The sequence below is a fragment of the Pseudoliparis swirei genome, chromosome 20 (genome assembly GCF_029220125.1).
Source record: "Pseudoliparis swirei isolate HS2019 ecotype Mariana Trench chromosome 20, NWPU_hadal_v1, whole genome shotgun sequence".
NCBI classification, from domain to species: Eukaryota; Metazoa; Chordata; class Actinopteri; order Perciformes; family Liparidae; genus Pseudoliparis; species Pseudoliparis swirei.
This window is the reverse complement of record NC_079407.1, coordinates 18,832,604-18,964,322: the sequence shown is the minus strand read 5'-3', so window position 1 is coordinate 18,964,322 and position 131,719 is coordinate 18,832,604. Positions and strand designations below refer to the sequence as shown.

Below are 131,719 nucleotides of genomic sequence, written 5' to 3'. Positions count from 1 at the left end.
CTGAGACAAGCTGTTGTTCCATCATGCTTCAAGGTAACCACCATCATACCTGTGCCAAAGAAATCCACTCCGTCCTGCTTCAACGACTATCGTCCAGTGGCACTGACCCCCATAATCATGAAGTGCTTTGAACGACTAGTCATATCGCATATCAAATCCATTCTCCCCCCCACTCTGGACCCTTTCCAGTTTGCATACCGTGCCAAACGGTCCACGGAGGATGCAATCTGCTCTGCTCTCCACCCAGCCCTCACCCACCTGGACAAAAAAGACTCCTATGTAAGAATGCTGTTCATAGAATTTAGCTCAGCATTCAACACAATCATCCCACAACAACTAATCTGCAAACTTGACCAGCTGGGGCTCAACACCTCGCTGTGTAACTGGCTGCTGGACTTCCTGAGTGAGAGGCCACAAGCAGTACGTGTTGGCAACAACACCTCGAGCAGCATCACACTCAGCACAGGGGCCCCTCAGGGCTGTGTGCTCAGTCCTCTGCTCTTCACCTTGCTGACTCACGACTGCAAAACCAGCTACAGCACCAATCACATGGTCAAGTTTGCAGACGACACAACATTGATAGGTCTCATCACCAAGGATGACGAGACCCTCTACAGGAGGGAGGTCAACCTTCTGACCACGTGGTGCGGAGTCAACAACCTCCTGCTCAACAACAGCAAGACCAAAGAGATCGTTGTTGACTTCCGGAAAGGCCACACCCATCACCCACCACTGACCATCAACGGTGCGGACATTGAGCAGGTCAGCAGCACCAAATTCCTGGGGGTGGAAATCAGTGAGGACCTCTCGTGGACAGCCAACACTACATCGCTGGCAAAGAAAGCACAGAGGCGCCTCTACTTCCTCCGGAAACTGAGGAAAGCAGGGAGCCCCCCATCCATCATGTGCACCTTCTACCGCGGCACCATCGAGAGTATCCTGACCAACTGCATCACTGTGTGGGGCGGAAGCTGCACAGACCACAGCAGGAACGCCCTGCAGCGCATAGTGAAGGCAGCTGGAAGGATCATGGGTGCCTCACTCCACTCACATCCCTGCAGGACATATACAACACCCGCCACACCCGCAAAGCGACCTCGATTGTGAGTGACCCTGCCACCCCTCACACGGTCTCTTCAGCCTCCTGCCCTCTGGGAGGAGGTACCGAGCCTCCGGCTCACACCGCCAGGCTGTCCAACAGCTTCATCCACCAGGCGGTCAGGAAGCTGAACTCTCTCCCCATCCTCCCACTCCGTCCTCTTTCAGACTCACATGTCTGAATGCTGCTAGCACAATTCATGTTGTCTATATTTTTACATGTTTTTTACTATTTTTGCACTTTATGTTGTCTATGCACTTTATGTTGTCTATATGTTCACATGTTTTTTACTATTTTTGCACTCTATGTTGTCTATATGTTGCACAATTCACTTTATGTTGGACAGAAGAGAAACGCAATTTCGATCTTCTGTATGTTTGCACATATGGAAAATTGACAAATAAAACTGACTTTGACTTTGACTTTGATGAAGTATCGGTCGTTGGCAAAAGGTTGTTGCCTGGAAGACATGATTGTGGGCAACATTAGACTAATAAATCACTACAAGGACGTCACATCATAGTGCTAGGCATTGATTCAAAACAGTAAACACCCATTTCTCCTTTAGACCAGCGCTCATTCACAATCCTTCACGATACCTACTGCTGCAAAATGCTTAAATTAAGGAAAAGATAAGCAGAGTATTTTGAAATACCTGAATTGTGCAGGAAAATATTATAATCCTCTTTAGATAGGACTACACTGTTGATGTTTCTAATATTAAATTCATGTAATGTATCTGCAAGTTGTATCTCTTGTCATTGCTTACTGTGGAAGCAGCAGCTGCTAAGTGTACTCCCATATCTTCCCCAAAAATAAACAGCAGGTGGCAGAGTAACACCAGACATGTATGTGTTTTTTTGTATGTGTTTTTTATTCAGTCGATCATTTCAATACAACAAGTAAAGCTACAATCCAATATACAAAACAGAAAGACTGAAAAGGTATAAGTAGAAGCATAATGCTTATATAGTCCTATCCTTAATTCGTATCAATTAAATGAGAAAACTAACTAGATATAAGGGAAAAAATCATTAAAAAAACACATGTCATTCATACTTGTAACCCTCAACAATAGTTGTGTAAACAATCCTTTTGAAAACCAAAAATGAGTTGACTTATCTTACATGTACGTTAGCGTTGTTCCATATTTTAACTCCTATAATAGATACATCTTCTTTTAATCCCTTTTTCATCTTTTTGTACAGTAAACTTACAAACATCTTTTAAATCATATTTACACTCATGTATTGAAAACAACATTTGTACACTTGCTTTAGCTCTGTACATTGTCTGCATTATTTTTTATAATATACCAAATCATTAAATTTCATAACATGAGATCTGACAAACAATGGATCTGTTCACTCAAGAATTTATTTATATTCATAAGGAGATCCAATTTTATAACAAATAATTATTCTAATATTTAAGAAAATTGAGGAAGAATGGATATTGGTCTATAATTATCCATGTGATGCGTATCTCCATTTTAAATATTGGTATTACCTTTGCAGTTTTCATTTTATTAGGAAAAATACCTTTTTAAAGAGAGTGGCTAATATAGGTCAGAGGTTCTAAAATACAATCAATTACTTCTTTAATGATAACCATATCAATAAAATATATATCAGAAGATCTTTTGTTTTTGAAGTTTTTTTTTACAATGGCAGCAGTCAGACATATCAAACTCACTGCATCTTCTTACATAAACATGTTGGTAAAAAAAATAGTAATATTATATGTAATCAATTTTGTGATTCTTCAGAAAACCTGCTACGTTACAGGGAATGTAGCCACAAAAACACAAAGTGGAATACAACGAAAGCATTTGTCCTTTACTCTGATTCACTCACAAGAAGATACAAAAAATACAAAAGAAAGGTCAAAATAAAACAACGGAATCCTTCTGCACCATCAGACCATCCTGCTCAGCCGCTGCTGTTGCAGCGTTGGGTAATATATGTTGCTAAGCAATCATTCCTCTTTTGCAAGACCCCTTCTGGCTGCCCTTTTTTCTTCTTATAGCAAATCGTACATTTCCATTGTTTCGCAGATGTAAATTTTCTTGTAGTTGATCTTTTTTTTGTGAGAACAGACTCAGGGGTCATTTCATTGTTTGAAAATGTGGAGGAAATAGTGATGTTTAACTTCCGTCAATTAAGATGAATTTCATTCTGAGTCAGATTAATGGCACCATCACTGCAAGTGTTACTTATAGACAGCTTCCTTCATTTCCTGGGGTGTGTTGTTGTTTCTGCCTCTGTTCATCATTTAGCACTGTGAATGTATATCTTTCAAGATATGAAGAATGCAGCACTGTTGGTTTGGGATTTAATTTCCACTCGTCTCTCCGCTCTCAAACCCATGATCCTGTTCCTGTGAGCTTGATAGACAGACCTAACACCAACCAAGCTATTTAAGGTGTGCACTGTGTTGAAATAAGTGCATGATATGAAAGCTCGGCAGCCTGCATTATTATGCAAAAATCTATAGTGAAATGAAACTGCAAATATTCTTTTTACAAAACAGATTATAACACTGCATGTCGAATATATGAAAGACGTTTATGTTTTCTATACTTTCCAATAAGTGTTGACATCTACACTAGTGTACAACATTTTAAGATACAGAATGCAGAGATTGCCAAAGTGCTGCAGTATTAATAAAGCATCTATTCTTTGGCTTCATTTGTGCAGCATGTGGACAAAGGCTTCACAGACTGATTGTGTTGTATTCAACATTCCAATGTTCACGTATAAACATTGACATATTTTTATTTACATACCAATTCTTTGTCTGTTTATATTTTATAACATTCAAAACCCCTCAGTTGTGTTTATCTTTTCCCATTCGGCCTTACTGTCCCTCCTTTCAGTCACGTGCACTTCCTCAAACCCCTGCATCTCGATTAAGCTTTATTGCCATTTTCCACCTCATATCCAGGTCACCTGACTCCTACATCTTCCTGCTCACCTGTAGCTCCTTTCCCAATCACAATGCAATATATTCCAGCAGCTTTCCATCTCTTAAATTATAGCAGATTACAAAGCAAGCAGTTTACAGTGGGGAAATTAGTTGTTAGTATTGCAGAGTTCTGCAATACACCCACAATAATTATTTATTGTGTGTCTAATTTTTGTCTAAATATTTGTGGAGAGCAATCTGGCATTACAGACGTGCAATAAAGTGCTAAATTGAACTGAAATACATTAGTATAGACCCATTCAGGAACAGTGAAAACAATTTTAAAAATACTATTGTGTAAAATATTATCTATAATATTTGGTCCAGGGCAAAGTGTAATACAAAAGCAATACATTTGGCTCCTATTGGTGCATGTTGATGTGAGCTATCGTCATACATTGTCTCTTTTTTTTTTAGATAAATGGTACATGAGTGGGCTTTATAATGGCACTCCAGGTCCTAAGTGCTTGTACTATATATGGCATATCTGCATAAAGACGCCAACCTGCGACCAGGACCCCATCCCTTCCCCACCTCTTTATTATCGGTCCCCCTTGGCAACATCATACGCCTTATGCTCCACATTTATACTGCTATGCTGATGACACACACAGCTCTACATCTCCACCAAATTTATCACAGTCATACCTTCTCCACCATTAGCAAGATGCCTCACAGACATAAATACCTGGATGCAAGCCAACTTCCTCAAACTCAACAGCGACACATTCAAAATCCTCATCATCAGCCCCGAATCACTGTGCAACACAACTCCCCCCTCTGCATTGATGGCACCTCTGTTCCTGCTTCCTCACACATCTTTGATCCAACTACCAAGCACATCACAGAAAATGCCTTCTTTCATCTTAAAAACATCAATCCTCTACGCCCCTCCCTCTCATCTTCCACCGCAGAAACACTCATCGAGGCCTTCATCACCTCTGGACTGGACTACTGCAATAGCACCCCTCCCCCCCCCCTCCCCCCACGGAGGTCCTGCATGTAAAATGTTACTGAAGTAAAAGTACAGAGGTATTACCTCTGCCTAAAGCCACCTGTTTATACTTAATGTGTGCGTACAAACTGAAGACAAACTGCTTCAATTACTGTTGATTTCATGTTAATTATCTTATTACTAATTTGTATGCAGCAGCTAGTGGTGTAGAGGATCAAGCTGACTGTATCTGTGTGTAAGAAAGAAACAGTGTGACCTCACAGTATTAATCATTTGGAAATCGCCTTTACAGATCAGCTAGCTGGCAGGCTGAAATATGTTGTGTTGCCGAGCACTGCAGAACTTTTTTATATTGTTATATTATTATATACTCTCTGAAAGTTATCACAAATGTCGAAAAACAATAACTGACCAAATATGCCCACTTTGTCTTTCTGTCAAACACAAAAACACACACACACACACACACACAAACACATTCACAGAAAATGTCAGCACATTCAGAGTTTAAATGGCTCTATGATGCCATACATAACAAGTCAGAAATTAGCAGGCACTGCATATATAGCTCAATTAGCACCACGGTATAAATAGCTTTCACAGGAGGGAAGAGAAAACATTTTCAGAGACTTAATTATTTCAGTGTGATAAGAGTGAGCATGTATCTTTAAATTAAGAAGGATTGCTTTATTTCAACCCTATATGTTTAATAACTGGGTGTATTATTATTACTTAGCATTATTATTTAAGGCTTTATCCAAGTCTACATTTAGTTAATTAGTTGACTCCAAAAAAGGGCGAGTGAGAGATGCATTCATACAACATTTAATATGTTAATCGGTGCCACTGACAGCTCAGTGCTTTAGAGTGTTGTGTGTGAATAGTCAGAGAGTAACATGGCCATTAGAGTATTTCTCTTTCTGAGGTGAAACTGCATCCAGATACTGGACACTGCTGCAGTTCAGTACGCTAAACAAACCAAGCGTGGTACTTCACAACTCTCATATCTTCCACACAGATCCACCATTTAGATGGGCTGTTCACAGACTCCACTGATGACCACTGAACATGACAAGTGATTCTCATCTGAGGAGCGGTACGGAGAATGAACGTGACATTGAGGCCTAAAGCCCTTTCATGCCAATGCAACGTGTGTGTCATTCGAATGTGCGGCTTTATAGACCAATGGAGACAAAAAGAAACGGTGAATACAATGAAGTTGACTTGTTTCAGTCCTGGTATTTGAATTCAAATCACAGGTTCATACTAACATGACAGTGCACTGTCTCTATCAGCACTGTAAGGGGACATTTCAGATATGTAGCCAGAAAGAAACTAAAACAGTAAATTTAGGGTATCGAAACATATTAATTCACCTATATTTTAAACAATTAAAATATACCCACAAACGAAAAAGGGAGGTTGATATCTTGTCATCACTGACCACTACTGGACAAAAGCATGAAGTGTTCTGTGTGTGTGCGTGTGAGAGAGAGAGAGAGAGAGAGATTGCTGAAAGAGATGAGAGTCATGGAGAGTCAGAGAGAGCATACATCTGTGCAGGGGGGATGAATTGATGGGTTTGAATTCACGTGTCGATGGCATGTAAGAGGGTGAAGATGCACATGTGATGCAGGCATGAGTGTGCATGCTGCTTTCCAAAAACCCGGCTCAATCAGAGAGAGTAGTTGTTATGTTTTGAGTCTGAGGACTTTTCTGCCGTAAAGAGATAAGGACCAAAGATCAAAGCAGTTAAGTTAATACTCAATCAATCAGGATAAGTCCCATTGTTCAGAAACCGATGGTGCTCTCTTCGCATCTGGAAACAAACATCAGAGACTAAAAGGACATGTCGAGCTTTTCGAACACCATAAACAGACATGCAGCAGAACATCTGTTGGGCCGGTCAGTCTGCTGCAGGCTGACTGACTGATGCTGCTCGGGGCCCTCAGTGTACACATCCATATGTCTGTGTCACGAAAGCATCTGGAAGCTGCTCTGTGCTTAGTCACATCTTCATGTGTACAGATTAGTACATGGGAATAGGTGAAGAATTTGCTTTGATTTTGGTTGAACATTATGAAGAATGCCATATTTAGTACTCTTTAAAAAAATAAAATCTTCTGCTTTAATTTATGTACAATATGCCCCTCACCATTGTGGATATCAAAACCATGCATGCTCACGTAGACTGAGAAGATTTCTTTATTGGTTGTTGCTCAACTAAAACTAAACTAACTTTTAACTGCTGAGAAAATAAAAGGTGAACCAATTCAGCAAACTTTTTATTTCTTTAGTTTCAGATCCATGGAGCTTCTGACACTGCATACTTGTAACCATTGATGGGAATAGCCTCTTTCTGATCATTTAGAGGCTGAAAACATACACGAACATCTGCATGGAACTCAATAAAAGAGGAATCTGATGAATCATGCATGGCGAATATTTTGTTTTTTTCTTTTGCAGAAAATAATCCAAAAGTAGTGGGCAGCACAGCTGGTCTCCGCTGCATTCAAAATTGAGAAACACTTCACATTCCCTTGCTGTCCTTTGGTAACACAGCCAGTCTCCCTTAACAGGGCTGGGAAACTAATAGTTCTGATGCATAAGAGATTATTTTAACTGCTCTTATATTTTCTCTGCTCTGCCTTGAGGTCAATCGAATTCTATCATGCAGAGAGAAAAAAAGAAACAATCTGGCCTTGTGAAGCAAATGCTATTCGGCCATGCGTGTCACTGTGGAAACAGTCTTTATAATTATCAGGTATCGGCCTCCCAAACAATATGTCCAGGTGTTGTGTCAGCACTTCTGTAACTTTAGGTGAGGGTGGGAGGGGGCTGAGTAGATGATGTGACCTTGTTTAGCCATGCAGCAGTCACAGCGCACTCTTGCACACCTCCCATGACAGTAATTATGAGAATCTGATGAATGCTCCACCCTCCAGACGGCTTGGTCATTGACGGAAACAATTCCACCATGCAGCCCTCTCAGTGGAATTCATCTGAAACCCTCTTTTTCTCCTGTAAAGTCACACAGCTTTGATTAAATAAGGACTCGCTGCCACAGCTGTTGATAATTAGGACTCATAAATTATGACTCACAGTTGTACATGCATTGAGTAAAGCTTCCCCTCCAGCAGGAGTCGTGCTGTTTTCTTACTTGCGCATCATTTGATTTAGATGAGGCTATAGTCCTTAGCTTCCAACACCTATGCAGCTGCTGACACTGAAACATGTGCATGGTGGACCCAGCTGAGAGGAAGGAGCACAGAGAGCATCGCTCAGATGCTACTCCAAATCTGATTCAATTAACTGTGAAAAGCCTGTGCGATTTTAGTGTCGTCCTCCACAACCTGTTTTGGCTTGAAACACATGCATCCCCTTTTCACAGGTTGAACACATCTACGAGCAGCGAGAAGTTCAACCAAAGAGTAATGTTCTCTTACAGGCACGTGCACAGATAGACCCCAAGTGGTGCTCAAGCACCAGCCCTTTTGCCCTGGATGAGTAAAGTGCCCTTTTTGCTGGAGCCACTTTTTTCATTCATCCGTATTCATCCGTATTCTGTCGTCAACTCCCCCCAAATGTGTTTTAATATCCGACGGGGCATTTATTTGAATTTTTGCGAGAATTTCGCCCCGACATGCTCCGCGGCGCTCACGAGCCCCCCTCCCCCCGCCGCGCCGCTCCCTCCTCCTCCTCCACTTTGTGCTCGCGCAGTGCTCCTCGCGCCACCAAACGGGTGCACCTCCTTCTCCTCTGACACGCAGCATCAGACACACAGGTCATGACGTGTTTGTCACCTGAAGTTGTTTTGTGATAAATCAACTACAACATTAGCGCTGCTGAAAACATGACGTCACAACTGGTCAGTGATTTCAAAGCGTTGCAGCTGTTTACTGACGTTAATTATGTTGAGAAAATAGAGAGGGAGAGAGAGAGAAGAGAGAGAAGAGAAGAGAGAGAAGAGAGAGAGAAAAGAGAGCGAGAGAGATATAATTCTTATTCCGTTCTATTCAACAGGGGCTAGTCGAGGATTTGCGTGGCCAGACTGAAAAACAAATCATAAGGCCTCTCTTGTTCAGAGGGCCGGGCCAAATGTGGAGGGGGGCCGTATCCGGCCCGCGGGCCTTAGTTTGAGGACCACTGCTCTTGGCTGTTGATGTCTATCAATATCACTCATTTTGAAAATGACGTAAGAGGGCAATACGGATCCGTATCAGACCAGCGAGGAGGGCAATACGTGGCTGGCATGACGACCCATTAGCCAATCAGAACGCTTGTACTGTTGTTGCCATATAATAATTCATCTTTATTCATAAAGAAAATGTAAGCTAGTGGTCTAATCCTGCCCAGAGGAAACGCATGTCGAGGACAGCATCATCAGTGTATTGCTGCTTATGCTTCAACTCTGTCAGAGTTTTTTTTTGGCAATGGGTGCCCTTTTTTTTGGTTTGAGCACCTGCCCCCCAAAATGTCTGTGCACGTGCCTGTTCTCTTAGATGTATTCATTTGAGCAGAAACTATCCAGAGTTTAACAAAAAGTCATGTGTTTGTTTCATGCCGTCTCTATTTAACGTGTGTACCTGTCATCTCAAGAGGGGAAAACCATGAATTCCATAAATTTGATTATAACATAGTGATACAAATGTGCAAGTTTGTTGTGGAAAAAATACTTGGCAGGATTTTACTGCAGGACTATCAAGGTCTCCAAACAAAATGGAGAATGTCTCTGATATTTCGGCACCTTTTTAGATTTTCTTTGATTTTAGACAGCAATATGACAGTCTCCAAAAAAACAGAAGGGAGGGGGGAGTTAGACAGACCGAGATGCCGAGAAAAAACTGACAAATTCAGCTGAAAGACCATCGATTTACAAGAATTCCTCTCAAACCACCGATCACTTATATATGCTTAATTTCCAGTAACACATCAGCCGGTGTTCGCGTCATTTAGGTGCGATCTGAGCCGATGTCGAGCACCAAGAGGCGCACAGGCGTTGTGATCCCTCCGCATATAGAGAAGGGGGGGGCATCCTTATTAGTGCTATCCATGTGTGCGCAGTAGGCAGCGGGCGGGATGGAGCTGCATCCTCGCGCTCGCGGCCATTGAGGAAAAAAAAACGGCACACGGTATTGTATCTGTCGCCACACCCATCACATAAAGCCAGACACGGCGCGGCAGCGGGAGAAAAAAAAGAAAAGAAAAGCGTTTCATGTCGGCGACAGCGACATGACAACAGCCGAGGGCTATAGGTGAGCGACATATGAGCCACACACATGCACCAGCGTCCCCTCGTTCTCATTGCAGATGCATTACACCTGCGCCATCAGTAATAACTGGATGGTGTCAACATGCATGTGGCGAATAGTGCAACAAAAAGCAACACACACAAAAACAAAAAGGCTGCATGGATGATGGGCGTTGATGGTGCACGTGGTTCCAGTTTAGGAGAGGTATTTAAAGACGTGGACACGTCTCTCTGTCAATGCGCATGATACTGCGGTTCCACTACTATATGGCACGCTCCAACTCACCTTGAATCGGCGCACATCCGCTCTCCTGTCATTCGGGTGCGGGGCGTACGGAGAGCCAATACACGCCCCAAAGCCTCAATCAGCAGCCAATCCAATGACAGAAGAGGCGGACCTGTGGCTGCATTCTCACACTCGGTTTCACTATGCGCTCGTAAAAACGGCTCTGTCTACTACAAACGCGGCGGTGCAGGTGCTCTGTCTCTTCGGGAGAGGATGCGGATGGAAGGACGGGGGAGGGAAGGGATGAAGGGAAACGCCACGAGGAAAGGAAATAGGATATGAAAAGGGGCTTTTGCTAAGAGACCGTGAGGTGCAAGGTCGAATATGAGAGATTGGTTGAACGGGACACTTTGCGTGGTAATAGCTGGTCGGCAATAGTACTATGATTTGGTATGTGGCCACTCTGATAGCAAGTGTATTCAGCACCAGAGGAACGGCCGCTCAAGGTGAGTTGAAGTGCAATATATCTCGTGCCGCACATATGATTTCTGCTATCCGCGTTTGTGCTTGGTGCTGCTTTAAAAAAAAAAAAAGACATTCGTGAATTTTTTGAATTTTTTGGTTGTTATACGTGAGGTCATATTAACTGTGGGGGGAATTCATCCCAACAAATGGCTCCATATCTCAAATGTCACGTGAAAGTTCAGCCCTGGTTAAATCGTATGAGGAGAAAGCACAATTGTCCTGGAATGGCTTGGCCCATGTGCATGATATTGGCTTGGCCCATGTGCATGATATGTGAGCTGGGATCACATGCGGCTGATGCATATGGTCCAGGATGATTCGCAATGACAAAGATGGGTTGATTGGCATGGCTGTGTGGGGTTAGGTCTGTATCGTGGTATCCACGAGGCTCATTTTGTGTGATAAAACCACGAGCGAATCGGAAATAACGTCCCCGCATCAGAGGGGTGGAGGTGGGGGGTTGTGTGCATTGTATCATCGCAAGCAGTCCCATTTGAGCTCTCTAGAGAGGGGTGTGACCGTCTCATCCTTCAAGATGGGAAAGTGACTAAATAATGCATTAGTGTCAGATAAAATGCCCTCTTGAATTGATGGAGCCCACTGCTAGATGCATGGGACTCGCATGCTGGGTTTCACGCTGCACATGGACACGGTCACAGTGCTGTGTGTCATGCGCTGAGCCCATACCGGCTGCAAGGCTCGCCCATAGTGCTGATCAAAGTGGCTCGTAAACTAGTCATTCCTGGAGCAACACACTACACAATATCCCTTTTGTTCATATTCTTTCCTGAGCACTCTGTATTGACCCATGTACTTAGTTAACCTTGCTCTTCCACTCGTGTCCAGATGAGGGAGACATTTTCCAAGCTGACGCCTGGTAACCGATCCCAATGATCACACTTACCCAGTCAAAACTGGTCTGTTCACAGGAGGTCTGGCTCCTCCTGTGATGACAGCGAGGTCCAACCCTGGCACAATGTGAACACTTCCTCTCATAGAACATTTGAATAAGGAAAAGGGAACCTCTCACAGGTGTGATTGTTTAAAGCAGACATTCTTCATTTTATGAAGGCATTGAGGTGACCTAATAATATCAATTCAAAGATGTTGTCTTGTCGACTGGGCACTGCACTGAAGGTGATTCACTGTTTTAAAAAGCTTATAAACTGCACCAGGGAGTCACAATTCATAACTCAGTCTAACTTTCACATAACTTCTATTATGGTATCTCAGAATATAGTGTCTGTGCCCAGTCTTGTGCTACACAGACCCCTGAACTGCATGTTAACACCGACGTGACTTACTTTTCATCATCTTTTGCGAACAATAAAGACAATAAACCAAACTGTCATCAATGCAAGGCGTGACAGTAATTCTGCAGCTTTAATATCATAAATGCAGAGTTACAGATTGCAGCGTAATCTTTTGGCTTTTGCTTGAGAAAGAAACCAAATGACTACATTTAAGCTGGAATAAAAGTGTTTTAAAACATTGAGATTAACTATTGAATGAGGTGGCTTTGTATCATTGAGCATTTTTAAAAGGTAATAGTTAGATACTTTCTTGTGGGAAATAGGCATGTAAGGTTTCTTTAGTGAGAAGATGTTTCCTACTCTCATGTCCGTCAGTTCAATAGGAAGCTACAACGGGCAGAAGATTAGCTTAGCATAAAGACAGGAAACAGGTAGCATAGCTCTGTCCCAATGGACATAAATCCTCTGAGCAGAACCTCTTTAGCTCACTAGTTAACAGGTTTATTTGTCGCACCAGAATGCAAAAAATATTATTTTGAAAAATATAACATCTTTGTTACTTTAAGACAGAGCCAAACAAACTGTCTCCCCTGTTTTCGCTCTTTGTGCTAAGCTAAACTAGCCAGCTGTAGCTTAAAGTACGAGAAACACATCAATCTTGTGAATAGGCTTATTTTTCATTACTCATAATACTATTACTTGAATTAATGGTAATTAAATTAACTGACCTATTTATGATTCTGCTTGTGAAATGCAGCTTGTTTTCTTCCCATACAAAGACATGGTGATCATAAATGTGACGTCATCAGCAAACAAAGCTATTTTTAAAATGTGTGCAGGCAGATTGAATGCACCATGAAATAGATTGAAATCCATTAGAAGAGTAACATGAATTTTCAAATGTGAGGATTTACTTACTTTTTCTAGTTAGTTAATGACCGGTAATGTAAATTAAATAGATCTGTATCTGGCTAAAAGAAAATTGGTTTGGTCTTGGTCCTGTAAACTGTGATGCACATTTTATTGAACTATTCACCAGCATTTTTTGCATACCAACAGCCCTATACTGAGTTGTGTTCATGCAGAGGTTGTCTGACAAGTAGAGTCCCAGATGCATTAAATGTTTTCATCTTTAGGAAAACCGAAAGCCTAAATGGGTCAAGTTTAGCTGGGATTATTCATGGCAGGTATGATGGTGTTGAAAGTGGAAGGTGAACAGAATCCTGACATGAAGCCGAGTGTCAAGAATTTAAGAGACAGGTTGTCAACTGTTTTGACTGTTTCCCTCATCGACACATTTGCCTGTTAAAGGAAACTGAGGCTGTCGTCAAGCAGTGGGTACGTCATATGAAATGTAAACTATGCTCAGAGGCTTATATGATGATTGGCCTGCATTTTAATTTGTGCTACACGGTGTCTACGAAGGAGGCGTATCATGTGAGCAGCAGCAGCTCCAGTGCTCTGTCTGTGTCTACGCACGTTGCGTTCAGGCACAGTTTTGGTTGTAGGTCACCTGCATTTTGGCAGCATTCAGAGGTACGGTAGGCTAATGACTGAAAAAAAACGTTTTCTGAAACTCAGATACACGGATGGGCCTCTGTTGTTTTGCTGCTGGTACATTCTTGGCAAAAAAAATGCAGATTTGCAAATGGAGGAAAACGACATATTTGGCTTTTATTGCTACCGTGTGCCAAACATTGTTTGGCCATGTTCTGAGAGACAACATCCCTTCATGATAAAAGCCCCTCCCACAGGCTAGGTGTTGCACTGGCCGAACAAATACCAACAGGCACACATTCCTGGAAGTTTATTGAAAAAAGTAAAAGATTGTCAAGGGTTGAAAAAACTCTTCCCGATATAAATGTCAGGGCAGTGTTTGGGTGTCTGACAAAGCCTTCAAATTCATGGATCTAGAACTAAAACTGGTCTTTCTGGATTGCATGTCATCATTTCCCCGCTACCTTGTTGGGGTTTCTAAGTACATACCTGGTTTCCTGCCCCCAATCAGCTTTACTAATCTCATGAATTTGTCAGTTTTCTTATTCTTGGCAAGTGCTGGAAGTGTTGGGCTCTGCAGTGAGCTGCATGCTGCGTTCACACCAAAAGCGTTGCGATTTTTTTCGCGCGACGAGATCCCATGCAAAGTCGACGTACATACGCGTGTGGTTGCGATAGATGCCAAATTTTGCCGGGCTGCGCGTTTTGGGCATTTTTGGTGGCGCGTATTTTGCCTCTAGTTGAAATATTTCAACTTTTGCCGAAAAAACATCGCAACTCGGGCCAATCAGCCCTTGAGTTGCTCCGCACGTCATCACTGTCCCGCCGCTGTTGAATCAGAACAAGATGGAGGGAAAAAATTATCATTGCGGTTTGCGGGCAACCGGAGCTCTTTAATACCTCTGAGTACCGGAATCACAGAGACTAAAACAGGCACGGGTGATGTTATGTATAAATATATATATATGATATAATGATATGAACCCAAACACGAGGCCGTTGGATGTTCTGCTCTCGTACCGCTGGAAGCAGAAGTCTTTCAGGCGTAACAGTTAAGTTAGATTTTCTGTTTCATTCAAATATTAATAAAACTTCAAAATTAGTTACAACATTGAAAAGAGAATATTCATTTGATTAAACTATTCATACAACTTCACAAACTTTGAAAAATTCATGATAGAAAATGCATGTACTCCACAACTTAATGAAATGATAACTGACTTAATGAAATAATAACTGTACAGTAAGAGGGATGCTGATGGCAATGCAGAGGCAATTAAATTTCATTGGCAAGTGTCGGGGAGTGGTTTATTTGAAAAACTATTTTCAGCCTGAGTCACTGATAGCGGACTGGCTCTCCTCTCAGGCCCTGTGCTGGGTGTGTTTTAAGCATTTGTTGAACTGGCTTTTGTCCATATGGCGTTCATCTGTAATTCCCTTCTCGTGAGCTCGCTCCTTGAAGTTTCACAGGAGCTCCCTTGTGAGCTGTGGCTTGGCACACTCGTTCTTGTCGCTGGGTTTGTTCTGAAGGCGCACTTGTTCAAAGACAGCATTATATAGACGCAGACAGCATTTGTGGAGGTGTCAGAACTGCCACTCATATATCTGAGGCCTCCCTGTAGCACCGATGCAGCGTCTGAAAGCCCTCCTCCTGCCTCTGGAGAGCAGCTTCAGATTGTGGTTGAGATAGACTGGGCTGTCGCCACTTTTTGTCTGCCTGGGACATTGTGTGAAGCTGCTTTCCATGAGATGGTTGAGGAAATGTTTTGACAGCAGTGTTTTAATTTGTCCGTGACGGGATGTTTTGTGTTGTGACTGCTTTTCTGAAATCTAAAAATCCTAACACAAATCTTCTAAAACTGCCGCAATATAACAATCTAAACTAGAACCATCTAAAGTCATATTTTCTTTTGTAAAACAATAGATGTCAACTTGACCCAATTCATGCCAAGTTGTTTGGCCCTCAACATCTGTAATAATCAAAGCCCACTTGAAGCCTCAGAGCTCTCACAGGCCCTGGGAGTATTGCAGTGTTTCCACTGTGTGGTTGGTGACGGGCACTACATGATGCTGTGCCACAGGGCTGCAGAGGTTGGGTTAGTTCTATATAAAAGCAATCGATGATCGCAATGAATACAGGAAAAATGTAACTTGAGTTATGCAGTTGGTATTAATTGAATTTCTGGCTTACGGTGGTTATAGGTTTGAAATGTTGAAATTCTTGTTGTTTTTTTAGATTTTAAATGAGGTTAGATGCTACATTTATAGAACGAGGGATCAGGAAAACATAGGCAGCAGAAGTCATTTCTACATGTGTTGCTCAAGTAACAAAGCAAATAGTACGTAAACATCGCTAGTAGCTATGAAGCGTTCATATACTTTATGTAAAGTTAAGATTTCAGTCCTGGTTGATTGAGAATGTATTTTCTCAGCGGAAACTACATTAGAAAATCTATTACCAACAAGCTTTTTTTCAGAATAGCATAGTTAAATTTGTCATGTGTATGTACAATGGAGAAACTCTATAAAAGAGCATTTTTGCAATACCTCCATCAGTGGGCCCTTTAATCACTATCTGTTAAGGAGGTAACCGTAACAGATATTTATTTCAATTGGAATCTTCAAGATGGACACTTTAAGTAAATGTAGTAATACCACTACAAGTAAAGTGCATTGCTTGTTTGAAGGGTGGAACTTTTCCATTAAAGAGAGCTAAATAATAAAGTGAGCATTAAAACAGCTGCATTAAAAAAGGTAGTCATTGTGTGAAACCACCTCCTTGACAGTTTGACATCATACATATACGGTGCATCTATCTTACAGTATAACTGACGCATTTGTGGCACCACATTACTGTTTTAATTGTTCATGTTGGAGACAATTACAATTATGTCTTCCCTTTTATCTGTAATTTCATCAATATAAATTGCCATGTTTAAATTCAAACTCCAAGTAAACAGTTAAAGTAAAACATTTGAACAACTTTGCAACATTTTTGTTTGTCCAGTTTTCTTTAACCATAAGTATGTGTAGATTTCCTCCTGATTTGATCCAACCATTTCCCAACAATTCTCTTCATATTTGTTTCACTGCTGTACTATTTAACTCACAATCATAAGAGTAAAGCTTAATGAGCTTAAAAGGGCCTGTGCTCAAGCTGTGGGTGGCAGACCCTCAGTACTGGGCATGTGCCAGCTCCCCACCCCTCTCCCTCAGCCAGTCCAGTCCCATTGTAATCTCCTTTAAAACGAAGCCTGCAGCATTCTGGGAAAGCCAGTTTTTTCAGACCATGTGGTTCTGGTGGGACGGACTGCTCTGACAGCCGCTACATACTCATCTCTCGGAGAGCATGTACTGCTTATGAGAATAGAAGTGAAAGATGATAATTATGTTGATGTTTCTGCAGGTCCAGTTATATGATCTGTACAGTAAAGTATATCTTGCGGCAGAATGTATATGTAGACCTGCGATTAATCAGGCAGGCAACCGATAAAGTAACTTAATGACTTAAGAGGGAATTCCAATGATATGAGAGAAAAAAAACTATAATCAATGATTTACCATAATAGAACATTGGAATATGCCTACTATGAACTATTCATACACTCTGTCAGTCATTGAATGTATTTTAACTCTAAATCTGTCCTTCTGTACACATTACATCTATTGCATCTGTCCATCCTGGAGAGGGATCCTCCTCTGTTGCTCTCCTGCAGGTTTCTTCCCTTTTTTTCCCCCTGAAGGGTTATTTGGGAGTTTTTCCTGGTCCGATGTGAGGTTTTGGGGCAGGGATGTCTATGTGTACAGATTGTAAAGCACTCCGAGACAAATTTGTAATTTGTGAAATTGGGCTATACAAATAAACTGAATTGAATTGAACATCTAGTTGGTATAAATCCACAATGTATCTCACATAATTACACATTCATGCTGTTACTAACTTTTTTGCATTCTGGATGAAAACAAAATTAAGTGTCACTGTTCAAATGTAAGAAAATATTCTAAATTAAATTATACATTTTGTTCCAATTTGGTAGAAATTCTCCAGATACCGGAGTGTAATCCAACGCAGTAAGGACGATAAACCTTGATTGATCTCGCACTTCAGAAGATCTCAGGAGATCACTGTCTGAAATAATGATGAGTGGTAAAGGTGGAAGCTGCCTTAAAAAGTATTGAATTGGAGTTTAGGTGGATTTCTAATCTGCAGTACACATGCTGATTTATACAGTCAACATTAGTTTCTTTTTAAACATAAACATAATCTTTCTTTTGCTAGGAACTAGTTTTAGTTTCCTATACTTAATTATAACGTATATAAAAAGATATTATGGTTATAATTATGACATCTTGTCATTTAGTTATGAGGACTTGACATTTTTATTCTAGAAGGAACTGTGAAAACAACATTTATATGGTATTATGTTAATGCAATAATAATTGTGTCGCAGCATCTATTGATTACCAAAAGGGGAATACCATTAGTTTGAGCGTTATTTAGATTTGTATCTTTTGCTACATTATTTTTAGCGGGTTTCTTTAAAAAATGTTAGAAAGGGCTTAAAAAGTAGAAAAACATTGCTTAAAATTAAAAAAGGAAATGATGATAAAAGTTCAGATAAAATGTCCAAAGAGTGAAATAGACCAATTATTACACTTGTTTAAACCAATGTGTAAGTTGAATGTAACATGATGAGTCGTTACATACAGAGATCTTTCATGTTGTTTTTTGTTCTTTAAAATGCCGTTACACTTTCGACACGGATTTCATCTTCAATCAAGAACATATTTCATGAATCAGAAAATAATTGTGTATATGTCCTGTCTATGTCATGTCTTTCCTCTATTTTGGGGAAACTCATACATGCATCAAGAAGCATTTATTTCCAGCGTTAAGTGTTGAATTCCCACTGAGCGCATTTATGTGGCTCTGAAACGCAGCTCGGGTGTTTGTATGAGTCACAGAAAGAGGAAGTGAGCGCGAGAGAGAGGGAGGCAGCGAAATGGGAGTTAAATGGAAGTGGATACGTTGATTGGAAGATATGTGGAGCGGTGGAGGTCAGTGCCTAGCAGTGTTGGTTCGCCCTTTGTGTGTTTGGCAAGTCAAGTCCATTTCACACATCTCTCTTCGCTGTGAGCAGGTGTCAGCACATCTTTTGCGTCCCTGACAGAGCATCGCTTGTCTGAAAGGGGGAACTTTGCCATGAAGGAGAGGTAAATAATGAAGAGAGCAAATCTGGGATTGTGCCCTTAAAAAAAGTAAAAGTAGAGATACTGAGGTTGTTTCCTCGTCTGCTGAATACTACCATGTGGACTGGAAAATGCCCTTTGGCATCCAGAGTGTAATGTAAAATACAAAAAGAAAAGAAAAGTTGAATAATACATTTAATTTTGCTTGGGTGCTGCAGGAATTTCTTCTAAAACCCTGATATATGTTATCAGTTTTGCGCTTCCGTTTCCCTGAGTTAATTTAAAAAAAATCGTATGTTTAAAAAAAATACGATATACGGTTTGTGGATTTTTTTCTAAATAATATAAAATACATTAGTAAAACCCTATCGTGAATGTTAAAGCTTGTATGTGTCTTTTAAAAAGGCAACTGCCTACAAGGGGATGAATGAGAAGACGAAACGTCACCAACCCGCCTGAAGCTCCGTGGACTTGAAGGAAGTCATGCGGGGTGAAGTTTGTTGAAGCACACCGTTTACTTTCGACGATTGCATTTACCATTCAATAAAGAATAAAGCGATGATCATTTATGAAGATAAATTGCTAAACAAAACACGTCAGTATCATAAACATTGGTTTTGCCAAATATATATATACAGGACTGTCTCAGAAAATTAGAATATTGTGATAAAGTTCTTTATTTTCTGTAATGCAATTAAAAAAACAAAAATGTCATGCATTCTGGATTCATTACAAATCAACTGAAATATTGCAAGCCTTTTATTCTTTTAATATTGCTGATTATGGCTTACAGCTTAAGAAAACTCTAAAATCCTATCTCATAAAATTTTAATATTTCCTCAGACCAAGTAAAAAAGAAGATTTATAACAGCTGAGTGTTTGTCAAGGCTCAGGAAACCCTTGCAGGTGTTTCGAGTTAATTAGACAATTCAAGTGATTTGTTTAATACCCTACTAGTATACTTTTTCATGATATTCTAATATTTAGAGATAGGATATTTGAGTTTTCTTAAGCTGTAAGCCATAATCAGCAATAAATCCGAATAAAAGGCTTGCAATATTTCAGTTGATTTGTAATGAATCCAGAATGCATGACATTTTTGTTTTTTAAATTGCATTACAGAAAATAAAGAACTTCATCACAATATTCTAATTTTCTGAGACAGTCCTGTATATATATAATATTTATTTTCCGCAAATATCCAAAATCTAATCGAAGAAATCCCATCGGCCTTTTGTTGAGGGAACCAGTGGGATCCGAAGAAAATATGTCATCCCTCCAGCACTCTATATTCATTCAGACTCTTAATGTGTAAAAGTAAAACACTGTCTGGGATTAGTTCCTTAAATAAAGACTCTGTGTATTACTACTGGATGCTTTAGATCAATGCTGGATGTTTTTAATGCAGAGCTTTTAATTATTCAAAGTATTTTCACTCTGTGATGTTGATACCGTTAAATAAACTTAAACAAGTAAAGGATCTGAATAGTTCTTCCATTACTGCAAACAGGCCACACACACACACGCACACACGCACACACTTCTCTGATGTGACCTTCAGCACATGCAGGCTGGCATTCAATTACCGCCCTGTCAGTGGCCCATCCAGCCCAGTGGCTGCACGTCCTTGAGAGTCTCTGCAGCCGCCGTCCAGTCCATATTCCATTACATCCTCCACATCGGGAGCTCTGTCCGGCGTGCAGCCCTCACCCTCACATCCTCATCCCTGAAGGCACCGGCACACACACAGTTTGATGTGTCCTTGACAAAATCTTTAACTGCAGTGAGCAACGGGCTTTCTTCTGCGCACATAGAATCGAATCAGAGCACGAGGTATATATTAGTGTTTTTTTTACTGGGTGAAACAGTGGGCCAGAGTAAAAAAACAACAAAAAAACAACAACAAAAAGGGGCGACTGTGGGTCAGTGGTTAGCAGGTTTTTGTTTCATTCAGAGGATCGACTCATGGCCTGCCCTAGTTGATGTGTCGTTGAGCAAGACATTTAACCCTGAAGGCTCCCCGTAGCTCTGTCTGCGGTGTATGATTGTGAGTCGCTTTGGATCAAAGCGTCAGCTAAATGACATGTAATGTCAAAAGAAACACCGTAGACAGAGAATTCAAGCACTGATTTAAAAAAATTGTCTCATTGAACTCCCTCACTTTTCATATTTCCACAATATTGGACATCATTACTGTCGAAAGATTCAGCTGGGTTTGCTTTCTCTGATTATTGCCCAGCGAGTTTGTTTACTGTACACATTTGTGATCATCACTGAAATTACAGTGTGGCGCCACTTGTGGCTCCAGATGAAATCTCTTGCTTCAACCCCGCTGGCCCCTTTGCCGGTTGGCACAGCGGTTGATTGACCTCGAACTGTTGATGTTGTTCTATCACATTGTGTGGATCAGTAAACATTTAGCTCTGACTGCTTATATCAGCTCTTCATGTTTTTGTTCACATTTGTGCTTTGATAATATTTCTTATTTATCTAATGTAGCAAAACACCTCTGGGATAAGTGCTCCAAAGATTATTATGAGTATTGACTAAATTGTCTGTTGTAACAGCAACGCTCTCACTAGAGCTGCAGCGATTAGTCGATCAATCAATTACCGGATCCAAGGAAAATATACTTTGATTACCTATTGATAGTCAAAAACACAAAATATTATGTATCATCCTTGCCTCCTTAATTGAGGATTTGCTGCTTTTCTTTGCTCTATTATCAGTGTTTCACAACACAAAGGGTCAAATTATAGCTTGCTCAAGTATTCTTTAACAGGCGTACACAGTTATTAAGAACTGTTACATTTTCTTGTTGAGCAGAATGGATTTAGAAAGAATCTATATCGTCATTGATCTATTATTATAACTGGTATTGACAAATAAGAATATGTACAGTATCTTCTTTACTTTGGATTTTTACTGGATTATTAGAGAGTTGCTTGCTTTTAAATGTATGAAAACTGAGTTGGACGGTACATTTTATATCGTAATCCAGAACCTGTATAAATGCAATCCACCTTTTTGGATATCTTCACTGCCCCTTTTTGCAATATATGTGAATAACCATGCTCTATAAGTTATATATACTTGGATGATATTAAATTGGATATTTCTGGATAATATAATTTTACTGGCAGAGTCTGACCTACACCTGACCAGAATATGTTTAATGTGGTTAGTTTTGTTTGTGCAAAAAGCAAAACACAGGAGGTGCATTGATTATGTGAGTTGTGTGATTTGAGTTGAAACTCAGTCCTATTTTCAATTTGTGTCTATTCTGATGTCTGATTTTTATTGAGAGACATGCTCAAGTTGCTTTGATATGTTTAGACTTTCTCTGTTGTTTGGAAATGCATTCTGTTCCTAGCTTGTATGAATTTATGGTCTCTTACAGGCCATAAATGTTGGCATAGTTATATGCAAAACACAATAAATCTATATTGACAAAAATTAGACCAAATGACGAATCAAAAAAAAAAATTACTTATTAATCAAACTGCTGTACTGCCTGTTTAAACAATTGAGGCATGTATTTTGCTTTTGTACGTGTACTTCCTGTCGTAGACAGGATTTATCTGTCAGCTGAGTGAATTGTTAGCCTTCAGGAATTTGATCACAGCAGTAAATCCACTTTGCCGACTCGCCGAGTATAGATACATAAAACATATTGGTCTCCTGGATTTATTAGCTGTCTGATTTATGCAGATCTCACTCAACATGTTTCTACCTGTGTGTGTATGAATATATGTATGAATATATATATATATATTTAAAAAATAATTTATATATATATATATATACATACGGAAGGCTTCAGCTTGAGTTGACATTTACAGAGCGAAAGCAATCATGATTTGCCATCATGTCTTAACTTTATTGATCCCTTTATATCTACAGTGCTGTGTATTTGGAAGACCTTCAACATGGACGCTTTGTATCACGTTTATGAGCATAAATAGTTCCTCCTGAATAAGCCCCATAAACTCGACTGGGTCACCTGTCTCCATTAAGGAAGTGAAAAGGGCAAGAGTGGTGACCGAACCTTTGCTGATTGTCCCCTCATGAGAATCCCATAAAGTAATTGGAGAATGTTTAGCACCTCCAATATACTATCTCAAGTCTTCAAAATCTGCTCTCTGTCCAAGCTGTACTCCAAAGCTAATGCCAGCCTGAGACTCCTGAATCTGCAACCTAAACTGCAGTCTGTTGAGAAAACAATAGATGTCAGCAGCAGCATGTCGTTGTGCCACATGGTTTTGAGCCTGTGCTTCATGTCAAGTGAGACTCACTCAAACCAAACAATGTGTCCGGTTTGTTTCATTATGGAAGGGATCGCGATCTCTGTTTTCTTCTGGAAGCCATGGAGCAGGACCCTTAAGTAAAGACAAAAGACGCTCAAAGTCTCTGTTATAATCTGTAATTGAACACCGTTGAGCAGGACCACCTATCTTTGTTTCCTTAAAATACATGAAACAACCATTGCTGGGACTCGCTGACCTATAATTCAAATCACTAAAGAGCATCTCGAGTGTAGGCTAGCATCATATAGCATAGCTGTTGTTTCCCTTCTCAACAGAGAGGCACAATAGTATCATATTCCATGACATGGGCCTATAACTGGCAGACCACATTTCCAATCTCTAATTTTGGTTAAATCTGTGCTGGTTGAAACAGATAAAGTGGATTAACTCTATCACAGGATAATGCAGATTAAACTGGTAAACACAATCACTAAGTGATGCGTATGGCCTGTAGGGAGGGAGTTCAAGCGTTAGCTTTTCAGACAGAAGAAGTAAATGACAATATATTGGTGTTAATTGCAGCGTGCACATCTGAAAAGGCACAGATCACATAACAATTTCCCATTTCATACAACGGTGACTGTGGCGGACCACAGAGCAGGGGAACATCACAGTAACACCAGTGATGCCTGATCCCCTAATACCTCAGAGTCCCGACGTATTTGCTCTCCTTGTAAAAAGTAGCCCTGCTCATGCAAATGACGCCGCTAATGAGAGCGTTAAGTTATTCCGCTGGTGTTTCTCTGGAGTGATACGTCAGCATGTCTCTTGATCCCTGAAGTGATTTCCCCCCTGGGCGCATGGCGGGTAGTCATGCTTGCCCTGACGGCGGAGATACAGCCGGTTCAATGAAAGCGGGGGAGGCAGCTGGAGAAAATCCATTCCCAGAGTGAGCGTTCTGCTGAGGCAGGTATGCCGACCTTTCAGTCATCTGATAGGTCATCGCTCGGCAGTTTGCCTGGACTATTGTGGCTAAACGCCAGGCCTGGCGGTGCTCATAGTAAAGCTTATCCGAGCGGCAGCCAGCTGTGATCAATGGAACCCGTTGGCGGCTCGGTGATCGTACAGTGTGGCACAGCTACAGTCCACTCGCCAACAGATGCAGGTGACAGATGACATGAGGGTTTATGGTGATCATTCAGAAACTCTGTGCACGCCGCGGGTGTATGTTGTTTTACTCCATTGTGCAGTGGTTTAGTTGATCAGCTTTAATTGACACCTAATTATTGCTGTAAATAAATCTTGGATGCAATGAGATGTTTCTGCTTTGTCTGCAAAGAATTTTGTTTTTCGAAAAGAACATGGCTGCACTTTTTCCTCTTGCATGTCAGACTCCCGCCGCGATGAGATAAACATTGAACGTCGTTTGTGTTAAACGCCGCTTCTGCATCTACCTCACAGGTGCCCACGGAGTGAGAGAGGAGCCCCGGTTTGTGACGTCGCGCGCCGGTGAGAGCGTGATCCTGGGGTGTGACGTGTCCCCTCCCCTGGACGGCCAGCAGCCCCCCTATGTGGTGGAGTGGTTCAAGTTTGGAGTGCCGATTCCCTTCTTTATCAACTTCCGCTTCTACCCTCCTCATGTGGATCCAGAGTACACTGGTAAGATGTCTGTCTTCTTTCAGACCTGGAGCTATTTGCTTTACTTTCCCCCACATCAACGGAGACATTGTGAGAAGTTTATCAAACTGATCTAGTTTAACCCTCCTGTTACCTTCGGGTCAATTTGACCCCATTCAATGTTTAACCCTCCTGTTACCTTTATATTTGCTGACATATTTTACCCTCGGGGTCAATTTGACCCCAGCAATTAAAACCTCCAGAAAATTATTACAATTAATATTGTTTTCCAAGTGAGGTACTTTATGTTTGTTTGTTGACTACCTAAATAGCCCTTTAAATATATAAAAAAGTTGATATTTCTTATATGTTTGACACAGTGAAAAACAGCCTGGGGTCAAATTGACCCTAAAGGTAACAGGAGGGTTAAAACCTTTGTAGTAATGAGCATTTGGATGCATCATCTTGGAATGAATCCGGATCAAGGTCCATCTAGTTGCTGAGCAGAGTATACCCACAGGATATTATCGTGTTGACATGTAGCAGGTACAAAGTTGAGAACAAGAGTTTCATAGAACGCTCTGATAAACAGTGACCGTAACAGATCGAAGGAGAGCATGACATTTTGAGCTGCATTTTACTTGATGGGAAAGATGTTGGACCGCAGATGAAATCTGACTCAAAGCTGCCGAGAACAACTTCATGGATTGAAATAAATAGTTTCACATTTTGGGAAATATGCTTCATAGGTAGCTGTGTTCTGGCTGTAGCTGTAGCTTCTTATGTCTACTTCTATCTCTGTACTTGTATCTGTCGGCAATGAGACAGGATTTTGGTATCATAAGTGTTCTGGTCCCCATTTGTTGTCTTATTAGTGTTCACCAATCACGTTTGCTGTGGTTGCATGCAGGTAAATTCTATGTGGTGAGCCAAAGAGGCTTTGTCCTGAATACAATCTCGGAACCCAACTGGCTATCATTCAACACTAATTTTGATTTTTGTTGGTTTGAGATTATCTTGTTAACAGACTCCTTGTGAAGCAAACCGGTTGTAGACGTAGTCTCACAACTCAAACTCCAGTCTTAAGTTTCTAATTGAACTGTTATATATTACATCAAACACATTATAGCCTTTAACTTTAAACTATAATCATTCTGCAAACATTTCTTTGATTATACATCATATTTGTGGATTTCTCTACACTGCCGCAGACCTAATTGTACGTTTCTGAGTGCAGAGCCATTTCTGACAACCAGTTAAATATACTGCAGAGTAAATGCTGTTTACATGCAACTCCCAATCCTTTTTTATTGAGAAGATTGTCCTGTAAGTTCAGTGTGATCCAATCAGTTTGTGTCTCAGAATGGTAATACAGCTGTTTGGGCTCTAAGTATCAGGCATGGTGCCGTTCACTGAAGCTTTGACGTTCTGGGCTGTGCATGTGGCATCTGCTGCTTCTGATTGCATACGGAGAAATAACCGTGTCAGCAATTTACAACTGCATTGTAGATGCGTTCTTACCCACACACTCACATGACAATGCAGCACATATAGCGTAGAATCTATTCTAAACAGTAGATTATAAAGTTGTTTATTGAACAGTGGTTTTTGATAAAGCATGAACATCTTAGTGTTTATGAGGCTATACCCAACAAATCAATGTCATTTATTTGAATTCATTAATTTTGTTATCCTGTGTTTTAGCCTGTCCCTCATTGATAAAAAAGGGGTGAATACAATAATAACAACATATGTTAGTATAAAACAATATATTTCAAATGTACCATCAACAGCACCCTCCAAAAGCAAAATTCCCCAAAATCAACATTCCAACATTCTCTTCCTTTTAGTCTCGTCTTTGGTCTCAACCAACAACTCTTTAGCTGCTAAATGCTCCATTAATTCACCATCTAGCTCCCAACATTGTTTGGTGCTGAGTAGGTAGCTTCCAGTGAGTTGTTACATTGAAAAGTTCTGCCTGTTATTGTCAAAAGCATCTTTATAAGAGTGGTGAGACTGACCCAAAACAGTGAAGTTACGGCCATGCAACCATAACGATGACCTGGAAGATGCTAAAAAGCTCTGCAAAGCTGAAGGGAACTGCATCAGTGATACTTCTTTGTCGATTCATCACAGTGAGAGATCCCTTTTTAGAGGTGATCCATTGTTTCTATTCAGAATAAGGATAACATAAACATCTCCCTCTGCTGGCTTAGCCTTCTCACAGAATACTTGCAGCAGGAAATCGGTTCCTCTGATGATGCTTCAGCATCTGTGACACGATGGCGAGCTGTCAGAATGATCCCTTCCTGTTCCCACCTCTTTAGCAAGTACAACACCTTTGATAATAAGCTATGAAATAAAAAGCAAAGCCAAAAAGTTGGTGGATTCATATCCCTTGTGTAAGTGTCCTCAATATGGACACAACTTCTCTGCATGAGTCTACCTCGGTCTCCCCTCCTCTTCTCAGCTCTTTATTTTTCCATCCCACTGTCCATCTTTTAATCTTTTAACTCTTTTTACTGGCTATACTAGCCCATTGCACAGACTGTACTATTTATATCACTTTGCACACTGTAATATCTGTATAATATCTGTATACACCCTACTCCCTGTGAACATGTTCTCCCTATGTGTATTGTTTTTCTACTGTGATTTGTGTATGTATGTGTGTGAGTTAAGTTAAGTGTATAAACTACTGGATGACCTAAATTTCCCTCGGGATTAGTAAAGTATCCATCTATCTATCTAACAGATCTTACAGGGTTTCTTTCAGTTAGAAGGGTGTGAATAGTATTAACTTCATTGTAATTCCTCCCCGTGGGCTTTTCAAGCAGAGTCCTCACTGCAAACACGACTAATGGCAGTGACTCACTGTCGGGGAACCCTTCTTTTTGTTTTCTAGTGGCTCCTGTAGAACCTGCATTTGCTGGAGCGTTTCATTGCTTACTTTAGCCTCCTGACCGGCAGCGGGGGATGAACGACCTACGCTTCTAAAACAGCATCATGCTCAGCGTTGTTCACTCATGCTCTAGTGGGCCTCTGCCGTGTGGCGTCCAGTCCACTGCTGAGGAATGACCGGAGAACAGATGCAACATGAATATGGCCAGTCTCATTGCATAGATTAAAATGTGTTGTACATTTAATCCCTCCAACAGTGTGATAATGACGCTGGACTATACCTTATGAGATGCTCTTTGGAAGTCTCAGAGCTCGTTTGGGCGATTCCCATGGATTGTTATCACTGAACACACTGGTGAACAGACTAAATGTGATATTAGGCCACCACACAGCTGCTACCAACATGGAGTAGATGATCCATGAATGCTGAATTTACATGTTTTGTTCCTGTAATTGTGAAAACACCAACGGTATATTCATTTGAATATGTAATTCTAGATTCCTTCTTACAAATGTGTGATTTCCTTGTCTAACTTGCTGTTAAATGAGAACTTGTACATGTCTCCATGCAGGCTGAAATATATACAGCCACCTTCTCATGCAGCTACAGAATAAAGAAATTAAAACAATTACTGAATATAATATTTTTGTTCCAACTCAATCAAGGACATGTCAGTGTGTAAATATAAAATATTGTGCAGGTCTTTGTCTTTGGATGTAGTAAGTGACACTACTGGTTGTAAAATACATTTTTCACTGCATACATCCACATAGTAAGCTGTGAAAAAATGGAAGATGCTTTTAGTTCTAATTTCATGTCAGAAATATTGGGAAAACCTCAATCACATCATCACTGTCTAAAATAAATCTGATATTAATTGTAATTCACTCAGTATAGCAGATTTAAGAGATATGTTACACCACAAACTGATGATATTGATATTTGACAAGATAAAATAACCAGGCTAATGATTTGTTGTGACTACAAGGCTAGCGATGCATTAACTATCTTGGAATGATGCATGAATGTTCCCAACTTGGAATAAGACATTTTCTTGTCATGTTATTATGGGTGACCACAGAGTATTGTAATGTAATTACAGTAATGAGTGACATGAGAACGTTTTTTTTAAAATATGGAAGATTCAAAATGTCAGCTCTTTTAAAATGTATATTAGGCTGGGAAACACTTTTAAAACAAGGGATGAAAAAAAAGAAATGTGTTTACTTTCAGGTAACCATAATTAACTGTTATGAAAATGTTACGTTCACTTTTTTCAAGTTATATATCTTCCCGCTTTTAATCAGAGCTCTTTTGGACCTAAACTGCCAACATTGTCTCTTTAGATCTTTAGTGTTTCCCCTTCAAAGCTCAAACGCTGTCCTATCTAAACAAGGTTTTAGCTCATTTGTTTTCCCAGCAGACAGAACCCTGTACTGTGTAAGTGGTGTATGTCCGGGGGGGCCGTCCCTGACGTGGATACAATGCTGTTAACTCTGTGTCCAGCAGCCCTCTCTCACTCTCTAAAATGGGAGCTGAGGTTGATCCCCACCCTTCACGCCACCACCCACCACACTCAGCACTTCAATGCCCAGGCAAAAATAGACTTTTGGAAGACAGGTTACCTTTTTAAAGAATGTAGACTTTTCTCTCTTCACTCTTTGCTGCATTGATTTTCTGTCTAAAAAACAGTAAAAAAAAGCACGTCAGTGTTCCACCCCGATGACAACGACAGCAGTCCCTGGGTTTGGGTATCTATCTATTGCATTTATATACAGTGCTGGGAGAGCAATTCAACCCTCCCTCAACATTAATCGTTTGATGTAACAGTGCTTACGGAACATCTACACATCAAAGTTGGTCAAAATGATCCATCTCCGAGCACTCGTCGGAGAGCAGAAGCGAATGTTTGAGTCTGTTGGGCTGTCGGAGGCAGCCATGTGAGCAGCGTGCTGCAGGCTTGAAGACAGGCAGCTTAGCAGCTGAAGATTTCACCATGCCCGGTTTCCTCAACTTCTCTCATCCCTTGTGATTTCCTCCTTTTTTATAATTCCAATTTATCCTAAGCCTTGGAGAGAGAAAAAAAGCGAGGGGGATGGAGAAGTTTTATAAGAAGTAGATGATTTCTTTGAGGTGGTAGGCTGGTCTTTTCCCAGAGTGACATCAAATACTTAATTTAAATAAAGCTCAGGGTCTGGCTCCTAGGTAGTTTCATGCATGGATTCCAATATTGGAAGGTAGTCGTGTTTTTTTTCAAGCCACATTTATGGTTCAATAATATGATGTTTAATCTTTTACAGTTCAAACATTTTGAGGAATATGCTTATTTGCTTTTTTGCTGAGAAATAAATGAGAAGATCAATATCCATCTCATGTCAGTACATTAGATATGACTCTACAGGACTGGAAGCAGGGGGAAATGTTATTAGTGAGCATGCTGCTCACTCGTTAATATTTCTATCTTGTTACAGAACAGTTTAAAAATAATCCTGCACATCACCTCTCCACCCCCGGGAAAACCAAAAGGTGACATTTTAGTAGTTAGTTTTAGAACAGATTATATTAACAAACGAGATCTTTCAGCCACGCCAGCTGTTTCCCCTAAATGATGTGCTCGTTTACGTTAACATCATATTTAGTCTTCTTTGGACAGAGAGAGGCTTGCTGTTTCCACTTGTTTCCAACCTTTATGCCAAGCTCACCATCACCTGGCTGGAGTAATATCTGTAGACACGAGAGTGGTATGGGACACGAGAGTGGTATGGGTCTTATTTTCTAACTTAGCAAAAAGGGTAATCAGCCATTTGGTAATAATACTTTGAGTTTTGTTGGTTTCCAGCGTCTGCATGGTCGAAATGCTTCGAAATCCGGCTGATTGAAGGCTCTAAATTTCCCAATAGGTGGGAAAGCGCAGTTTGTGTTTGTCTCTGTTGTCTCTGAGAGGCTGCATGCCACCTGTCACTGCAGTGCTTGGAAAGGCTCCAGTCTACTGAACCCCCCCTAATATGAATAAGAACAAATTGCTTTGTCACACCCGACTTGGACTTTGTGCATCCAAATAGGCTTGAGCATGTACTTATTTTATTAAATAGTAGTTCAAAGTCTTGGTTTATTGAGTCGCTGTAAAGGAAATGGTAAAAGCAGAGATTCATATATTTTTTCACCTCATCCTCATAACATTCAATACTCAATATTCAGAATATACTTTATTTGTCTTTTTAATGTCTATAAAAGACAAACAATAGCATTACTTTACACCATAACTTGGAGGCTATACTGTTAAATATGTTTTATTTCATGCTGCAAGAAGAAGAAAAAAAGGTTGACATGAAGCACTTAACAGCCAGGTGAAAAAGACAATAATCGCTGGCAAAGAGCATGCAGGTGTTTTCAAAAGCAGAAAAAGACAAATGAAGTGTTTGTTGTTGTCCTCTTCTGTCTCCAGGTAGAGCCTCTCTGCACGGGAAGGCTTCCCTACAGATTGAACCAGTGCGCTCCAATGACCAAGGCTGGTACGAGTGCAGGGTCCTGATGCTGGAGCAACAGTACGACACCTTCCACAACGGCAGCTGGGTGCACCTCACAGTCAATGGTGAGTCGCCTGCGTGTGTGTGTGTGTGTGTGTGTGTGTAAGGGATAGCAATAGAAAACCTGTGTCATACACACTGAAAGGGATAGTTTGAATTTGTTAAAGTAGGGATAGGAGTATGTCTTTAAGCTCTATACAACAACTATTATAAAATAACCTAGTATTTTAGAGGACATTTTGTCCGTGGTCCTCAAGGTCAAAAGCACAAGCACAGATAAGTTGTCTATAACACCTCAATCATGAGAAGCAATTCAGTAGATACTGTAAATGTTAACGTGTATATGTAGTTTTTAGATTGAGTTGGTAATGATATTTTATTTGTTGTTTTATTAACATACAGTATAAGACTATCCATACATTACGGAAATGACAATGGACATTTTGGGGATTTTCCTGGAATTTTATAGACATGTATTTAGTTTTATTATTTTACTCTCCTTTGCTTTACATTTTAAAATTGACAAATGTTTTAAATACTTTTTCCCTGTGCTGGACGTAGAGACACAAAAGATAAAGATTCAAGTTTAAAAGTGCATAGAGGTTGACTCGTGTGTGCAAACCTCTTGTTTACTTGCTGGACTTTGACTAAAACAATCCTTTTGTCTTTTAATTCGATCTTTATTTTTCTGGTCAAATAAAATAAAGGAAATATAAATGATTCATTTTAACCCTACACGGAGCCCTTCAGACACACTGGTCCTTAAACTCCCTGGTCCAGTTATCTGCTGGTTTCAGCTGATGGTTTTCATATCAGTCCCATTTGAACAAGTGACCGTTAGACACTGTTAAACATCATTACTGAAGCTACCTTTCAAAAAAAGCTCTGGTGTAAAAAGGAATGAGAGGCTGGTTGGAAGAGAATTGATTGCGGCCTGTTTAAGGCGGTTCCGGCCGGGATCGTCTGTGATAGTCTATCAAACTGATGACCAGGCGGAAAAAAGAAAATCAGCACCTTCGCATTTCGCAGGAATGCCCCAGTGGCTCAGAGAATCCTGCAAAGTGTGTCTTCACATTGTTGCAAAGCGCCAGAGACTACAGAGACACAGACGCCTTTGTGCTTTATTTATTTTTAAGCTGTATCTGTTCAACGTGAGGAATGAATTTTAGACAATAATACGTTGCTTCATATGTTTTGCAGGAGCCGTAACCAAGTCAATGCAGCAACGGTGCAGTGAAGTAAATGCTGCACATTATTAAGTACGGCTCATCTTGTATTCCCTCGTCTAGTTACTGCAATTGGCTAATATGAAAGCCAAAATACTTTCTTAAATTAAAGCTTAACAGGTCGCTACTTCAGACAGATGAACTCTTCTGCGTTCTCAGAGAGACTTTGTGAGCAAACTATCAAACTAATTAACATGTATATTTTTGGCGCTGTGTGAAACTCATGCATATTATATTTGATCATGCATATGTTTTACAATGGATGCAATTCTGGTATTTGAATAATTATTACAGTGTATGCAAAATACTCTGTAAAGAAGCATTCAGGAAGTCCACTGCACGGCAGAATCACTTTGGAATGAAGAATGCTGATGTGTATAAATTGTTATCAATGCAGAACATATTGTTTTCTTTTGCGCTCAGCACACACATTGTAGATGGCTTTCTGCAATGCGTCCCGTGTGTAGCGCATCCACGTTGACATGAGCGTCTCATTGTGTGCATTTCTAAGCCTCTGAATGAGGCCCGTCTCCTGGTTGAAGAGTTTATAGGTCCGACTCCGCCGTCACCTGCACACTAGTGATATTTGGAGTTTGGGAACGTCTGTGGGCGTGCATGTGGGCGCGTGTGTGTGCGCATCAATGTCTTGTTGTGTAGGCAGACTGCATCTGTGTAGCTTTCCTCATCAGTATTCATTCTTTACTTCAACTGCTCCATCCCTCTTCTGCTGCTGTCTTCTCCTGTCAGGCCTCTCAACAGGAACTGAGCGCTCTGGGTTGTAGCAGAACGAATAATATCCCTGAATGTCATTTTATACTATATTTGGCGTATTAAGTGATGGCATTTTACATGACCTTGTGTATGTTATGTGTCCAGCTGTAACGTTCCCCTCCACACATGCATATATGCTGTCTTGGGGAAGATGTGTTTAACTGGTAGAAATATTTAGTTTCTATTTTATTTTTTAACTCAGACAATTCATGGAAACACCTGAAGTAGCAGTTGTTCCAGAGTGCAGATCGCCAATAAGGCAATTCATATGAAGACTTTATGCTCCTGTTGTCCTCTAAAGGGGTGTCTGTGAGGGAAGCAGGTGCCATTTTTGTCTGGCCTCCACACAGACATTAAGGGCACCCACTTCCTTTGGCTGTTGGTATTTGCATACACTCCTCCTTTGAGTTCCTGTGTGCTGGCCTTAACTTCCTGCCAAGCGGACAGGGAATGGGTGCCCACTCAGTGGCAGGTGTCAGATGGCAAGGCCTTCTGCCCGAAAAAAACCCACGAAGGCCACTCTCCATTTCCTGCCCTTCCTCCTCTCCTCTCTCGTCTCTCGGCCTGTGTGTTCCTTCTCTTTCAAGCATCAGCAAGTTTTCCAGGAATGGGAACTAGACCAGACTAGCGTTTTAAAAAATATTTTAAGTGAACCATCTACACTAAAACATATAGAAAACACAGACCCTGCTGCTGTGTCACTGTTAGTGATGGGCTGGCATTTAGGATCCATTTGGACCTCATTTGCCCACCAGCTCCATATATCCCTCATGTGTGTCTGCCCTTGTCGGTCACTAATGGGCCCATCGTGGCTACAAATGGAGTCCATGTGAATAACCACCCTCAGGCACATGTGGGACCCAAAGATGCAGACTTAAATAATAAGTGGACATTTTTTTCTTCACATTCATCCAAAAATTGCTCACATGGGTCCGCCCAATAGGAACCCAGAACACATAATGCAATGATATTGTTTTGTCTGATCCCAGAATGAGAGAAAGGTAGAATCTATTTACTCCAAAGAATAATAATGGAGATTCTGTTGACTACCTTGAGTATTGTGACATTAGAAGAGGAAAGTCTCCTTGAAAGGCCTCTTCCTTCTCCTTGCAACAGTTTACAATGTTACACGTTTAAGGGTGCCGATATGAAATTAATAAAAAAAATGTATACCCTATGTAGCCGTATTCTCATAAAAGCAGAGACAAGAAAACAAAGACCAAGCAAGGGAATAAAATGACAGACACACTTACGTTTGCAAATAATTGGCTTTAAAAGCCAACCGGACCCTCGGTCTTAACTGTAGCTTTCAGTTGTGCTGCGTAGTCGAGTTGACAAAGAAAAGCAGTGAGGGAGGTTCACGTATCTTTTGATGTATTTAGAGGATGAAGAGTTGCAGTAAGTAGAGCGAGACTGTTTTTGGAGAGCAACTCCCAGGTTTCAGAGCCACAGTGGCACTTCCTCTGTGGCGAGCTGTAGCTGATGGTGTGAAACAACTCCCAGGTGGACCAATATACCGGCTGTTGTCAACGCCATGTGTGCCACATATTTCCTGCCAACTGATGCTTAATCCCCCGAGAAAAATATGAATCTGAATGAAAATGAATACCAGCACTTCATGGTGGAAGAGGTAGTCTAATTCTTTAAGCAAGTAAAAGTACCAGAAGCACAATGTGAAATACGACATAACAATTCAATGTTCTGCCTTCAAATGTACTTAATATCCGGTAGATTGACTTAAAATTAGTGCTGTGAAAAATAACGACAAAGTACAAAAAAGGGGCAGGCAGAGGATCGGCGGTCAGGGCAGGCAGGCAGGCAGGGTCAGAACAGGCAGAATACACACTAGCAACACGAAGGACAGGACTACGGACAAAAGAGAACAATCCAGCAAGAGACAAGTAAAAGACCGGCACAATATATAGGGGGGGAAACAGGTGTACGACATGAGACAGTAACGAGACGAGAGGGGCTGAGGGCAGGTGCAGGGAATGAAACAATCAAGGAGACAGGAGTGGCTGAGGGCAGGTAAGGGGAATGAAACAATCAAGGAGAAAGGAGACACAGAGAAGAAACAGAGGAGACACAGAGGAGACACAGAACAGAGCCGTACAGTAGCAGTTGATAACTGGTGTCGATGTACTCAGCAAGGTCTGTACTGGTAGTTCACAAAGGTGTTTTGAGAAAGTGTGAGTCACAGATAAAATGAGAGGTCATGCAGCTAAAACTGGCAACCCAAAATATTATGCTTGTATTATATTATGTTTGCTGCAGAAGAATGTGAGATTAGCCGTGGACAAACAGATTTGCCCACTCACTCACACACACACACACACACACACACACACAGTTTTAATGGTTGAGATTAGAAAATCAATCCTAGCGAACAACTTCAAAGACATCGGAAATGTGACAAGAATCCCGACTCAGCAAGTGGTCATGAGCCATAAATGTGGAGAACCACTTGTGTAATCTTAATGCAGTGTATTGTATTTCAAGGGTTTTTACATCAAATGTTGAATTGAAAGTAACTTTTTGTGAATGCTGTTTAATAAATGTGTTAAAAAGTACAATAGCTACATAATAAGGATTGGTCAAATCTACCCACTGAGAATTAATAAAGTGTCTTCAGGTAAAGGCACACACTGGTAGTGAACCAAGTTGCCTGTTGATAACTGTAATGATGCATTTACGATCCGTTTAATATTGCTGTTGACCCGTCAACTCCACAAGCAAAATATATAAACCAGTCATGCATTTTATCTTCATTAATCTACTGTGCCATTTTATGTAATGAGTGTTAGAGAGTGAGAGGGCAGTATGGACGGGCAGATGTCTAAATGTGCTAATTGGACGATGTGTCCGACCCATGACAGGTGCTAGTATGCATTCTGAAGCATGGGAGCACTCCCAGCGGCAAGCAGTGACCCACTTGCATAGCAATGCCTTTTTTCTCTTTAACTAAACACTATTTCTAATCAAAATATTGTGTTGAAACACTGAGAGCAGCTGGCGGAGAAAACTACACTTCATTGGCCTGCGGTCGCTGGTGAAGAGCTCCCTCGTGGCTGTTAGTGATGCGAAGAAATATCAGGTGGAAATGCACTGATGCCACTAAATGCTTTCTTGGGCTTTTCAAAAATAAATGGCAACACAGACGGACGAATGCCATCTTCACTGTGTCCCTGTTCACTCGGGTGTATCGCGGTTACAGAAAACTGTGGCCTTCCCTGCTGTCTCAGCAATATCTGTGTCATGCATGTCATACGCGACTTGAATATTGCTGGCCAATATCGCCGGTACCACAACGTAAGAAAATCCTCTGTGCCACAAAAAAACATTTTCCATATAGACACACTATTATAAAAGAAGTCCGTACAATAGCCGTTTGGAAAAGTCATTGGTTTGGAGGCATTTGGTCAGAAGCTAAATGATTGCACATTAAAGTGTTGCCCTGATGAAGCTGTCAGTTAATGCATCTCAAAAGTCATTAGGATTCCTCCTGTAACACCGTGAGTGCCTGTTCAAAGATTTAGAGCGATCCATTCAATAATTGTTGAGACAATTCGCTGCCATTCATGGAGCTACTAGTGTGGATAAAATCTATGCAAGGCTACGACCCGACACAACAGGCAAGTTGTTGTACTTCAGATTGTGTTGCTTTTGTAATGATTCCTGCTCTCACTTTCTCCACAGCCCCACCTTCATTTACAGCGACACCGCCACAGTATGTCGAGGCGAAGGAAGGGGGAAGCACTCAGCTCAGCTGCTCTGCCCAGGGAAATCCAAAACCAATAATCAGCTGGCTGAGGGAAGGGGAGGAGCTTGCGACCGATGCAAAATATTCGGTAAGAATGAGGATAATAGGGCATTATTATTCGTACACATATAGAAGCAGGGTTTGTTCACACATGGTGTCAGTCGCTGAGTCTATCTGTGCTGGAAGTATGTTATGGACTATGTCTCATCCACTAATATCAACTTGTTCTGTTTCATGTGCTGCAAAAAAAATCCCATTGCTTTGTAATAACATCTCAACAAATGCCTCAGGGAGTGAAATCAGTGATGCCTCGGCTTTAGTTTAGGATATTTCGCAGGTCAAGAGAAAGACAATTCCTCAATGACATACAACAGTTTCACACTGATTTATGTATATATTTTGTGTTGACAACAAGCCCAACATTTTGAACCTTTGAATCATGTCAACAATGGTAAGACTGGCAGCGCACCTCATGTTCCAGAGAACCCTTTTGTTGGTTGGTAATGCACAATTTTTCTGTCACGGCCCTAAATGTAGTTTGATGCAAGCAAAATCTCTCAAGCTGCATAAACCATCAACAATAAAACATCAGATGGGACAGCGTTTCAGTACAGATGACTCAGAAACAACACAAGCTTCAGAGGACGACGATTCATCACATCTTGACTAAAAGGTGCAAAGGTGCCGACATAACATGGTGTTGAATATGTATAACGGGTACAAGGGCATTAAAATACTTTTTTTTTTAAAAAGGGTTTGGAAATATATTCAGGAAACTTTTTGAAAGGTGGAGGCCTCCTTCATCTTTCTGCACGCCTTCACGTTCTCATATGACACTGATGTTGCAGTCTGCTGCGATCGCCTCTTTACGGCTGCCCGTGTGGTACAGGAAGTGTCGGAGTATAGAGGAGTGTCTGTGAAGGACCTCTTCTTCCTTACTCGAGCATTTTTCCTTTCAGTCGCCTCTTTTTAACACCATCCCCTCAGTAAATTAGGCAACCTGATTGATGCATTATTCATCTCCTTCGTCCAGACACCCTGTCACCCTAAAAATCCAAATAAATATTGCTAGTGAGAGCCCAATGCCATACTTTACTACTTTCCCCGTAATATACTACGGAAATATACAAAGCAGAGCACTTATCAGCTGTCGTCTACATTTGGCTGCTCAAAGTTTATGTTCTCAAACTCTGAGGAGTCTCCTTTAAAAGCGTTTGTGTTTATGCCTGCCAGGGTGAATTTGCTCACCCACATTCTCAGATCCATGGAGACGTCATGGAGAAAGGCAGGAATGTTACAGACAGAGAGGAGTCCTTCATCCCATCATCTATCTCCTCTCTTTACTTTATTGCTTTATTTATTTGCAGGGACAAAAAAAGGGCCCCTAAACAAAGACACTAAACAAAACAGAAGTGCAGCAGAGGATAGAAACCAGAGGTGCATTATAAGGGTCTTCTCCAAAGTGCACTCAAGTGACAGGAAAACAACAGCATCATTCTTGCTGTGTCAGTATCCACAATCTGTCTCTATGGATGTGTCGGTGAAGTGGGACACAACTTGAGATCCTGCCTTCATCTCATGCCTATTCTTGAATCTTGTCCTCTTCACCTTGAATCGAGTACATCTGGGGCAGAGAGTGCATGTGCATGCCTGTGCTGTAGCAGTGCAATGATTTGATTTTAATCGATTCAGTGCAAGATAAAATACCCGTATGAAAAAAGAAAAGAAAAGTGTAACTATGGGTTCAGACAGAAGGAATTTTAAAGGACTGCACACAAAGTTGATGGGTGAAGGGACATTTTACGTAACCACTCCAGGGCTCGCAGCCTGATGAGACGGTGGGACTGGAGGGCAAAACAAGCGCCGCTCAATCTGCTTCATAAACATACAGAGAGGAGAGGGAATAACAAAGAACTGCTGGCTGGCTTACAGCTAACGTATGTACACTTGGAACATTCAATGTTTGGGGCGAATCAACATGTACTGTACAAACACTCCAGGGGTCAGATTTGCACAAAAGATGTGACGGTTGGGAGCCACTGAGCACGGAGCAACGTGTTCTCCTTGTACTTCTATGCGTGTGAACCTCAACCAATGTGGAAATGTGGGTTTCATTCAGTCTTTTACAACAAACTCGCAACAACAAATCAAGGCAGCGGTGGGCCAGGAAGTTTATTTGAGATAATTGTACAGTTTTGTGGTGAAACAGCGGGAAGATCATTGTTGTACTTTTTAGCCTCAAGAATGAGCCTGACAGTCAGATGCAGAACAAGCAAAAGACAAGTTAATGTTCGCTAATGAGCAAACTGCTTGTTGTTAGTATGCGACCATCAGAAATGCTTCGCTCTCCAGTCGGTCCTCACCGTGAGGCGAACTTTCTCCTTGCTTTTTATTGAAACCACCTTTTTACATTTTAGCTTTACAACCCCAAGTTTATGAATTGTAAAAAAGAGTCAACAGACACAAAACACACAATAGCTCAAGGATGTACTGAAAGGCAGAACCTCAGCCTCTAATGAGAGCGGCTCAGTCAAAGTGACTGGGATGTGAAGAAACAGAAAACATGCCGAAGAAGGCAGACAGTAGTCAATGCAAGCATGTCATTACAATTCAGACACTTTTCATACATTTTAATCCTCCCCAACTTTTAAAATCAATACAAACTGATTTCCAAGTCTTAAATCGGTGCTTCCCAACACATCAGTGTTTGGTTAACACTCGTAGCGCCCGCATGCCACACATGTTGTGTGTTACGCAGCAGTGATGAACAAAGTGTTATCTTGTGATGATGATGATACGGGTTTGCCAAACAGACTGACACAAGTTAAATGTCTGTCGCGTTGATCATCTCGCAGCATCTCTGGGCCATAAAACATTTGAAAGGCAGATGAATAGGAATGATTCTGCAGGCGTAGCAGATTCCCCCCTCAGCTGCATGAATGGATCGACTACAGCTGTGTGTGACTTGAATGGACAGAGCCTCTTGCAACCTGTTGCATAATTTATAAGGTTTTTTTTCTATTAGGTTTGGTTAATGTGTTTCTTCACCACTTATTGCTTCTCATCACTTGCTGCACATGGGGACACACAGCAACATGCAGTTGGGCGTTTCCAAGGTTACAACATGCCCCAATCGTCCCCGGAGTAAATTAAAGTGTTTGATGTATCTAGCGTACTTAAAGCGTTGGGGGTGTTGTAAGTCTTTGATCAATATTGGAATGTAACTTAGTACATTTACTGAAGGACAACTTTGAGGTATCTGCATCTTTTATTTATGCAACTTAACTTCTGCTCCATTGCTTTCAGTGGAAAACAATCTTCTTTGTGTTGCAGTTTCCATAAGTTTGAACATTTCGGACAAAAAAAACAACCTCTCGTTTGAATATGTCCACCATCCATGTGTCGGACAGCCTGATACTTGCTGTCTATCACATGATTGTAATGTTTTGTTCCACCATGTAATCACAGTTACATGACGGCAGTCTAACCATCCTCGGCATCAATAGAGATGACAGAGGGGCGTACACATGCCGAGCCTACAGTGACCAGGGAGAGGTGCTCCACACGACCCGTCTGCTGGTTCAAGGTACCGTACCCACACACGAATCACACTTGGAGAGGCCCACATTAGATTGTATTAATGAGTGACGTGTTGTTGACAAATGTATTTTCCCTGAGCGCTAGAATTGCAAATGAGAAAACATGTTTCTTAGTTTCTACCTAATGCCATATTTATATATTGCATTTGTATCACTTACGTATTTGTATTATTTATACTTGAAGGCATTAACTGAAGCATAATTTGAAAGCTATGCATGCACCTCTCTTGTGAACTGATGTATGTAACATAACTTCTGAGTCTGTATCAGTCGGTCAATAACTCAGTCTGGGGCTTGTGTGTCCATGTGTGTGTGTGCTCTTGTGCACCCCCATGTGTGTACAACAGGATCTGTCCGTGAGAGCGTCACTGTCTGTCTGCAGTCCATTAACTAGGCTCTCTGCTCGACACAGATCGGATAGATGCTGGTGATACCTGCCTCCAGTTCTCTCTGGCAGTCTCCTGATGCAGGGAGTTAGTTACTCGTGTGTATTTAACAAGCAGCTGAGCGTCTTGCTTTTATGGTCCAGTTACCGTAAGGTCTGTTTTAATGCTCGACTTCTGTAGGTGGAACACAGAGCTCTACCTCCGGTACAGTTAATGCATGTGCACTTTCACTGCAAACACAAATTACAAAATCATTGTGTTGTAATTTGGTGGATAGTGTAACCAGTGGTGCATGTGATGCAAATACATTAAGTCTCCAGGCCTCCAGTGAAGCAGCTGATACTGCGATGCCCATTCCTTCAACCACAACACACTGGAGGCTTCCATCATATCAAAACCTCCCAATATAAAGCAGACCATACAAGAGCTCTGCAACTGAAACATCAAATTATGTTGTTGCTCAAACCTCGTCTAATAGATGATACGATACAGCTGTAAACTGTCTTTACATCCTACGTATCAGTCTATTGTTGTCGTCAATGTTGTAAATGATTGAGAAATGTATTGTATGACGTATGAGTAGTATGACCAATGGGGAAAACATTTCTAAGATCAAATATAAATATTTCTTTAAATAAATTGGATAATTACGAAATGATGTCGTGGTGTTCCAGAAAAGAAGAAGTATTATTTCAAGAATATAGTGTTATTAGAGAGAGAGAAAGAGTAAGAACAATATTCTTCTGGGTTTGTTTATATACATTGTAAAACAGAACTCCATACATTTGAATAAAACTGTATCCAGCATCAGACAATACCAAAATACATGTTACAGGGTTCATTCTTTAGTCTGGCTTTTTTTGCTTAATAAGATACCATTAGATAAGATACACCTTTATAGATCGCCAGAGGGGAAATTCTGGTGTTGCAGCACCATAAGGACTAAAACAGAGAAAGTAAAACATAAAATAAATAATAATGAGAAGTATCTGAGATATATATATTTTCAAAATAGCACAAACACTCTTATATACAATGTATTTTAGACCACTCACTGTGCATGCACACACACACACATATGTGTATACAGGACTGTCTCAGAAAATTAGAATATTGTGATGAAGTTCTTTATTTTCTGTAATGCAATTAAAAAAACAAAAATGTCATGCATTCTGGATTCATTACAAATCAACTGAAATATTGCAAGCCTTTTATTCTGATTTATTGCTGATTATGGCTTACAGCTTAAGAAAACTCAAATATCCTATCTCTAAATATTAGAATATCATGAAAAAGTATACTAGTAGGGTATTAAACAAATCACTTGAATTGTCTAATTAACTCGAAACACCTGCAAGGGTTTCCTGAGCCTTGACAAACACTCAGCTGTTATAAATCTTTTTTTACTTGGTCTGACGAAATATTAAAATTTTATGAGATAGGATTTTAGAGTTTTCTTAAGCTGTAAGCCATAATCAGCAATATTAAAAGAATAAAAGGCTTGCAATATTTCAGTTGATTTGTAATGAATCCAGAATGTATGACATTTTTGGTTTTTTAATTGCATTACAGAAAATAAAGAACTTTATCACAATATTCTAATTTTCTGAGACAGTCCTGTATATATATATATAAATATATCTAAATATATACTGTATATTTATAAATAGTGTCATATTTCACCTTATCAGGGTATGAATTGCTTAAAACACGATAGAAATATAATGTTAGATATGTTTAGTTTAGTTGAAATTTTTTGTTTGAAAAGCAATGACGGATAAAATGCGGGGTATGATTAAAACTCAGAGCAATAACAACCACATGTCTGAGGAGTCATGATTTTCACTGCCGTGATCTGTTTTTAATTGTTATGTGAGACACCCGCACAGTGTTGTCAGCACACCCACCTGATGCATTAAAGCTGTGCACACGGTGAGGACAATAACCAGGAGGCTTGTATCTGGGCCCACTCATAAAAGACAGCTAGCTACCTTTCATGGCTTCTGCTGTTTTATTGAGAGTTCCGAGAAAACCTGTAGCACCTCGGGGGATACAAAGGTTACAATGTGAGGCATGCGTAAGCTCCAACACTGACTATTAAGGTTACAGAAACTGCTTGCTCATTTATTTTGCATCTGACTGTGGTGATATATTGTAAATAATATATTGTGTCCTTTTTCTCAATCGGTTCCTGGAAAACAATCCCAAAGTGTAAACAGCGTAGGGCTGCATATGACTCCATGGGATAAAAAAAAAAGGGTTTAATAGTACTCGTTCTCTCTACCGTCATCTCAATCGACAATACGATAACATATTATTCCATCAAGTATTTGTTTATATGATAATTGCAGGTAGATTTTGAAATGAAAGTTCAGTCAGGGACGAGTTGCATCCAGAGTGATACTTCAGCTGCATAACAATAGCAGATATATCGATCGTTTCACTCAAAAAGGAGGCTGGTGCAACGTTGGATCTGATCCATCTGATCATGGAGAGGACGAGTCTCTTTGAGCATCTTTCAGCCATTGTTTTAGTTTTATGGCCCAACACTTAACTGTCCACTCTCACAGCTCTCAGCAAGGTTTTTTGGGGGGACAGCAAGGATCCATTCATGGTGAAAGCTCCAAACCAGCTTTGAGTGATAGAAAACAAATAGACAACAACAACAACAACAACTGTAAGAGCCAAATGTTGTGTAGGTACATGTATGTTTTATGTACACACTGGGTGGCGCTGTTGAAGGTATTTTGTATACCTATATTAATCACCATATAATTGGCGACGGGAGGTGTTTTGACCCGGAATGGGAACAAGGTTTTGACCGCATCGCGGTGAACTTGTAGTCTGTTTTGTACCGGACTTCACACCATTAAAACCTATCAATAACATTCAGAGTGTCGGAGGCAATTTGTCGGAAACGAACAGCAAGCAAAAGAAGACCAGAGCGCGTCAAACATCAAGCCGGAGGAACCAAAATGCCTCCGTAGCCCAAGTAAAGGACAGGGCTCCTTTAACAACAACTAAAACACTTGTGTCTGCTTCTCCTAGGGCCTCCATACATCGTCTCTCCACCAGAAAATCTCACAGTAAACATATCCCAGAATGCACTCTTCACCTGCCAAGCGGAGTCGTATCCTGGCAACCTTACCTACACCTGGTACTGGGAAGAGGATAACGTCTACTTCAAGAAGTAAAGTTATGATCAAGTTCTGCTCTGTTATGTAACTGCAGGGAATAATCTTAGTTCAGCATTCGGGTTAAGACTTAACGGCCTCTTTCTTACTGGGACATTTAACTCGCCGCCACGATTTGCATTCATCCCAAAGCTTTAAAGATGTGAAAGTGACAATGTGTGTGTCCTTGTGGTGCCTTTTGAGAGTGTGTGTGTGTGTGGGCCGGTGTCCTGTCCTCTAGGGCCTCAGTGGGGGTCTGTCTGGACAGTGCCAGGCGAGTTAGTGCGCTCACATGACTCAGCGCTGGTCTTTAGAACCTGAGCAGTTTTACAGCGAGCAAGTGACAGACAGAACAAGTGGGACGGAGGAACAAGTGAACAGGAGTTTGAGTGGCAGTGAAAACAAGTGTCTGAAAGACTTCCACAGAAGAAGTGCACTGATGTGCCCCATCTCATTTTAAACAGCCTTCAGGCGTCCATCTTCATTTCTGAATTTTTTTTGCGCGATGAATAAGATAAGGAAGTTTATACGGTATAAATACGGGAGTAGTAGTTTAAGAAGTGAGCAGAGAGACGGCTGAACAAGACGAAAACTTTAAGGAGACAACAACATTTCCAAAGTAATGGAAATGAACATAATATAATTAAATCTAAGTCTAATCTTATCCTATCTTGTACTAATAATTCATTTGTTATATATGCATACAAAAATAAGCTCCTAGCTAAAGGCAGGAGGTAGCTCTTATTTTATGTTGTGACTGATGGCTTTATTAAAGGTCAATACATTATAAACTAATACTTTCCAGATCAATTATTTAGCCATTCATAGGACCAGTAGTTGGGTTTCCAAGTAGTAACACATATATTTGGTATCAATGTAGTTATACCTGTTGGTAAACCATTAATAAATGATGAATTAATGTGGATCCATTCATATGGTCCAAACAATCAAAAAGCTTAATAAAACAATGATTTTATTAATTGATCTGTAAATCATAAACCCTTAATAAAAGTGGTTCGTCTTAAAAAGTGTTGCTATTTCATTTCATGACATATTCAGTTTGAGCTCCAATTCTGTTCCATGATCAAATTGTTTCCCTGTGTGGAAAAGGTTTGGCTCCATTTAAATAAACAGAATATGTGCTCCATCATGACGGTGTTTAATTTCAAATGGTGTCAAAGGGGGAAACAAGAAGGCTGTCCATGATACATTTGGCGATGAGGCAATGAGCAGATGTATTTGAATCTCTTGCTCTGCACTGTGTTCCTCCTCTCAGAGCCGGATGCTGTTTGACTCTCTGCTGCTCTCTCATGGCACCTCAATGCAATTCAGCAAAGAAAAGGAGATGTGTGCCTTTCTCTGTTGGTGTGTTTCAGTAACACGGTGCGTGCCAAAATGTGTGTGTGTGTGTGTGTCTTCCTGCAGTGATCTGAAGCTCCGAGTGCGCATTCTCATCGACGGCACCCTTATCATCTTCCGGGTCAAGCCGGAGGATGCAGGGAAATACACCTGCAGTCCGAGCAACAGTCTCGGCATCTCACCCTCTGCGTCGGCCGACCTGACTGTTCAGTGTGAGTATTACCGTGGCAACTAAGTGGACGGGGGAGGGGCGGGGAGACGGTACAGCGAGCTGTATGAGGAGGAGAAGGGAACAGCAGCAGCAGCAATATGGAGGCTGCTGTGTTCTTTGGCAGCGCTGCTCTACCACTGTAATGCAAAGTAACCTTCTTTCATTTCAAGGTCAGACGTGACAGAGGGTCACACGGTTGGTTTTGACGGAGCCCCTTTGACCATTTTCATAGTCTTAGTGAATATATTTCTATCTATTCCGACTACAGCCTCATTCCTGTGCACAAAGATGGAGATGGGCTCGTCTTCAGACTCTATTTGTCCTCATCTCTTTTGAATCGAGCTGCTCAAAATATGAAACATGTGACCTTCGTGTTCAGCAGCTCTGACCGATGAGAGAGAGAAATGCCACTCCTGGCCACCTGACTGTTTCATCATCATGCCCTTGTGTGTCGAGGCAATTTGCTCCCACGTTGCTGCTGGTCATTGATTGCTACAGTATGAGAGAGAGATCCCGGTTCTTCACAGGCACTTCAGGCACTGATTTCATCACTTGCCTTAAATACCCCAGATCATAATGTAACCAGTTTCCTGGATGCCAAACGTAATCTGGGTCTATATTTATCAAACATCTCAGAATCACCAGGAACTATGTTGAAAGTTATCCGAGGACTAAATATGCTCAAAGTTTCAGCAAGGATAAGGACTACTTTTAGATGGAGTGTGATTAAATATTCAACCATAGTAAAATTAAAATGATAAAAAACAGCTCCCCCTTTTTATATGTTGTATGTGTCGAGGCAAATCTCTTTCCTAACTTTCATTCGTTTTTATCTCTCATGTACATCTTGGGAAATACACTGTAACAATATGGACACATCTCTCAAACAATATAGCCCTGTTGTTATTATTAATGAATACAAGATAACAACTAGAACAGGCACTCGGTAGAGCGCATACCTTCGCATATCACAAGATTGGGCATTGAATTATGAACATTTTGGCATTAGTTGCATGCCAATTGGATATAAATTGACCGAGCTATGGTAAAAAGAAGATTTTGACCTTTTCATGACCTTGACCTTTGACCCGATCGATCCCAAAATCTAATCAAATGGTCCCCGGATAATAACCAATCATCCCACCAAATTGCATGCGATTCAAGAGGATGTTGACCTTTTCATGACCTTGACCTTTGACCCGATCGATCCCAAAATCTAATCAAATGGTCCCCGGATAATAACCAATCATCCCACCAAATTTCATGCGATTCGGTTTAAAACTTTTTTTGTTACGCGAATAACACGCATACAAATAAATAAATAAATAAATACACGGCGATCAAAACATAACCTTCCGCATTTTCAATGCGAAGGTAATTAGCTGGATGTACGACTTAAGCAATACACAAAATGTAATTGTTTTGGTTTACATTGTCTCGCATCTCTGAACACTGATCCTTCCTTCCCGTCCAGACCCTGCCCGAGTGATCAACATGCCCGCGATCATCTACGTCCCACGGAAACTACCTGGCCTCATTCGCTGCCCGGTGGACGCCAACCCACCTGTGACATTAGTGAAGTGGGAGAAAGACGGCTATCCCCTCAGAGTGGAGAAGGTCAGTGCACGGGCCTGCGACTAGTCCTGTACACGATTACATTTAAGTTGGCATCTGCGTGTCGGATTTAGAGGAATCTATTGGCTGAAATGGAATATAATATTGCTAAGTGTTTTCATTCGTGTATAATCACCTGCAAATAAGAATGCTTGGGTTTTCTTTACCTTAGAATGAGCCATTTACATCGACATACGGAGCGGGTCCTCTTCATGGAGTCCGCGATGTTGTTTCAGGAGCAAAGATCAGACAGACATGTTTTGTTGTCGTCACCCTTGGGACACAGGGGAAGTTTCAGTTGGTCGGATTCTGGATGTTTAAGTCGCCCTAATTAGCATTTTTAGCAGTATAAAAACATTTAACAAATGGTTTATATCACAATATAAGAGTGTGTTAATGCAGAGTATGTATTGACTTCTTCCATCAATATATGTTTTACGATTACAACTGCATTACGATACTGTCATGGGTGCCACCGGAGGAGTTCAAGTTGTTGACACATATGTTAATAAAGACTTCTATTTGCTACCAACTACTTTATATACAATTATTAGCAACTATTATCAGGTTTGTTTAATTTTCAAATTGTTTCGAAGTGCCAAGTATATAAAGTATCGACACAGAGCTTTGTATTTGTCTACTCTCTGATCTGCTGTCACTGAGGTCACACAATATGAAGACGGGCCTTCATTACGTAAGCATTAACTTGATAATTTCCGATGGTACCTTGTCTTGTAGTACCCTGGTTGGAGCCTGACACCAGACGGAAGTATCCGGGTGGAGGAGGCCACAGAAGACTCCCTGGGCACCTACACCTGTACGCCTTACAACGCCCTGGGTACCATGGGCATGTCCCCCCCTGCCAATTTGGTGCTAAAGGTAAATCACTCATCGCTGGTTTGCTTCTGTCTGCTGCAAGTCTAAGCGTACACTGATGCGCCAAGAAGTCCTCATGATGGGTCTGGTGTTTGTGTGTTTCCTCTAGGATCCCCCGTACTTTAACGTGAGACCTGGGGGGGAGTACCGTCAGGAGTCTGGGAGAGAGCTTGTTATCCCCTGTGCTGCCTCTGGAGACCCTGACATACCAGCCATCAACTGGAGAAAGGTTCAGTAGAAAAACACACCATAACAAACCTCCTCGTAAATGATCTTCTGCACTTGTTTTTATGCGCTGAAATGTTTGTTTCCACTTCTTAACCATGTCGCTGTAATTTCCATGTCCATTGAAGGTGGGGAAGCCAAGCAAGAGTAAGCACAACATCCTACCCAGTGGCAGCTTACAGTTTCTGTCTCTCAGCAAGGAGGACCACGGAGAATGGGAGTGTGTAGCCACCAATGTGGTCACAAGCATCACTGCCAGCACACGTATCCTAGTCATCGGTACAAACAATCTGCACAGTGCTCTCAGCTTATCAGAGCTTGCTTAATGTCCTCAACCAACTGACCTGTCAAAGTTGTTTTGAGTTCATTGTGATCACACTTTGCTGTGTGTGTATTGAGTGTTTTGCACAATAAGATTCTCATCCCCCGAACACCTTGCCTCTGTCAAGTTTCCCCTTGGGCATCATTCAACTTCCGTTAATCTCTGTAATAGCTTTATTCTGTTAATTCCAATGTCCTGAATCTGTAACGACAGTGTGATATCCACCCATCTACTACAGCCTTTGTCTGTTGAGTCAATGGGCCATGGACATCTTTTCCCTCTTGGATAAATTGACTGAAGTGTCGACAAAGGCAGGCAGGGTTATGAAGTTTAAACAGGGCTGTGAAGGTCCTGATGGATAGAGATTACATTGTTATTCACTCAAAAGTATCTGGTTTTGGTGCAGAAAACCCTAAAACTGAAGATTGCAGAAAGTATTCTCTAGCTCCGTTAATGCAAGTTGCAGTGTTCATATTTTAATAACTAATCGTGGTGGGAATGAATCATGTAGAATATATATATATATATGCACAGCAATGAGAGGCACAATAATGTATGTGTGTTCTGGGGATGGCTAGTGCTGCATTCTGTGCACTCACTATACACACACCTGCTCTTCCCTGTGGAAATATTTATTAGATTTGTTACGTTTTTTTCCTTTCAGGCGGTAGTCAAGACTTTTTTAAATAAATACTTACACAACTCTTCATGTTAAGTATGAAACCGTTGACCCCTGCAGGCTAGAAAGATGTATGTATTTAGTATAGGCTCCAGATGCTGGAGGATTGGTTATGCTATGGTGGCGGCTCTACCTACGTGCCACCAGCTCTCAGCCGACAGGTGTCGCAGACAGCTGTGGCCCTCAGACCAGGAGAAGTAACTGGCTTCAGGCCACGTGGCACAGCTGTTACGTGGGTGGGATGAGCAGAGCTGCAGACGACGCTGCTGCTCTTGAACCTGACCTTACCCTCACTCCCTTAGCCAGCATCACATTATTACAGCAAGACGACGCACGATGCAGCACAGCATTTTTCAGGGGCACCAAAGTGCTCCTCAATTGACTTGCAATTGGTGCATTATATCGAACTCAATCGGTAGGGTTGACTTTAATTGACCAGTTATGCGAACAAAGTGTAATACACCGTACATGTTAAAAGGATATAAATATATATATATATACATAGTTCCATTACTGCAAGTGCTATTAAATGATAATTGTCAGTACTTATTTATCTAATAAGTAAACTAGGACTTGTGTTTTCTAAATGAATTCTCTGTCTCGGTCTCCCAGGCACCAGCCCACACGCTCCTGGCAATATCCACGTATTGCCCTCAACAACCTCTGCTAATGTTTCCTGGGAACCAGGATATGATGGCGGCTTCGACCAGACGTTCTCTGTGTGGTACGGTCCAGTGTGAGTGCTCCTATTTAACTTCAAATCAATGGCGGCAGTCTGCAGATGTGGAAACACTAACTGGAGGTTAAGAGCCGAGTTGTAATGGTTACAGGTACTGGAACCCAAAAGCACAACACGCAAACAGGAATGCAGGAGGAGGATCTTTACTTTGTGATTCAGGCAGGGTCAAAACCAGGTGGTCCGTCAAACAAGGCAACAAATCCAAAAAGGGGCAGGCAAAAATCTTAAGTCGGGTCAACAGGGAAACAGGGTCGTAACGGGAAGATCAGAATTAGTCATTTGGAATTCGCTGGAGAGTTTGGCAATGACACACAAGACAATCTGGCAGAGGACAAGTGGAAGTGAGGGAGCTAAATAGGGACTAATGAGGGGATGTGCTGCAGGTGAGAAGGGCGTGAGGACCAGGTGAAGGGAATGAGGGACAATCAGGTGAGGATGACAGGATCTGGAATGACAGGAGAGTTAATTAAGCAGGCAGGCAGGATGAATATAACTATGAAGGTGAGGAAGTCGTGACACTAGTTTGACTAGTGATAATGAAATATGTCAGATTTCAATACAAAGCAGACTTTTTTTGACAGAATATTTCTCAGGGAGATGTGCATATTCATTATTCATGTCGCGTGTTGCGAAAGTAACATCTTAATCACTTCTGTGAGGTACATGAGGTACATGATACTTCTCATGTTTTTCAGTGGAGAATACAATTGTAAAAGGTACCAGCACTTTACTTTAGTACTGTGTGTCTGTTTTTTGCTACTTTATACTGAGATAAATATTGTACTTTTTATTCCACTATATTTATTCCAATGCCCTGTAATTATCTTGTAGCCGAGTGGAGAAAAGTATTGTTAGTGTTAACCCAATACAATAACAGTGATAAGAACGGACAGAATGAAATAACTCTAATAAAGTAAAATGCACCATAGAATAGGTATTTCTTAATTTTTTTTATTTCAGTTCAAAATAATCCTTAATTCACTTGAATTACATCTGCTTAAGACTTTCTTGCTAAAGTGGCCTTATTTCCCCAGTGGATCATTTAAGTTGTCTTGCCAGTCACCAATGTTTAACATGAACAATTATACTTTATTCAGGCATGAGAATCCCTCACCTTTCAGCGAAATTCGCCGTTTTGAAACCAAAATAGGTGACTTACATGAATCGTGTAGATCCGAAGAGTTTTTGTTTTGGGGTATGGGGTTAATTATGGGGTCAATTGGCCGGCCGGCGTTTATGAGATTGGAGTGGGACACGGAGAAAATGTGGAGTGGTGCTCTTCGCAATAAAACATCTTTGATGGGACGTGTCGCGTCTCGGCCAATCAGCGTCAAGATGTCTTCAGCGTTTGGGGGTTCAGGTTAGCTTGAATGTTAGCACGCTACATCTGCTGCTGTCACGCTGCACGGTGTAGCGATACTAACAAAGTACCCGTACGTTAAGAGCGATGTGATTTAGCATATTTTTAGTATCGATACTTCATTAAGAGAGCGATCAGAGCGCACGCGCTGCTCCGTGTCAAGCTGTCTGCACGCGCAGCGCAGCGCTCACAGCGAGGGGCCTTAAGTGGCGGAATTTTCGGCTTTAAAAATAAAAAAAGATGCCAGAAGTGAAATGTTTAAGTTCAGTCTGTAAAGTTCTGTAACTCTACAGCTGCTCATCCTGATGAACTCTGTATCCTCTTGCCAGATACAGAACGGCCTCATAGTGTATAATCAATGCTATGATGGCTCCATGTAGTTTCATTCATATCTGGCTGTATTAATACTATATTACTGCCATTTGTTAAGTGTTGAAAAAGTTGGTAAAAAGTGAACCATACCGATATTTTATTTATTACTATTATAGATAAATATACCAGTATCGTATTTATGGTATACTGTTTTTATGGTATTGTATCATGATATTTATGGCAGGTATGGTATAGAAGATCGTGACAACCAGGTAGAGGCAGAACAGACTCAATGAACAGACTCAAGGCTCAGCAGAGCACAAGACTTGAAGACTTGTTCACGCCAACAACAAAAAAGGAAGTTGGTTCATGAATGACCATATTATACACAATATTACTATTATTATAGTATTATAGGGCCTGATCAAAGTCAAAGTCAAAGTCAGTTTTATTTGTCAATTTTCCATATGTGCAAACATACAGAAGATCGAAATTGCGATTCTCTTCTGTCCAACTTAAAGTGAATTGTGCAACATATAGACAACATAGAGTGCAAAAATAGTAAAAAACATGTGAACATATAGACAACATAAAGTGCAAAAATAGTAAAAAACATGTAAACATATAGACAACATAAATTGTGCTAGCAGCATTCAGACATGTGAGTCTGAAAGAGGACGGAGTGGGAGGATGGGGAGAGAGTTCAGCTTCCTGACCGCCTGGTGGATGAAGCTGTTGGACAGCCTGGCGGTGTGAGCCCGGAGGCTCCGGTATCTCTCCCAGAGGGCAGGAGGCTGAAGAGACCGTGTGAGGGGTGGCAGGGTCACTCACAATCGAGGTCGCTGGCGGGTGAGGCGGTGTTGTATATGTCCTGCAAGGATGGGAGGGGGGGGAGTGAGGCACCCATGATCCTTCCAGCTGCCTTCACTATGCGCTGCAGGGCGTTCCTGCTGTGGTCTGTGCAGCTTCCGCCCACACAGTGATGCAGTTGGTCAGGATGCTCGATGGTGCCGCGGTAGAAGGTGCACATGATGGATGGGGGCTCCTGCTTTCCTCAGTTTCCGGAGGAAGTAGGCGCCTCTGTGCTTTCTTTGCCAGCGATGTAGTGTTGGCTGTCCACGAGAGGTCCTCACTGATTTCCACCCCCAGGAATTTGGTGCTGCTGACCTGCTCAATGTCCACACCGTTGATGGTCAGTGGTGGGTGATGGGTGTGGCCTTTCCGGAAGTCAACAACGATCTCTTTGGTCTTGCTGTTGTTGAGCAGGAGGTTGTTGACTCCGCACCACGTGGTCAGAAGGTTGACCTCCCTCCTGTAGAGGGTCTCGTCATCCTTGGTGATGAGACCTATCAAGATTCAAGATTCAAGATGTTTTTATTTGTCACATACACACACAGGGTGTGCAGTGAAATGAAAGTGGCAATGCTCAGCAGGAATGTGCAAGGGCAACAAGTACACACTATTTACAATAAAAAACAACACAATATTTACAGTAAGTGTGTGTGTGTGTGTGTGTGTGTGTGTGTGTGTGTGTGTGTGTGTGTGTGTGTGTGCCTAAGAGGGGCAGTTGTGTGGGTGGGGTCCTGGTGAGGTCGGAGTTCACAGTCCTGATGGCCTGAGGAAAGAAACTCCGTCTCAGTCTCTCTGTTCTTGCAGCGTGACTCACGGAGGCGCCTGCCTGACCGCAGCAGCTGAAACAGTCTGTTGTTGGGGTGGTGAGGATCCTTCATGATCCTGCCGGCTCTGGTTCTGCACCTCCTGGTGTACAAGTCCTGCAGGGTGGGAGTGAAGTTCCAATAGTGCGTTCAGCCGAACGCACTACTCTCTGCAGAGCCTTCCTGTCCCGAGCGGAGCAGTTGCCAAACCAGGCTGTGATGCTTCCTGTCAGGACGCTCTCTACAGCTCCAGAGTAGAAGGACTGAAGGATCCTCTGGGAAACTTTAAATTTCCTCAGCTGCCTGAGGTGGTAGAGGCGCTGCCTTGCCTTTCTCACCAGAGTGTCTGTGTTTGTTGACCATGTCAGATCCTCGGTGATGTGGACTCCCAGGTATTTATACCGCTCACCCTCTCCACAGTAGTCCCGTTAATCCCCAGTGGTGAGTACGTCCTCTGTTGTTGTACCCTCCTAAAGTCCACAATCAGCTCCTTAGTTTTGGTGACATTCATGATGAGGCTGTTGTCCTGGCACCAGAGTGACAGATCAGCAACTTCCTCCAGGTAGGCCTTCTGCGTTGTTGGAGATCAGGCCCACCACCACTGTGTCATCCGCAAACTTGATGATGGTGTTGAGCTGAACCTGGCCACACAGTCATGTGTGTACAGGGAGTACAGTAGGGGCTGAGGACGCAACCCTGGGGATCCTGTGTTCAGGGTGAGGGATTTGGAGGTGTGTCTGCCCACCCTGACCACCTGTGGCCTGGCGGTCAGGAAGTCCAGGATCCAAGCACACAGGGGGGTGTTCAGTCCCAGCTCAATCAGCTTGCCGGCCAGTCTGGAGGGGACTATGGTGTTGAAAGCTGAACTATAATCAATGAACAGCAGTCTCACATAGCCCCCCCTCTGGCTGTCCAGATGAGAGAGTGTGGTGTGCAGTACCTGGGAGACAGCATCATCCGTGGATCTGTTTGGGCGATGTTGTGTCGTCTGCAAACTTGACCATGTGATTGGTGCTGTAGCTGGTTTTGCAGTCGTGAGTCAGCAAGGTGAAGAGCAGGGGACTGAGCACACAGCCCTGAGGGGCCCCTGTCACTGACTTGGTGTCAGAATGGAGGACCTATAGATTATCATACAACGGCCAACATCGATGTTCGTGGAAGTCACCCCCCCCCCCCCCCCCCCCGCGTGCCTATCCTCCTCACCTTTTTCACCCCTGACCCGTTTTCATGCCTGTTTATTATCCGCTCAGAATTCAGTTATTTCCTTTATGTTACTTCTGGTAAACTCCCAAAAAGAACAATATCTTCCCTTTCAATTTGAAGACCAGATGCATTGAAATGTGTGTTCTTTGGTCAATTCTACCTATTTCACATGGTTATTAGACATTTCTGTTCCCATGTGGACAATTTTATCAAGATACAGACATTATCTTTGTTGGTCTGCCCATCCTCGTTCACACAAACTAGACAGTAAGAACCTTTAAAGTCAGTATTGAAAGGTAAGGATCGCTATGCATTAAAGTTATTGCATTTCTGGATATGGTTATGGCAGATCGTTATGAGCCAACTTTATGAATTATATTTCTTTACCCTGCTGTTTGCTTAGTTTTAAACAATCAGTGCAATACAAAGTGCTTCAAAGTTGACTATATGAAATACAAATTTAAAATAATAATAAATACAAAATGAAATAAGAGACAGTACCATATGGAATATATAATAGTCAGTAAAGCATTTCAAAACATGACTCCAAATAAAGACATGATTAAAGTAAATAAATGTTACTGTTACTGAAACAGATAAATGTTTTTGGTGCTTGACCCTTTAATTTTTTTTTAAATGTCCCCAACTGACCAACACTGTCTTGTGACTAAGGACAGTTTATTGTATTATTCATGATTATCTATGGTATAATTCATCTGTAATTTCCTTGTTTTTCTGTCTCATTTCTTTGCTCAGGTCAAAGAGAACCGACTTCGGTCCTCACGACTGGCATTCGATGCCAGTTTCTGGTGCTCAGACGTGGTTGGTGGTGCTGGGGCTGGAGCCCGGGACAGAGTACCAGTTCAGTGTGCTGGCACAAAACAAACTGGGCACGGGCCCATTCAGCGAAGTTGTGACAGTCAACACTGCAGGTGGGTTCTTATTCAAAGGTTTCTCCATCCATATTTTCTGCTTTTTGACTTCAGAATTAATCTACTGAAACACCATTTATATTTGTTTGAATATCACCACGGAGTGATACACAATTTATAATACACAGTTGGTGATTGTCTTCATGAACCAAGTACTGTATTACTCCTTGTGCCCTCAGGTATTCACTCCTGTCAGGATTTTAAAAGAAGAAACCCCCAAATATATAACACCATTACCATGAAACAATTTTGATGATGCTATGATTAATCAAACCAATAAAATACGCTGAACTTAATAAAAGATGCACATGCAAAAAGCTGGGGTGGGCTGACAGTCTTTAAATAGTAGAACTCTTTTAATGCCCCGAGTAATGTAAGAGTCATTGTCAGAGCAAACATTTAGAATGTTGGATGTAGCTGCTGTTCAGAAATTCATGTTTAGAAGGACATTTTTAACCAAATTTAAATATATAAACATATATATTTATACATCCTGTGTCTTGAAATCCAACTCATGCCTCAATTGCATGCTGACAATATCCAGTCTTTGTGTGCCGCCGCCTGAACTGAAACTGAATTAAAGGTGCATGGAATTTTAAATCAATGGCAGTACAAAGTAAATATAAAATAAAGAGGACAAAAGACATGATGGGAGAAAGATGCAGTGCCGTACCATACACTGGAAAGGCCCGACCTAAGTCCTCTGTGTCAGACTATTAAAAAAGAAACACCATTGTGGAGTTCAACTCTGCTGAGTCAGGCTGTATCACATTTTTATTTACCAATCAAACCCTAAACTAGGAAGAAGTCAAGTGTAAAGCAAATTTGAAACCGCATCAGTTCTTTTCCCCCTCAAAGACTTGATGACAGTAATGTCATCACAATACTTGCTTGGTTTCTGACAGTTTGAACCCGGATTCTGCAACTCTTATTGGACAGCTTAACTTCATTCAACAAAGGTTACATGAGGCTTGACAGGTTATGACCTAGTTCACACACTCAGATAGAAGCTAATACTGTAGATGGATGGCAGCAGACAAAAAGCTTTTTGGGGTTTGTCCAGTATTTTTCCACGACATACGTAGTCTAATATTTGCAAACTGGTACATCACAAGACTTTTTTGAGACTCATATTTTAGCTCCAGATCAAAATGAGTTTTGATCAGAATGTGAAACATTTGTGCTCCACAGGCTCTCCTCTGGGCACCCCAGAACCACTAGTGCTTCTTACTCCACCACGGTGCCTCACAGCCAACCGCACGCAGCATGGTGTTCTCCTCACATGGCTCCCTCCAGCCAACCACTCCTCACCCATCGACCGATACATCATGGAGTTCCGCCTCGGAGAGAGGTGGGAGGTTCTGGATGACCTAATCCCATCCACTGAGACCGAGCTCATAGCCAGAGACCTAGTTCAGGTCAGTTCCATACAAGATTCAAGATTCAAGATTCAAGATGTTTTATTTGTCACATACACACACAGGGTGTGACACATGTTGTCGATGCATTTCATCCGCTGTACATCCATCATTTGATCAAATGCAATGTCATTTAATTGTTATCACTGAACACAAAATTGTTTGTGCCACTTAAATAACGAAAACAAGAACTGCCCATCATAATTTTCTTATAAGAATGCAAGTAATAACAACTCGAAAAAAATATCGTATATATCATTATAATAAATAGGGGTATTTTGAAAACACAGTCACAATTTGCTTGTTGAGCATGATCTAGTACGCTAAAAGCAACACTCAGTGCAGGAGACGGCCATAAGAAGAGTGTGTCTGTTGTGCCTCTCCCACAGGAGTCCTGGTATGAATTTCGAGTGATGGCTGTCATGGACGACCTGATCAGTGAGAGCAGCAACGTAGTGGGAGTGTCTAGCACGGGTCAGTTTTATTTGAAAGAAACATTACAAACTACACGCGGAGATGCTCATTGTGACGGATATATCTGTGAGTTTTGCACTTGTAACTTCTCCCCTTCATCCACTTGTTTGCCCAATCAGATCCCTTCCCCCCTGCCGAGTTGCCTGATGAGGGGCTGGCAAGGCCAGTGGTGGCGGGGGTTGTGGCGACTATCTGTTTTCTGGCAGCAGCAGTCCTGTTCAGCACTCTCGCAGCTTGCTTTGTCAATAAGCAACACCGCCGCAAACTCAAACGTAAACCAGGTCGGTGTTGTAACATGTAATAACTGTAGTATTACATGTCTGACCATGGATTGATTACTGTAGGGGCCTACTGAGGGAATGTACATATTTCCTTTTAGAAAGTCAATTAAAGTAGTCTTGCTCCTCTGTAGGATGTGTTGGGGGACTTTTACTCGCTCCCAGGGTCCTCTTGTCTCATAATACGTCCATGTGTCTGTTGAACACTAGATGCTAAATTGAGATGTCTTTGTCGTCTCAGATCCTCCCTTGTCGGTGACACACTTCAGGAAAAGCATTGAGTCACCGTAAGTAAAGTCAATGCTAGAGCAGTCTGCAGTCTGCCTGAGGGGGCTACTACTGTGCATCTTCGAATGCACCCGTAACATTATCTCCCTTCCCGTGCATGCTGCGAGAAGGCATTAAAGCAACTGGAAATACAGAATATCTTTCAAGCCTCATTATTAGAGTGGATTATTACACACAGCATGCTCCTGTGCATTTGGATGAGATGTAATAAGGCAAGAGATGATATATTTGCTAAGACGTTCAAAGCGCAGGTGGATGATTAAAAACAGCATCGGTTCTATTTTCGGACTCCTCGAAGGGTGTGTAAGAACATGTACAGTAGCAGCCTCGAGCGGATCGTGGGCAGATTAAAGAAAGTTTAAAGCAGCCAAGTCAGCATTTTAAGCACATTACCCAGAGTGCCCAAGCCGCAGTATATGTATTGATTTTGTATCCATCTGTGTTCTTTAACCTCAAACGCTGTCTGCTTTCTGCATGATTCCAAGTGTGTAATAATGCTTTTCTTTTGTTCAGCTGCACATTTAATGTACAGTATCCGCTACATGTGTGTATTTGTCTGTCTGTCTGTAAATCTTGTGTACATGTATGATTGCATTTCAATCTCATTTGTGACAATAATCTGTGTGAATCCCATTCCAGAATAAATGTTTATTTTTGCCTGAGACTTTAGGTAAACCTTTGGTATCAGATACCTTTTGTTTATTCTTTATGAAATGGTCCAGGCAGGTCAGGGAGTTCACACGTAGTCCTTCCTGCAAGTGGCATAGTCAAGTATGAACCAGGCCCATGTCGTTTGTCTCTCAACGCAGGCCTCCTCTCACCCCCTTGCCAGGGGTAAAGCCCTGCTGGGACGAGCCTGCCAGGAGCAGTTTCTTGCCCCCGCCCGCCAGCCCCCTGTGAGTGCCTGCCTGCACTAAAATACAGAGTGTGCTGCACTGCACTGGCTTGGCTGCATGGTTAATGCGTTGCATAGAAATGATCAACTGACAATGACAATTTGTTGTGGTGAGGCCTACCACTGGTTTATTTGCATGCACAGACTTCCATGCACCATACAATAATAGAACATGCATTAGCTCAGCTGCATGTACAGTTAAGTACTGTGTATATGCACTCTTAATCATGTATTTCTACCTGATGCAGTCACTGACCCAGTAAGCGTGGACTATGCTGCTCCTGGTGTGGGCAAATGAGGCCTGGTTAGATGTCATCTGCTTCTCTCACGTCACCATTTGGTGCAGCATATGGAAATTGGTCTCACGTCTGCTCAAGTCGTAGATTCAATAGATCTGTGATACAGTTGTCATGGTTGCGTTGTTGGTCCTCCTCTCATCCCGTCATCCTGGCTTGGTTCATTAGCTGCTGTCCTATCAGAATGCTCATTATCATAATGCAGTTCATTATGGCTGCCTTGATGGAGTGCTTTGGCTTTGTGTTGTGTCATCTGTTTAGCTTTCAAATTAAAACTCAATCATGCCTATTGGTTTCAAGCATCAGAGGATTTTCGTTTTGTTTAAAAGAAAATGACTTGCGTCCCTTTTGGGTTTCTCCTGGCATATGTGAAACTAAGTGAGTACCTTGTGTCTGCGTTTCTTTTATCAGGTTGTCATCGGGGAAGATAAGTCCTGAGAGCTCTCCGCCATCTCGGCCCCGCTCTCTTTCTTCAGATGGTTCCCACGGCCCAGGTCTCTACGTCAGGAAGCTGCCGAGCCCTCTGAGAGAACGAGACAAAGAACTCTCCTTCTATAAGAAAACCAAGCGTGCCATAGCCAGCAAGAAATACAGTGTGTCCAAGTATGAGGCAGAGGCCACCACACCCATTGAGCTGATAAGCCGCGGCCCTGATGGCCGCTTCATCATGGAGAGCCCGCCCCGCCGCATCCATGGCTTCCCCTTCGCAGAGGAGTCTGACATGTACCCCGAGTTCCGGCAGTCTGATGAGGAGAATGATTTTGACCCCGGGCCTCTGCCGCCCATCATGCCCACGCTGCGGCCCCAGCTCTCCCCAACCTCCTCCAGCCTGGAGTCAACGCAGCCCCCCAACTACAGCCCCCGCCTACACAGAGCCATGGAAGGTATGAGCTTTGCAGAGGGCAGTGCACTTCACGCCTCAGGGCAGGCCCCGGCCTCCCGCTACAGGGGCTTTCCCCAGGGCCCATTCTATGGGTATCTAGGCAGCCGCATCGAATCAGGGATCCCACCGCCATTCTACATGCCTGACATCAGCCCGCGTAGCTCTGCTCTGTCCTCCCCACCAGGCACTGCCGAGGGGCCCTATGGTTACCCCTCCATCCCCGAGGAGAGTGGAGAGATGGAGCATCATCAGTACACCTCGTCTGGCCATTCGATGTCTCACATACACAGCCCTCCTCGCTCTCCTGACAGCTGGCATCCTCACGAGTTACCCTTCCTGGGTCTCGAGGGTCCACGGTTCATATACCCGTCTCACCATTCCCAGGACCTCCCTGATCCACCCCCGTACCCTCCTCACTCGCTCCCCCCCAGTCGTCTGCACCTTTCTTCCCTCAAGGATCCATCAAGCCCCGGACTCCTGCAGCTGGAGGTCCCTTTGGCTCCCCCAGGCAGAGACCGGTCACTGGGGCCTCCGGTTAGGCGTTTAGCTATGCAACAGGCCCAGAGTCTCGGCCTCCTCAGACACACGGCCCACGGTGTGGGTGTACCAGTGTTGCCTTACCCTGACCCGGCAGCCCGTGCAGGGAGCCCAAGCACAGCCCCTAGTAGTAGCCCTCAGTCCTGGCTCAGTCCGAGGGCAGGGCGCCGGGCGGACCACAGCCTACCCCCGCTGGTACTCCAGCCCTCGCGCCTCTCTCCACTCTCCCAAAGCCCCCTTAGCACCCAGCCGGGTTCCCCAGATATTCTCGTGCGGCCTCCTCCGCGCCCCAGCATCCTCCGCACCTCTCGGTCTCTGGAGATGCATGAAATCACCCTGCAGCCCTCGGTCAGTTTCTCCCGGCGGTCCTCCCTGTCGGCCTCTCCACCTCAGAGCCAGGGCGCCATGCAACCCAGCCCCAGTTACCACGCCCACATGTCCTATGCCTCCACTGCAGCCAGTTACCCCTCCCAGTCTCCCTCTCCCCCTCTGGAGGGCAGGGATGTTTTCGGGCAGAGGCCATCCCAGAGAAGGACAGAGGAGGAGATGCTACCCTCAGAGCCCTCTCAGCTCCAGATATCAGCCTCAGGGTAGGTGATCCATTCCAGTAGAGAATAGTCACATATTTATTTAAAGGGGAGATTCTTCTCCTCATCTGCTCTCTATTCCAAATGTCCAAGTTTCAATTGAGGAATAATTATGATGCATATTATTGTACTTTAATATGCAGAAGGCATGTAATTGCATTTATCACACATTGTATCAGTTCAAAAAAATGACGTTTAACTAAACTTGATAGCATGTGAAAACTCAATTTGAGTTTAATATAATGTATTATTGTCTTTAGCACATTGTAGCTCATATTTTATCCAATCAAATATTCAGCACAATACAAATTGAAGTTAAAATAATGACTTCAGGAACAATAAGCTTTTTTAAACTGTGAAATATTTTTATATCCTCCATTTTGAACATTGAAACTGAAGTTGTTAATCAGATCAATTGTTGAAAGAACTATGAAAGAAAACAAAATGTGTGACATAACCTAGTGTGCATCCCTAGCAAAAGTTGTTTTCATGCTCAACATGAACTATTAACTGCTTATTTGATGAACATTTACATAATTGTTATTACACTATATTTTATCCAAAAAAAGGTACCAATTTCCGACAAACTACTCTATTAAGCATTTATATGCCACAACTAATATATTTATTAATGGTTATTTCATTTTTTTCCTAAGAAATACATACTGTAATTAATAAAATGTAAGAATCCAACAGAGCTGTGGTTAGAAATGTAAGTAAGTGAAGTTCCAGGAATTTCTCACCTTGCAATGAGCCAACAGAAATATTTGGTAAATCATCTGCGCAGAATTAAAATTAAAAATCATTAATATAGAGTTGTTGCAGTAATTCAAGTCTGCAGTTGTAAATGATTAAAAGTAAGAGTACCACTGTGTAGAAATACTCAGTTATTAATATGCAGTATAACTTAATTACTTCTCTGCACTGTAAGTTGTTGATGAAAACATTTTAGTATGAACACCCTTTTTCAGAGGATCAGAGGACAATCTGATGAATAAAAAGACAAGTCAAGTGTCACAAAGAATAAAAGAGTGGACATGATGGCATTTAACTTAACATGTAAGTGATTTATTAACCATTAAGAAAGCCTTCATAAAGTGTGTCTTATTAGAAATTGGTACCAACTGTATAAGGATAAACACTTTATGAAGAAAGCAGGAATTATTTCCCACAATAATCTGATAGATCAGCTCCCCCGTGCACAGATTGACAGTCAGACATTACGCGGGAGGTTTTATGGTTTTACACCTACATAAAAACTAAGACTCATACTGTTATGCCCCCAGTTATTTCTTTACTGCACACATTCCTGCGCCGCCTTACACCCACCTCACACCCCTACGAGCTACAACCATACAGTAGCTAAAGCCATGAAGCAGCAGAGACTTGCTCCTGCACCGTCACTGGCCTTAAAGGGAAGGTTATAGCTTATAGCTTATAGGGCTGCTGCTTTTTAGAGGGTAAGGGTCTTACGTGATTTGTTTTTGATTGATCTCAGCTATCTGGGCAGCGTTGTGACCCGGTCCCCTACGCAGCAATAGGTAAGGGTCGGACCCATGTCTGAGAAGGGAGGGGTCAGCAGGGGGAGGGCTCTAATCACTCTCTCCTTTAAAGGGGAATTGCTTTGGGTTGTGCCTCTGTGCTGGATTCAAGTGAAGTATAACTAATGGTAATAAAGACTGCAGGACACTTTTGTCAATACTCTTCCCAGGCACAGTGAGCCTGCTGAGGCGTAGGCCCCAGTGATTAGGCTTGAGAGCAAGCAGGAGGAGCAGTTTTGGACTGTGGAGAAGCATTTTTGTCTTTGGATTGTCTTTTGAATACAGACATGTTTCCCTGCTAAAAGAAAACATCCTTGAATCGATAGAGGACGCACATGAATGATAGACTGGAGTATTCCCCTTTAAAGTGTTGTTTCATGTGCAAAATGCCATGCATGCATTCTCTAAACTTCTTTCTGCGACCAAACAAATAACAACAATTCTCAAACTAAATTCTTTGTCACATTTGTTGTCCTTAGTGCTTTCGTTTTTTCTGTCATGTGACTGTTTTTTAATGGCCATTTCCTCTTCCTGCCATCTCCTCCCGTCAGCATGGTGAAGCCTCTGTACGCAGTGTTTTCATGTTTATGAAAGTGTGCTGTACAGTGTTCATGTTTATGGAAATGTACTTTATTCAACACACTGTGGCATCTGCACACAGTTCATGTGACGATGGAAATATTCTCTATCTGTCCGGGACTGTTTCTCCCATTTGCCTCCCCCTCTCTGCTAACGGCTCTCACTCTCTCTCCACAGCGACAAGTGATGGACAAGTGTCTCTAAAGCTTTGTGTTCCTTAACCTTTGGAAACATGTTTGGCACAACAACTTGACTTAATACAACATTAAGTCAAGTTTTGAAGCTGTTTATACTGTTATTTAAAAGGCAGAGATGTTGAGCCAACAGTGAACCTCATGGACTTTAATGTTAAGAGTTTGTGAGGTGATTTTATTGCATCTTTCTATGAGAGATGGACAACAAAACCCAGTGTTCATTATGAGGTAAAACTGCATACAATGACAATGACGCTACTTTAACTTTAATTATACATTGATTCTTTGTCATTAAACTTAGCATGTATCACTCATGAAATGAAAGTAGTAATTCTGGGTTTAAAAAGGGAAGTTAATTTTCAGTTTTAAAACACACACCTCATCGTAACATAGTTATTAAACTTCCAGAGAGTTCTAGCTCTACTGTGTGCTAAAAATAGTCGTATTGGGAGAGATTTAAAGGATAATCCAAGACTATTGTTACGGGAAGTTCCACAGATAATTTTCATTTTATGAGTTGTATACAGCAAAGAGCATTTCTGAAGCAGTCACTATTTAAAGACACAGACTTGAGAGAGCTCAGTCATTTTAATATTTATGTTAACCTGAGATGTTTACTCTTGCTGAGACGATAAAATGCCCCTGATTTTGAATTACAATCATGGGACCTAAAATGATAATTTTGTAACTCTAACACTTTATCCTTCGTTTCGTTCACTATAAATCCTGCACTGGGTCTTTAATGTAATGACTGTTTCAGAAGGAACTAAAAAAAGCGAAATAATTTCACCAAATCCACCTTGTGTCAACTATTCTTTCTTTCTCTCACTTCCTGTTTTATCATCCATCACTGCAGATAGGATGTGGATATTCACCATCTTAGTGAAAGGGCTCTCAGTAGAAGTACATGAGCGCATCACCTCATACAGTACAGAACTGGAGAGAACAATTCAAAGTGCCACATGTCTTTTCCCCTCTGAGGCGGGACCGAACACGACGCTCGCATTAATGCCGAACAACGTATGCTGTGCTGTCTCTCTTCTTCTCAGGGAGCCTTTAGGTGCGTCGAGTGATCCTGCCGGGTCTGAGAGCTTACCAGCACTGCTACACCACTGTATTACGAAAGCCAAGGGAGTGGCTGCCAACAACAATAACAACACAACCTCCGGAAGGAGAACAGGTTTGTCTGATGGTTGGAGAGGCGATTCATCTCAAAGTGTGTGGGCGGTGTGTTACTCCTGTGCTACTCTCTGCCTCCCTTTCAGGTGCGTGTCCCTCTCAGACCCAGCAGCAACCTCAGACACCCCAAGAGGGACAGGATCTCCACAGCAAGAGGAAAAGGCAAAACAAGAAGAACCCCTATATCTATTTAACCTCCTTCCTGCACCGCAAGCAGTCTGAGGAGGACCAGACAGGCATACTGGCCAGTGCGGACTCCGAGGGCCCAAATTACGGGACTCTTCGTTGACCCGTGGGCACAATAAGCCATTGGACTCGACTAGACCGACCCCACCTCAGCCCTCCCTTCTCCATCCCGGTCTCTAGCCAATGCATTTCTCTTAATCTCCAAAAGTTCATCGGTGTGTGGGGAGCGGGAAACATCCTTCTGAATACTCTGGGGTTTGGAAAACTTCTTTCAAGACAAGAACAATGGCTTTTCTGAGTTGCCCACCACTACTTGTCTCGGAAGAATTTCACTTGAAAAATGCTCTGAAAATATATAATGTATATAGATAGTAAAACAAGGGAATTAAGCTTCCTCCTGAAGTAATAAAAATGTGTTGGTTGAGAGTATGTAACAACACGTTAAAGATTTTTCACTCATAGTCATTGAGGGGTCCATATCTTTAGGTTTTACTGTGAAGCCTGGTGCGTCCTCGGACACGGACATGTGTCTACCTTTCCTACAATACAAATAGTGTCAGTAATTAAACACAGGGTTCTACCGCAAAATATACCTCAGAGTAAACGCAGAGTTGCTGTAATTCTTGTGGTATCCTGTACGTACTTGACCTTTTTACAGATAAAACGTATGAACAAAAAGGTTTTTATCACACTCCACACTCATTCAAACGGATAATATGGCCTACTTTTATCTGATTAAGAAGCCTTTTACTCCCAGTAGATGGCATTTTGTGTTTATTTTGAACTATCCAATTTCAACCATTAGAGAACTGTCTTAATAGTAGTGCTTGATGGCTCAGATTGTTTAAACTTCTCATCATAGCACCTAATCAAGATTAAGATCTTTTATGAGAGCTCCTAAAATAATTTGGGCCTTCCATGCTCACCAGAGGTGGGGCTTGTAGGGTTCGAAGAATAGGGTGATGAATTGTGAAGTGTACTGCTCTACGTAGTTCATTTTTAAGGATTCATTTGTGACACGTGGCACGTCTTGAGGTGCCTTTTTTGCCTTTTCTCTTGTTTTTACGAACATAAACTGCCTTTTCCTTCGCCTTCTCATATTTGTCTCTTCTGGCTGAGGGGGGGGGACTCCAACATTATGTTGTTTTTTTACTTTCTCTGCCAAGGACACACGAGAGAAAATGCTACAGAGGATGCATAACTCTTGTTTTTCTCTTCATTTATATTTTAAATGACTACTTGCGACAACTGTGTATATCCGAGTAATACGACAGAACGAGAATACCCCTACAAACACAAAAATAGAGAGGTTTAGATTTTAAAAAAGGCAAATAAATCCAATGAATATAACTTCAGTGGAAAAGTACAGATGTACTGTGCATGAGTTTTCATGCGGAAAGAACAAACCGCTAGAGTAAGGATGTTAATGTTTAACAACAGATGTTCGAGGAGAATGTGATCGCTTCACAAAGCTGTTAACAAGCAATGGGACATATTCAAACTATGTCCACCCTGACTGTTTATCTATAACAACTGTATATTACTTGCTAGCTACTTCTCCGTACGTTTGTTGATTTTTCGACACTAACCGATAATGAATGTATGTTTTTGCTGTACAGGAAATGAATGTCCTCATATCACAGTGCATTGAATGACCCATTAGGTTGTTTATAGTGCGATTGGTGAGATGACCAGTGGGCACATTAGGTCCAAATTGTTTAACTTCTCCGTGTTATTCCTGTATGCGGTAATAACGGGCCCGCATAGGTTCTGAGCCAAGCTCCCTTTCTTCTGACGGCTCCAAAATCAACTGATTCCCTAAAGCTAATTCAATCACTTAAAGACTAATCAGATACATTTCCATCTGCTTCTAACAAATCAAAGGTTTCTCTTGCAAACATCCATATGAATGAATCGACTCAATGTCTGCTTCCTGAGATCTCTTTTGACAAGTGAGCGAGTGATGGTTGCCTGAAAGTGAGCGTCAAAGTGCATATTCTACTTTAGAAAATTGGTTTCATGTAAGATACGAGTAAAAAAATAATAATATATATTTGTTATGTACTGTACATGGTATGTATTGTATTTGTAAAGATAAATCAAATCATGTTTTACGGTAGGACGTTCTTGTATGAGGATGTGTAAAAAGACGGGAGAGGATCCCAAGGAAGAATAAATTAGATTATATATAAAAGTTTTTGCTTACAATACAGATTTAAGTGGATAATGTTTCTAAAACATTTTAAGGTGCCTCATTTGTTATACTTTAGCAGCCATTATTTTATCTGAGAAGAAAAGAAACCTTGATGTTACCGTACAATGTATTATTGCCATAGCCCGCTGGCTGCACAAGTTAAGTCGTATTTTTTCTGATGTATAGTACGTGAATGCCCATTGGAAAAAGCTTTAGAAGCAGAAGTGTGTTGCCCTCTACAATAATATTCTTGGAACAAAGTAAGACTGTATTTTACCCGTTCATGAGCACACGTGTAGATTCACTTCAGATCGTTCGCCTTCAGGTGTCCAAAGCAAATACACTGAAGGACACTTTTTTCTATGAGTCACAGACATGCTATAGTCTATATACAATACATGCTGTGGAGGAAGTTGTGTTTACATTAGTTTGATAAAGAAAAGTGTGTTAGGGCATAGTTGCTTTCAACATTACTACTTGGTGCTATGTTTAACTTTGTGGTGCTGTAGAATAGAGGCCTAAAGATTTTTTCTTTTTGTTTTCTGTTTCCATGAGCAACTCTTTCGGCCCTGTGTGTTTGAGCAACTGGCTCCGGTAGACACTATAAGTCCTTATCATAACAGAATCATGATGTGATGACAGTGATATAAAATACTGGAAAAATAGTAGAACCTCAAATAATAGAGACTTGTGACATTCAAATGAACTCAAGATGACCGGTTTTCTATCGTGTGTTTGCAATGTCCGTCTGTGCTTCCAAGGTACCCTCTCTAAAGCATATGTGTGATGATATTAGGAATATAAAGGTGAAACATAACCTGGTTTAGATTAGTACACATCCACAAGTCAAGTGGGAGAGGAATCTAAGAGCATTGTCAGGTCACAAGGAGAATTTTTCTACACACTTCCTGTAGGTCTCACAACTTTGGTTAACAGCACTATTTTTCAAGCACACTATTTCAGAGGCGCAACCGTCTCACATCAGTAGAATTCCTACTAGTACTGTACAGTTCGGCCATGTGTAGTCATCAGACCACATTGGTATGTATTGATGATTCTCCTGGTAGAAAGGTATTGTGAATGCTCATTCATCCTCTCCGTGAGTTTGAACCAATGGATGTCGTCTTCCGGGCTCTTTTTTTGCAAATTCAGCAGAAACATGTACAGTGTTAAAGAGGGCTGCTCTGGGCGCACTACTGTTAGTTCAATTTTATTTATTTATTTTTCTCAATTTTTCTGATTACAGCTTTTAGTGCATCAGTAGGTGCTGGTAGGAGATACTTAGAACTGATTTGATTTTTTATTGTATTAATCTTGCATGTAGTGACAATACAAAAAAAAAAGAGAAACGCCTATTTAGCAATCATTCATGGACATCCGAGCTGGTTGTTATTGGACGGAAAATAGAAATATGTAGTATTTTCTATGTTCTCTGTTTTTTCATGTGTACCAGCACTGAGAAACTAGAATGTATTATTATCGTAGGCTACAATAAGCACTACATCGTTGACTGTTTTTAGCTAATGCTCATACTCAAGCAAACCAAGTAGTGCTTAAAAAGGAAGACAATTTACTACATTTCCTTTCATTTTCATCCACTGAACTCTGTGCTGTACATCACATGTTTACATTCTGTATCATATGTTGTTTTTTGTACATGATTTGTCTCCATAGTATTCTTTAAGTTGTCTACAATGTTCATATGTAAATATTTCAAAACATTTTTTTTACTTTTTACTCTGTTTTAGAGTAATAACCTGATGTTTTTTTAATTTTTTTTAATGTCAATTTTCAGACTTGTCATTCTGTTCTGTCACTGCATCAGGTGTTATGCTTCACTTACCTTTTTGTAAGCAATTAACTCATACTGTATGGTGCTGTACCAAAGCCTTATGTATAATATTTGTATTACTTTCTCTCTGGTTTGCCACTGCTCTCCAGTGAATTCTGTATCGTCCGAGATCATGTCTTACTCACTCTTCATGTTCAACTGCCATGGATCTCGATGCTTTATTGAGTAAACAGAAACCTGAACAAACTATAATGTAAAAAGATTTTGGCCTGTAACGAACTGGCCTGGATAGTGACAGTCGCCATCTAAAGCCTTTGATAGGTGAAACTGCACAGGCTCGCTCCTGGTGGCTCATCGTGACGTAGACGTGGGCCTGGCCCGTGATCTATGCTCCTGTATATGGCATGTCTATGAGAATATGAAAGCAGTGTTGTATTCATGTAACCATATCATTTCAAATGCTTAGTCCCATACGAAATTTTCCTCTCAAAATTTTTGTATTTTGATATAATAAAAAAATCAAAAGAGATTTCATTTGACTTGTGGTTGATCCTCCCTGTGTAGACGGTGTAGTTCATGTGCAGGACACAGGGTGTAGGTGTTGTGCAGAGAGTGGGGAAGATAATGTTTGTGTGGGGGCGGGGGAGGGGGCATTTTAGGTCAAACTCATCAGCCCATGAGCTATCGTGCTAGTTTTACTCCAAAATCACACAATGCCTTGAATTTAGTCTTACATGTGAAAAAAAGTATCTTAATTTAGAGCAAAGAAAAAAGACTGACTTCACATGCATGCGTGTTGTTAAATGATTGATATGTCGACCACTGCTCCGCCGTCTCCACCCAAAGGTTAAGGAATGAATTGTGTGGAAGCCGAGCCCGAACAAGGAAAAACAAATAACTTGAAAGAGGATGAGGTCCGTCAGAATGACCTTTGTGCTTTTGTTCAAATTCTCTCCGACAGGCTGGGAAACAAACAAATGAGCAGCCATCTGCATACACCTGGCCGAACCTTCAGAGGCCGGGCTTCACAAAGGCTACGCACATCTACGGACTATCTTTGAAATAGTTTCATAGTCTCATATTAATTAATATAAGTAATCATTTGTATTTCTTATTAGTCAATGGATAAGACGATTGATTCACTCTGTCTGTTAAAGCAATGGCCAGTGGCCGGTTGGCTTAGTTAAGCTTTGACTGGAAATGGGGAAACAGCTCTCTCTGTCTGAAGGGAACAAAATGCTTTTGCTTGTGCAAACAAACCCGGTCTTTATAATAAACTATGATGACTGCTTCCTGTCAATAGTTAATTTTACAAGCAGACACATCACATCAAGCAATATCACAGAGAAGAAGTCCTCTACAAGCAAAGGTTTAGCTCATTTTAACTTTAAATAGGGTACTGCTATATTTTTGTTAATACTATTTTGTAATACTAATCTGAATCTGTAAAGTAACACATAGCTCAATGTATCTATTTATGTTGTGGTATGAAGAGCACAATGTTTCCCTCTGAGAAATACTGGAGTCAATTATAAAGTGAAATTACATGGAGGACTCAAGTACATCAAATCGCCGATATAGCCTCAAGTACTTGAGTAATGTTGATATTGTTTTGTGAAGCTGCAACCAAGGATGTTTGATATTTGCCTGGCAAATGACATGTGTTGGCGTTGACTGGGCCTATTGAATGATATTTTTAATTAAAGGGCCCAACAATGTCAGCACAAGCTTGAGGGATCCCAGTGGCCCAAAAGAGGAAGATCTAAGTCTCACAGTATCTCCTTCAGTGGATGTGCACATAAAGATGATGCATTGAGATAAAGTGATTTGCCCACCAGCTTCTACTCCTCTCACTGTGACCAACCCACCTACACTATGGTTATGTAATGCATTACCTAACACCACACATCTTGCCAGATGGGGCTCCTTGGGCTGGTGAATATTATTTTAAAAAGGGGTGAGGGGGGTGTATTGGTGGGGTCGGACGCGGGGAGGGGGATGCATATTTTCTCTCGCCTGCTTCATATTAAGGTCCTTGACATTGAAAAGGTCTGGGAACCCCTCGGGTTAAAATATCCGAGGCGCGGGCACGAGATCTGTTGCGCGCGCTCCCGGCGGCGAGTGCAGATTCACAGCAGTCAGCCGGACAGCCGCGGCTCCGCGGAATGACTCCCACACTGCCTCAGCGATGTCACACCCGAGCACAGTTTTGATCCTAAAATAACATCTACCTCAGATCTTCGGCCGCAAACCCGCGCGTGCGTCCGCGATCCGCGTTTGTGCACGTGTGCGATGCTGACAACATGTTTCCTCGTCGAGAAGCTCAGCGCTGTGCGGCATAGAGGAGGCGGCGGAGCGGAGCAGCGTCCACAGTCACAGGTAGGCTGTCAGGACGCCGTCTCTATGTCGGTGAGTCAATCAACATTAAGTTGATGAAAGGATCGTGTGTGTGTGTGTGTGTGGGTGGGTGTGCGTGCGTGTCTGCGTGGAGGTGAGTGTGAGATGGAGGGGAGCCTCCGTGTGTCTTTGGCTGCACGACGCTGACCAGGCCCAACAGGTCAGAGTACACCAGCGTTAACTCTCCACGCTATGTGTGCGTGTGCGCGTGTGTTTGTGTACGTGTCTTTTTTGTGCTCGAGGAGATAGATTTAGCCTTTTTATAGAATAAGTTCAGAAAAATAATCAAGGAATTGATTAAGACGATTCTTCTTTTTTAAACCCCCACAACGTATAGTGAAGCCTTTACCCACAATAAACACAACATGATAGGTACATTCAAGTAGATTTTATATGAGCTGAAATAATTAGTTGATTAGGATTGACAGGGAGGTAATTGAGATTGATTAGTCAGTCAGTCAGTCATTCTTTAAACACATTCTACAAGTTAACTGGTTTCAGTTTAATAATTGTCAGAGTTTTCTCCTTTTCTTTGACATATATGTAAACTGAATATTTTTATTTTTGTTAGTGTTTTTACAACAAAACAAGCTATTTGATGACATTATCTTGGGCTTCAGGATATTGTCATGGGTGTTTAGTATGTATGTATGTATTAATGAGTGTGCTGGGAAAACATAGTAGTTTGGTGTTTTATGATGTCGTGCCATAGAATCCTGCAACACATTCACAGCCTCAAACTGTTGTACCACACCGTTGACTATGAGTTTTAAAAGGGTAGTAATTGGTGCATGGATGGATTGTATTGCATAGGGCAGGTGTCTGTCATCACGATGTGGGAGTTTGTGTTGCGCATATTTATTGCGTAAGCGAGCCAGCAGAATATATTGAGTCGCATGCCTGCAGAATTGCTTTCGAAATCCTAATATATTTGTTTCACTCAGTAATATGTCCTCTTGTTCTTTACTGTCATTTATCTGTTGAAGAGGAAGCGATTGTGTGCTTAACAACCAGAAGACTTGGACTGCACTGTAATGCTTAGGTTCAAATATTGATTCAATATTTGGATCTTTGTTGCTCACAATCTATTCGCCTTGCTCTCTAGCCTTCATCTGTGAAACTGAGTTATGACACTGCCTCAGTGTGAGATGAACTGAAGTTAATCCCACTCTAGATTTCAAGAAGATTATTGGATCATATGACCCCTCCTCCTCCGCCCCCCAAAGAGTGACAAGTGACAAAGCTCCACTAAAAATAAAACAAATAAATACATATTCTGCATTGTGGCTAACTGAGAGAGCAGCAGCACACCAGCTGTCTGAGTTCTGCAAGACTGGAGAAGCGATCATGTCATTCCCTTTGGCAGGTTGTCTGATGATGGTGATGATGTGTCAAAGCTTGTGGTCAAAGGTTGCTTGAAGGCTTCATTTTGCCTCCTCGTGCTCTGGAGAAGCTTCAAGTCACGAAGGATGGGACGAGAGAGAGGTTACCATGGCAACTGCAGGCCTTTCTCCACCGCGTCTCTCTTGCTTGTGTTGCATCCCAGAGCTCAGAATGAGAGCATGAAACCAACTTTACACGGGCCTGTCGCATCCTCTCATGGAGATAATACTTGTACTGTGTTTTTTAATCTACATAGAAATTAAGACATGTTGAGGATGCAACTGCTGTTTTTATTTTTTATTCTTATTGATCACATGACTTTGTGTAATTGAAAGCAATTCTTTGCTGTAAGAATTATAATCTAACTACAGTTCCCTCTCGGCTCTACGGAACTTCATAAATTCTTTCAGCTCATTGTTTAGTTGTTCCGCTGTTTGGGTTCACCCTCGCAGCATTTATCTGCATTGTCCACTAATAGAATGTAAATATTGGACATGCAGTCATCATGTTAACACAACCAGTACTCGACATGAATGATTATGTTTCCCTAACTGCTGGATGTGTAAATAAGCACCCTGCTAACACATGTTTACAACTTGTCGCCTCTTCCCACAAGTGGCCACAAAATCTGTTATTTCAGATTTTTAATAATTTGTTTAGCATATTGTAGCATTAAAAACTGCAAGTTGCCTGCTTGGGTTTAAATTACAATTGAACACTTTTAAGTGAGAGAAACTTGTAGTCTGTGTTGTTTACAGGTATTCACAGATGCACAATGTTAAAAGGACTGCCAACAGAGATAAAGACAAATCACCCGATTATTACGCACCTTATCAGGATTTACCACAACGCCCGCCTTAATTAGATTGCTAATCTGTCTAGTATGACATTGCTTCTTTTTTAATGCGTGTCAATTACAGCACATCTTACTCAACCTCATCGGCCTCCTGGATCAGCTGTCCATATTTGAGCTGTGTTAACATGAACGTGTGTCGGTTACATTTAATAGTGTTTGGGTCGAGTCTGCTCTCAAACCTGCATACAAAAAAGGCGAGAAGTTAGTTTCCGTTTATTCTCGACTTTACTTCCTCCGTCCTCTCATATGTGAATAAGTAGCTGTGACTCACTGCTGCGCGTTTGTTGCTACAAATATGTGGGCAGCCATTCTCCGTGTCGACACACCAGCTGATACTGCTTGCATAAACGGTGTGCAAGATTGTGTCGGCTGCCCTATTTTTCTTGAAAAATGCCATGTAGGCCATCGGATACCAGGGCAACGTCCATCTGTGCTGCTCCAGTCTCCTGCCATCATAACATGCCCCCCTTCTTAAGTGTGACAGGTAGAGAGGGCTTCTTTGTTGGACACAGACCTAGTGTTGCATCATTATTTTTAGAATGACTGATAGCGACGTGGGGGAAATACTGATTTACAGCAGCTGTTTCCAAGTTTTAAACATTAAACCTGTGTTGGAGATTGTATGGCTCCCGGATGGACATTGTCCTATTTTTCTCATTTATAATGCAGAACCAAGTGCCAGAAGGTGACACCCTTTTTTTTCTCTGCCGTGGACAGTGACACCTACAAATCAAGATCTCTTAAAATCACAGTTGTGACAGGCTTGTCTTTTTATAGCTCTATCTATTTGGGGCATTTGCAAAACCATCTTTTCATGTATAGTGGTGCTTGCTATAAGAACACTTACTTGTTAATGCATTGTTCTCTGTTGTCTTCAGCTCTTTCAGATGTAAACAATAGCCCATGACTCTTTTTACCAGGCAGGCAGCTAGGTCCTCTGCAAATGGAAGTACACCATGTTCATTCATTTGAAAACTGTCTGATGTGATACAATCAGCAAGGTCAGGCATTGTACTGTGTGCACCATGTAATGTTTTTTATATTCATCATGGAATGCATTAAGCTACAGGGAGTCTCTGCCCACTTCACAAAATATAGAAAACAAGGCAAAAATATTCACCGTTATGTTGATGACAGTACAGCTCAGTTGTTGTGTGGTCCTAGGCACTGTACATTACATGTAGTCCTAATGCTTTCAGGTCTGTGCACTTTGTGATGTTACTTCTCAACATTAAATTATTTTCAGTCTGTGTAATACATTGGCTCTCCTCTGGCAAGGTTACGGTGTGTGGAGAAGAGACACGGCCCGAGATGTGGATAGCGTGGCGTCCTATCTGGCCTGTATTCCTGCTCGCTCACATTCTGCTGAGTCGGGAGGTTTTGTGGAAGTCAGTCAACAGCAACTCAGTGGGACCACGAGCCAGGGGGGCTGGTGGGAGCTGCTACTACTGCAGGGGCCCGGGCTGATGAATTCACTCGTTACTCCAAACATTTCTATGTTGATGAGCAGACCTTCCTAGGGAACAACCTCTTTATTAATTGGAGGCCTTTGTTTTTAACGATGCGTCAGGATTTCCGCCGCGTAAGAAAAGGTGTGTTTTTGTGTCTAGATTCCCTGAAGTCATTGTTTAGTGCCAAGCACCACGTGTCGGAAAACTAGTTGTGGAAAGACTGTAGAGGAACATGAGGAAGAGTCTTGTTTCACTTCATCAGGGCGTCCTTTCTGATTAGTTTACAGTATATAAAGACAGTAGTGTGGTAGAGTGAGAGGGATGGGATAGGGGCTCTCCAAATCTTGTCGTAGGTTGAATATATTAGAGGCAAATGTAGAAACACTGATTTTGTCAGTGTAATGCGTCAGACTTGTTTCTTTTGTTGTATATCAAGGGATCTGGTCAGCTGGTTAGATTGTCAGTGAAATGCACCATGTCAGCTGTGGAAACCTGACAGCTGGCTGAGCTTTTCTGTGAGGAATAAGCATGTTCTCTCTTCCTATTGGTGCTTCCACTTTCTTCACACAGTCCAAAGACATGCATATTGGTCTGGCTGTATGTGTTAGCCCTGTGACAGACTGGCGACATGTCCAGGGTGCACTCTGACCAATGTGAGCCGGGGCTGGATCCATTCCCACGATTGATAACCTTGGATGGATTGGTACCATATGAGCTTCATATAAGCTTTAAGTCTTATTTTCTCAAGGAGGGGCCCAAAATATTAAGGAAAAACCCATGACCCACCCTATTTGATATCATATTAAAGTTGTGCAGAATTGCAGTTGGGCCTAATCAGTTTATGTGAAACCAGTCGACACACAGTGAACCTGGGTGTTTGGGGCCTTATCATATTAAAATCCAAATGCTTTAACTTCTGCCAGAGTCCAAAAACAAGCTGGGACTCATTTTTAAATAATTAAATTTGTATGGAGAATAAAAAAACGTTAATATGTGAGAAAGCCAGGATTGACTCACAAGCTAGCATAAGTATATGTACAGTATGTATATACATAAGTGTTCAATACATCTATGTATGCATATACTGTATCCGCATACGCGTTAAATACATGCATGTATACACATATGTGTATGTATGTCTGTGTGACACGCACATATACAGTCTGGAAAAAGTCCAAGTTTTCCGGACTGATGCAATTCATTATCTGATGGGAAAAAAAGAAACAATGGAAATATATTCAAAAATAACGACCGTTATCTCGCAAACGTTATCCAGTGACATGTACTGAAGCTACTGTGACAATCTTGACATTTCCTTGAGCGAGAGATACAAGTATGTTTTTGTTTCCAGTTAAAGTGCTATGCTAAAAAGAAGCTGATGTTCTCATGAAACCACCCGATGAATTTTCAGCCTGATGAGCTCCCCCATCATTGTAGCATGATGTCATTGCAGATTACAGTCTGGGCTCTGTGGATCGTTTCCTTGAGAGTCCGCACGCTGCACCCTCCAGTGGGTTGGCATCTAGCGGCTTCGTTGCGTCGGACTCTTCCTCCCATATTTTTCTAACCGCCCACCCACCCTCGCTCTCACCTTTCCCTTCTCCTCACGTGGCTCGACAGCGGGCTGTTGCAGTCGGGCAGCATCATGGATGCTGGATGTGTGGTTGCCGCGGTGATTGAAAATGCTGCCTCAGGACCCCATCGTCAACCAGGAAGTGGTGACGTCCTTGAGGGGTGAGTAACTCCGATTTTCTGTGTCTCATGTAAGCTGAACAGAATTGTGTAAAAAGCATATAGATAAGAATGTGAGTGTGTTTGTCTTTTTTAATGAGGTGAAAACAACTAGAAGTGTCAGGCTTAAACATGACCCTGTTTTCAGAGTAGGACAGATGCAGGATGTCTGTGTTGCTGAAGGCTCCATTCGGTCCAAAGCTCACTGCATATCCCATGCTTCTACATTCCGTGTGTGTAATTCGCTGTGTCACTCTGGATCACACGAATGACGCTGTGTGTCCGTGTTCTTTGGCTCCTGTCCTGATTTCCTCATGCTAAATCACTGACAAATCCAAGGTCTGTCTCTCTGCTCTCTTTGTTGCTCATAAAAATTGCGCTGAATGAACCTCACCCTCCACTCCCGAATACACAGAGTCACATTTCAAGTGACGGTTTTGTGAAGCACTCCCTTGTGGGCGGATTGCCTTTATGGAGCTCTGAATAGACGAGTTTTGCTTTCCCCAGCGCATACAAAAGACACGGCTTTTTGTTGACCCTCATTTTGTCAGATGCTGCCATTTTTAATCTGAACCGAGGATTTGTTCCCAGCTAGATCTGTTTGGAAAAGATGGTTACTTGCTTATGTTTTATCAGTGCATTTCTCACTGAATATTAGAGGTTTAAAGGACTAAAAAAACCATTACTTCCTGTGCTTATACTGGTGCAATGTCATGCTTTTGAGTCCAAGCCACATATTGTGAATTCATCGCTCTCACTTGCTCCCTCTGGTGTATTTAAAAACTACTACAAATCATATTTGAAAATGAGAATTTGTCATGCCATCTTTCTGGTGTTTTTAAATTCTTGTATGTATCCCCGTCTGTTTCTGCAGAGATGTCCCACAATATATTGACCAGGACGAAGACGATGCCTTACCTCAAGCCACCAACAATAATCCTCCAGAAGAGAAACGGCCACAAGAGACATCCACTGCCATGGTACACTCCCACACACACGACTCTGACTCATCACTCGTACGAAACAAAGACATGGACGCACACAAACGCACATGTCGCCCTTTGTCCTCCGTGAGCCTGAATTGGTTGTCTGTGTGATTCACACCATGATGCCCCTGAAGTCACGTAGCACTCGTGTGATGGTCAGTGGTCAAAGTGACGGCATCTCCCCTTCAAGTGATTTTTGGTCACCCGAGTGAATATCCTGCATATTGGCATTTATTTGCATCTGATGAGGAATAACAAGATTTTGTTTTTCATGGATATATTTTTTCCGAATATGTTTTTAATTGAGATTTTCACGTGTTGCATCGTCCTGCACACTCGCCACATGTCCACAAACAAACACACCTGATTGAAAGTGGACAACATGATGTAAACATGACTGCACCAATATAATATAGATGGCAATACTTCATTGACAAACGCATAGAAATACATTGTCTTGCATAATAGCTTGACCTCACATAATATAACATCAGCATAAAATAATAATAATATTAATAAAACTGCTCTTTTCAAAATAGTCACACAGCTGTACACTGATGCAGGATCAAAACATTGACATGGTCAACATGGCTTTGCATGCTATTAAAATATTAGCAGTATATCGGCAAAACATAAAGTATATATAATATAACAGCAGTTTGTAACATTAGTATAGCATACCCCAACATAACAGTATAGAATATAATCCCATAGCCTAATACATACAGTATAACATAATATATCATAGCAAAGCATAACCAAAGCATAACATTGTTATAATGTATCGTACTATAAGCGTGATAGCCTCAACATAACATTAGCCCGGATGTATAACTCACTACTTTATGCTTATACCAGGCGTTTATGTTTGTGTCCTGCATCTTTTGCTGAACAAACAAACGCTGATCAACATAATCAATCTTAAGTCTCCGTGACCGACTGACGCTTCCTGCTGTGTGATCTCTCTGTTGGGGCAGGTGAGGAGTGATGACATCACAGAGCTCCCAGCCGAGCCCCTCCTGCGTTCCTGCGTCAGCACGGCGAGCATGAAGGTCAAGAACGTGAAGAAGTAGGTGCTCCCTGTGACGCCGTTGGTGCTAATATGGGCTGTATGAAACTGGGCTCTTATTTAGGCCAGTGAAATGAGATCCTCAGATCCACAGACAGAGAGCCTGCTGGGTCTCTCACCCAGTCCCCTCACACACAGGCCCCCATAGACTCTTTCCCTCTTTTGCTTTTCTTTTCTCTCCATCACAGTCTCAGTGTGTTGAATACTGATGAGGGGCTCTTGTGCTGTCTTTCTTTTATCATTTTTTTTTAGGCTGACGTTCCCCAGAGGTCACTTCCCCAAGTTGGCAGAGTGTGCCCATTTCCACTATGAGACTGTTGACTTTGGCAATGTACAGGTGAGTCCTGAAAATAACTGAAGCGACTTCTAAACCAGAGAGTTACGATGTTTATAATTGTGTCTTTGGTACAAGTTCAGTGGCCATTGTATTCAATTGCTCCAGAAAAGCACCCTTCTTGAAATGCAATGTGGGAGTTGAATCGATATCCTTGATTTTTTTTCTTTTCTGGACAATCTTTATTGCATTGTCCTTCTTTTTCCTAAAATGTCACATCACAGTGACATTTATCAGGAGCGCTCTAGAATAAGAATGGGTGCAGAAAGTTACTCCACTATGCATAAATAATTGTCTCTTCACGGTTACAGATTTGTTTCCTATTAAAGCCATGATCCGATTCCAGCAACATGTTAATCCTTTGCCATCCACTAACCTGTCAACCTGGATCCAGATTTACCGGTTTGACTCAACCAGTGAGTTAATGCCATACAGCGGTTTCCTGAATAAACAGCAGAGTATATCCAGGATTTTTTAGAGATGACTCATTTTGAAAGTCAAAACCTGTTCTGACAAAACAATTGAGCGTGAGAATATATGGTTCCAGTTAAATGTAGTTTGAGTTAAATGCAATGTTGTGAACTATTTTAGACGTGAGGGTTGGGTGCATATATTCATGTTCCCCTGCATAGATACATTTAATTAAGTTTTAATGAAAGAAAACTGCAAAAATAATGACCATTAGCCTCAGCTGTAATGTCAGTTTCACGCTCATTAGCCATTGTTAGCACGCTAATACAGAAGGTGAACATGATAGATGTTTTACCTGCTTCACATCAACAGGTTAACATTGTCCTTGTGAGCATGTTAACACACTGACTGGCATTTAGCTCCAAGCATTACGGAACCAAATGTAGACCCTCGGTGCAAATAGACTGTTGTATAGCACAGTCATACATGTAGAGAACATCTGAATGTTGGAATATTAGCTGCAAATAATTATGGATATAACAACTTATACTTACCTGCCAACAAATGATTTGGATGAATAGGGTAAGCATTATATTTCACTTTTAAGTATATTTGCAGTAATGATGAGAAGCAGTGAAGCCCTATTGGTTGCTCAGTCCTGTGGGCGTGGCTGTGAGCTGCCTGGTTGACCTCAGTGCAGTGCAGCTTGTTTGCCAGCAGAGTGCAGCAGTCGTCCACACAAAAAGAGTGCATGGATAGTGCTGAATAAGCCGAGGTAATGGACCACAGTGCGGGAGGCTGGACCGGTCTTAATTCCCAGGATGCTTTCTCTCTGTTGGGTAAACATCCCGCTGTGGTTGCCACGATGTGATGGCACCATCAGCCGAGTGGAACAGTTTCAGTGACCTTGAAAAGCTCCACAGGGAGAGAAATATCAGTCTGGGGACACACTGAAAGCTCCGCATGCACACACTTATTGAATACGATTTATTTATTCTTCAGTATCTTATTTTTGATTAATAACTATTTAATAAGAATAATATTACAATTATTAATCTGTGAAATGAGTCTTTGTTCTCGCTGTATCTCCCATGATGCATTTGCTTGCCTCTATATCCGCAAGCCTGTGGCGGCAGGAAGGAACGGTACTGATCAGGTCTCATGTATCCTAGTCGCAGAATAGCTCGAGGACGGCGGACTGCCTCGGTCTGCTGCCTGCCCCTCTGATTCCTCTCCAGATTAGCTCCAGGTTCGCCTTGAGATTGGAATGAATGTGAATTGTTTGGAAATGAAGACGGGTCGTCTATCTATCTCGTGCAGCGCCGCCTCAGTATGATGGATGAGCTTGAGCATCTGTGTGTGCCAGTTGAGCCCATTTACTGCCAAACCCCCCCTTTGTCGCTGGAGAAAGGAGAGCGGTTAAGAGAGGGGGGGGGAGGGGGGGGCAGAGTACAGGAGAGGGGGGATGAGATGGAGAGGGGGGAGGGGGGTAAGAGACACAGTGGGAAGCATCCTCTTTTCATATTTCTGCTTTGAATACAGCAGTGAGCATGTGGTGATTCCAAAGCCCGATGAATGAGCATTTTACGTGAGGCAGCAGGGGGATGGCGAACAGGCGAGTGAGGAGCAGCGTTTAAACTCTGCTGCCAAGGTTTAGCAAGCTGCAAGAGCCGATGAGGTCCAGGACTCCGGATAAACACAAACAAAGAGCCACTTGGATGGATATCTGAGATGCCGTAGTGGCAAGTAACCTGAATGTTTGGATATGTATGCATGACGTTTAGCTTCAAGGTCCAGAATTGTATGAATAAATGAATTTGTGCAGGTTTTGCAGGTCTGAGCTGTGTTGGCATGTTTTATTTTGAAAGGGCTAGTCTTGGCCGTGTGAGCATTATAGAGGAAATAATGCTAACGCATGCCTCCAATGGAAACCTTCAGATTTTTGTTGTTTGGTTTCAGATTTTTTTTATTTTCATCAAGCTCGTGTTTTTTAATTTTTTTATATAGATCATTGTTTTTCGGGACTTCTCTGTATGATCCTGCTTTCCATCTTGCTTTTGGCCTGCTGGCCCTCATCAGTACCTATTTAAGGCTCAGTTCAGCCTTTTATTTCAGACAAATCCTTGCAGTGAATGAGAGCTCTTCCATCATGACCTATTCAAGAACTAATCTCTCATTTTGCCTTCTTTGCAAGTTTAGTTTGCTGTATTACTGTTGGCCAGTAACTAGGTCGCTGTGTGTTGTGTATCTGAATGAGTAGCTTTCCGTTATAAATAACCAGAACTTCCCTTGGTACCAGCCTTTGAAGTCTACTCTACTGTAATGTCTATCAATGTATTCCCAAACTCCTGCGAGGTTTTCATCTTCTCAGTTTTGGGCCATATTGAATATTTGTTAGAGAAGAGATTTGTGCTGATACTTTTGCAGTTTATGTATTATATATGTCATACTGCAGGATTTATGGTGAAGTGAGAATATGAATCAGTGCTTTGTTGGCGGTAGAGAAAATATACTGTGCTACTATCTTTAAAAAATATATATAAATCATGAAGGCTGTTTATTAATTCAAGGAATCTGAATTTCTTAATTTTATCTTTTTCAGGCAATACTTCCTGTAATTTGATTTTACTGGAGTTGTTACGGTTTTAATACTCCAACCCATAACTTGGTATAAGCGTTTTTTTCTATTTAATGAAAAGGTGTGGTTTGGGCATGATGTTCTTCTTGTATTCCAGATCAAATACAGAGATGCTGTTGTATTATTTAGAATGCGTGTCATCTTAAAATTGGCTCCTCTGTCTCTCTCTCCTCTTCTCTCATAGCTGGCCTTCGCAGAGGGGCAGAGTGAAGGGCCGAAGGCTGGTCTGGACTCCAAAGAGCTGGTCTTTCTGGTCCAGATCACTTGTCAGGTAACATTACTTTCTACATTCTGAAAATAAACACCATGGTTTAATATCAAACCACTTTTTTTCTGAATCTTCTAAAAATTCCACGTCTCTCTTTTGTCAGGGTCGAAACTGGCTGGTAAAGAGAACCTATGAAGACTTCCGGGTGCTGGACAAACACCTGCACCTGTGTATCTATGACCGCCGGTACTCCCAGCTCACCGAGCTGCCACGAGACGACGCATTAAAGGACATTGTTGAGGTACGACAGAGCTGCAACTCCAAGATCTGGAATTTTTGTGACTCAGATTAGAAAATAAACTGATTATAGTCTGTTCTGTTGCATGATGTGTGGAAAATGACTCCTATATTTTCCGACTTCACTTAATCTTGACGATCTTGTGTCATTCAGTCAGGAACTAAGATGCTGGCCACCTACCTGTCCCGCTTCTCCACCATTGCTGACAACAAGATCAACTGTGGTCCGGTGCTAACATGGATGGAGGTATCTTCTTCTGCTCGCTTTATTCACTCTAGAAATGACCCAATTTAATGATTTAAATATTTGATATTCACCATTATTATTTAAGTAGTTAAGTTAAAGGAACTGTGAGACTTTTTTTGGGGAAGTCAGCTAACTAAAACATGTGTTAAATTATAGGTCCAGGACATTATGGCCAAATTCAAAGTAAAATGTAAAGAAAAGACTCTGGTTTATGAATATGTACGTTGTATTTATGAATCAACAGCTGCTGGCATCCTCTTATTGATGCCAGGTGTTAGCTGGGGTGGTAGCACGCTGCAGAGAGAGAGGCAGTGCAGAGGTTGTTTTTTGTGGGTGGGCCAACTCTTGTTGAGATTTTTTTTTTAAATCATTCCTTTGTTATTTAATCGGATTAATAAACACTTTTCTGTCTCTTGAGATTGATTGAGAAGAGATTACTGCTGTAAACCACTTATAAAAGAATCCGAAACAATAATAATGATATGATTGGTCTAATGTCAATACCAGGTAACATTCTAATTATTATTTTAATACAACCATACTGCAGTAACATTGTTGTTGCTGCTAAAAATACCAAGATTACTTCTCACCATATGATTTTAAATAAAGCTGTACCAGCTGCTTCTTCCTGCTTCCAGTCTTTGAGCTGAGCTTTGCCAACATGTCTAACTCCAACTTTCTAATGGCATTCTTCTGTTTTCCAGATCGACAACAAGGGGAACCACCTCCTGGTGTCTGAGGAATCCTCCATCAATGTCCCGGCCATCGCCGCTGCACACGTCACCAAACGTTACACAGCCCAGGCCACCGACGAGTTGACCTTTGAGGTAACCTCTGTTACAGGAGACGTACGAGAAACTTAGTCTAATTCTCTTTGCATCTTTGAGCCAAGTTATTTTCACTGGATATTTTTCATATAAACATTTCTGATCCCTTCATAATGCCTTTTTTGATGTGCTCAGCTGCGATCCATGACTCTGTTCTCATCATCGCACTCTCTGTGACCCAGGTGGGGGACATTGTGTCAGTCATAGACATGCCTCCCAAAGAAGACACCGGCTGGTGGAGAGGGAAACATGGCTTTCAGGTACATAACCAGTTTGAGAAATTGGCCTTTGGTTGCCGTCCATGGTTACCACTTTTTAACATACAAAAAAGATGCAGAGTAAAACATGCACCCCTTGTGCATACATTGTCAGTATGTGTTGCATTAGTGATCTTTGAATATTTCTGTGACAGTAGAAACCAGAACACGCTGCATGTGGCAACACTGGACCTGCACTGGTGCGTTTACTCACGTGCACACGAGCATCTGTTTTACAGACGAGGGCCAAGCATATAATGTTGTTTGACTGGGGTGATGTTTGCGAATTAATTTAACTGAAAAATAACCAGATAAACAAAAAAGAGTTGACGTTATGAAAGGAAAAGTATAGCAGCATATTTGAGCTGGATGGAGAAGTATGCTGAGCTGCATCTGCAACAGCCTAACAAATTACTGCTTGGGATCTTGAACAGAAATTTCTCAAAAGATAAGGAGAGTACAAAAGGCAACCGTAATTTCAGTTCCAGCAAGCACAATCTGATGCCTTTTCCTAAGTGTTGAATCTGAGATGAAAATCAAATCACATTGATTCATGTGAATATCATACAGTAGGAGGAAAGAGAGGTATTTTTATAATTATTAAAATATATTGCAAAGGATGGATAAATCATCATCACAGGGCTAGAGCTTAGATTATAATATTATATATATATATATATTAGAGGGATAACAACCTAATGCTTGTCTTTTATATATTAGAAAATATAAGTTGAACTTTGACTTTCAATTATTACATTTTTTTAAATCCCAATAGCAAACGGTTTGTTATTGCTGTTCCGTGAAACCCTGACATGCTTTGCACAATACGAATGCAAACCTTCTATTTCCCGCCTGAGACGGCATGAACCCTCATGCTCACTGACCTATTTCTGCACCTTCACCCGACGGCAAACCCCCCCACTGGCCCTTTGGACCGTCCCAGTGTGTCAACAGCTCTGTCGCTTGTCTTTACGCTGCTCGTCCTCTTTTCTCTCCCTGCAGGTTGGTTTCTTCCCCTGCGACTGTGTCGAGCTGATAAATGAAAAGATTCCCCCCAGTGTTCAAAGCTCAGTGCCGAAGCCAGGTACTTGTGTGTGTGTGTTGCTAGATGTCTTTCCCGGGGCAGTCATCTGGCTGTACCTGACACAGATAAAATCTGCAGTGAGGTCAAACCCTGGGGAAGACCTTCTGACATGGTTGAAAAATGCTTATTTCGGTGTAATCGAGACCTGTAGTGAATGTGTCCAGCCAGAAATTGGCATGGTCTGCGTGATGGTCTTCTGACCTCAGAAGTCTTGGTGCTGAGCATTAATTGTGCAAAAGATGTCCAACTTTCCTGTTGTTGTTTTTCTTATGTTCATTCTATGTCTATCTTCCTTAATAGTAAAGCACTTTGTGCTGCATTATTTTATATGAAATGTGCTCTACAAATAGTGTATTATTATGTTTGATCAGTGTGTAAGAAGCATGGGAAGCTGGTAACGTTCCTGAGGACTTTCATGAAGTCTCGACCACCGCCTCAGAAGTTGCGTCAGCGCGGTATCCTCAAAGAGAGAGTGTTTGGCTGTGACCTGGGGGAATATCTCCACAACTCAGGACATGAGGGTAAAATATTACTACAGTAGCTTCATATTTCCCCTATTTTCCATTGTGTAATTCTCACCTGTTGGTGGTTCACATTTAAATGTTTCATATTTTCAAATCGTAAATACTCCGAGAAGAGATTACCCAGTGAATCGGCTGCCTGTATCAGGGATCTGTGGCACATTGCTGGGATGTGAATTGAGTCGGTGGCGTAGATAACCAGCAAGCAAGATGTGCTTCTGCATAAATTGTTGTAGATTTGCAAAACGCTGTGTTTCAGTTTTTTCCAGACGTGTTGAAATGCCTGTGTTGGGATGGCCTCCCCTGACTCTCTCCTCTCTCCTATAGTCCCCCAGGTTGTTAAGTGCTGTGCTGACTTTTTAGAGAAACATGGAGTCGTGGATGGGATCTACAGACTGTCTGGGATCTCCTCCAACATCCAGAAACTGAGGTTTGTACCATTTTTTGCTCATTATCTTGATTGGAAATTTAACCCAAATATACAGACTCTATCAAGAATAAAATGTCTCTACACTTACTGTCCCAAGTGTGTTTTTGAGCTACTTCTTCTGAAACCCATCAAATACAGTTTGATTCAAGCTTTGCAGCTTTGAATGGCTGTAATGATTTACCCATCTATTCTATGTTTGCCAGAAAACTCTCATTAGCAGATCAAACCGACGGTTCATAATCTGGAGTTGTGTTGACAGCCCCGAAATAGTTTTTTTCACATATGAAAACATTTCACCGCTGCCACATCAGCTCTAATTGTTTAAGGATAATGACAAGTATGTAGTGACAGTTTTTCCTTACCTGCGCCACCTCACTGTTGAATCTCTTTTGTTTGGAGAGGGGTATTATTAGCTTTTGTCAGGATTATAAAAGTAAGCTGTAGAATTTTAAGAAAATGTCAGAATTTAAAATATAATAATAATGAATTCACCAAGCATTATTACCTTGTCCAAAGCAGCTTATAGTGTGGAAATGTTCTGCTTGTTTTTGTGTTTTCACACTGACAGTTTGGCAGTAGGTTGACTCCCACGCTGTTCCTTATCTTCTTCTTTCTGTCTCCGTCTAGGCACGAGTTTGACTCGGAACAGGTCCCGGACCTGAGCAGGGAGGTCTTTAGACAGGATATCCACTCAGTGGGCTCCCTCTGCAAGCTGTACTTCAGAGAGCTGCCCAACCCTCTGCTCACCTACCAGCTCTACGACAGATTCTCTGTAAGGACCAGAGCGGTGGAACCGGGGCAGGGGACTTCTGCTGCACATCGATATGGGGATGGAAAACGCTTCACATATCCGGTTACTCTGTGATGATCAAAGCACTGGAGAAACGATGTCAAATTGACAGCTCTGTTTTCAGTACCGTTAAAAAAACGTGTTCATTGCATTACGCTGGGCTTTTCTAGGAACAGCCGGGGAAGCGCCTGCTTAAACAGAATAGCAGATTAAGTCAGCCAAAACACTGGCTGCTCTGAACATAAAAAGCAAAAAGAGAGAGGGATTGCTAAGGCAGCTCCCTCTGCTGCGATGAGCAGCCTCTCTGACGTGCGCTTTATCCTCCGTCTCCACAGGAGGCCGTGTCTGCTGCCACAGATGAGGAGAGGCTGGTCAAAATCCACAATGTCATCCAGCAGCTGCCTCCTCCACACTACAGGTCAGGTGTAGAGCTCACTGTCGCACCCTGCTGGCCTGAAGTGGATACCATTGTATTTATTTTTCCAAGGAATGGCAGTGCTGCATGAGAACAAGTCAACACCAATGCTAATTTTACTAATGTTTTGAAAAATGTGCCACCAAATGATGTAAAACTCAGCTTTAGTTGATTGTAATAATGGTCTGGTCAGCTCTCAGTGTTGCTCAATGATGCATCAATCCTCTTTGTTGGATGCACTGAAATGACCCTCTCCTATGACCTAGGGTTGACCTTTTTTGAAGGAATATAAACACAAGAGGAAATTGACGGTGGGGGGGGACTGCGTGTTAAATATTTGCCTTTCTTTACCTTTAGGACTCTGGAGTACCTCATGAGACACCTCTCCCACCTAGCCACCTTCAGCCCCATCACGAACATGCACAATAAAAACCTGGCTATTGTCTGGGCGCCTAACCTCCTCAGGTGACTCTTGAACTATTATTATTCCAGATGAGCATGCAAACTGTTTAATAATGGTGCTAACGTTTCTATTTCCTTCTCGTGTATCTGTGACAGTGAACTGGGGCATGTCTCCGTGGTCCAGAGCTGTGAAATAGGCTGTGCTGTTCTGTAACTGCGTTTCAGGTCCAAGCAGATCGAGTCGGCCTGCTTTAGCGGCACGGCAGCGTTCATGGAGGTGCGTATCCAGTCGGTGGTGGTAGAGTTCATCCTCAACAACGCCGAGGCTCTCTTCAGCGCTAAACACAATGCTGTCATACGTGAAAGCACAGGTTGGTTGAAATGGGATTACATTGACATGTGACATCTGTTCTAGGGTTTGATGTATCTCTAACACACCTTAATTTCAGGTAACAACACCTTATGCAGACCCAAGTCCCTGCTGGTCTGCTCCCCATCCACAAAGTTACTGTCTCTGGAGGAGGCCCAGGCTCGCACTCAGGTACAGCTGGGCTCCCCGGCCACCACCCCCAGCCTCGCCCACAGTGACTTCATTGAGGTCGGGGAGGGACCCGGAGCTCTGCTCGGCAAGTTCCACACAGTCATCGAGCTGCCGATGGAGAGGTATTTAAATCAGTCCTGCTGTTTATTGATTATGTTTATTCTTCTACTTAATGAGCATGCGGAAACATTTTGATTTGAGTTGTTCAATGATGATGCTTTATTAAAAGATGACTAATCTCGTGCTCTATGCAATCAGTTGATTCATCAATTATTAAATCGCAAGAAACTTAAGTCGTTGGTTTAGCAAAAACACATAAAACCAAACATTTGCTGGTTACAGCTATTCAAATGTGTTGTGAGGATTTGTTGCGTTTCTCTGTTTTATGTGTTTTTATTCAGAATTTTTTTTTCTATTTGGATGGTTGGTCGGACAAAACAATTTAGTTTCAAAACATTTTGAATGGAAAGAGTAACCATGTTCGAACATTTTAGAATTAATCTGATTCAAATACTAATTGTTAGTAGAAGCTGTATTGTTTTATTTTTGTTATTTTCTTTAGTTTTGCTTGTGTGAAGTAACCGACTTTTGTCGGATTAAACCGCGGGTGTTGACGATGATTTGTTCCTTGTGTTGTAGTGGAAAGCGGCCCCTAGTTAAGGCTAAGAAGTCTCCTGTGGGGAACTGGCTTTCCTTTTTCCACCTGGGCAAGTCCCACTCTGTGTCCAAGCGTAAACTGAAGCGACACCCCAGCGAGCCGAACGAGATAAAGAGCATTGCACTGCCAGGTTAGACCACTTCTGCGGCTAAAAGCCACAACACATGAATCAACCTGTGCAGAGCTGAACTAGTCAATTCATTCATCTAATCTTGATCGTTTGTCCCATTGAAATGTTTTCTCAGAGCCAGCGAGAATTAATATTTTTGAGAAAACTGATTTGCGTTGAAAATATGTGCAGGTGGGAGAGGAGATGGCGGCACATTGCGCTCCACCAAGAGTGAGGAATCTCTCACCCCTTTGCATAATGTGGAAGGTAAACATTCATGCACACTAGAAGCAATTTGTAAGAACTGTATTTCTGTGACTACAGATGATTCAGTCTAAATATGCCTCTGCTATTTTCCATCCCAGTGGAGCCCCCGAGTTACCGCCCCCGCAGACCTCATTCGACTGAGGCCTTTTCTCCCGTCTGTAGCGACGACGTACGAGACGACGTACGCAACGCCAGAAGGAAAGACGACCACAGAACCCACCCACTGAATGGGAGTCAGCGTGGTCATGAGCGGGTCCGCACTGCAGTGTGTATTTCGCCACCACACCAGGAGGACGATCTCGATCTTTGTCCGCCGGCCGAAGGCATCTACAGTTTGGACTTTGACCCCATGTCTTTCCAGTGCAGCCCAGCCTCAGCGACGCCTGGGCTGCAACGCAGCAAAGATGGAAATAAATGGAGGAAGAATGCCGGCTGTGCGAGTGAATCGGAGCCCATCTTCTCCACGAACAACAACAACATCATTGGCTATCAATCTCCAGATATTAGCCCTGTTCTCTGTAAAGGTGGGAAGAAGGTCACCTCCAAGCAGCTCTCTCCTAAACTCAGCAAGAAGTCATTTAAGATGCAGGCAGATGTTCAGAATACATCCGCCTTTCCTCTACCTCTTCCTTCTTCTTATCCCCCAGCAGAGAACTGTGAAGCTCCACCGGCAGATGGGAAGGAGCCAAGAGCACCATACCCACACTGCAGCCCACTCAGCAGAGCGAGCCAGGGCTCGGCCTTGACCGACCTCAGTCAGCCTGCGCAGAACCTGCCCGATCCAGGTCAGCAACACTCCTCTTAAACATCCCACATACTATTTCCTGTATATAGTTGGTATCTATTTAAATATTAAAGCACTCTGTAGATTCTTATGCAAGCTTTTGTGTCTTGTCCCATCATGTCTTACCACAGCTTTGTTTGTCTTGTCATATTGTAGCGTTGTTTGTCTTATCCCTCCCCAGGAACAGATAGACTTATGAGTTCAGTGTCCGTTCTCCCGCCTCACCCTCCCTCGACGAGTGCTGCGCGCAAGTTGGCGTTGGCTCTTGCCGAATCTGCCCACAAGGCCAGCAGTGGTTCCCAGAGAAGAAGCAATGTCCCATCACAACGCCTCCAGAGACTGGAGGCTCCCACGCTCGGGACCGACCACCCCGGCCCGCTGTGCTCGATCTTAAAGGGTACCCCAAGGAGTACCGCAGCCCTCACGTCTGCTCCGTCTCCAAGTGGCAAACATCGAGTCGCAGCCCGGCGGAGAGCCACAGCCGCCCCCATCCTGTTCATTTCCTCCCTGCCCCCCTCGGCTCTGAGCCGTTGCAGGTCAGTGATGGAAAGGAAAGCGTGTGCAATTTCACACCTAACGTGAGCCCGCTCAGGTCAGACAGCTTGGATGAAGGCAGTGGAAAGAGGAAGGACCGCAGAGAGGGAAACAAATGTGCCAAACAATCGGAACCCACCTATCAGAGCGTTGGGGTGTCGACACCCACCCAAGCCGCCTGCTCCGCTCGGAGCCCGTCAACCTCTCCTGTGTATGTAAACACTGACTCCATCAATGTCTATAATTTCCGCGCTGTTCTGGCAGAGACCTCCATGCCTGCCTCTATCAAGGAAGTCATGCCGCATCCATTTCAGCCCTCCTCGACCCATCACTACAGCCCTGAAGACGACCGGCCCCTTGGCCCAGTTGAGGATGTCTACGGCAATCATCATCACCACGGTCATCGACCAGTTCAAACGGGACGAATGCCTGGCCCGCACTGCCCTCGGCCTGATGCTGTGTCACCTCTCATTTTGGGGCCGAAAAACATATACAGCACTCTAAGGTTAAGGCAACCTTTGTCACCTCAATACGGACGTTACAACAGAGATGAGCGCCTCATCGGTGGCTGCCACAGACAACCCGGCCAATGGCAGAAGTCTGAAGATGGAGTCGTCGGGCACCCGGCCATCCGGAGGACTCGCTCCTTCCACGCCCCTCAGATTAGTCACTACAAGCTCACAGAGACGGAAGTCCTGCCCCCTGACACCATGTTTTATGTCGAGCAGGAGGCGCCCTATCAGAGGCTGATTCAGACCGGCATTCATCCTGTCCGGCAGCATTTTGAGAACACGCGCGCCGACTACCGTCACAGCCCTCATTCTGATGTTAATCCAGTAGATAGCTCTTGCTATTATGGAGAGCCCTGCCAGCAAAGTGGCATCCGGCACAGTCAGTCCTACACCATGCGTTCCACAAGGGAAAGCGGACCGTCGGATTACTACGACTACTCTCCGCGTCGAGTTCCTCCTGTGGACAGGGAGCTTCACATCGAAAGCAGAGACACTGTCGTTTACGAGGCGAGGGATGCAGATGTCTCGTATCAACCAGTCGAGCAGGAGAGTAAATCCAGACGTCAAAATACATGTCCGGCTGTGTCTCCTTATGAGGGCCCGGTCTCGTTGACCGACACAAGGAACAGAGACATAATGCACACAAGAAGCAAGTCGGACCCTGGCAACGCCTGCCTCCTCTCCGCTAACAGGACAGATGTGGAAGCTACTTCCCCAACTTCCCCACGGTCTCAAAAGGCAGACCCCAAAGTCGTCAGGCAGCAGTATGGTTACTGGTCGGGCGCGGAGCCAGGACCATCCAGGCGGATTCAGATCAAAGAGACCTCCTCGCAGCAGCCCCCGCTTTGCAAAGTCCCCTCTCTTCCAGAAAGGGGCCCGCCGAACATCGAGCACAATACCAGAGGCCACGCACGGGTTCATGACCAGGATCGATTCCTGATGACCAACGCCGTCAACAGCTACTCTGGGGTTGTGAAACCCGGCATCCTCAGGAGGTCGGGGAGGTCGCAGAGCACCAGAGAGAACCGTCACTACTATCATTACCACGCCAAATCCCCGCAGGATCCTGAACATCTGGCATCCTTTTCCACTCAGCCCAACAGAAGGACTCAGAGCACGAAAGTCAGACCCACACAATATGACCACAAGGAGGGTTACTACGCAGCGCCCAGACTTAAACCCACAAGATCCGGTAAAGCCGCTGCTGGGTATTTGCCCAGCCAGGGCTGCATGTCTCCCCGCGGCCACAGATTGCTGTCCAAAGCTCTGGGTCGGGAGGCTTTTTATCATGCTGCACTGAGATCAGAGGCCGGGGTTTACGACTGATTGCGACCGCTGGTTTTCTCCGATTCCGCATCGGGGCCAAAGGAGAATAGCACTTTATCCTCTGCCAAACCAACAGTGTTGAAAGTGTGTTTTGTTTTAACCGTCAAGTGCTGCTAAAAAGTGTGAAGTGAGGCTGCTTCTGGGGATCACCCATCACAGGGTTTCACATTTTGCAACAGCTTTTGAGGGAGCTCAAAGGGAGTATGCAGATTGTCTTACATTTATTTGAAAGTAAAGCTATGAGAGTGAAAATGATGGCTTATATATTTTATTGAATGTATAAGAGATGCCAATTCCAAGTATCTGGTTTTATTATGATTTCAGTCAAAAAAACGTGTGTAAAATATTTTTTATTTTAAATGTATTATATTTGTATAAATAACACACCGCTAACATGTGGCCAATCTACTGTACATTTTGTTTTCTATTCTGCTCAGACTTCAACAAGCACTTTTGAGGATAACAGTGTATGAACCACATTGTCTTAATGTGGTGGACATGAAGCTTCTTGATATACAGTATATATATATTTTCTTTTCTGTAAGAAACGGCTTGCTCTGAATCATGGTTAAATATTAAATTTGCACTTTTGGGGGTGAAATGGAGCATAATCTCATGGTTTCTAACTTTTTCTTTATCACACATTGTATAATGCAATCTTAAAATAAGCGAGTGCTATGATTTCGGTCAAAGCTGCCATGCTATGAAATATGCTACATATACAATAAATGCAAATTAGCTCATTCAGTTAAGTAAAAAGGTGTATTTTGTATGGTTTTGTCACAAAAACGAATTTATTTTCTCTTTTAGGGAACTTTTAACAATGTAGTGTTTTAAATGAAATATGTTTTATTCCTTAGAGGCTGTTTTAAATCCAAACATGAGAATATTCTGTTCAAGACATGTATTATTTTAGTGAGTCAGAAAAAGTAAATAAAGATATCTTATCAGTGATGTGTGTTGAACTCATGTGTCATGGGTAGATTTTATAAATGTGCGTATTCCACTGATTTAGCATTGCTCCAAGTGTGTCAGATTCAAGATGGGTAGTTTAAAAAAAACGTCTTTTTTTAAATAAATTTTATTTCTGGTCAAAAACAAGTACTTTTAGGGAATCAAAAAAAACGTGGGCAAATAGGGTCCTGGTATAAAAAAAATATGACCCTGTAATCATCTTGCCAACTGACCTCCAGGTTGGGAGATACCACGTTAAGAGCACACTGGTCCCATAGTGGCATATGCTCACCGCTAGGTGGCACTGTAGCACTGCAGGATATACCAAGCTCCCAATTCATTGTGGGAAGATCACAGACTTTGATTTTTTTGTCTGACATCTCATATCGGTTCAAAAGCATTGCAGAGGATCCTGACTATTTTATTGTTTGTACTGCATTTCAATTTCCATTGGTTCAGAGGTCTTAATGAGAACTACCAGGATGTGATGTGTAAACATCAGTCGAGCACGAGAGATCCCTTCAGTCGGACTTGTCGTGACCTCGACTGGGATGACATGCTATGAAAGCAAATGTAAGGCTGCTCCTCATATACATAAGCCTGTTGCTTTAGAAACACCATGTCATCACGATTCAAACCGGGTTTGATTGGCTGGAGGATGATCAGAAATAATCATCCAAGGTTGGTCAGAGTGCCTTGGAAAGTCGTTGCTTTGTTAGAAATTATTAAAGTGCCCCCCTCTGACCCCCCCCCCCTCCCAATCAAAACACCCTCCCATTCACAGCTGACTGAAAGGCTTGGTCTGTGGTGAAAACCATTAGGAGAGCCTGTGGAATCAAATCAATGTCTCCTGGCAGCTCTGCATTGCTCCTGGAGCAGTGAGCCATTGTTTATTCATCTGCACATTGGCATTCAAAGTGCATCCTCACTGTTCTCTCTCATAACCAACAAGTTGCAATTTTTATGCATGTGAAGGTTGAAAGCAAATTATTTATGGGAGACTGGACCGACCTGAGGAAAGAGAACAGCCTCTAGCCAAATGGTTTACGTTGAAAGCAATCCTTTTCTATAGGCTTTTGAATTCACTGGATCACAGCAAGATATATGCATGTATTATTCAACGTTTCAGAGAAAGAATTGTTGCCCTGCTCGACAGCCATCTGCTTTTTGGACATACTAAAACATTGCTACCTTTTCAGGATCCGGTTACAGTCTTATTTTTCAGCAGGGGGCAAATGAAATGAGTGGGAAAATGGCGCTCCCTCAAGCGTTTCACCTCCCTTCGCCGCAGCAAAGGTTTTAAAGTCAGAATGATCTGAGCAGAAAATGCATGCTCGTGTCTTGAAGTGTCTGAATTGGAAGAAATGGTGAGCAAGTTGAGGTTCAGCTGCAAAGGGCGAGACCTTTCACCTGTATGAGAAATTATTCAAGAACATCTGTTGTCCAGATGCAAGGATGGGATGTGTGAGGCGTGTGCTGCCAAACACCGGCAGGTGCAAGGTGAAAGGACGGGGGAATCTGCGGGGTAATAGTTGCCCTACACACCTGGGGAGATTACTCTTTAGAATTCCACAAAATTGTGCATTATAGACTTTCTATATTCTGAAGGAACAATTTCAAATCCTTAATGGCTGTTTCTGTGAGTGCAGTCTGCAGAGCAGTAATATGGCAGGAGCTATGTTTCTCTGGTTCACCGCACTTTATGGTCCAATAAAGATCTGTTTTTGGTTGTTCATTACAATCCAATGTTCCATTACAACACATTATTGGAACGTTATGAATGTTCATTTCCTCTGTTTCTTTGATGGATCACATATAGTGAAAGCTTATACTTCTAAGAAAAATATGAATCCTGCTGGGCTCAGTGGAATTCTTCTCGTCCAGATTTGTATAAATAATTGGTCTTTTGGAAAACTGCAATTGGATATAGATAACACTGTGAACTCAAATTGAGCCTTTTTAAAACACATGTTTTAGTAACATAAAGCAGCACCTTGTGTCACTACAAGCTACGGCTGCCATTATTATGATGCTTTTCCTTGTTGGTGTGACAGGGAAGTCTGATCCACACTCTTTTCAACATCCCACTGATTATGTGGAATCTGCAGCCGTCTGTGCCGATGCCCTGTGTATTTCAGTTTTTTGTATTTATCAGTGCTTCTGAGAGATACGTGTTGCCAGATGACAGAAGTAGAAAGTTCTCAGAGATCATACGGCTCACTTAATTACCTGGTTAACATGACAATGGATTCTAATTGAATTACCGACACCAAGAGAACCGTGTTCGTACTTCAGGCCACTAATTAGGCCCTGGCTATGGATAGAAATACAATGAATCCATGTTGTTTTTTTAGTAGAAAATCAGCTTGCTTTTTAGAGGGAAGGTGTAGAGCCAGATGCAATGCTTCGTAATTGAATAAGTGATTAGACCTCAGTTTTACACAAAGGCTCTCCACTCGCAGGGCTGTTTTTTTATTTATTATTTGACATTCACATACATATCAAAATGATTAAGCAACCAGAAGACTGAGTGCTGGCCCACACAATGCAATGCAAGGCTCGGTTTTCATTGCAAATGATGCTCTTTACCTTTACACGATGAATACTAGCAGGAGAAGGTTAAATCAGCTTCATCCATGTGAATCCATATGGGGCATATCCTTTTATTTTTTTATTTTTTTTATTTTTATATATGATTTATTTGTAGAAATTACAAAACAAGACTTAAAGTACAATATACCTCACAAATAAGGAGTGAAAGGATAACATATCACACAGTCAAATGGTGAGGATACACATTACAGCGCCCCTCCCCTCCTGGGGCATATACTTGTCAATGATATACATCTGTTAATTTCAGGGCATGTCTCTATTGTGCTGAATACCGTTCGATGATTTTGAATTTGTAAAACTGTTAAGACCATAAGGCATTGCTCATGAGGAAATGCGAGCAAAAGCCACACAATTCAAACAGTTCCAGGCATCAGTGTTCTTTTTTTTTATCCATCAAAAATGTTTTAGAAATCTCCCCATCTGGATCACGGAGCATTTCGAGTAACCCTCAGATGAGAGGCCAGAGCAAAACCGCTCATGCTCAGTTGATTTGCAGACTTCACTGGTGCTAATGTTGCCGCGGCTACATGTGAGCGCAGCACGACTTCCTGGTTGGTCAGTGACCCTAAAGTTAGATGGGTAAGATTATCATGTTATGACAATGATATGTTGTAAAGGAGACTTACAACTGAGCAGAAATGTACATCCAATGCAGTCATTTAACCAGCCAGAGCAGGGAGCCACTTGCTTCATGCTCCACCTTTGGTAATTGCACAAGTATTTAGTTCAACCATTTAAGGATTTCATTTCTACGTTGCGAAACAAAGCATATCCAGATATAATCAATCTTTCTGAAATCCCCTTCTTTATTGGACTAAATCAAATATGCTTCAGGGTTGAGGTGGAACGTTTCCTAAAATAAGTCACAACTGCAACCACGTTGCAAGTGCATGCAACTGGTATACGGTTTAAAGCAAACACTTTACATTTCATCCCCTCTGTTTATAATTCACACATTCTTCATTATTGTGATGATAAGATTAAAGTGTGTGGTGAGCTCATCTTCCAAACTTCATCTTATGAATGAATGCTAATATAAATTCAGCCAGCTTCTTTCAACAATCTATTTTTCCGCTACAATAAATTAGAGGTAATTAATTCAGACATGGATCAACCTCACAAAGAATCGCAGTACATTTCTATAATAAACTGAAGGATTTTCTCATATAGAGCTAAACAAACCTTAACCATACGGAGGAGGAAGTGACAAACTGTCTTCAATATGGGCTTAATGATGTGTTTAAAGGTAATTATCGACATAATTGGAAGACGTTCACTCTCACATTTGCTTGAATTACTCAAGGTCTAAAATAAAACTCCTAAAATAACCCAATATTCTTGGTGCTACGACTATTCCTCAAAATATTAATTAACCTTTGTGCAAAAGTGTGTTCAATCTTGTTCGCATTAACTCGTCTCTTTTGTTCTTTTTTGTACACATTTTCTCTTGTTTCAAAAGCGTAGTTTTCTTTTGTTCACATCACAATGACTTGGTGAGACTGCCTAAAACCGGGTTCTTACTAAATCACAGGCTCAGGCTTTCCTGTCCTAAAATTAATACCCAGTCATAGCTCAATAATTATGCTTCAGATGATGGCTTTTCTCATCACTCTGCATGTGGACAATCTGAACTGTGAACGTAAACTCAGTGCAGAAGTTTAGATGACCACACAAACTGGGAAAAGCTCTGCTCAGCGTTGTCACACGATGCAAAAAACCCAAATCCTTTGCACAGCTGAACAAATGAAAAGAAAACAAAACATGTCTCTGTATTTGTCCGCAAACCTCTATATCCAATCTTTAAACTGTGCTGAAACAAACTAGTTACCGAGCCCAAACTCAGTAACTAGACTCATTGATATTTTACCATTGTAAATGTACCATTGAAATCCTTGCACCATGGAAATGTCATATTTGCCAAAGGGGAAAAAAACAGCATGCAAAATGAACAGTAGAACACAGAGGGCGAAGCCAAAATGATGTGCATGTGCCCGATATGTACCCCTGGTTAAGGCTAGATGAGATAAGTTAAAGTTTATTTACCCATTTTTTACAGTTTCCTGGAATTTCAAAATCTAATTTGAAGCTCCAGCATAGTAATTGAGTTTCTTATCGCACATAACACAGTAGCTACATCTTAAATCGGAATGGTAGAAATAGCAAAACGCGTCCTGGTAACTAGCTAACAGCCTAGCTTAACAGAGTAGCCTCTTCCACTAGTGGAATTAACCCAGTTTCAATGACAGTAGCCTCGTTAAACCACCTTAAAAACATAATTAACATCTTTATGAAACCGCTAGCTTGACAGGAGAGCCATGTTTGAAGGTGTATCCATAGTGTTTACGTTCATAATGATAATTTTGGTGGCTTTGGAGGAATCCCTGAACATATATAGGCTAACCATGCCTATGTTGACTGTTTTGCAATTGCAAAATGTGTTGCGTTATCAGAGGTACATTATTATTTTTGCATATTTATTTTTATTTTCATTGTTAAAAATATGTTCAAATTATCACTACACTTTTGTTGGGATCTGTATAAAACAAATATGTTTTCATCTGGACAGCAAGATATTATTTTTATTACAAATGTTTGACAGGTTTTGGTTTTAACTCTAGAACTCTAATGTTACAACACCATCACTAATGTCGGGTATATATTTTACCCGATATAATGGAGCTGATAAAAAATACTTCTCATCGAAATATATTAAAATAAACCTATACAAGACACATTGAAGTAGTCTTCTTTTATTTTACCCTATATAACTTCTCATAAAACAAAAACAGGTTTCATGGGAGGGGACCCTATAACAAGGCTACAAATCGGGGGAGGGGAGGGGGAATTGGGGAATCGTTAATGAAACATGATTTAAAAATAGATAATTGAGGTATGAAACTTGTTCTTGGGACATGTGAGCCTTGTCTGGTGAAGACAAGGATATTACCGTAATATCCACCCGAAAATATTTGATCCTCTATCACTAACGTTGGGTAAAAATCCCCCTGTCACGTGTAGGTTGAAAAAAACAGGTCTTGGAGCAGGGAGACACGCCTACCTTCACTGACGTCAGTGAGCAGCCTGAAGCTACACAAGGACCAATACATATACAACGCTACTCAGACAAAAGCAACGCAATAAAAATCACGTAACCACAAAAGCCCACATGGGTAAAATTCCCCTGACGCTAGCTAGGTTAAAGAGAGCAGTTCGCTGCCCGTATTAGCATCCGGCCTGTGCTCATCTTTGCCCGTCTATGACACAGTCGTCTTTTGTCTCTATTGCCAAGGTAGCATATTTTGTATTGAATTTATTTGATAATCAAATGTAAAATTAAGAATCTGATCATTTAAAAAATTTGAAATGTGAGCCTTGTCTGGTCTACCCTTATTTTTTAGGATTTATTCACGTAATGCAATAATAATGAATTATTATAGGTCTAAGTTTATTACAACTCAAACAACTTGGCTAAGAGCCTTCAAACCTTTTGTTTTAATTAAAGTACTGTTTCTGCAGTTACTGTTGTCTCTTTGTAAGGCAGTCTAGTGTCACTATCTTCAACTCTTATTTCAAAAGAGAGTGACTGAAATGGTCACAGAGCATGACACAGATAATTTATTTTACTTATCCACATCATCCCAAATGGAATTTCCTTTTAAGTTCAAGTTCATTCAAGCTTATGAACTTCATCCCATGATGCCTTTCTTTCCAGGAGGAGGGCTTGTGTTTGAATTCAATGCAAATTTAATTAAAACACGTACTTTTAATTACCTAACTAATTAATTGAATAAATGAAAATAGACTCAGAGTGATAAATTATTGAGGCGGTAACGTTCCTCCAGCAACTGGTTCATTGAGGCTCCCTGTGACTGACTTCAAGGCTACAGACTTTTTTTTTAAGACTAACGTGCTGTCCCACAAAAATAGAACACTTTCAAATGCAAACAACAGAAACACACACACTATAAGTGGAACAACATCCATAGAGGCGTTGCAGTGCGTCAGAAAGATGCTTGTTGACTAAATAAACTTATAAAGCAACAATAGCATTTTTACAGCTTTCTCAAAAATATAATCAGGAAAAGCTATCAGTGTTTCAGATTAAAAATTGACTTTAAATGAAAATTAATTATGCATCAACAATGCTAATTATGATAGAAAGATTACATGCAGACATAGCAGAATAAAAGATGAGAGGAGAAGATTGGGAAATGTTTGCCTTGCTTATTGTATCCGAGCAGTGGCTATGAAGCGGAACATCAATGTAAATTTGGCAAAAGAAAACTTCTGCAGAAAAGAGTCACCTTGAGATTTGATTGAGGGAACTTCAGAGAATGCTGCTTGAAGCTTGGCTCAACAGATAATAACGGATTTCCTGTCTGAAACACTTTTTTGGGACGGGTGGCAAAAAAGGGGGAAGATGAACCCTCAAAAAAAAAAAAAAGACACAACTTCCACATCAACATCCAACACATTCGCTCCCTCTGGTAAACATCCATTTCTGATTAAGTATCAGCGTATTAAACATCAAGCAGCAGCATCGCTGACATTAGAGCCTTTAGTGCTGTTCACAGCATCTTTCAGGTTTGGAGTTAATCACCTCACAAACACATGCAGCTCTTCTCCCTGACACTTTCATACAGGATTAACAGGCTGGTTGTGTGCTTTAATTAATGTAGATTTCTCTGGGTCATACTGTAGCAGTCAGAGATAATTGTGTTGTGGTTATCACAGGCTTCAGGTGCTTGTCCTTCATCATTGTTTGAAACAACTGGCTCATCTGTTTCACCAAAAAGGACTTGGCATATCCACTCCGCAACATTAATAGTTGGCTTATGATTATGATTATTTAAGTCATTTTTATTTTGCATGCTACCTTCTCTTATAGTATTTTACAATTGCGTTGGCACAGTTTTCACAATATGCTGACATTTTGCACTTTTTACTGCAATACATCAATCTTAAAGCTTTAATCACTTTGTAGATTCATATATATAATCCTTTAAATATAAATCAAGTGATACATTATGACGTATTATTATAGATTAACCCACCCTCAAGTTATACAGTAGTATCTGAAATTAGCTCCGCCTGCTGCACCATTGTGACACTTGCACATAAAGACGTCACTCATTATAATCCATATAGATGTATTGTACTTAAAGGAGCTGTATTCTTATACTCTAACTCTTATACCATAAGTATATTCTCAAACTAATAGCTTACTGCTGAATAGAAATTCAGATCATCGATAAAGCATTTTAGCAACCATTTTCTACGGAAGGATATCGTGGAGTAGTAGTCCTGAGCAGAGAATGAAGTCACATGGTAGGCCGACATGTTTACATAGCTGATCCCGCCGTGTGTGAATGTTAGTGCGTGTGAGTTTGATCACATGTGCACAAAGCATAACGCACATCCTCTGGTTCTTCACAAGCAGCGCCGCCGCTCCCATAACGCACTACGCGCTGTGCGTAGGGCACCAAGTCCTAAGGGGGCACCAAATAATAGGCAACTAAAAAATCATCATTTGTAATAATTATAATGGCGATATTATTTCATTATAGCAATATTAGGCACCTTTTAGGCATGTATATCACAAAACAGGCTGAACCAGGGATATATTTAATTGCTCAAAAAAAGTTGCGATGGTGCCCCCCCCCCCTCCCCCCAAGGGCACCAACATGGCTAGCAGCGGCATTGTTCACAAGGTAACACTGTTAAGTATGTCAGCACTGTTTTTAGCACAGTTTGTCCTGTTAGCATGGTTAGCTGCTAGCTGCCAGCTTTTTACACATTCTGGTATTGAAACTTTTACTTTTGTAAAAGATCTGTCAGTCAAGTCATGTTCGCACATGTCATGTTCGCACATGTCATGTTCGCACATGTCATGTTCGCACATGTTAGCACAAGCCTGTATTACTGAGCGCACAATTTAGTTTATTTTAGGTATGTCAACATGTTACAAGTCATTGAGTATCCAGTGTGGTTTCCTGTGGCTAATGCAGTGCCTGTTTGTTCTTTGTTATCAATCGGTAACCAATCATCAAACTGCGAATGACATTTATTCATATTTAGGAGGGCTAATGTTTGCTAGCTCTTTCGTTAGTGTTTCCTATTATTTCTGGACCTTTATATCGGTACTTGCAAAAATAATAATGGTGTCACCACGACCTAATGACCCTTCGTCCTCCAGCAAAATAATAGAGTTTGGATGCAACGTTATGATATCCAGTCAACTGTCGTCAATGAGCCGTGGCCTGGAATAGGCAGCTGCGGTCAACATGCATGACTCAACTTGAATAATGCTTCACGGAAGTCATATCACACCATCAAACACACCCTTTGCATGGGACACCAGCGAAGGTTGTGTTGGATGGTGTAAAGTGACCTTTGCAAACCATGCTGAAGCCATGCCGGAGACATGAGTTGTCAATACACTGCCCCCTACAGTTTGGGAGAATGTTGGTTTGCTACGAGAAGAAACCCGGAGAGAGTTTGAAAGATCCAAAGGCTTCCGATATGATTCCACATCAGCTCGTCTCTGTGCGCCTTGAAAGTGGGCCTGAGTCTGCAGAGTCTGATGAGACGGGGATATGTTGGGGAATGACTTGGTTCTTAAACAGCGACTTCCTCCCTGGAGATGAGCAGTCAGTGAGCAAATCACCGTTTGCTGAAGAGAAAATGGATGTCAATGGTGTGTGCTGTCTTAGATGATGTGGGGTCTCCCGGTATTCGGATAGTCCCGTCCTTATTGGCTTGCTATGCTTAAGATCATTTTGAGGGGGAAAATCATGCTCGTAATCGGAAGAAAATATTATCGCCAGAGATCAGAACCACAAAAGCAAACACTGGATCAGACCGGTCGAAGCATTGACAGTTTAATCGTATGGAAAAAATATTGCAAATTGAACCTAGATGTAAATATTTTGTCAAAGCAATTATTCTATGTTTGATCAATAATTCCCCTGTAAATTGTTGTGAGGCAATTTTAATTTGGACTCTTTTATCTTATAAAATGGTCTAAATTGTACATAAAAAGCCTGCAAGCTGTTCTATGTAAGGAATGAAAATGTAAAAGCAACATATTAGAGTGATTTGTCTCCCTGTTAATAACTGAATCAGCCAATAAATAAGTATTAATAGAATTATGCAACTCTTTTAGTATTTGTGCTGAACAGGAGCGAACATAATGTGCAGACACAGCTTGTTTCGTTTGCCTTTGTTCACTCACTATTTATTCCCACATCATTTAATTATCTCAGCCAAGCCAAGTGCTACATGCCATCAATCTCAATCAATCAATTAGCCAACTAAACAAGCCATGCTGACATTCGTTCACTCTCAATTTCCCCATTGTGCTAATTACACTTAAACATGTCATTCCAAATTAAAAATGAACATTTAAATGGGATTAGTATTATCTAACTGAAACATCACCCCACTACATTCCTGCATTCATGATGCACTGACAGCTGTTACAGCCGATCAGCCAATGCCTCGTACCTGCGTTTAATTTAGAGTTTTCAAGAGTTTAACCAAAGAAAAAAAAGAGGAAAACCAAGAGAGAAAATTACACAAATTACACATTTGTCATCTTTAAAAATTTCAATTGGCAGGTATTAAATGTTTCTCGAGGGAAGCATTATATTTCAATTATTGTATGAATAAGAGAGAAAAGTCGCTGGTTTCTAAGGTCAAACTATTTCCATTAAAGTTTGAATAATTGTATTGACCTTTACGTGGGATGGATCACTTAAAGTAATGGAAATAATTATGATGACAGCATTGCTTATGGTTATGAACTCGGTTTTGTTCCTCGAAAATACTTATCAATTTGTCAAATCATTAACATTCACATGTTGAACTAGAAACCTTGGTGTCTTTGTGTCCTGTAAAACATTTCTCGCGTCTTTATCTCAATGCACGCTGTCATTCACTCGGATTGCAGCTGCAACTGCTGCTTGCACATCACATTTTCCATCTGTATACTTTTAATTAAATTTTTTCCTCAAGAGCTTTCTTCTTTTGGAGTTTGACAAGTATCAGCAGCTCGATATAAAGTGAACCGGTTTAATCCAGCTAATGTATTCAGCACGTTGAGCGGAGCAATTCACAACAGCACAACACTTTAAACATTGATATCTTTTTATTAAGACAAGAACTTTTCTTATTTTTTTTTTCTTTTCTAAAAATGTTGGTGTGAACCAATACAAAATATGCATGGCCATATGAGAAACATCCCCTCCACTACACAAAAGAAAACAAAATGTCACCTGGGTACAGAGAGAAAATTAGGATGCCACAACAAAACAACTATTTTGGGGAGTATTAAAAACAACCCCCCCCCTCCCCAGGCTTTAACATGAGTGTCATCCTAATATCCAACACATGTTACAGATCGTTCATAAAACTTCATGTCACAGTAAATACACCATCTTTTCATCTATGAAAATGTATGCATGAATCGACTGCAAACTGCAAACAGATGCTTGATTGACTGTTTGTGGTCACATCCTATAATTACTAAATAACCGATACTGTATGAGCAAAGCGTTAAGGTGGAAGAAGAAGAAGAAGTTTCAGGTGACAATGTTGACACTGACTGTACACACTTTTTGTCTGCTTAACAAATCTAGTTTTCTTTCTTTGTGAACTAGGTCTATGCAAATTAATATTTAACATTTACTGTAACAGTGCACCTTATTAAGAGCACAAAAACATGTACAAATAAATAAAAACATGTACATCTTGTGATTTCTTCAGTTTGAATAGCTGTGGTACTACAGTATGTATTTGGGGCCTTTAATTTGCATTCTACCTGAGATGCAAAAAACACAATTATTAACACTCGTGAACCTGAGAGAGTGAAAATAAACATACAAGATATCAAGTATTTAAAAAAAAAATCCAAATACTGGATTAGAATGCTTCCGACAATTTTTTAAAAGTTCCTCAATTAAACGCAGCACTTTATAACCATTTAAGATAAATATCAAACCTCAAACTAAAATGCCATGCACATAACTGTTTCCATGACACCAAACTCTAAAATGTACTTTTAAAGTAGCTTATTATAGCTATTAGTAGTGTGTTCCTTTCTGATTTTACTACCGAGCCCTGCCCTTGCAGATATCCAAATAAATAACAAATGAAGTGGGGAAAATAATAATGAGCGAATTGAAACAGATTTCCGATAACTAATTAAGACAATAAATACTATCAAATATCTTGGCATACAACATTCTAGTCAGTGGAAGCTGCCACACTGCCATGATTAACGAGGACATATTTTAAATTGGATATTTTACTCGTTCCAGCTTTAATTCTCCAAGTTGTAATCGTGATGCAAGTCTGTGGTGCGTGAATAGACAACCTGGATGAGCATTGGACCTGTAGGTTAGAAAGAACAGCTATATACAAGATATACGGTAAGAGTGTATGTGAGGATACTGTAAGATACTAACCATATGCCTCAAAATCAAAGAAGGCACTAACTAAAGTCCTTCGGTTTGTTCAATGATAAGTATCAAGAGGGGGGTTTAAGGCAGTGGTTATCCTTTTTCATAGTACATTTACACATGTTTGTCTTGCAATGCAATGATATCACTCACTTATTACCAAACAGGTTTTTACTTATCAAGCTGTGATACACTGCGTCTCTGTCTGATTTGTGTTGGTAAGTGTGAAAAAATTAACTTGCAAAAGTAGACTGCACTTGTGTGAAGGTTTGAGCCTGCAGGATGACGGTAAGAAAATGATCTTTCCCCAAACCCAGTCTAAAGATTGACACACATCTTTGGTAACTTGTTAGGCAGGGAACACTTGCAAGTTATCAAAAACTTCCCGAAGGTGAAATGTCTTTACAGACAGCAAGGACATATAACTGATTCATGTTTGCAGTGATTTAATTTCTTTATACTCAAATATGGGCAAGGGCAAAAAAAGTACGGTGTATCTCGCAAGGATTTCTAAGCCAGGAAATAAGCAGTGAAAAGGTGTATTCCCCTCCCCCCCCCTCCCCCCCTCCACACTTACTAAGGGTATTCACGTGGATATACCGTGATACCTTTAACCTCACTGAAGGGAATCTTTGCCATTTGAAGTGTAACAATTGTTCTTCCCTTTAACACAGTACCATCTCAATACAAAAACCAATGCCCTGAAAACATTTTCAATTAATCGGTACTGTATTTATTTTAGATGCAAAAATGAAGAATTAGAATGGTGCACACTGCACGGTGGACATTTAGCCTTTGCTGTATACAAGTAATTTTCACTGTTTATACGCACACTCGCATAATTATTATATTTGGTCACGGGTCGACCGTGTGGGTGATATACACATTTTAATAATTTCTTGTTTTCCAAACAAAGCAGGCTGAACCCGATATCCAACAAATAATACATTTGAGTGAGATTTCATGATCTGGAACAGTCACTCTTTTATAGTAGTTACTACAAGGTCAGAGTAAAGTTTGAGCCTTAAACCCATATAATCGCAGATCTGTGATTGTCAGGCGATTGTAACTGCCTTTTGGATCTGTACTTGTTAGCCGTTTTCTGCCATGTTTTTGGTCCATCCATCCAAAGGATGTTAAAAAAAATTAATTGAGACAAATGAAAGCTAATAAACTCCATCTGGAAAGAGGCGCTGTTTTTAAGTAGTTTGACACTTTCTTACCAAGAGTTAAATGAGAAGATCATTACCTCTCTTATGTGTGCACGCTTAAAAAAAAAAGAAAACAGACGACAGCAAATGTTATCTGATAGTGTTGATATACTGCTGGGTCATTTAATAAGCAGATAGAAAATCAAACAGAGTTGAAAAAGAGAAAGAAAATGGTTCCGATTTTCTCTATAGTAACTTGAACTCTATATCATGGCACATTACAGCTGTCAGGATGTCTGACTGTACTCCACAATACCCTAAACAAATACTATACTGACCTCACATCTACTAAATGTCAGATGTCCTCTTGAAACCAACGAGCGACCAGTTTACTTTTCGGTTCGGTGTGAAATGTTACTTAACGGCACTCCTACGTCACTTCCAGGAACAAATACGTTCTATGATGGGCATGATTACTCACAACTGTTACATTAGTAATCAACACAGTGAACCTGACCTCGAAAGGAGGGGGAGTGAAATCTGCGCTGAAGTCTGTTGAAACTGAACTGTGATGATTGTAGGACTTTGACCCAGTGGGGAGAAATGTGTTGACACTGTGTTCCAGTTACCGAACAGAGTCAGAAAAAAAAGAAAGAAAATGTGTATGAGCCGGCGACTCAGATCTGGGTACGTGAGCTAAAAGCTGCAGCACACATAGACCGACACCAGGCCCATTTCATCTCCGGAAGCCAAATGCAACAGAGGCTCAGGTTACATTGAAAAAGAAAGAAATCCAATCCAACAAGCATGAGAAGGGGGGAAAACAACAAAAGAAAGAAATGAAATAGAACAAGGCACAAAATTGTCTGTAAAATAATTGAACTGTACAGAATAGGCCCCGGCAGTCCAGGAAGGGTCGGATAGGAGACTCAGCAACGCTTCTTCTTACCACTTGGCCGTGCCAGTCCAACTTTCCACTTTCTTTTCTTCCTCTTTAAATCTCGACCTCTCCGCCACCAAGCCTTTGCGGAACCAATCAGAGTTAGACATAATGCTCCTACAGCACCACCACCACCAGCATCCCCACCCGTCTCTCCTGGCCTGTCCAGTTTAGATAAAGTACTCCTTCTTCTCGTCCGTGTTGTTGTGTCCGCCCTCCGCATTGATGATGGCTGTGTCTGCATCGGCTGCATCGTCTGCCCCTTTGGCTTCATGTGTGAAGTAAGTTCCTTCAAAAGTAGAGACAAGTACAAATTAGCCGCGCACCTCAACCACCTCATGCGCACTTCTGAAAGCATAACAAAAAGAAAAAGAAAAGCACTTGGAAGCACAGATGTGTTCATGATCAAGTATGATTGCCTTACCTTTGTGTCTGGCAAAGTATCGACCAAGAACAATGAGTGCACATAGGATGGCAAACATCACCACGGCAACCACTCCTCCGACGACAGCGTGGTCAATTTTCTGTGGTGCCCCCTCACCGGCTCTGGAGTCTGAAACCAGGACAATAAGCGCAAATAATTTCATGATCAGTAAACTGCCTCCGCCAGTCACTAATGTCTTCGCACAGACGTGAACCCCACTGCAAGCTGTGGCCATTACATCATGAGGCTTCTAAAATACACGAAAGTGGTTTGTTTTCTCTTCTCTCAAAAGCATTTGAGCTGGACCTAACCTCAGAGGAAACACTTGAAAAGGTTGTTGAGCGAAAGGCCAGCTTATATTGATTGCCAGTAAAGATGGATAGTTAATGGTTCACGGTTGCAAGTTCACCTCTTTAGTTCTGCCAAAAATTATCGCTGAGAGTTTGAAGTCAGAATATCAATACCACTCTCTTGTCTGTAAAGGTACGTTCACACCAAAAGCGACGCAATTTTTCCGCGCGACCGAATCCCATGAAAAGTCAACGCGCATGTGTCCGTGTGTCCGCGGCGCTTTTGGTGTGTAGCCTACGTACCTTTAGGCGAATGTGAAGCTATACTAGCCAGCAGTGGCTAGCTTAGCTTAGAACAAAAACTGGAAACATGGAACCTCTAATGCGCACTAATTAACACATGTCATCTGTGTAATCCATACAAAACTAGAACGGGCACTCGGTAGAGCGCATACCTTCGCATATCACAAGATTGGGCATTGAATTATGAACATTTTGACATTAGTTGCATGCCAATTGGATAAAGATTGACCGTGCTATGGTAAGAAGATGTTGACCTTTTCATGACCTTGACCTTGACCTTTGACCTGATTGATCCCAAAATCTAATCAAATGGTCCCCGGATAATAACCAATCATCCCACCGAATTTCATGCGATTCAAGAAGATGTTGACCTTTACATGACCTTGACCTTTGACCCGATTGATCCCAAAATCTAATCAAATGGTCCCCGGATAATAACCAATCATCACACCAAATTTCATGCGATTCGGTTTAATACTTTTTGTGTTATGCGAGTAACACGTATACAAATAAATAAATAAATAAATACTTGGCGATCGAAACATAACCTTCCGCATTTTCGATGCGAAGGTAACCAGAGCGTAACTGATTCAACAGCAAACTCTCGGCAAGACGGTGAGTAAGCCTATTTGCCGAACTATTCCTTTTATAAGATAAAAACAGTATCTATTACTTGAACATGTTTGAAATAAAGTCTGATGGGTGCCGATGTTATACAACCGTATATATTTATGATGTTATCCTGTTGAACCAGGCTCTCCTTCCATGAACGCTTTTAGTGCTTCAAATCGCTGAAATGGCTGCTTGAGCCCCTTGACTGAGCAATTTTGAAAAATGTTTTAAGACAGTTATTTCACCATGAAACAGGAGACACCGTCTGCAATTTCATCGAGAGTTCACACACTGTAGAATACAATGTGATTTAAGAGGCCATTTCTGGAAGTTATAGAGCTCAATCATCAGAAATAGACACAACTCTGGAGATAAATTGGCGCCCGGTGTCCCCATGCAGAGAAATACGTGGCTGCCTCAGGTGTCAGAGAGTATCACTGTTTAGCCAGATTTATCCGTGCACCACAGTAGAACAAGGGAAAATTTGAAGCCTTTAAATTTCCAGTCTCAGAATAGTTTAGAGGCATTTATCAATAGTCTATATCTGTGCACATTTGGACTGATGGAGGAGTGGCAGGCGAGGGAATGGCTGCACTGTTCTTTGCTGCATGAGAGAGCAGCTCAATTTTCCATCAATCTCACTAGCCATGCTCTGAACTTAAATGATTTTGATAAAAGACGAGCGAAGAGAGCAGAATTTCTCAACACTGTGATGGCGTAGTAATAAGTGGAGTTGAAGGGTCGCACACAATTTCCATTCACATCTCAACCTTGAAAAAAAACCCTACAACCTAGTTCAAGTTGGATTCAGCTTAGAACGAGGACATTTGGAAGTGCTTTAAAAGAAATGAAGTAATTAGCTAATTACTGAGAAAAGTTTTGCGTCGGCTGAGCGCCCACTTAAAATGAACTTGTCTGTACGTCCGGCTAAGTGAATCAGAGATGCGCAGGGCGCCGTTTGTTTACTGATGTCAGATAGCACAGCTCATTCCCCGTTGAGAGGAAACGGCCCATGCTCCATGCTAATGAACATTCAACACAAAATGGCCTGTGCACATGCTTTGCCCCCCCCACACACACACTCAAATTGTTGCCCGTTGTCTTCCTTTTGACACATCCGCAAGGAAACATGCAGGGTCTCTGCACACTGAGGAAGTGTTTTATTAACAGATAGAAATATTTGCCCAGGGTAAGCACCTAGACTCTATAAAAAAAAAAAGTCAAACTAAAAAAATCCCATAACACCTACAGTATCAACTGCTATGGTTGGTTGCATATCATGTTGCCAGTATTAAGCTCACTGGTTTGCAGTTCTGTATTTATTACAAGGGGGGGGGGGGTGCAAAAACATGATCTCAAATTCAATATAAATGTTACTGTTGTGTTGAGTTTTATCTAGTTTGCAGTGTTGCTGCAGCCTGCATTACATTGTGAGGCGATGATGACACATGTTACATAAAGCAATGCAATACAAAGGTCTAAAGCCTATTGTAAGCTGACTTTAAACATGAAAGTCAGTAGTTATGAGGTGTACTGCTTTGTGAAAACAATTGGCCAAGATATAATGAGGCTCTGAAGCAAGATTTTCTTATGTCTGAACATGTTATTTGAGTTATATCCGATTTACAATCAGCATTCAATAACAAGAGTTTGAAAGATGGGTGCATTTACCAGTCAGGCAGGCTCTTACAGATGCAATGTATTGAGGGAAATGACATAGTATCTTGTGGCTGGAGATGGATCTAAATAAGGGACCAAAAGTTACAATATCCCAGCCTCTGCGGCACCAATTGTCTCCATTTCTTTGTAATGGATCAAATTCCAAACCGAGTTCATGTGATAACTACCCCTTTCGGAGTTACATAACAGAATTTCCGTTGTTATTTTTACAAAACACCTTGATATTTTCCTCAATCCAACAGAATACTTTGGATGCCAAAACCTAAAAAAGCTGTTCCCTGTGAGGACGGAATTTTGTATTGAAAGACTGTATGCATGTAACGAGTGAACAAACCACACGTGTTGCTGGACATTCATTGGAAATCGTGCAAAGAATGAAAGAAACAATGGTTGGTATGAAAAAGATATCATACAAACCATTGTACGAGGTTATGTTGAACCACATCAGTCTTCATAGTGCTTGTATTCAAAGTGTTGTGGAATTTCCCCATGGAATCACTGACCATTGGGGCCTGCTTTGTTTCAGTGTCGTGGACAGGAAGAACCCCCTGACCTGACGATTATTGAGTCACCCACTTTACTGATCTACGGCCCCGTCTGTCACCTATGAGTCAGCCAACTTAATGAATCATAACGTGCCGGCCTGTCCCTTTTGTGCTGTTTGCAGATCTGATGGTGGAAATAATAACGGGATCATTCTATGACATCTCCGCATTTGGGTAACAACGTGTGTTTTGGACTCCCGAAGTGCGAATCTGTGGGCGACCTGACCAAATCTCTGACCTCAACAAGAAAAGATTTTCTTTATCAAGCGTCATTGCTATCACTCCCCTCTCTTCTTGTGTAGATTGGTTTGTCATTCAGTGCTCTAACACAGCCGTGATTAAGAGTGTGATTCCCTCAGGCCGTCCGTGTTCAATAAATACGCATCCAGAATCAAGCACAGTGCTTAAAATGAAATAGAAAACTCCAAATGACAGAGAATGTTATTACAGCAGCCTTTGTGGCCTCACACTTGAAATAAGTAGAATTTGATGATGTCTGTAATGTAGCTGGTGTCCATACCGCCGGCACAACTCTGCTCACGATGGGGAGTGCTGACATGCCCACACCGGCGTCCTGACAGGATGTGCACAGCCATGGGATTTACGGGGGAATAAAGAGGATTTGCAAGCAACTGATGGCCGTGTCTGCGCGACGGTGAAATCTGCTCCACTGAAATTTGCTTCGCTGAACTCCCAGTACCACATGCTTTACAGCCGCACCTTTCTGGAATGACTAATTGTTGCTCCGGTCAGCATCCTATCAGACTATCTGTCAAAGCTGCAAGCTTGTCACCAGGCTGATAACATGGAACATAATTTCATTTCCCCCATCTTTTTTTCTCTTAATAGTTTTCTACTCACATAACAAGACAAGTCTCTCACACACACACACACACACACACACACGGACACGCGCGCTTGCTCACACACACACACATTACAATTTATAGATGTAATTAAATGGATATAATTGAAACAATGACTCTCTTGCATTGAAAGAGCAAAGCCGTCACTTGCACTGAATAGACTCTCCCAGTAACCTTTTCCTGTACAGTGGCAGGACAATTGGGCAGCGCTGTGGAATAAACTTGAGGACCGTCAAAAGACATTTTTGCAGCATTGAACTGCTAACATCTGTGCCTTTTGTATTCGTTGCTGTTCTAAAAAGGAAATGAACATAAAGAGATGAACAGAAATCGGCAATCTCCACCAAATAATGTTTCGTATTGCTGTTGTAGCGGACCATCAACAGAGAACAATATTGTCTTCAATTGAATTCCAATGCCACTGCTCGCTCACTAAATAGATTATCTGAGTTCTTTGTAATAACCCAAAGGAGTGATTCAAAGATGTGCAAAAACAGCTGTGACATTTGCAGAAATACGAGTGAAGGTCTGACTACAACTAATAAAATGGCAAATGAATGGAAATTGTGAAAGCAAACTTAAACTCCTTGTTGGCAGCTTATTGTATCTTTTGAGATTGGCAAACTTCTCCGCACAAAAGCCGGGAGCACTCTCCACCTCGTACTTCTCCACCTCGTACTTCTCCTTCAACGTTTTCAAGGTGAGGAAAGAATTTGACAAAAATAATGTAAATCGCTTGCTCTCTTTCCAAAGTTGCTGGCATCTAACATGCCACAAAAGTAAACCTTATCAGCCAAACATGAGGGCACGATGAGAGTTCATTGGCACGTAACATTCAATCTCCAAACCCTTAAGTGCTGCGTAGAGCTCTCATAATCATTCACTAGTGCTCTATGAAAAAAACAATATTACTGCAGTGAAACACTCATTTAACTTTAGAGTTGGCTGGCATTACTAACCTATTCCCTGGAGACCAATTAAAATGGACCATTACAATATTTTCTTACTTTAATAACTGTTTAAAGGAAAGAAAGAAACACCTCAGGTTAGAAAAAAACAATTTCAACTGGGAATCAGAGTAAACAAATGTGAGGGGGAAAAGCAATTAGCATTTTTAAATTATTCTTTAATTTTTCCAATGAAATACTTCAAAGAGAAATGATACATGTGAGAGTTAAATCAACGCTAGTAAATGTTTAATGGCTCATTATGTTGAATACTAAATCCACTCATCACGATTTTTGTTGAAGTAAAAATATTATATAGAGTTTGAGGCTTGAATCCCAAGATTAAACAACAGTGGAAACCTGCCAACACCTCAGTGCTAAGGGAAGAAACAGCCAACAAAACATGTATGAAAACCTGCCAGATATGGATTCCTGTGGAGCAATTTGACATGATCTACTCAAAAAGAATCCATGTGTTTGTCAGAACAAATAAAAGGGAATGATCCATGTATATATTCCGTGCACCGCATGTTAAAGTACAAATCCCTGACGGCTTAGCCAAGCAAGCAATAAATAACTATTTTATGGTTCACAGTATTATCAATTATCAAGGACGCAGTACTGGCCTACTACCAACGATTCATACACTCGGTCATACTCATTGAATGTGTTGTAACTCTGTAATGATTCCTTCTGGTCACATGACATCTATTGCTTCTGTCCATCCCGGAGAGGGATCCTCCTCTGTTGCTCTCCTGAAGGTTTCTTCTCTTTTTTTCCTGTGAAAGTTTTTTCTATTTCTTGGGAGTTTTTCCTGATCCGATGCGAGGTCCTGGGACAGGGATGTCTTATGTGTACAGACTGTAAAGCCCTCTGAGGCAAATGTGTAATTTGTGATATTGGGCTATACAAATTAAACTGAATTGAATTGAATATAAAGGCCAAACTCAGGTTCGTGTGTCGAGTAATATTTGCTGACAAAGCTCTTTTTGGCATCTCATTTACAACTTGTACCCTCAAAGCTGAGGGCTGTTAACCCCAGAAAACAAAGCTGTGTGATGTTTAGGTTTTATATTCCTTTTAGATAATCCAGCAGAGGTCCTATCGCAGAAACATAGGGTCTTTTTAATGAAGTCTTCAACATAATTCCTTGTTCCGTGTCTTTCCTCTGGCTCCCCTCGACAAGCTGGGTGAAGCTGGGTGAGTGAGTAGTGGGGGGCGGGGGGTGACTGAAGGCTTAGCCGGGATATCATGTCCCTGCCTTGGATCATCTCTGAGCATCTGACGAGCTGGAGCATTATCGCCACAGACTCTCTTTATTCCTTCAGAGTTGGGGATTCTGGGTAAATTCAACCCTCTTCCCCAGGAAGAAATACAGCCTGTACAATACAAGCTTGTGGAGTAAAAATGACACTGAAAGACCTGACAATGTGAACTCCTGTGAAACCTTCTGAACATGAAACAGCAAAGACACAAACAACTGTGAGATTCTGTGCTTCAACATCCCCCACTGCACAAAACCATATTCAGGCCTTGAACTGATGCGTGGGTTTGCAAGGCAACAGCAAGAGGAAAACAACTTAACAGAGGGAAGAAAATACAGCAAGGGAAATCACAACATTTTGGAAATTAAACCCATCTATTATGAATAAACAAAATGGGGAGGCAGTGGGCTAACAATATTTAGAAACTCCCTTTCATGAATTTACTTTCAGGAAAAATGGTGTCCACCGGCTGCTTGGATTTATTGAATGACAGCAATTTGAAAGCTAGATTATTCATTCGGCACGTTCATCTCATTCAAAGTACACAACAAAAGCTATTTGTATACCACCATAAACACTTGAAAACAAGTAAATCTACTTTGTGTTGATTTGTTCATTTTATACAATCCCCATTAGCTTCTGCCACAGCAGTTATTTTACTCCCTGGCACCCACACATTTGGACATAGAAAACAAAGATTCATACAATAATAGAAACAAGGTTCAAACTAAATGTCAAAATATTTCAAAAAAGCTAATTTATCCGTATTCCAATTAGCATAAATTATACAAATAAATAGATCAAATAACCACCTACAATATCAATAAAATCAAAAAGTGTTCCAAACAAGAATGGGTGCAGGGCTAAAGTAAACAATCAGAGATTAAAGACAGATAAGACGACACACTTTGTATTGCGTGATCGTTTATGTTTTTCTTGCTTACAACCGTGTGAGGATTTTTTTTGTTGCAATCAATTAACAAACACACAAAATGAATATGCCATTTTTTGAATCATGAACTCAAACTCTTCTATTGTTATGTGTTAAATGTCCAACGATGTACTGATTGGACCTTTCAGGATACAATAGTCGTTCAGTGGCCCCTGATTACAAGAGGAAATCAAGCTGGTGGTGGAGGCGGCTGTGCCAGGTCACATTCTGGTCATAATGAATGAATACTGTATACTTCCTTATTGGGGAAAATGCTACATTGTGCGGTTATGCTGTTAAGCTTGTGCAGAGCAATCTACCGCAAGCCAGATTACCATTGCCCCTGTGACAGGGTATTTAGAAGAGTAGTGAACTGCAAGAAAGCTCAATTACATCCTCCCAGCATGTGTAGTGCATAAATCAACGTAAATCCTCTTTAAGCCTGTCTTTCGGAAATTACTGGAATGTTTGCAGAAGAAAACACGGAGACGGCTACATGAGTGCAACTCAAAGGAGAAGAGCTTTGGGGAGAAACATGCAGAGTATTGCTTACTTCTACAAAAGCAACTTCCTGTTTGAACCACGCCCAGAGACTCAGGGGGCTGAAATGAGTCTGTATGAAGCTTAATCACTTACATACTGCTCATGACATGAGAGATATAGTAAACACAAAAATAAAGTAGGAATTTAAAAAATGAGGAAGCAGCTTGAAACATGCGATGAAGAAGAGCTCCGTCATAGTGGACATATATATTTGTTAAAACCTAGAAGACCACAGAAATGACTACAGACAGTATGTGACCACTGACCCTATTTCTTTATAAATACAGTATATACAATATGCACAAACTAATTATTGAAAAGCCAATTATTTTATTAAATAAATGTATAAATACATTATATCTGCCACATTAGTATAGTGGAGCTTTTGATGCAGTCTCACACTGAGTTTCAAACTTATCATGTGCATATTGTCACTTCAGATTTTAAGCCTGAATTAAATGCAGAGTGGTCATGACAAAAGGGCCAATTTTGCTGTATCTCTAAAGCAGCTATTGATAAACAGATCTATTCTTTAAGGATAGTTTTTTTGTATTGAAATGTCACATGCTGGCATATCCAAATGTCAACTCCCAAGGTTGCCTCGCCATCTGTCGAGCCTTGGCGGTGCTTTTGAAATAATAAAGAGTTTTTCTTTTAAAATGGGGAATGTTCAAATAATTTTTTGCAGGAGAGCCGAATCAAAGTATAAAATAGTGTGTATGAAAGATGCCAAAAGGTTGCTCTGCTAATAACAACCTAAATGAACTGCCTTTCATTCATTTTTATACGTCTTTGAGAAAATAGCTATTGATGTTTTTTGGCCTTGCAAAGACAAGATTTGACTGGCATTTGTAGGGTAGATGTAAAGGGTATTATACTATGATGGATGGGCCGGTTGAGATAGAACTGCAGATGCTGATAAGATAGCAGAACAGCAAAGCAGAGTCCCCACGTTTTCTCAGATCAAACATGGGACTGGAAAGGGCTCTGACAGCCCCGCTACCCGTCCTCAATGTCACCTATCAGCAGCACTATCTGATTACAACTGGCCATCCGCAGTTTCTCTTAGCCTGAGGTACAAGCCCTCGTTCTTTCTCTCCCTGGTCATCTGATTACTATGTATTTAAGCTCACACACACACACACACACACACACACACACGCACACACTCATGATTGTTGAGAGGGACAGTAGTGGGGGCATACAGTACCTTGCGTGTTGACTGGGTTGGTGGTGGGTGTGGGGATAGTAGTGGGAGCATCTAGATGAAAAGAGTAAAAAAAATAAAAAACATGTATAAGGAATAAAGGAAGACAAGAGCAGAAGAATACAAGCATGCTTACCTGCTGATGTTCAGCAGGTAACGTGTTTATCGTTGTCACTACGTCAGCTGCTAATTTTAGCCCGCTAACATTTGAAAATTAGTGCGAAACACAAACTACAGCTGAGGGCATTAGAAGTGTCAGTAGTTTTGTACGTGTTTGGTCATAACCAAAGGCTTGGTCACAGGTTTTTGACTTGATGATGCCAACAACAAGAAGTCAGGAGAACATCCAGTTATCAAAATGTATTTGATATGAATCTGTCAATCAAATTGTACATCAATAACTCATCTGATTGCAAGATTTCAAATGTTATAATGTTAATCTCATGATGATGTCACAGGAATCAGGGAATCACCAAGGTCATGAGGATACATTGTATGGAATTTGGAACCATGAAGGTCTGGACCATAGAAATAAAATAGGAACAGAAGGATCATTCAAATCATCGTAGCAGGGCGGTCCGAGTGGCGGCCATTTTCATGTGTACTGTTTTTATGTGACCGTTGTAGCGGGCTGTATACAATTTCGTGGCCATTCATGCAACAGTTGTTATGATATTTCATTCTGGTTAAAAGTGGTGGATCGTCCGACTTTAGATACCGTCATTAGCATGAAATGGACCACGCTCATTATTGCCTGCGTAAACAGAAAAAGCCACACATATTTCACTTTTCTGGGGTTTTATTATTATATTATGGAACGCTATTGTATTTTTATTTTTCGATTCATGCTTTTATTAATTATGAATAATAATACCAGGCAATCATGGAACGGTATTGCGATTTTCCACGCTCGCCTGCAATAATTGAGTCAAACTGCAAATTAAACCACTCAGAGCCCCGAGCAGCATCCTCCGCCCCACACTGTACTGATTAGGCCTGACAAGAAGCCCCCAACAAAATAATCAGAAAGACAAAATGGAGGGTAGTTCAGGTATTATACGGTACTAAGGAGAGCTGAAAACGTGCTCATCAGGGGAATATATGCCTGGCTCTGGTGCAGGGGAAAGATAGCATGACCCCTCGCTGTGGGAGAGTTTCAGCAGGGGAAATTGGCTGTCTGTCTTCATGCCTTTACTGTCTGCACTTCATCAAAAGACAGCAGTGGGGGACCACACACTCCCAAGCTAATGATAAAACATAAAGGACAGCATAATGTTGCCGCTGGGGATGGAGTGTATGGCGGAGGTGGTGTTGATGGTGGTAGGAGGGTATCGGGATATCAGGCAGAGATTCTGCTGACAGTATTTGAAGAGGGGGGTGGGTTAGATTTCTTTTCCTGTGACCGAAGGCAGTCTGATAGCTGAAATGTCAGTGTCTGGAAGAGGGAAATTGGCCATTCAGGGATGAGGGTCTTCACAAAGGCCAGAATAGGATGTGGCACATATAATATCCAGGCGAACAAGAATTCTCCATGGGCAATTTCCAGGCTGGCTGACTCTGGGCTCAGCATTATGAGGGCTGAAATATGAGAGTATTTTGCAAAGGCCATATTTTCAGGGAGGATTTGTATCAGTGAGGAATTTGATGTGAGAAAATATAACCATAAAGTGAAACAATGTCGGATAAATTGTTTATCTATGCTTGCTTAAACCTGCCTGCCAACACAACAGCAGGGTACAGATTGTGTTTGTCTTTTTGTTTTTCTCCTGCTTAAAAGTTTCTTTTCCATGAAGTTTAATAGAGGTTTTCTGAAAAATGATGTCTGTAAGGGGGTTGTTGTAACTTATCCATTGAATTCAAGGAAAATCAATCTACAAGATAATGTGTTGGAAGTTGTTCTTCACTTTCTTGCACATTTGATGAAACTCGTGTGATTCACAAGGACAGTTTCACAACAGCCTTTCATAATAACAAGGAGACCCATGAGCCCTGTCTGCTCATGTTATGTCAAAACCCAGATAAATCCTTGAATTTGCAGTGGCTTGTGAATCTTTGACTTCTTGTCCATGGAAGATAAATAGGTCAGAAAGTCAACTGTGGGCTAAAGCGTGGTGGTAAAAGCAGCATTGTTTTCCTGCCAACAGGCAATATGTGTGAGTTATAGCACCATGTCACCTCTGAGAGAGACAGGCCTCTCTCTGGTCTGCTCCCTCCCACACTACACTGCAGCCGGGAGGCACAATTTCACTACTGCAGACACATCCATGTGGAGAACCGCATGACAGGCCTCTTTCTCATCCATTCAACCGGCCATATACAATACAAGCGCCGCGATAGGGCTTGATTTGACGTGGATTTAAATCGGCCTAACACCTGTCCGGGCTGTCACACAGTGAAAGGTCATTAGTCATTTTGAAATAGGAAGAGCTCAAAAGACTAGCGGCGGTAGAAAGTGGCAGCAAGATGAAAGAAAATTGGTGGACAATTCAGCTCGGCTCCATCAATAATGCTCGAAGCAAATTGATCAAGAACAAAACAACTAATTAAAATAAAGCTATTTGTTGCATGCCTTTGCAAGTCTTTTTTTGACAGGTGTGTCAAGACTTTAACAGGAGCAAGAGCCCATACATTACAAAACATAACAGTAGAGACGTGAGATAAGACAAGAAAATGGTAATTTTGTGAGTTAAATGTGAAGATAGTGGGCGGGATAAGAGTGGTGGATTGTTTGAAGTTGAGCCTTGCAGCTGAGAACATGGACAAAAATAGCACACATTTCTCATGCTAAGACAATCTGTGCTGCAGAAACACACATCAATTAAACCAATGTAGCAAGCATGATTAGTCTGGGGTAACAAAACCCTCACATGGACCACAACATGATTTTGTCAGGCATTAAATTCTCCAGAAAAGAGGAGTGGAAGTCGCAGACATAATTATATGCGGCTATGAGCATCTTTTACCAATCTCCTGTGTTCCATTACAACGAGCTGGAGTCATCGCGCTTCCTATGCTTTCAACCAGAGAAATGGTGTATAATTGAAATTGGTCTAAGTTGAAAAAAAGTTACGACACGAAGACGTATAGCCACAAGCACAAATGCTGATATAATGTAGATATGCAAGATAATTGCTTTTTATTCTGGCCCTGAGTACATTTGCCTCCCGTTGCCTTGTTTAAGGGGTGCAGCATGAAGCAAATGATTCATGAATTTAAAAGCAGTCAACAGACATTCACAATTTCTTAAATCTCCCCTTCGGTGAAAACCATTAGAATATAATATAACTTCTGTGTGTGAGAATAAACTGACATTCATAAAAAATGTTACATTTTTTTTAAAGTAAAGAAAGGACAGCAAAACACAGTTTGAAAGGGATCTTGACACAACAATTAGGAATTATTTGTGGTAGATTGAGTAAGTCTGCCTTGAGTGAGCTATTTGCTGGCATATGCTGTCCTTTCGTTTGTTAGTGATCATCATGAGCCCATTGGGAACAAGCAGATGCCATCATCTGCCCGGCGGAGCGCGGTGATGAATAACCATGGGGCGGCCGAGTTGTGAGTCACAGTGACAAAGTTCCACATTGTCAGCTGGTGAAATAAATATATAACCATCAGACATGTGATGGTGTGAACATCAGTATATGTTCCATTACTGTGGGTTACTTTTTGCCATGCCATTTAAAATATTTCAGGAGGCAGTTTTATTTTTAGAGTTCCCAGCTGTAGAAATTGAGTTGTAGGTTTCTCTGACAAAGTAAAAAAACTAAACACACAATACAACTCCCCAAAACCTTGCAGAAACTTGCCTCTCCATGAAAACCATATTTACTGCTGGTGGAAAACCATCACAAATGCAGTTATTTTCATAAATGCACATATTTCAGTAACAAAAACATTTGCCAGTGAGAAAAGAAAAAGTTCCATGATGTTTTTTCGACACACATAGCTGTCAACAAGACCTGAACAAGCAGACTGAGTATCGATCAAAACAATATCACCATTCTGAAGCCTGCAATGGTTTTTCTCCACAGAGTGACCTAAATGAGTCCATTTTCAGAAACAGCCTTGCTTTTAGCATAACACTGTGCACCTCAATGATCGATCATCGATCCCGCTGCTTCAGGCACATGCTCGGCTGAAACGGGAGTGCTGGTTTCAGAGGCCAAATGTGACGATCTGCATCGATGTGTGGTAAATCAGGTGACATGCTTTTTGCACCATAGCATAGGTTGGCTATTTCAAACAAAGACCGAGCAGTACTGTTTCTTGCTCATGTAAGAGTAAATTGTATGTAAACTTAATTACATGTATGAGTTATGACTACTAGTTCGTGCTGTTCAGGCGCCTGCAGGTGAGGGTAGAGAGAGAGAGAAGGAGAGAAGAAGAGGAGTAGGGAACAGACAATGAACTCAGAACAATCAGCTATTTGCCAGCCAAATGAATCCCCACGGATGGGATAACATGTGAAACATATAAATAGAAATATTTATAGTAATAATAATAATGAATTAAATATTAATTATATTCTATGTTTCTGATGCCCATCAGTAACATTTGACAGTAGTAAGTATTCGGGTAATGCTGAAGTCATCACATCGAAAGGATCCCCTCCAAACACATTTAAAGATATAATAAAAACGTAATAATACTGTTTTTTTAAATTTGGGTTACCCAAAAAAGTTTGAATACTGAAAAGAAAATGTTCATTTACATCAACACTCATCAAGACTATTTGCAATGGTCACTAAAGCGTGCTTGAATACATGGACACATCTTGAACTCAGATTTAAGGTGAACACAGAAGACAACTTCAACACAGCACATCTATTCTCAAGTGAAGCAACAATAAGTAGAACACATGTTTAAGGTTCGTGCATTGTGGTTTTGACGTGAGCAAAAGCACTACAGATAGGTAGATGGATAGAATAATTAGAATTAAAAAGGGACTCTAATCTCATCCAAACATCAATAAATATTACTAATCCTTTACTTTTTGTTTAACATTTGCCTTACAAGTAACCAAGAATACACCTGTGCTAAGTTTAGATTTCTGGATAAAAACAAATGCAATTTAACTTACAGTAACTTAAAGTAATATTTGTACATATTACTTGAGAGTATATAGAGTACGACAGTTTAAGCCTCCCTGGTTCGGGTATGTTCAGTGCCAGACAATGTTCTTGGCACACAGGCAGAAACAAATTGAAACTTGGGAGTGAAATTCTAAATGCTCTTCGAAACAGCAGGGAGCAAGCGCTCCAAGGAGAGAACGCTAAACTCACCAACAATGGCTGCACCTGCTGCAAATGAATTTCCCCTCATCACCCGTCAGCCAAAAATAGAAAATTAAGGTCCGAGGAGTGTACTGATATCACGTTACATGATTTGTGAATGATTTTAAAACTTCAAAGAGAAAAGTATGTGGTATGGCTGACAGACGTGTTAAAGATAAAAAGAACAAGATGCTACAGTGAGTAGAGCTTCCTACCGGTCGCTGCATTTCTGGCTCAGACAGAAGGGAATTAATTGCATTTAAAGTCCGGATAGAGATATTCCCTTAATTGTCTTTTACTGGTTGGCTGCAGGACACATTGAAATTCCAACAGCTTCAATATAAGTGAACAGAACCAAAGACCATCGATAATATTGATATCGATTCTATATGGTAGCAATATGGAGTTCAGTCCCTAATACGAGGACTTACATGTTTTTTCTTGTGTTTTACAAAGGAATAGTTGGAGATTTTGGGCTCCACTCTTATGTCTGTACGGTAAATATAAAAAAAAGGTGCAGACAGCAGGGAATTAGCTTAGCTTAGCATGAAGACTGGAAACAGGGTATAACCGCTTGCCTCGTTCATATAAACTTAACAAACTGCGTAACAGTAAGATAACAAACAGCCGACCAGCACCTCTAACATACAAGTTTATATCTTGTTTGTTGAATCTGTTTTTTGGGGCTTCTTGCTCTGGATATCGGAGTTGATGGCGTTGTAACATCAAGTACAATGAAGCTTAATACCTACCATATACAAAGAGTGTGAAGTCGTCGTAGGCCTCTCCCACGGTATTGGATGCCACGCAGCGATAGGTGCCATTGTAGGACTTGTTAAGGTTCTCGATGTACAGATCAGAGCCAGTGACCACGGCGTGAGGCGGCATATCCTCGTCTACTCTCAGCCAGTTGATCTGATGGGGACTGGAGAACACAAATACCACACACATCACTCAGGCGCTGTCTATCCACACTGAAAAAAACTAAAGGTCGAATATGAGATTGTCTGAGAAGGGCCATCGGCAGGCCCTGTCTAATGATGTGCTTCATACAGCATGCAAACAACGGGTAACATTTAAATGGTACAATGAAATGTAAAGGGTAACGGGGGTGCTCGGACTGGTCGAACGTATGAAACTTGAAGTGTTGATTTGCATCCATCTGTGTGGATACTCACTGTGGTTTTCCTTCTGCAATACATGTCAAATCTAGATTGTCCCCCTCTCTGGTTAAACCGTCAGGATATGTCACCATAACCTTCACTTCTGGTTTATCTGAAAAGAAAGAATTTGCCATACTCCAGTGTCATGAGTTCAAACACAACTGGCCTTTACTTCATATCTGCACCCAAAGCAACCGTTGAAGTCAGAGAGGATGATGGAATGATTATCCTATGAGCTCAGTAGACCACCAGCAAGCCACAGTACCTTACAACAAACTTAGTTTTTTCTTTCTTATCAATGCTAGGCAAAGATTACCCAAATGTCAAGCGGTTTCAGTCAAGCTTTTCTCTTCCTTGAAAGGTCAGACAAAACAGTAGTCTACCCGAAAAACAGAAATTAATATTCGACACAGACAACAAAAGGGTGCCGTAACCTTTCTTTGATGTTAAGCAGTGTAAGCCTCTATTACCTTTTCAATCAATGCACCAATTAAAGGACGCCTTATTTTCTACCCCTTGTGGTGACTGTATCCCATGGGCCAAGGCACCAGAAAGCCTTCAGACCAGAGTGCCAGGACTTTATGAAGGCAGTCAGTGAGAAACTCACAGTACACCGGTGATACTCAAATTACCAGCTACTGGGGAGCCGGGTCGCTGATCATTTTCTAATATCCGTTGAAAATAAATGTATTCACATTTTTATTGTTTTGTAATTTTATTGTAAATAAGATAGCATTATAAAGTATCGAAATATAAAAATAGCAATACCCCCGGGCATTTTAATTTAAATTATTATTAACTGCCCCACGGTCTCCTCAGTGGACCCCGAACAAAGCAGGCTGAGTATCACAGCAGTGCATCTATGATTTGATGATTGGAGGATACACTAAGAGTCCACGTAGTCATTATGTTACTCCACCTCTAATGCTTCTTGCACACATGGTTTTGGCTTTGAGACACTCACATCATTTAATTCATGAAAGCCAGTACTACCAATTCTAGCTTAGCGTTCCTCTTTAAAGGAAAATGGTGGTTTATTTCAACTTGGTTTATCTTCCATAAATGTGGCCCTAGTGACTCTCAGGGTCATGCTAAATTTGCACTTGCCATCTTTATTGTCGAGAGGATGTAGATCCCCATGAATTTAGCTGTAAGATCCACTCCAGGTGGAATACTCCCCAAGATTACCTTTGGTCGGACTCTGAAACAAGAGTTTGAATTGATTAATTTCAATCACAAACGTGGTTTGTCCTCAAGACAAACTTCGACGAATAGCCAGCAGACTAAAAGTCCAACACTTGCTTGTATGTGTCCTCCTCTGAGTTGAATAGCTGGTTCTATTAATATAAATATTACAACTCTCTTCAAGACGCACACATGTGCTTGTGGACGCTGTCTGTGTTGCTGGCTTGTTAAGATGTTAGCTGCGTATTATCCTACCAGTTATTTATTGTCATCTTTCCAAGTATGCTGTTATAAACTTGTGTTATTGTTAGTGCAGTACCTTTCAAATGATCAGAAGTGCATGTCATGGGCCTACACTACCCCCAGATAATTTGTTAGGCCCCTAACTAGCCCAAGAAAGAGAGTGATAGCACTCTCTATGGGCCTTGGCATTGGCCTTGCGTTGAAAAAGTACAACGGTTTGAGGTCACTCACATAGCACGTCCAAGTGTCTTTGAGCCAGGAGGTCCTTTACAGCTGGGTGCTCAATGATGCAGTCCACTGGCACTCCATCATCCTCTTTGGTGACAGAAATTCTGACACGGCTTGAGACGGTGAACATCCTGTCATACGTCTCCTCAACTGTTGTCTCACCTAGAAAAACAGCACAAGCACCAGAGGGGGGAAAAGTTAATAATAATCTACAATCCTGGAGCCAAAGTGGCCATAATGACCAAATTGTTATAGCTATGAAGAGCAAATTACCTGTCAAAGTTGAGTGCTTTCAAATGTCATTTACATTTAATTCATGATTCAGTGATGCGGCGCCCAAACAGGACTTTGGGGGATTCAAGAAAGCACATGGCCTTCGATTCTGCCGAGAGCAACGAGGAGAGGCGAGGTCATAAACGCCTGATAATGAATGCCTCTGCAGCTTGAGGGGTTGAGCATTGTTGGGGCTAACCCTGCAGTAATCTGCTGCCCACTCGGCCCTAGGCTGTCAGAGGGGCATTCATTTAGAGAGCATTAGAATGCCACAGGGGCAACGCATTAGCTGCAGTGCTGTGTGATGGTTTACCCGCACCTAATGAAGTGAGGAAATAATTACAGCCCCACTCTGACCTGCAGCACACTTCCATTTCAGCCTTGTCACAGGGGAGCCTGGCTGGACTCAGGGAGGGCCAAACGCAGTTGTTCCACAGGTGATGATCGCCAATACACACATATGTGGCCTCTTGATGGACATTAACCCCCGTGTAACACCCACCCACCGAGGACCGCCGCCATAAAAACGGAAGCACTCGGATAGGTAACTGGCCAATGTGCACACTGGCATTTAATTTGACTACTCTGGAAACTGCGGTGAGCAAACAGGCCGTTTGAAAAGAACACTTCCTGTCAGAGTAACAAGCAAGTAACATAAAGAGAGTAACAGCAAAGATAACAGTGTGATGAGAATTCATTTAAAATGAATGGCTTTCATTCACACACTGTGCCTATTTTTGCTGCAGAATTAATCAGATGGTGAAATCAATTTTTAAACACTTTAAAAAAGCAAATGACAAAATTACTGCTGTTTTAACCTGCATTAAACGTGTTACATTCTACATAATGTAGGATGTAACACATTTAATGCACTGTAGGTATATAAATATATTTCCAACAGTTTGCCCTCTGTTAGAAGTTAACTATCGTCTACTTCTAAGGGATTTGACTTCACTCTAAAAATCTATGCAAGCGTAAAAGTGACACAGAAAATGAGTTAATCCCAACCATCTTTAGTTCTAGTGAGGTGATCAGCGGTTACGCTCCCAGAACAATGCCATCTTGTAATTTTAATCGGCCCTGAGCACCTCAGAGATCAATTATCTGGTGATGTGGATTCTGTAGACGGCATTGCCCTGGCATCCAACACCACTGTAAAGAATCTTGGCGTTATCTTTGATCGGGACTTGTCCTTTAACTCCCACGTAAAGCAAATCTCAAGGACTGCATTCTTTCATCTACGTAATATTTCAAAAATCAGGCACATCTTGTCTCAAAAAGATGCAGAACAATTGGTTCACGCGTTCGTTACTTCGAGACTGGATTACTGCAACTCCTTATTATCAGGCTGCTCTAATAAATCTCTTAGGTCCCTCCAGTTGATCCAGAATGCTGCAGCTCATGTTCTCACTAAAACTAAGAAAAGAGATCACATCACTCCTGCACTAGCTGCTCTGCACTGGCTCCCAGTAAAATCAAGAATCACTTTTAAAATTCTTCTCTTAACCTACAAAGCCTTGATTGGTGATGCACCATCATATCTTAAGGAGCTTGTAGTACCATATTGCCCCACTAGAGAGCTACGCTCACTAAATGCGGGACTACTTGTAGTTCCTAGAGTCTTAAAAAGTAGAATGGGAGCCAGAGCCTTTAGTTATCAAGCTCCTCTTTTATGGAACCAGCTTCCAATTTCAGTCCGGGAGGCAGACACAGTCACCTCGTTTAAGAGTAGACTTAAGACTTTCCTCTTTGACAGAGCTTATAGTTCGGGCTGAATCAGGTTCACCTGGTCCAGCCCCTTGATATGCTGCTATAGGCTTATAGCTGCCGGGGGACGTTTAGGATGCACTGAGCACCTATCTCCTCTTTTCTCTCCTTAAGGATGAATTTTCATCTCTCAATCACACGTTACTAACTCTGCTTTCTCCCCGGAGTCCTTTTGACTTCACGTCTCATGGGGTCATCGGACCCCATGAGACGTCATAGATCCTATCTGCTTGATGGATCATCGAGGTCTGGGTCGTGGAATTCCTGCTCCTGACTGCGCCACTGTCCTGTTGAGACTCCGCCCACTGTTGAGACTCCGCCCACTCCTCCTCTCTACCGCCATCTGCCTGATGGATCGTGGAGGTCTCCATCGTGGAATATGCCTACTATGAACTATTCATACACTCTGTCATATTCATTGAATGTATTTAAACTCTAAATCTGTCCTTCTGATACTGATGGCGCCGCGGACGGCCGCCTCGGTGCGTTGGTGCGCGATGTTTTTTGTTGTTTTCGTCTTAAATACTGTTTTCTGCTGTGATTCCCGGAGCTCTTTCACCAGAGAAGAGCTCATGAACATCAGGGGAACAACTCCAGCGGATTTATTTCCAACGTTTTTAACTTCTGTGGAGTTACTGGACATTTTTGTAAAAGGTGTGCTCACCTTCGCCCACGCGGTGAGACGCCGCCGGAGAGGGAGACGCTCAGGGGCGCTTGTACGGCTACGGAAACGGGGATCTCGTACAGCGCTGCCGGGCATATTTCTCTCCAACGTCCGCTCTCTGTGCAACAAACTGGACGAACTCCAGCTGCTGGTGGGGAGAGACAGAGACTTCTCCTCATCCTCTGTCCTGTGCTTTACGGAATCATGGCTAAGTGGATCGATACCAGATTCTGCGCTCCAGCTCGCTGGCTTCCAGCTGTTCCGAGCGGACCGGGTCACGGAGCTCTCCGGAAAAACAAAGGGTGGAGGAATCTTCTTTTACCTCAACAACGGCTGGTGCAACGACGTAACGGTGATTCTACAGCACTGTTCGCCGGACCTGGAATCTTTTATCATTCACTGCAAACCCTTCTACTCCCCACGTGAGTTCGCTTCATTCATCCTGGCCGGAGTTTACATGCTGCCGCAGGGAAACGTGCACGAGGCACAGCAGACCCTGGCTGAACAGATACGGTGTGTGGAGCGGACCTTCCCGGACTCTTTAGTTATTGTACTCGGGGATTTTAACAAAGGAAACCTCAGCCACGAACTCCCTAAATATAGACAGTTAATTAAATGCCCTACCAGAGAGAAGAGCATTCTGGACCACTGCTACACAACAATCAGCAGGGCCTATCACGCCGTCCCTCGAGCTGCACTGGGAAACTCTGACCACGTCATGGTTCATCTGATTCCCTCATACAGGCAGAGACTAAAGCTCTGCAAACCTGTGGTGAGGAAGTTCAAGAAGTGGACCAGTGAGGCTCTGGAGGATCTACGGGCGTGCTTGGACTGTACTGACTGGGATGTCTTCAGGACTGCTACCAACAGCCTGGATGAGTACACAGAGGCTGTAACTTCCTACATCAGCTTCTGTGAGGACAGCTGTATTCCATCCAGCTCCAGGGTGAGTTATAACAACGACAAACCCTGGTTCACAGCGGAGCTCAGGAAGCTAAGACTGCAGAAGGACCAGGCATTCAGGAGTGGGGACAAGGACCTGTACACAGAGTCCAAATACAGGTTTAGCAAGGCGGTGAGAGATGCTAAACGACTGTACTCTGAGAAACTGCAACAGCAGCTCTCAGCAAACGACTCTGCTTCTGTCTGGAGAGGGCTCAGGCAGATCACCAACTACAAGCCCAAATCACCCCACTCCATGAACAATGTGCTTCTGGCAGACGAGCTCAATGAGTTCTACTGCCGCTTTGAAAGACAATGGAGCAGTCCTGAGACAATCCCCCACAGCCCCATCAACAAGCCACAGACCCTCAGCCCACCCTCCCCCAGCCCATCAGGGGCTCACACCTCTGGAGCACCCTCCATCAACTCAGCGACGACCCTCGTCATCCTGGAGAGAGACGTCAACAGGCTGTTTAAAAAGCAGAACCCCGCAGCAGCGGGCCCGGACTCCGTCTCCCCCTCCACCCTGAAGCACTGTGCTGACCAGCTGTCTCCGGTGTTCACCGACATCTTCAACACCTCCCTGGAGACATGCCACATTCCAGCCTGCTTCAAGGCCTCCACCATCATCCCCGTCCCCAAAAGACGCAAGATCACAGGACACAATGACTACAGGCGCATCGACCTGACCTCTGTGGCCATGAAGTCCTTTGAACGCTTGGTCCTGTCACACCTCAAGACCATCACCGACCCACTCCTGGACCCCCTGCAGTTCGCCTACAGAGCCAACAGGTCTGCAGACGATGCAGTCAACATGGCCCTTCACTACATCCTCCAGCATCTGGACTCCCCAGGAACCTACGCCAGGATCCTGTTTGTGGACTTCAGCTCTGCTTTCAATACAATCATCCCGTCCCTGCTGCAGGACAAGCTCTCCCAGCTGCACGTGCCCGACTCCACCTGCAGGTGGATCACAGACTTCCTGACCGACAGGAAGCAGCACGTGAGGCTGGGGAAACACGTCTCAGGCTCCCGGACCACCAGCACCGGTTCCCCCCAAGGCTGTGTTCTTTCCCTCTGCTGTTCTCCTGTACACCAACAGCTGCACCTCCAGTCACCAGTCCGTCAAGCTCCTAAAGTTCGCGGATGACACCACCCTCATTGGGCTCATCTCTGGTGGGGACGAGACCGCCTACAGGTGGGAGACTGACCACCTGGTGACCTGGTGCAGCCAGAACAACCTGGAGCTCAACGCTCTAAAGACAGTGGAGATGGTTGTGGATTTCAGGAGGAATGCAGCCCCACCCCCCCTCTCATCCTGTGTGACTCCCCGACGCTGTGGAGTCCGTCCGCTTCCTGGGCTCCATCATCACCCAGGACCTCAAGTGGGAGCTGAACATCGGCTCCATCACCAAGAAGGCCCAGCAGAGGATGTTCTTCCTGAGGCAGCTGAGGAAATTCAACCTGCCAGGGAGATGATGGTACAATTCTACACGGCCATCGTTGAGTCCATCATCTGCTCCTCCATCACCGTCTGGCACCCTGCAGCCACAGCCAAAGACAAGTGCAGGCTGCAGAGCATCATCCGCTCGGCCGAGAGGGTTATCGGCTGCAATCTGCCTTCCCTACAGGTCCTGTTCACTTCCAGGTCACTGAAGCGGGCCAGAAAGATTGTCGCTGACCCTCCCACCCTGGACACTCCTGTTCGAGTCCCTCCTCGGGAGGAGGCTGCGTCCATCATGACAAAGACCACCCGCCACACCAAAGTTTTTCCCGTCGGCAGTCGGGCTCATCAATGGAACCCGGACTGACTGACTGTCACCCCCAGGACTACCACCTCTTCTTCCACCTTCCTCTCTCCTCCTTCTTCCCGCTCCTTCCTCTTCCTCTTCCTCCCACTCCTCCTCCCTCCTCCTTCTTCTTCCCTCCTCCACACACGTCACTTTAACATGCACTTTAACTTGAGGCCTCCTCCACACACATGCCACTTTATTTGCATGCACTTTAACTTAAACACACGCCACGCGTAACATACACTTTTAACTAAAACACACCACTTGAAGCACACACCCAAACACTTTCACATTACTTGTTGTCTTTCTGTCGTGTTGATTGTTGTTTGTTTGTCATGTCCAAATGTTGCACCTTCCACCAAAAAAAATTCCTCGTTTGTGTAAACATTCCTGGCAATAAAACTGTTTCTGACATTACATCTATTGCATCTGTCCATCCTGGAGAGGGATCCTCCTCTGTTGCTCTCCTGAAGGTTTCTTCCCTTTTTTTCCCCCTGAAGGCTTATTTGGGAGTTTTTCCTGATCCGATGTGAGGTTTTGGGGCAGGGATGTCTATGTGTACAGATTGTAAAGCACTCCGAGACAAATTTGTAATTTGTGAAATTGGGCTAAACAAATAAACTGAATTGAATTGAATTGAATTGAGTTGTTCCTGGCCAAATGACAACACACATTTCACATAAAGAGCTCGATTGTCATCACCCAATTAAAACGACTAAAGCGCAGCACTAGGTCACATTTTTAAGGTCAATGAGGGCGTTTGTTTCCAAGTGCACCTGCACCAAAGAGTTTGGTGGAGTATGAATTGGAGGGGTGTGATGATGAGTCATTATCCTCTCAGACAGTCACCATAATTGTCTCATACATATCACAGGGCTGCATTACTAAAAGGGCTCCGGAAAAGATTGGTGCAGAGTAAATGTGGTGGGATTTGGCAAAATGTTAAATTGGTTAATTTCTAATCCTGAAAACCCGCACACTTTATTCATTGTTACACTGTTAAATCTCT

General features: G+C 41.9%; 3 protein-coding genes across 5 annotated transcripts in view; 2 read left to right on the top strand and 1 right to left on the bottom strand.

Annotated features, from left to right (window-relative positions):
* The first annotated feature begins 10,812 nt into the window (after positions 1-10,812).
* On the top strand, positions 10,813-69,508 carry igsf9ba (immunoglobulin superfamily, member 9Ba). Its single transcript, XM_056440853.1, has 21 exons — positions 10,813-11,004; positions 24,672-24,869; positions 31,175-31,321; positions 36,950-37,101; positions 40,482-40,599; positions 44,047-44,188; positions 45,597-45,742; positions 47,216-47,358; positions 48,094-48,234; positions 48,341-48,460; positions 48,585-48,735; positions 50,070-50,193; positions 55,483-55,658; positions 56,850-57,076; positions 57,466-57,550; positions 57,670-57,831; positions 58,070-58,115; positions 58,926-59,012; positions 59,719-61,317; positions 64,678-64,808; positions 64,894-69,508. The coding sequence occupies exons 1-21, from the start codon at positions 10,941-10,943 to the stop codon at positions 65,094-65,096; spliced, it is 4,362 nt and encodes a 1,453-aa protein (XP_056296828.1). The 5' UTR covers positions 10,813-10,940; the 3' UTR covers positions 65,097-69,508.
* A 1,620-nt stretch (positions 69,509-71,128) lies between these two features.
* Positions 71,129-93,398, top strand: arhgap32a (Rho GTPase activating protein 32a). Its single transcript, XM_056440836.1, is given in 23 exon segments — positions 71,129-71,358; positions 76,687-76,800; positions 77,672-77,777; positions 78,761-78,852; positions 79,105-79,189; positions 82,420-82,506; positions 82,607-82,744; positions 82,895-82,987; positions 83,692-83,814; positions 83,997-84,074; positions 85,074-85,155; positions 85,527-85,676; positions 86,004-86,106; positions 86,734-86,878; positions 87,232-87,314; positions 87,669-87,776; positions 87,939-88,084; positions 88,163-88,376; positions 88,894-89,042; positions 89,214-89,288; positions 89,387-90,073; positions 90,254-90,418; positions 90,421-93,398. Coding segments are annotated over 22 exon segments (5,022 nt in total). The 5' UTR covers positions 71,129-71,358; positions 76,687-76,711; the 3' UTR covers positions 92,445-93,398.
* A 10,743-nt stretch (positions 93,399-104,141) lies between these two features.
* The window catches only part of cadm1b (cell adhesion molecule 1b), a 131,665-nt gene continuing 104,087 nt past the window's right edge, over positions 104,142-131,719 (bottom strand). For all 3 annotated transcript variants that reach the window (XM_056440845.1, XM_056440846.1, XM_056440847.1), the window contains 6 exons: positions 125,275-125,433; positions 123,631-123,727; positions 123,205-123,377; positions 117,180-117,230; positions 107,988-108,116; positions 104,142-107,852 (listed from right to left, as the gene is read on the bottom strand). In XM_056440845.1, the coding sequence (XP_056296820.1) occupies positions 107,734-107,852; positions 107,988-108,116; positions 117,180-117,230; positions 123,205-123,377; positions 123,631-123,727; positions 125,275-125,433 (728 nt within the window). In that variant the 3' untranslated portion in view covers positions 104,142-107,733. The remainder of the gene's footprint in view (positions 107,853-107,987; positions 108,117-117,179; positions 117,231-123,204; positions 123,378-123,630; positions 123,728-125,274; positions 125,434-131,719) is intronic.

Coding starts and splice junctions, on each gene's coding strand:
- igsf9ba (XM_056440853.1), top strand. CDS start 10,941: ATGATTTGGTATGTGGCCACTCTGATAGCAAGTGTATTCAGCACCAGA. Junction 44,189..45,596: donor GATAACGTCTACTTCAAGAA/GTAAAGTTATGA, acceptor GTCTTCCTGCAG/TGATCTGAAGCTCCGAGTGC. Junction 48,461..48,584: donor CAGCCATCAACTGGAGAAAG/GTTCAGTAGAAA, acceptor TGTCCATTGAAG/GTGGGGAAGCCAAGCAAGAG.